This window comes from Hyla sarda, chromosome 2 (assembly GCF_029499605.1).
Source record: "Hyla sarda isolate aHylSar1 chromosome 2, aHylSar1.hap1, whole genome shotgun sequence".
NCBI lineage: Eukaryota > Metazoa > Chordata > Amphibia > Anura > Hylidae > Hyla > Hyla sarda.
In genome coordinates this window covers 483,480,837-483,612,830 of record NC_079190.1, presented here as the reverse complement: position 1 = coordinate 483,612,830, position 131,994 = coordinate 483,480,837, and the positions used below count along the sequence as shown (strand labels likewise).

General features: G+C 44.7%; 2 protein-coding genes across 7 annotated transcripts in view; both read left to right on the top strand.

Annotated features, from left to right (window-relative positions):
• The first annotated feature begins 32,570 nt into the window (after window positions 1-32,570).
• Window positions 32,571-85,247, top strand: LOC130357116 (interleukin-10 receptor subunit beta-like). 6 transcript variants are annotated; one of them, XM_056559510.1, is made up of 10 exons: window positions 32,639-32,665; window positions 38,884-39,005; window positions 39,338-39,377; window positions 41,649-41,752; window positions 53,284-53,410; window positions 59,874-60,046; window positions 61,093-61,268; window positions 69,346-69,520; window positions 75,187-75,323; window positions 81,321-85,246. In XM_056559510.1, exons 4-10 carry the CDS (start codon window positions 41,704-41,706, stop codon window positions 81,966-81,968), a joined length of 1,485 nt encoding a protein of 494 aa, XP_056415485.1. In that variant the 5' UTR covers window positions 32,639-32,665; window positions 38,884-39,005; window positions 39,338-39,377; window positions 41,649-41,703; the 3' UTR covers window positions 81,969-85,246. The 6 variants fall into 6 exon arrangements, with proteins under 6 accessions (XP_056415488.1, XP_056415482.1, XP_056415487.1 ...); XM_056559509.1 differs by having other exon boundaries at window positions 32,662-32,677; XM_056559511.1 differs by lacking the exon at window positions 38,884-39,005 and having other exon boundaries at window positions 32,604-32,665.
• A 13,164-nt stretch (window positions 85,248-98,411) lies between these two features.
• LOC130357505 (interleukin-10 receptor subunit beta-like) overlaps window positions 98,412-131,994 on the top strand; it is a 50,034-nt gene continuing 16,451 nt past the window's right edge. The window contains exons 1-3 of the mRNA XM_056560202.1: window positions 98,412-98,570; window positions 124,281-124,404; window positions 127,599-127,762. Coding sequence (XP_056416177.1) covers window positions 98,522-98,570; window positions 124,281-124,404; window positions 127,599-127,762 — 337 coding nt within the window. The 5' untranslated portion in view covers window positions 98,412-98,521. The remainder of the gene's footprint in view (window positions 98,571-124,280; window positions 124,405-127,598; window positions 127,763-131,994) is intronic.

Sequence of the window (131,994 nt, the reverse complement as noted above, 5' to 3'; positions counted from 1 at the left end):
ATCTCTCTCTCTCCCCTCTCTCTCTCTCTCTCTCCCTCTCTCTCTCTCTCTCTCTCTCTCCCTCTCCTCTCTCTCTCTCCCCCCTCTCTCTCCCTCTCTCCCTCTCTCTATTTCTCTCTCCCTCTCTCCCTCTCTCTCTTTCTCTCTCTTTCTCTCTCTTTCTCTCTCTTTCTCTCTCTTTCTCTCTCTTTCTCTCTCTCTCTCTTTCTCTCCCTCTCTCCCTCTCTCCCTCTCTCTATCTCTTTCTCTCCCTCTCTCTCCCTCTCTCTTTCTCTCTCTTTCTCTCTTTCTCTCTCTCTCTTCTCTCTCTCTTTCTCTCTCTCTTTCTCTCTCTCTTTCTCTCTCTCTTTCTCCCTCTTTCTCTCTCTCTCCACACATTGCTTGCTGGCAAGACTGTTTGAAGGGATATATATATGTGTGTGTGTGTGTATATATATATATATATATATATATATATATACATATGAGAAGATAGCGGAGTAGCAGCACGCCAAACAGAAAATAGGTTGGTGCAAGCTGCTGAGGTTCCTTGGTCAGATGTACGGATCCAGACATAAGCAAAAATGGCTGAAGCACTCAAAAATGCAGTGAAAAATTAGTGGTAGCTTTATTCCATGTGGTAATACAGATGCAATGTTTCGGCTCCCATGCAGCCTTTTTCAAGCATACAAAGTGACTAAAAGCGGCAGTATATATAGGACCACCCCCAACATGGGGGTAAATAACAGTAAAACATAAATCAATATAAATCTTTATACATATCATAGTGCAAATACATCAAGGTACATAATTCAGAGACAATGAGCATTGTCAGCATAATAAAGTGCACCAAAGTGCCGTGCAAAATAAAATCAAGTTAAAAAGCAGACATAATGCTTGATAAGACATTCCATAAAACATAATTAACAGTGGGGGCAAAGTTCATGGAGGAACACTCACCAGGTAGGTAATGTAAATATGGACAGTCCACACTAAAACAGTGCGCACTGCCTTGCTGCGGCGCCATAGTAAAGGATGGGGATAGGTGTCAGCTGGCGCATTCACAATGGCTGACATTTATCATTGTCTTTAGACAGTTTTTTGTGTCTAGAAAAGGTGCAAAAATGGAGCAAGCAGGGTTTATTTGCGCCTTTTTTGCACCTTTTGGTTTACACATTTCTGCTGATTTTGAGTTGCAATCCACTGATATTGGCAATACACATGATATGGGAGGGTTTTATTAACTGCGCCTTTTTGTGAAATTGTGCAAAAAAGGCGCAAAGCCACTGAAAAGTCTCTAAAACTACACCAGCCCAGACTTAGCTTATCTTTTTGGTGTATGTGAAGAGAGAAATTTCAGAAAATGTGACCTGCGCAAAATTTATCAAATGCTCTGCGACCATTTAATAAATTTGGTTCTTCTACACGTTACCAGCACACAAAAAAAGGTGTAAAAAAATGCTTCACTTACACCTACAATGATAAATGCTTCTCTTACACCTATAATGACAAATGCTTCACTTACACCTATAATGACAAATGCTTCACTTACACCTATAATGATAAATGCTTCTCTTACACCTATAATGACAAATGCTTCACTTACACCTATAATGATAAATGCTTCCCTTACACCTACAATGATAAATGCTTCCCTTACACCTACAATGATAAATGCTTCACTTACACCTATAATGATAAATGCTTCACTTACACCTACAATGATACATGTTCACTTACACCTACAAGGATAAATGCTTCACTTACACCTATAATGATAAATGCTTCACTTACACCTACAAGGATAAATGCTTCACTTACACCTATAATGATAAATGCTTCACTTACACCTATAATGACAAATGCCAGCCAATGTGTACATATAGGTATCGATGGCCATCTTACTGAGGGGAAAGTTCGCATTATCAGCGTCCGCTCAAATGGTTGCTTGGGCGCATGCGCAATGTAAACATTGAAGTATCAGAAGCCATGTTCTGATATATCAAGGTACGCTCAGGTGTTTGAGGACCTGGTGCAGCGGGCAATTGATATCATTTATCATGTATAAGGAGATATAATTTCATATCATGAAGACATTAAAGTGAATACTAGTGTAAATTGTGTCTAAACTCTATCATAGACTATTGGGCATATACAGTGGGGATCAAAAGTTTGGGCACCCCAGGTAAAAATTTGCATTAATGTGCATAAAAAAGCCAAGAAAAGATGGAAAAATCTCCAAAAGGCATCAAATTACAGATTAGACATTCTTATAATATGTCAACCAAAAGTTAGATTTTATTTCCATCATTTATACTTTAAAAATAACAGAAAACAAAAAAATGGCATCTGCAAAAGTTTGGGCACCCTGCAGAGTTAATATCTTGTACTACCCGATTTGGCAAGTATCACAGCTTGTAAACACTTTTTGTTGTCAGCCAAGAGTCTTTCAATTCTTGTTTGAGGTATCTTTGCCCATTCTTCCTTATAAAAGTCTTCCAGTTCTTTGAGTTTTCTGTGCTGTCTGTCACGCACAGCTCTTTTAAGGTCTATCCATAGATTTTCAATTATGTTGAGGTCAGGAGATTGTGAAGGCCATGGAAAAACCTTCAGTTTACGCCTCTTGATGTAATCCCCCGTGGATTTCGAGGTGTGTTTAGGATCATTAGCCTTCCTCTTTTTAACTTCAGCTTTTTCACAGATGGCATCAAGTTAGCATCCAAAATTTGCTGAAATTTTATTGAATCCATTTTTCCTTCTACTCGTGAGATGTTCCCTTTGCCACTGGCTGCAATACAACCCCAAAGCATGATTGATCCACCTCCATGTTTAACAGTTGGACAGAAGTTCTTTTCAATACATTCTGTTCCCCTTCTTGTTTCCAAAATGCATCAGGCTTGTCTATATGTTCATTTGCAAAGTTCAAACGCTGATTTTTGTCGTGAGGACGTAGAAGAGGTTTTCTTCTGATGACTCTTCCATGAAGACCATATTTGTACAAGTATCTCTTTAACCCCTTAAGGACCAGGCCATTTTACACCTTTTTTTTGCAAATCTGACCACTGTCACTTTAAACATTAACTCTGGAATGCTTTTAGTTATCATTCTGATTCCGAGAATGTTTTTTCGTGACATATTCTACTTTAACTTAGTGGTAAAATTTTATGGTAGCTTGCATCCTTTCTTGGTAAAAAATCCCCAAATGTGATGAAAAAAATGAAAATTTAGCATTTTTCTAACTTTGAAGCTCTCTGCTTGTAAGGAAAATGGATATTCAAAATAAAAAAAATTTTGGTTCACATATACAATATGTCTACTTTATGTTTGCATCATAAAATTTATGAGTTTTTACTTTTGGAAGACACCAGAGGGCTTCAAAGTTCAGCAGCAATTTTGAAATTTTTCACAAAATTTTCAAACTCGCTATTTTTCATGGACCAGTTCAGGTTTGAAGTGGATTTGAAGGGTCTTCATCTTAGAAATACCCCATAAATGACCCCATTATAAAAACTACACCCCCCAAAGTATTCAAAATGACATTCAGTAAGTGTTTTAACCCTTTAGGTGTTTCACAGGAATAGCAGCAAAGTTAAGGAGAAAATTCAAAATCTTCATTTTTTACACTCGCATGTTCATGTAGACCCAATTTTTGAATTTTTGCAAGGGGTAAAAGGAGAAAATTTTTACTTGTATTTGAAACCCAATTTCTCTCGAGTAAGCACATATGTCTATGTTAATTGTTCACAGGGCGCAGGAGACTTGGGGGGCATGTCACCTTTAGGAAGCCCCTATGGTGCCAGGACAGCAAAAAAAAAAAACACATGGCATACCATTTTGGAAACTAGACCCCTCGGGGAACGTAACAAGGGGTAATGTGAACCTTAATACCCTACAGGTGTTTCACGACTTTTGCATATGTAAAAAAAACATTTTTTTTTACCTAAAATGCTTGGTTTCCCAACATTTTTACATTTTTAAAAAGGGTAATAGCAGAAAATACCCCCCACAATTTGTAACACAATTTCTCCCGAGTACGGCGATACCCCATATGTGGCCCTAAACTGTTGCCTTGAAAGATGACAGGGCTCCAAAGTGAGAGCGCCATGCGCATTTTAGGCCTAAATTAGGGACTTGCATAGGGGTGGACATAGGGGTATTCTACACCAGTGATTCCAAAACAGGGTGCCTCCAGCTGTTGTAAAACTCCCAGCATGACTGGACAGTCAGTGGCTATCTGGCAATACTGGGAGTAGTTGTTTTGCAACAGCTGGAGGCTCCGTTTTGGAAACAGTGGCGTACCAGACGTTTTTCATTTTTATTGGGGAGGGGGGCTGTTTAGGGGTATGTGTATATGTAGTGTTTTTTACTTTTTATTTTATTTTGTGTTAGTGTAGTGTAGTGTTTTTAGGGTACAGTCGCACGGGCGGGGGTTCACAGTAGTTTCTCGCTGGCAGTTTGAGCTGCGGCAGAAAATTTGCCGCAGCTCAAACTTGCAGCCGGATACTTACTGTAAACCTCTGCCCATGTGAGTGTACCCTGTACGTTCACATTGGGGAGGGGGGAACATCCAGCTGTTGCAAAACTACAACTCCCAGCATGTACGGTCTATCAGTGCATGCTGGGAGTTGCAGTTTTGCAACAGCTGGAGGCACACTGGTTGTGAAACACCGAGTTTGGTAACAAACTCAGTGTTTTGCAACCAGTGTGCCTTCAGCTGTTGCAAAAGCTACAACCCCCAGCATGTACGGACAGCGGAAGGGCATGCTGGGTCTTGTAGTTATGCAACAGCTGGAGGCATACTACTTTGGGTGGGGATGCTGGGGATTGTAGTTATGCAACAGCTGGAGACACACTGGTTTGCTACTTAACTCAGTGTGCCTTCAGCTGTTGCAAAACTACAACTCTCAGCAGTCACCGACAGCCAACAGGCATGCTGGGAGTTGTAGTTATGCAACCAGCAGATGCACCACTACAACTCCCAGCATGCACTTTAGCTGTGCAAGCTGGGAGTTGTAGTTATACAACAGCTGAAGGTACACTTTTCCATAGAAAAAATGTGCCTCCAGCTGTTGCAAAACTATAAGTCCCAGCATGCCCATAAGGGAATGCTGGGAGTTGTGGTGGTCTGCCTCCTGCTGTTTCATAACTACAGCTCCCAGCATGCCCTTTTTGCATGCTGGGAGCTGTTGCTAAACAACAGCAGGAGGCTATCACTCACCTCCTGCTGCTGCTCCACGCCGCATCAGGTCAGTCCCTCGCCGCCGCTGCTCCTGGGGCCCCGATCCCAACATTCGGGGTCTCCAGCACCCGGGGTGCACGTCCCGCACCCGCTCACGTCCTCCGGAAGAGGGGCGGAGCGGGTTGCGGGAGTGACACCCGCAGCAGGCGCCCTGATTGGTCAGCCGGTAAACCGGCCGACGAATCAGGGCGATCGTGAGGTGGCAGCAGTGCCACCTCACCCCTGCTGGCTATGGCTGTCACCGGGTCACTGGAGACCCGATTGACCCGGAATCGCCGCAGATCGCTGGACTGAATTGTCCAGTGATCTGCGGCCATCACCGACATGGGGGGGCATAATGACCCCCCTGGGCGATATGCCGTGATGCCTGCTGAACGATTTCAGCAGGCATCGGGCACCGGCTCCCCTCCAGCTAGCAGCGGGGGGCCGGGAATGGACAGGACGTACTCCTACGTCCTCGGTCCTTAAGGACTCGGAAACGGGGGCGTAGGAGTACGTCCATTGTCCTTAAGGGGTTAAAGTGGAATAGTGTACCACAACTCCAGTGTCTGACAGATCTTTCTGGAGGGATTGTGCACTCAAACGTGGGTTTTGAATAGTTTTTCTCACAATCCTGTTCTGTCTGATATTTTTCTTGGTCTTCCAGATCTTGCTTTAACTTCCACTGTTCCTGATGACTGCCATTTCTTAATTACATTCCGAACAGAGGATATTGACATCTGAAAACATTTTGCTATCTTCTTATAGCCTTCTCCAGCTTTGTGAGCATCAACTATTTTCAGTTTCAGATTTCTAGACAACTGCTTAGAAGAACCCATGGTGCTGATTGTTAGGGCAAGGTCAGAGGAGTCTGGGCATTTAAAACATTTGAGATTGACATCACCTGGTTAGAGCTGGTGCAGGGATTTCTGGCTAGACAAGCGAAGCTCCATTTTGGCGCCCCCCCCCCCCAAAATCGATACCCCCGTACCCCCCCCCCCCCCCATGTAACACCACAGATAACACAGTAATAACTCTGAGTACATATAATGTAGTAGATGTGACCTGCAGTCCTATGTAACATCACAGATAACACAGTGGTAATTCTCTGAGTACAGATAATGTAGTAGATGTGACCTGCAGTCCTATGTAACACCACAGATAACACAGTGATAATTCTCTGAGTACAGATAATGTAGTAGATGTGACCTGCAGTCCTATGTAACACCACAGATAACACAGTGATAATTCTCTGAGTACAGATAATGTATAGATGTGACCTGCAGTCCTATGTAACACCACAGATAACACAGTGATAACTGTCAGAGTACAGATAATGTAGTAGATGTGTCCTGCAGACCTATGTAACACCACAGATAACACAGTGATAACTCTCTGAGTACAGATAATGGAGTAGATGTGACCTGCAGTCCTATGTAACACCACAGATAACACAGTGATAATTCTCTGAGTACAGATAATGTAGTAGATGTGACCTGCAGTCCTATGTAACACCACAGATAACACAGTGATAATTCTCTGAGTACAGATAATGTAGTAGATGTGACCTGCAGTCCTATGTAACACCACAGATAACACAGTGATAACTCTCTGAGTACAGATAATGTAGTATATGTGACCTGCAGTCCTATGTAACACCACAGATAACACAGTGATAACTCTCAAGTACAGATGATGTAGTAGATTTGACCTGCAGTCCTATGTAACACCACAGATAACACAGTGATAATTCTCTGAATACAGATAATGTAGTTGTGACCTGCAGTCCTATGTAACACCACAGATAACACAGTGATAACTCTCTAAGTACAGATAATGTAGTAGATGTGTCCTGCAGTCCTATGTAAGACCACAGATAACACAGTGATAACGCTCTAAGTACAGATAATGTAGTAGCTGTCACCTGCAGTCCTATGTAACACCACAGATAACACAGTGATAACTCTCTGAGTACAGATAATGTAGTATATGTGACCTGCAGTCCTATGTAACACCACAGATAACACAGTGATAATTCTCTGAATACAGATAATGTAGTTGTGACCTGCAGTCCTATGTAACACCACAGATAACACAGTGATAACTCTCTAAGTACAGATAATGTAGTAGATGTGTCCTGCAGTCCTATGTAAGACCACAGATAACACAGTGATAACGCTCTAAGTACAGATAATGTAGTAGCTGTCACCTGCAGTCCTATGTAACACCAGAGATACTCCCAAGTGGTAACCTGCTGATGGTGGTGCTACTGTTGGGGGGAGGGTGTTGCTGACGGATGATGAGGGTGCTACTGACCCCCCACCCCTCCGCATTAACAACCCCATCATCCCTTGGCAGCACCATCCTCCTGGCAGCAAGGCCCAAAAAGAGCCCTGATCATCTTTTAGCTCTACAAAAAGAAAAAACTCCCCCAAAGCCTAAAGCCCCCCTCCCCCAAAGCCTAGAGCCTCCCCCCCCCCCCCCCCCCAGCACCCTGTTTCTCCCTGGCATGGGCTTACCAGGATCAGGTGTTAGGTAGGTGAAAGGGGTGTAAAGTAGGTGGATGGGTGCCTTACCAGCCTCAGAAGGAACCAGGACGTCCGGTGGTCTGCAGGCCAGTCCTGCAGGCAGCAGACAGGCGGCGGCCATTACAGCAGTCCCTTCTGCTATGCGCGCTCCACTTCAAGTCTGACGTCACTGGGGCGTGCCGTCGGGTCATCTCCCAGCAAGCCTCTGCGGTACTGGGCCACAGGGAATGCCTGAAGAAATTACGTCTCTCCGGGTCCTCTATGCGGCGCCGGAGGATAATTTAAAAAAGAATCTATGTTAGACAGGTGCGCGGGCGGCAGGGAGTTTGTCGTGCACGAGCGCACATGGGTTATGGTGTAAGCCGGTGCGGTGCGCACCGCAGTCTGCTGGCAGACCTGGGGGGGTTTCTCCCATAATCTGTCCTACCCGTATGATTTTCTGGGGGGGATGTGTGTCCCCCAGTGCCTACGCCCATGACCGGGGGGTGAAGCTGAGGACCGCTGAGGATGGGGGGGGGGCTGCGTTGCTACGCCACTGCACAGACTTGAGGCTGTGAAGTCTGCAGGCCTGCTCATGATGCGCAGCGGGAGGCGCAACACAGTTTAAAAAAGAGAAAAAGTCCTTGATTTTTCCGCCCCCTGCTCCGTGCGCCCCTAAGCGACCGCATGGTCTGCTTAATGCAAGCGCCGGGCCTGCACCTGGTCTTCCCAGATGATGATTGAGAACAATCCATGACACTGGCAGGTCTCAGCTTTGCAAAGGGGGCAGTGCATGCTATAAATTCTGTAGGGTGCCTAAACTTTTGCAGACGCCATTTCTTTGTTTTCTGTTATTTTGAAAGTGTAAATGATGGAAATAAAATCTAACTTTTGTTGACATATTATAAGAATGTCTCATCTGTAATTTGATGCCTTTTGGAGATTTTTCCATCTTTCCTTGGCTTCTTTATGCACATTAATACACATTTTTACCTGGGGTGCCCGAACTTTTGATCCCCACTGTATATTGAAGTGTGAAGTGAGTATGAATGGAAGAGAAATGAAGTGTGAATAGTAGCCAGACAAATAAATAGTATTTAGTAAATTAAAAAAAATTAGAAAAAAAATTTAAAAAAGGAAAGAAAGATGAACAGATGAAATTTAAAGGTAAAAATAAAAAATAATTTATTAAAAATAAAAAAAATGTAATAAAAAATATCTAAAAATAAAAAAAGTAGACCATAAAAGGTAAAATAAAATAAACAAAAAATAAAAATTAAGATAAAATAAAAAAAATAGCAACCTCACTCCACATGCAAATGTTGTGGGTCTCTTTAATATAGTGTGCCCAGCATAGTACGAGTAAGAGAAGGGGGATTAGTATATATCTGATAAGTACTTAAAGCCATGCACAACTTAACTGCTCTGATGGGTGCGGAAATACCGTACTCAACTGTGCGTCCAGTGACCCGTGTGAGGCACCTGATGCAAAAACATTGTCACCAGTAGAAAGTCATGTCCGTGGGCTGCATAATAGAATTCAAGAACCATTGTCACCTAATGAATAAAACGTACAAGGGCCCAAATGGAGACCACAAACGTGTGGTATTGCCAATAAAGAATAAAAAATGCTGTCATAGCTACGAAGGCCCAAGAGACAAGTTATAAGATTTTGTCCCATTGGTATCGGGTCCCGGTGATGCTACACCGTTGGTATCCTTCTGTCCCGAGTTCCTACTGGCGTTGTGGTGGCGACGAGGGGACGATGACGCATATATGGTGTAGTTGCCCCAAACTCTTGCCCTTCTGGCGGTTGATCCTCCGGACCATCAGGGAGGTAACAGCGATCCAGGTACCTTCCAGCCCAGAGGCAGTATTGCTCTTCATGTTCCCGATGGCGCAAGCAAAATATAAAAATCTCTAACGCGACATCTTCAGGTTGCAAAGACAGTTATCCCTAGATGCTGGAAAAACCCTGATCCCCCCACAGGGGAGGTTACACATATTAGACATATGGAAGAACTCCTGGCTGTCCGCCCTGAGGATGTCACCAGACTCGCCGCCACTTGGCTCCCGTGGTCTACTTTTTGTTCCTCTCCTGGTTACCGGTTGGTGCGCTAACGCCTTTGTGTATGGGTCTGCTCCGTCTTCCCCGTCATTCTCGCCTGCAGTTGCCCTTTGGGCGGCCGTCGCCCTGGCTGGGTTTCCCTTGCCTAATGTTGGTTTGTCTGGTCTCCCTCTTTTAAGCTCCCATCCCTTCCCCCTTTCTTTCTATTTGTTTCCCTCTTGTTCTCTTCTTGTTTGTCTTGTCTTTTTGTTCTGTTTGACTAGGTACTTCATGTCTATTGCGTTTAGCTTAGTTACCTCCCTTTCTTTCATTTTTTACTGCCTAGACTCTTGCTCTTGCTTGCTTTGATCCTTTTTCTCCACTATTTAACGTTTTGATCTAGGCACTGGAGGTTTCTTTCTGGTACCCCTTTTCCTAAACTGATTGCTCTTAGGGTACATTGGTTATTGTTTTATAATGTTAACATTTTATTTACAAGTTTTACCATTCTATTTTGGCCCACGAGGCCACTGCCTTATTGTGTTGTTTTTTCATCTGGATATTTGTAAACTCTTGCTTTACTCAATAAAACTGTTCTTGAATTAGAAAAATAAAAAATGATAAAAAAAATGTTTTATATATATAAAATAATAATAATTTTAAAAAACTATGAAAAAATATATAAAAATATATAAATAAAAAGAAAAAAAGAAAAATGGTAGAAAATTAAAGACTGTAATCTAAACAATGTAGGAAAATAGAAAAGACCGGTGGTGAAAGTAGAAAAATAATTTTAGGCAAATTGCATTTGCAAATAAACGCAAAAAAAATGTCAGTGTCACAAACATTAAAGTGGCCAATGTGTTTAATAGAAATAATTTTCATGATACAAAAACATATCAAATTGGGAGGTACCCATCTCCAAAGGCACAAATAGTACACTCAATAATAAAACAAATATGATAAAAACAACAAACGCAAAAACAAGAGAACTGTGAGGTTCCTGTCCGTTAACTTAATTGCCACCTGTGATCTGATATTTCTATGAATAAATTACTAGTGTCGCTCAATCTTTTCCTACATAACAATATATTAATATGCTCAGCCTCCTCTGCAGATTGGTCTGCATTCCCAATGTTAGGGGCTTCCTTTAAAGAGGACCTCTCATGATCTTGTAAAATGTTATAATCCTCCCAGTTCACTGCCCCCATCATGATAAACCACCCCCTGCCTTTATTTTTATTATTTTTTAGTTTTCTACCTTTATATTGCTCTGTATTTTCTGCTCAGTCTCAGTCAGATTCACAGACTGGAAAGGGGGCGTAACCCAGTAGGCTGTGACATCATCTGAAGCCTCCATCTCCTGTTCTTCCAGGCTGGCGGGGGGTGGAGAGCAAACAGCAAAAGCCATTATTGTTATGATTCGGCTGGCTGGATGTGGATCCACTGTGTCAGCGAGGGATTGGCGTGGACCGTGTCGGTGGACCGGTTCTAGGGTTGCTACTGGTTTTCACCAGAGCCCGCCGCAAAGCGGGATGGTCTTGCTGCGGCGGTAGCAACCAGGTCGTATCCACCGGCAACGGCTCAACCTCGCTGACTGCTGAGAAGGCGTGAGACAGAAGGACTAGGCAGAGGCAAGGTCAGACGTAGCAGAAGGTCGGGGCAGGCGGCAAGGTTCGTAGTCAATGAGGATAGCAGGAGATCTGGAACACAGGCTTTGGACAACACTAAACGCTTTCACTGGCTCAAGGCAACAAGATCTGGCAAGGAAGTGCAGGGGAAGTGAGGTAATATGGACAGGGAGCAGGTGGAAGCTAATTAGGCTGATTGGGCCAGGCACCAATCATTGGTGCACTGGCCCTTTAAATCTTAGAGAGCTGGCGCGCGCGCGCCCTAAGGAGCGGAGCCGCGCGTGCCAGGACGTGACAGCCGGGGACCGGGACAGGTGAGTGACTTGGGATGCGATTCGCGAGCGGGCGCGTCCCGCTATGTGAATCGCATCCCCGCCGGCAATGTCAGTGCAGCGCTCCCGGTCAGCGGGTCTGACCGGGGCGCTGCAGAGAGAGGAACGCCGCGAGCGCTCCGGGGAGGAGCAGGGACCCGGAGAGCTCGGCGTAACAATTATTCTGTCCGGAGGGAGAAGATCTAGCAGAGTGTGCAGCAATGCAGGCTCTGCTCCCCAGGCGATGGGTGCCAGCCAGAGATCTGGTGGAAGGAAGGCAAGGAGGAAAAGCATAGAGATGTGGGCTGAGAGAAGGCCCAAAGAGTCCAGTTCAACCTACTGCTCCCGCATGACTGCACGGTTTACAGAGTATGAGCGGTGCGGTAAGGACCTCAGGCTGGCCAGAGAGGACCTGCGTGGGGCAAAGAATTTGGCAAAAACGGGGTAAAAAAAGAACAGGCCTGAGCTGAAGAGAAGAATCGCAGCGCTGAAAAGTGAGATTGTGAACCTGGATGAGAGGAGAGCAGAGATACTGGAAGGGAGCAGTCTCTTCAGAGAGACCAGTTTGCCACCATGAAATTCCCAGGTAAGGTGAAGGTGGAGGTGGATGATGGGGAGAGTAGTGGCAGTGAGGATAGTGAGGATGGCGGTGAAGGTGTAAAGGAGGAGAAGGGAATGGAAAGTGTACAGGAAGATGCTGTAGCTACTCCATGTGATACGCAGACCACCAAGACCACCCAGGACCGCTACATAGTGCCAGCCCAGGTTGCGCTACCATCAAATGAGAGTGAGGAGGATGACATGGAGAGTGAGGCTGGGGGATTATTGAGGGCAATTGCGATGCAGGAATCCCCAACCCGCCTCCAGCATTTTACCTTTAGTGACGACGAGTGCCAGGATATGGCAGGGAGGCTTAAAGTAAAGAAACAGAAGACCAAGGAGACAGTGCAGTACATGTTTCTTCCTTTCCAGCAGTCAGGGCCAGCTGCAAATCTGGTTCAGACTGCTAGGCCCCCCCAGACTTCCAGACCCCGTTTCTATAGTGGAACGGGGCCAGCATGGGGGTAATGCATGACGTAAAAGATGGCTGCGGACACAATAGATGTGAAGCCCACCCATCCTGTCAGTAGGGAAGGGCAGGATGGGCTCATGATGGGCCACTCTGGTGCTGCAGGACCATCCCAGGGTGGCGGTGGCGTGTCCGAGCGCCAGAGGCAAGTTATGCTGCCGTGTGCTCGAGGGGCGGTTCCCTGAGTGCTGTGGGCATTACCGACGCTGCAGGGCACTCCCCGGTGGTGGAGAGCGGTGGGTCCACATGCTCGGGGGGGGAGGGGCGGGGGGCTTAGTCCCCCGAGCACTTTTTTCTAAGAGAAACCAGTGATCAATGTAAAAGATCAGTGTGTGCAGTGTTATAGGTCCCTATGGGAGCTATAACACTGCAAAAAAAAGTGAAAAAAAAAGTGAATAAAGATCATTTAACCCCTTCCCTTTGAATCACCCCCCTTTTCCCATAAAAAAAAAAACCCAGTGTAAATAAAAATAAACATATGTGGTATCGCCACGTGCGGAAATGTCCGAATTATAAAAATATATCATTAATTAAACCGCAAGGTCAATGGCGTGCGCGCATAAAAATTCCAAAGTCCAAAATAGTGTATTTTTGGTCACTTTTTATATCATGAAAAAATGAATAAAAAGAGATCAACAAATCTGATCAATACAAGAATGGTACCGCTAAAAACTTCAGATCACGACGCAAAAAATGAGCCCTCATACCGCCCCATACACGGAAAAATAAAAAAGTTATACGGGTCAGAAGATGACAATTTTAAACGTATACATTTTCCTGCATGTAGTTATGATTTTTTTTCAGAAGTACGACAAAATCAAACCTATAAAAGGCTGGGTTCACACTACGGTTTGTAACTACGGTTCCCATATACGGCTGGGAGGAGCCTCCGGTCGGCTGCTTTTTCGGCCGTATGCGGTTTCCCGACCGCAGGCAAAAACGTGGTCGACCACGTTTTTGCCTGCGGTCGGGAAACCGCATACGGTCGAAAACGCAGCCGACCGGAGGCTGCGGTTCACTCCGGTCGGCTCATAGACATACATTCCCGAATACGGCTGAGTGCGGGCGCCGCGATTAAGCCCCGCCCACCCCTCCTCCCAGCCGTATACGGGAACTGTAGTTACAAACCATAGTGTGAACCCAGCCTTAGTAGGGTATCATTTTAATCGTATGGACCTACAGAATAAATAGTATGTGTCATTTTTACCGAAAAATGTACGGTGTAGAAACAGAAGCCCCCAAAAGTTACAAAATGGCATTTTTTTTCAATTTTGTCTCACAATGATTTTTTCTCTGTTTCGTCGTAGATTTTTGGGTAAAATGACTGATGTCATTACAAAGTAGAATTGGCGGTGCAAAAAATAAGCCTTCATATGGATTTTTAGGTGCAAAATTTAAAGATTTATGGTGTTTTAAAGGTAAGGAGAAAAAAATTTAAGTGCAAAAACGGCAAAACCCTCGGTCCTTAACCCCTTAAGGACCAAGCCAAATTTCACTCTAGGACCCGGCCATTTTTTGAACATCTGACCACTTTCACTTTAAGCATTAATAACTCTGGGATGCTTTTACCTTTCATTCTGATTCCGAGATTGTTTTTTCGTGACATATTCTACTTTATGTTAGTGGTAAAATTGGTGGTGAAAAAATTGTGGTGAAAATTTTTTTTTTCATTTTTCCATCCAACTTTGAAGAATTTTCATTAAACACATGTGGGGTGTTCAGGCGCACTATACCCCTTGTTACGTTCCGTGAGGGATGTAGTTTCCAAAATGGGGTCACATGTGGGTATTTCTTTTTTTGCGTTTATGGCAGAACCACTGTAAAGTCAGCCACCCCTGTGCTAATCAGCAATTTAGGCTTCAAGTGTACATAGTGCACTCTCACTCCTGAGCCTTGTTGTGCGCCCGCAGAGCATTTTACACCCACATCTGGGGTATTTCCGTACTCAGGAGAAATTATGTTACAAATTTTGGGGTCTTTTTTTTCCTTTTAACACTTTTGAAAATAAAAAGTAAAGGACAACACCAGCATGTTAGTGTAAATTTAAAAAAAATGTTTACACTAACAAGCTGGTGTAGCCCCAACTTTTCCTTTTCATAAGGGGTAAAAGGAGAAAAAGCCCCCCAAAATTTGTAGTGCAATTTCTTCCAAGTACGGAAATACGCCATATGTGGCCCTAAACTGTTTCCTTGAAATACGACAGGGCTCCGAAGTGAGAGAGTGCCATACGCATTTGAGGACTAAATTAGGGATTGCATACGGGTGGAGATAGGGGTATTCTACGCCAGTGATTCCCAAACAGGGTGCCTCCAGCTGTTGCTAAACGCCCAGCAATGCCTGGAAAGTCAGTGGCTGTCCGGAAATGCTGGAAGTTGTTGTTTTGCAACAGCTGGAGGCTTCGTTTTGGAAACACTGCCGTACAATACGTTTTTCATTTTTATTGGGGGGGGGGGTTATTGTAAGGGGGTGTATATGTAGTGTTTTACCCTTTATTATGTGTTAGTGTAGTGTACTGTTTTTAGGGTACGTTCACACTGGCATAGGTTTACAGTGAGCTTCCCGCTACAATTTTGCGCTGCGGCAAATTTTTTTTTGCCGCAGCTCATACTTGAAGCAGGAAACTTACTGTAAACCTACCCCTGTGAATGTACCCTGTATGTTCACATGGGGGGGGGGGGACAAACCTCCAGCTGTTTCAAAACTACATATCCCAGCATGTACTGAAAGACCGTGCATGCTGGGAGTTGTAGTTTTGCAACAGCTGGAGGCACACTGGTTGGAAAACCTTCACTTAGGTTCTGTTACCTAACTCAGTATTTTCCAACCAGTGTGCCTATAGCTGTTGCAAAACTGCAACTCCCAGCATGTACTGATGCTGGAAGATGTAGTTATGCAACAGCTGGAGCTACGCAACTACAACTCCCAGCATGCCGAGACAGCTGTTTTCTGTTTGGGCATGCTGGGATTCGCAGTTTTGCAACATCTGGAGGGCTACAGTTAGAGGCCACTGCACTGTGATCTCCAAACTGTGGACCTCCAGATGTTGCAAAACTACAAATCCCAGCATGCACAGACAGCAAACTGCTGTGTGGGTATGCTAGGAGTTGTAGTTTTGCAAGATCTAGAGGGCAGTATAGAGATCACTGTGCAATGGTCTCTAAACTGTAGACCTCCAGCTGTTGCAAAACTGCAAATCCCAGCATGCCCATACCGCTCTCTGGGCATGCTGGGAGTTGTAGTTTTGCAACATCTGGAGGGCTACAGTCTCAGACTGTAGCCCTCTAGATGTTGCTAGGCAATTTACCGGCTTCTGTCGAATCCAGGGAGCCGTCCTCTTCTGCCGCACGGCATGCCGCCTGCTCCGATCACCGCAACCGATCGCGTCCAGCAGCCTCCACCGACGGGTAAGTGGATCTTCGGCGCCCGGTCCCCTTTGGTTCCCCATTCTGCCCCGCCTATCGTGGGTGGGCAGAACAGGGAAAACGAAAGTTAACCCCGCCGCCCCCGATCTGCTATTGGTGGTCGCGTCTAGACCACCAATAGCAGGGATAGGATGGGTGGCACCCCTGCCACCTCCCTCCTATCCCTTCAGGGGGATCGTTGGTGTCATGGAGAACCGCGATACCCCTTATATTCCGGGTCACCGGGTCACCACAGACCCGAATGACCTGGAATCGGCGCAAATCGCAACTGTGAATTCACTTGCGATTTGCGCCGATTGCCGACATGGGGGAGTCTGATGACCCCCCTGGGCATTCGGGCTGGGTGCCTGCTGATTGATATCAGCAGTCACCCTGGTCCAGTCCCCGCCCGGCGCGCGGCGGGGATCAAAATTCCCACGGGCGTATGGATATGCCTTGGGTCCTTAAGACCCAGGTACAGAAGGCGTATCCATACGCCCTGGGTCCTGTACGGGTTAAGGAGTCTTTAGATCCCCTCTTGACTGAGGTATTCAATGAGTGTCTCTCCTCAGGCACTCTGCGGAAGTCAATGAGGAGGTCAGCCCTGATTCTTCTGTCAAAGGGTAAAGATCCGAGCTGGATTGAGAATTAGAGGCCCATAGCTCTTCTCAATACGGACAGGAGGCTTCTGGCCAAGATACTGTTTAATCGGCTGGTGAAGTTTGCAAATTTGCATTGCTGGGTTCCAGTCCGAAGCACCTTAAGTGCTATCCTTAGTGTCAGGGAGGCAGTGGAGCAGAGTAATGCAAGTCTCCGGAAGGGGTACTTGCTGTCCTTGGATCAGGCCAAAGCATCTGATCGGGTGAACCATGAGTACCTCTGGTCCGTCCTCCTGAGATATGGCTTACCGAGTACATTTATTAATTGGCTTAAGATCTTGCATGCAGGGGCAGAGAGTTTCCCACTGGTGAACGGGTGGTCTGGCCGCTCTTTTGGAGTGGCGTCCGGAGTCCGTCAGGATTGTCCTTTGAGCCCACTGTTATATGTGTTCGCGATCGATCCCTTCCTTAGGAGGGTGAGTCGCGGACCATTGGCGGGAGTCGGGATGAGTCTGGCAGAGCCGGAGGCCATCCAGAGGGTGGTGGCGTATGCTGACGATGTCACTATTTTCATCTTCTAGAGAGAGGAGGTCAATGTGGTGATGTCGGAGGTGGACTGCTACTCAGAGGCATCTGGGTCTAAGATCATCCAGGGGCCCAAGAGTCAGCAAAAATTCTAGGCATCACATTCGGCCAGGATGATTATCCCACCAAAAACTGGGATGGTAAGCTCCAGGATGCCACTCAGAAGGTGGACCAGTGGAAGGGTTGGTCTATGACCCTTAGGGAAAGGGTACACCTGATCAAATCGTACCTGCTCCCCTTGTTTATCTATCTGGGCAGCATATGTATCTTGCCAGAAGCCTACTACACTAGGATCTACAGCCGGTTTTTCCAACTGTTATGGGGGAACAGGTTGAACCTAGTCAAGAGGGAAGTTACACACCGCATGAGGAGACTAGGGGGTCTATCTATGGTGAACCCAGTGGTGTTCTTTACGAACACCTTCTTGAAAGCTAACATTGAAAACCTCAGGAAAGAGAGGGCTCCTCCGTGGGTACTCTCCTGCAGGGAATGGTTTCGGCCTTTCTTTCAGGAATGGGAGAGAGGAGGGCGAGTGAAGGACCTTTGTACGCCCCATGGATATCTTCTGGCTTACGCAACCTCGACTCTTAAGGCGATACGTCGGTGGGGACTGGGCATGTGGGAGATCAGGACCCAATCAAGGCAGTTCCTTAACAAACTGGTTTTGTTGACCCACTTCCAGAAGCCTAAGGGACTGCCCAGGGCGGGATCTGAGGGTGGGGTTGTACCTTTTGGAACATGAAAAGGATCCCCCAGAAGCTTTGGGACTTTATAGCTATATGTGAGGGACAATCTGATGTACAGGAACTCTGATGACCGGGGATGTCCCCGAGAAGATTGCGCTGGAAAGCATGGACCACTTCCTGCTTCATTGTCCCTTTAACCCCTTAGCGACGCAGGACGTACATGTACATCCTGGTGCGGTGGTACTTAACGCACCAGGACATGCATTTACGTCCTGTACATGACCATGAGAATGGGAGGGATGCTCGTGTCATGCGCCGCAGGTCCCGGCTGCTGATAGCAGCCAGGGACCCGCCGATAATGGCCAACATCTGCGATCGCGCCGATGTCTGCCATTAACCCCTCAGATGCCGTGATCAATACAGATTACGGCATCTGCGGCAGTGCGGCACTTAATGTGGATGATCGGATCGCCCGCAGGGCTGCTGTCGGGAGCCGATCATTCATAATGGCAGACGGAGGTCCCCTCACCTGCCTCTGTCCGTCTCCTGGCATCTCCTGCTCTGGTCTGAGATCGAGCAGACCAGAGCAGTAGATGACCGATAATACGAATCAGTGCTTTGCCCTATGCATAGCACTGAACAGTATTAGCAATCGAATGATTGCTATAGATAGTCCCCTATGGGGACTATGAAAGTGTAAAAATAGAAGTAAAAAAAGAAGTTAAAAAAAAGTGTACATTTTTTTTTTTAATAAACATATTTGGTATCACCACGTGTGTAAATATCTTATCTATTAAAATATAATGTTAATGATCCCATACGGTGAACAACGTGAACGTAAAAAAAAAAAATTTTAAAGAATTGCTGCTTTTTTATAACATTTTATTCCCAAAAAAATTGATAAAAGATGTATTAAAAGTTTTACATATGCAAATGTGGTATCAATAAAAAGTACAGATAACGGCGCAAAAAATTTGCTCTCATACCGCCGCTTATACGAAAAAATGAAAGATTTATAGGTCAGCAAAATATTGGGATTTTAAACGTACTAATCTGGTTAAAAAGTTTGCGATTTTTTTTAAAGCGGTACAATAATAGAAAAGTATGTAATCATGGGTATCATTTTAATTGTATTGACTCACAGAATAAAGAAAACATGTCTCTTTTACCATAAAGTGTACAGCATGAAAACAAAACCTTCCAAAATTTGCAAAATTAAAGTTTTCTTATCAATGTCCTCACACAATTAGTATTTCTTTGGTTGCGCCATACATTTTATGGTAAAATGAGTGATGTCATTACAAAGGAGAACTGGTTGCGCAAAAAACAAACTCTCATGCTAGTCTGTGGATGAAAATATAAAAGAGTTATTATTTTTAGAAGGTGAGGAGGAAAAAACGAAAACGTAAAAATAAAATTGTCCTTAAAGGGGTACTCTCAGAGTCTGATTACTAGCGATCACGGGGACGGGGCATAGTGATGTCACGGCTCCGCCCCCGTGTGACATCACGCTCCGCCCCCTCAATGCAAGCCTATGAAGGGGGCGTGACAGCCGTGAGCCGTGACGTCACTATGCTTTGTCCCCGTGATTGCTAATAATCAGACCCGGAGCGAGCACACTCCGGGGGCTGATTCTAGTGGGGTGCGGCGTGGAAGATCACGGGGGTCCCCAGCGGCGGGACCCCTGCGATCAGGCATCTTATCCCCTATCCTTTGGATAGGGATAGAGATGGGGTATTTAAGAACCTGAGTGGCCGAGACCGGGGCACTTTATTCTTAGTTAGTTTAGTGGTTAGGTACTACACGTTGAACGCACGTTGTTTAGTGTTGACACAACAGAAAATACTTCTCGAGTTGGCGGTCTGTAGGAATATCACTGGTGACCTCGGGAAGATCAAGTCTTTGGAGTATGGCAGTCCTGGTACCAGTAGGGCTTCTCTCCTATGGAGAGGGTTTTCTTTTGATGTGCCCTAGGTACTAGACCTTTTGGGTAGAGTATCTTCATTTTGGTTAGGGTAGGGTTATAGGGATAGAGATAGGGTGAGAGCAGGGTCAGTTTTAATTGAGGGATAGAATTAGGGAGAATTGTAGGGGGAGTTAGGGAAAGAGTTTAAAATTATTTTGTATCAAGACTGCCATCCTTCTTCCCGGTGGTGGGCTAATGCATGCACACGCTAGCTTTTTGTTTTGTTTAAAGCTGATATGGTATGAAGGGTTTACAGGCGACAAACTTGGTCCTAAAGTGGGTTGCGGTTCAGTGTGTATAAGTTAGTATGTATAAGTTTGTGTATAAGTTGTGTTAGGATTCGGCTAGCTGGATGTGAATCCTCTGTGTCAGCGAGGGATTGGCGTGGACTGTGTCGGTGGACCGGTTTAGGGTTGCTACTGGTTTTCACCAGAGCCCGCCGCAAAGCGGGATGGTCTTGCTGCGGCGGTAGCAACCAGGTCGTGTCCACCGGCAACGGCTCAACCTCGCTGACTGCTGAGAAGGCGTGGGACAGAAGGACTAGGCAGAGGCAAGGTCAGATGTAGCAGAAGGTCGGGGCAGGCGGCAAGGTTCGTAGTCAATGAGGATAGCAGGAGATCTGGAACACAGGCTTTGGACAACACTAAACGCTTTCACTGGCAGAAGGCAACAAGATCCGGCAAGGAAGTGCAGGGGAAGTGAGGTAATATGGACAGGGAGCAGGTGGAAGCTAATTAGACTGATTGGGCCAGGCACCAATCACTGGTGCACTGGCCCTTTAAATCTTAGAGAGCTGGGGCGCGCGCTCCCTAGAGAGCGGAGCCGCGCGCGGCAGTACATGACAGCCGGGGACCGGGACGGGTAAGTGACTTGGGATGCGATTCGTGAGCGGGCACGTCCCGCTATGCGAATCGCATCCCCGCCGGGTCTGACCGGGGCACTGCAGAGAGAGTGACGCCGCGATCGCTCCGGGGAGGAGCAGGGACCCGGAGCGCTCGGCGTAACAGTACCCCCCCCCTTAGTTATCCCCCTCTTTTTGTCTCCTTGTCCCTTCAAAAGAGACGAGAACATAGGGGACGCCTCTTGAGTCTCCTTCTGAAAAAAGAAGTCCTGGGTAGCTATACCAGCGGCAGGTAGTTCAGAAGAAGTGGGAATGGGGAGGGGGGGCAGAGGGTGAAGCTTGTCACGGGGCAGAGTGTCACCAGGACTGGGGCTATGAGGAGGCACGGCACAGTCCTGATAGGCCTTGGGGAGACCAGGCACAGGAGGAGACACTGAGGCCCGACAGACGAGACTGGGAGCAGACGTGAGGCATTTCTTGCGGCAAGCAGAACCCCAATTCTTGATCTCCCCGGTGGTCCAGACAAGGGTGGGAGAATGATGCTGGAGCCATGGCAGACCAAGGAGGACTTCAGAGGTGCAGTTGGGAAGGACGAAAAATTCAATTTTCTCGTGATGCAGTCCAATGCTCATAGGCAAGGGCTCTGTGCGGTAACGCACAGTGCAGTCCAACTTCACTCCGTTGACCGAAGAAATGTAGAGCGGCTTGACGAGATGGGTCACCGGGATGCAGAACTTATTCACCAAAGAGGCCAGAATAAAATTTCCAGAAGAACCAGAGTCCAAGAAGGCCGCGGCTGAGAAGGAGGGGTTGGCAGAAGGAGAAATCCGCACGGGCACAGTGAGACATGGAGAAGCAGACTTCGTACCAAGAGACGCCACACCCACGTGAGCTGGGTGCGTTCATGCGTTTCCCAGACGTGGAGGGCGAATAGGGCAATCCACCAAGAAATGTTCGGTACTAGCGCAGTACAGACATAAATTTTTATCCCTACGGCGAGTCCTCTCTTCATGGGTCAGGCGAGACTGATCCACTTGCATAGCCTCCTCGGTGGGAGGCACAGGGGTAGATTGCAAAGGATACTGTGAAAGAGGTGCCCAGAGATCAAGGTCTTTTTCCTGGCGGAGCTCCTGGTGTCTTTCAGAAAAACGCATGTCAATGCGGGTGGCCAAATGGATAAGTTCTTGCAGGTTGGCAGGAATCTCTCGTGCGGCCAGCACATCCTTGATGTTACTGGATAGGCCTTTTTTAAAGGTCGCGCAGAGAGCCTCGTTATTCCAAGATAATTCGGAAGCCAGAGTACGAAATTGGATAGTGTACTCGCCTACTGAAGAATTACCCTGGACCAGGTTCAGCAAGGCAGTCTCGGCAGAAGAAGCTCGGGCTAGTTCCTCGAAGACACTACGGACTTCAGCGAATAAGGACTGGACTGTGGCAGGATCATTGCGGTCCCAGAGCGGTGTGGCCCAAGACAAGGCCTTTCCAGACAGAAGACTCACTACGAACGCCACCTTAGACCGTTCTGTAGGAAATTGGTCCGACAACATCTCCATATGTAGGGAACATTGAGACAAGAAGCCACGGCAGAGTCTAGAGTCCCCATCAAATTTGTCCGGCAGGGACAAGCGGAGGCTAGGAGCGGCCACTCGCTGCGGAGGAGGTGCAGGAGCTGGCGGAGGAGATGGTTGCTGCTGTAGCAGTGGCAGAAGTTGCTGTAACATGGCGGTCAACTGCGACAGCTGCTGTCCTTGTTGGGCAATTTGCTGCGATTGCTGGGCGACCACCGTGGGTAGGTCAGCGAGACTTGGCAGCGGCACCTCAGCGGGATCCATGGCCGGATCTACTGTTAGGATTCGGCTAGCTGGATGTGGATCCTCTGTGTCAGCGAGGGATTGGCGTGGACCGTGTCGGTGGACCGGTTCTAGGGTTGCTACTGGTTTTCACCAGAGCCCGCCGCAAAGCGGGATGGTCTTGCTGCGGCGGTAGCAACCAGGTCGTATCCACCGGCAACGGCTCAACCTCGCTGACTGCTGAGAAGGCGTGGGACAGAAGGACTAGGCAGAGGCAAGGTCAGACGTAACAGAAGGTTGGGGCAGGCGGCAAGGTTCGTAGTCAACGAGGATAGCAGGAGATCTGGAACACAGGCTTTGGACAACACTAAACGCTTTCACTGGCCCAAGGCAACAAGATCCGGCAAGGAAGTGCAGGGGGAGTGAGGTAATATGGACAGGGAGCAGGTGGAAGCTAATTAGACTGATTGGGCCAGGCACCAATCACTGGTGCACTGGCCCTATAAATCTTAGAGAGCTGGCGCGCGCGCCCTAGAGAGCGGAGCCGCGCGCGGCAGAACATGACAGCCGGGGACCGGGACGGGTAAGCCCGCTCGCGAATCGCATCCCCGCCGGCAATGTCAGCGCAGCGCTCCCGGTCAGCAGGTCTGACCGGGGCGCTACAGAGAGAGAGACGCCGCGAGCGCTCCGGGGAGGAGCAGGGACCCGGAGCGCTCGGCGTAACAAGTTGGTTGGGAGGAGTGCTAGGTGAGGAGGGTGTATTTGTGGGTGGTGGTGTTTTTCTTATTTTTCTTTCTTTTTTTTTGCGGGGGGGGGGGGGGGGGACACCTGACATGGGACAGTTAAGGACAGGACTTTGTGAACTGTGAGGGTACAGTTTTAGTGTAGGAATTTTCCTAGGGTTTTCTGTAGATTTTGTAGGTTTTCTGTAGTGCATATATTTATGTTTATTTATATACTATATTTTATTTGTATATTATATTCATGTGATTTTGTATCTATATTGTTTTATATCTATATTGTTTCATATTATATAGCATTATAGTAGTTATGGCAGTCGGACCAGTTGTTGTGTTGATATGTGGTTTATTTCAGTTTATTTGGTCTTTATTTTATTTGCAGTGGTATGGTTGCTACATTTTTTTCGTTTTGGTTTTCTTGTTGCGTGTTTTTGATATGATTATTATTTTTATTATTTTATTCTAGAAAGAAGGAAAGGAGAAAAGGAAAGGAAAAAAAAATATTTTTTCTTAGTGGCGTGCTTGTTATGTTTTCAGTTTTTTTTTCTTGTTCTGTGTTTCCTGAGTATGGATGGTTTTGTGTTATATCCGGGAAGTGCTAGATTTTATGTTCATATTTTGATAAGCCAAGTTGTGCTATTTTTATGTTCATGTTTTCTTTTGTAAAGCTTGGCTGGCCGGTTAGGCAGGGTTCTGCTTTTGATTTATGTTATAGCTGGTTAAGCTTGTTTTGTGTTTTTGTATTGGATACGTTTTGTATTTTTCTAATAAAAAGAGTTTCAGTGTGAGAGGGGCTATGATTGGCTAAGGCTGCACACACCCACCTACCTCAGTACTCCAGATTACATCTTCTGATTTTGGACTTCTGCCAGGCCAGCTGGAGTCCAAAGTCTGTGCAAGAGATGAGGGGGAAATGTGCTCTGGACAAGTAGGGAGACACCTAGTGGCACCTTTTTTAAACACAAATAAAACATAAAAAACTTTTTTTTTAAACAAAGTACCGTATATTAGAAAGATTTTTTTATTTTTTTATTTACATTAGTTTTAATGACAGTACCCATTTAAATTCATTACCAAATCCAAGTTACTGATACCAACCTACAATGGAGTCTCTGGTGCGGGATAGGAGTAAACAAAATGTTATATAACATTCTGAAATGCATCTGACATGCTGTGAGTCACAAACACATCGTGCCTGGTAAATGTCTGGCCTTTTTCCAACAAAAAGGGGCAGCCCCCACCCCCATTGTGGTACATTTATGCACCATCGGTCTCATGAGCAGTTTCCAGGTTCCTATCTTGGTCGATTTAGTCCTGTGGAGTGGTGTAGGAGGTATCCACATGTCCGCCCACTCAACTTCAATTTGTGGTGGCCTGTAACATACCAAGGAACGAAACATGCAGCGCTACATATACGATTAACAAGAGTAGGAGACAATAATCTGTACAACTTCAAAGCAACGGGAACCATGTAGAGCAGGGCTTGTGAAAAAAGACAAAGCTTGCTGGAAAGGTCATCGTTTTTCCTATGTACGAAGACTGTGATTCACCCTGAACTTATATGTATTTAATACTAATATTTGCACAATGCGAGCGTCATAGAGGTGCACAGAGAAAGTAACTTCCATTTCACACGGTAAAAGTTGCCGGAATCGGACAGTTACAGTGGCTGTCATGTAGGTGTACAGCAGGACCGATACAGCATTGTATTGTAGAAATAAAACCGCCTGCTAAGAGGAGCAGCACTGCGGTTTAACAGTAATAAACAGCCAGGGAGTAATAAAAAAATGTCCTGAAGCGTCGCTTTAAAGCAGGCTGCAAGAGACGTGGTGCCATCGGAGGCCGTATGGAGACCACACAGACGTCAGTACCAGCCTCTGCATACATGGGGACATGGTTCTGCTTAGGCCAGTGGTCTCAAACTGTGGCCCTACAAATGTTGCAAAACTTCAACTTGAAGTTTTGCAACATCTGGAGGGCCACAGTTTGAGACCACCAGCTTAGGCTGACCACAAACCTAAGATAATGGTCAGCCAATATGGGCGATCTCAGCCTACCATCATCTGCAAATCATGCGTGGTAGACTAATGTCTGCTAAAAGTCTGATCTGCCATTTTTTTCGGTCAAAGAGTACCGGTCATCAAACCATATTTTTTAAACTAACTCAGATTATATTCCCTAACTACTCCTAATACCCCTCCTGCCCTTAAAAAATAATTCCGAGCTTTATAAAGCTGTGTATCATACTTTTTCCTTTGCTCACATTGTGTGAGCTCCCGGCAGGAGAAAGTGGGCGTTCCCCAGCAGGTGCGGTGTCACTGAAGCCTGCGAGAGCTGCGCCTTGCCATACTCCGTGCGCACTTCCTGAGTTTGGACTTCTGCAAGTCCGGGAGGAGACCAAACTAACTGTTTGACTTGCGTCAGGGAACAGAACAGAGTCACCTAGTGGCCGTTTTTTCAATCACATTAAAAACATATAAAGGTTGAGAATTTTAACAGCAAGTAAATAGCAAAGTGTTTTTTAATTAAAAGTTTTGTTTGGTTACAGGTACTCTTTAATTACAATATTAATTCTTTATTTTATATGCTTGAAAAAAGGCTTTTTTAGCCGAAACGTTGAATATCGTGTTTTTTGGTGCAATCAATTTTTAAGCCTGGACCTCGTGTCTGGTGCTGTATCTTGCATTTAGAGGACTCCTTGGAAAGTCTTTATTTTATATAGCACACACAGATTTCACAGCTCTGTACACTGAAATTGGTCTCTGTCCACATTGGTGCTCACAATCTAAACCTAACAGTATGTTTTGGAATTGTGGGAGGAAACCGGGGTACCGGGAGGAGACCCACGCAAACACAGGGAGATCATACAAAGTCTTTGCAGGTGTTGTCCTTGGTAGGCTTTGAACCTAGGACCCCAGCACTGCAAGCTAACCACTGAGCCATCGTGCTGCCATGTGTGTTTGGTATGATGGGTCAAATCCGGACGATCAGGCCAAACTTTGCGTAAGCTCACCAAAAGTGATCGATCAGTGTAGTCTGGTATGTATTTGTCCTGATCATTCATACTCGTTGGTACATACAGACAGTCGCCTGAGGTTTTGACTGGCCATGTTTTTCCAATAAAAGTCTCAGGTGTCTCAGGCTAGCCATACACAAATAGATCTCTTAGGCTAGGTTTACATATATCCGGCGTCCGGCTCCAGCAAAACTGGGTGAAAATTGCCACAACTGATGCACCAACTGATGCCCGATGTGTGTATCATCTGGCATCCATTGTTTGTGATCTCCGGTCGGGGCAAGATGCCTTCCCCTGTCTGTGTCGGGCCTTACATTATGGAGACCCCATCCATAGGCTGAACAAATTGGTGGACATAGAAACCATTCTCCTTCAAATACTTACAGACAACCTCAGTCTTTTATAATGATGAGAACCAGCCTTCAATTTTGAAGCTATATCAGGCATGGGGCGGCCTTCTTTCTTCGCTTTACAGAGTTCAATACTATTCAGGTGACAACTCTGCAAAACCATCCCGGTCCATCCTCTACAATTCATGACCAGGTCCCACTGGGCTTCCAAAACAAACCTGGGCCTCTCTCTTGTATGCATGATGCTAATAAACCAATAAATAATATTTAGGGCTTGTTGCTTCCGGGGTCCTTTTAACTGTGGGCACCACTGAAACAAGCCCTGATGCTGCCCAACATCAAGACACAACGGAGGAGATTTATCAAAATCTGTGCAGAGGAAAAGTTGCAGTTGCCCATAGCAACCAATCAGATTTCTTCTTTCACTTTTAACAAGGCCTCTGCAAAACATGCATTGGCCAGCTCCAGGACCTAGTGCAGTGGTGCCTGGAGTAGATGGTATGATCTGATTTTTACTTTTTAGTAATAGTTCATTGCCTGACCAGGGCCAAAAGTTAGAAATGTTTTAAAAATTTTCGGGATATTTCTTCTTTGGCACCCAAGAGATCAGCCTTAAAGGGGTACTCAGCCCCTAGACATCTTATACCCTACCTGATCTCCTTGCTGCACCTGGCGTTCGTTTAGACGTCATGGCCACACCCCCTCAATGCAAGTCTATGGGACTGGGGCATGATGGCCGTCACGCCCCCTCCCATGGACTTGCATTGATGAGGCGTTGCCATGACGTCACGAGCGAGGCGGGGACGTGACGTCAAGAGCCTTCGCCCCGCGTCGCCAGTCATCCGACACAGAGCGAAGTTCGCTCTGTGCACCGGTTGTCTGGGGTGCGCAGCCAAGATCCCCGTGGTCTGACAACTTTTCCCCTATCCTTTCGATAGGGGATAAGATGTCTAGGTGCGGAGTACCCCTTTAAGATAGCCGTAAACATTGGATTTATTCATGCCGAATTCAGTGAAATCAAGCAACCAAATAACCTGTGTGAGGGTCTTCTAAATCTTCTCCACCATCTCCAAATTTCTGGGTCCTCCTCACCTATGGGCACCACTGTACTGGGTCCTGGTGCACAGTGTGGTGGTCCCATAGCAGCCACATGGTCTTCTACTATGGTGCATACAGCCTTGCTGCCAACCATACTCCATGTTTACTGTTGTGAAGGGATACTGAGGACAATAAAGGCCTTAAAATAGTCTCATCATGATTCATCTTACATCTGGGCGTTGGTTGTTTTGCTGGAGGGTATAACTGATGAATCACAAATCCCTTGTCATCTAACACAAGTCCGTTGTTAATATCTCCCCCACAGGCAATATCATTTCTTCCCAGATGACGATTTTTACGAAATAAAAAAAAAAAAGTAAAAAAAATATATAATGTATGTGGTCAAGGCAGAATGTTCTAGAAGAGAATGTTACAGCTCTCCCCAGCACATCACACATACAATATAATATTACACAATATATATTACAGCATAATGATGGCTACATGGGAGGCTGTCTACATAAAGCCCACAGTAAAGTTCCCTTCACACCGGATGGGTCGACTGCGGATCGCCATTATTTTTTCTTTTTGAAAACACGCAGCAATCTCACATGTAAATCCGCACCAAATCCTGCGGCTGTGGATATAATTGAGGATATGGAGATTTAGAAAAGATAATTAATTCATTAGGAAATGCGCAGGTGCAATTTTTCCACAGGAAATCCACAATGGACCCTTTGAAAGTGTCTTGAAATCCACTTATTTGAAAGTTTGGCTCAAGGTCTCCTTTATTTAGGGGTCTGATCTGAGTTCTCCTTTATTTAGGGGTCTGATCTGAGTTCTCCTTTATTTAGGGGTCTGATCTGAGTTCTCCTATATTTAGGGGTCTGATCTGAGTTCTCCTATATTTAGGGGTCTGATCTGAGTTCTCCTTTATTTAGGGGTCTGATCTGAGTTCTCCTATATTTAGGGGTCTGATCTGAGTTCTCCTTTATTTAGGGATCTGATCTGAGGTCTCCTTTATTTGGGGGTCTGGTTTGAGGTCTCCTTTATTTGGGGGTCTGATCTGAGGTCTCCTTTATTTAGGGGTCTGATCTGAGCTCTCCTTTATTTAGGGGTCTGGTCTGAGGTCTCCTTTAATTAGTGGCCTGATCTGAGGTCTCCTTTATTTAGGGATCTGATCTAAGGTCTACTTTATTTAGGGGTCTGTCTGAGGTCTCCTTTATTTAGGGGTCTGGTCTGAGGTCTCCTTTATTTAGGGGTGTGGTCTGAGTTCTCCTTTAATTAGTGGCCTGATCTGAGGTCTCATTTAGGGGTCTGGTCTGAGGTCTCCTTTATTTATTTAGGGATGTGGTCTGAGGTCTCCTTTATTTAGGGGTTTGATCTGAGGTCTCCTTTATTTAGAGATCTGATCTGAGGTCTCCTTTATTTTGGGGTCTGGTCTCAGTTCTCCTTTATTTACTGGTCTGAGCTCTCCTTTATTTACGGGTCTGGTCTGAGTTCTCCTTTATTTACAGGTCTGGTCTGAGGTCTCCTTTATTTACGGGTCTGGTCTGAGGTCTCCTTTATTTACGGGTCTGATCTGAGGTCTCCTTTATTTACAGGTCTGGTCTGAGGTCTCCTTTATTTACGGGTCTGATCTGAGGTCTCTTTTACTTACTGGTCTGGTCTGAGGTCTCCTTTATTTACAGGTCTGGTCTGAGGTCTCTTTTATTTACGGGTCTGGTCTGAGGTCTCCTTTATTTACGGGTCTGGTCTGAGGTCTCCTTTATTTACGGGTCTGATCTGAGGTCTCTTATTTACGGGTCTGGTCTGAGGTCTCCTTTATTTACGGGTCTGATCTGAGGTCTCTTTTACTTACTGGTCTGGTCTGAGGTCTCCTTTATTTACAGGTATGGTCTGAGGTCTCTTTTATTTACGGGTCTGGTCTGAGGTCTCCTTTATTTACGGGTCTGGTCTGAGGTCTCCTTTATTTACGGGTCTGATTTGAGGTCTCTTATTTACGGGTCTGGTCTGAGGTCTCCTTTATTTACGGGTCTGGTCTGAGGTCTCCTTTATTTACGGGTCTGGTCTGAGGTCTCCTTTATTTACGGGTCTGATCTGAGGTCTCCTTTATTTACAGGTCTGGTTTGAGGTCTCCTTTATTTACGGGTCTGATCTGAGGTCTCCTTTATTTACGGGTCTGATCTGAGGTCTCCTTTATTTACAGGTCTGGTTTGAGGTCTCCTTTATTTACGGGTCTGGTCTGAGGTCTCCTTTATTTACGGGTCTGATCTGAGGTCTCCTTTATTTACAGGTCTGGTTTGAGGTCTCCTTTATTTACGGGTCTGATCTGAGGTCTCCTTTATTTACGGGTCTGATCTGAGGTCTCTTATTTACGGGTCTGGTCTGAGGTCTCCTTTATTTATGGGTCTGGTCTGAGGTCTCCTTTATTTACGGGTCTGGTCTGATCTGGCGTTTAAGTTCTTAGGCTATGTTCACTTATCAACATTTCTGTGTGGAATTCCGCATTGGAAGTCTGCACAGAGATTTTGCAGCAGCAGAGTCTCGTTGAAATTCCATACGTACTTTGGATAGGGGGTAAGATGTTTAGGGGCGGAGTACTCCTTTAAGAACACAGTAAATTTTTATTTGTGTTTTTGATTTTTCCTCCTCGCCTTCCACGAACCATAACTCTTATCCTCCATCCACAGAACCATATGTGGGATTGTTTTTTGCGCAACAATTTGTACTTTATAATGACATTATTTATTTTTACCATATGTTTACAAATTAAATGTTTAAAATTGCCCGATTCTGACCCTTTATAACTTTCCAATTTTCTTCATGAACAGGGCTAATTTTTTAATTTAATTGAATTTTTTTTGGCTTATATTTGGCTTTTTAATAGCTTTTTATAATTTTTTATTTAAAAAAAAAGAATATGATGTGGACAAAAAAAGCAGCAATTTGGGCCTTTTTTTTTTTTTTTTTTTTTACGTGGATGCTGTTCACCGTACAGGATCATTAACATTATATATTTATAACATTATATTTTAAACAAATATGTTTATTATTTATTTTTTATGCTTTTATGGGTAATATGGAAAAAGGGAGCGATTTAAATTTTCATTGGGGAGGGGCTTATTTAAAAAAAAAAAAAAAATTTTGCATTTTTTTGTTCACTTTATATATCAGCAAAAAAAAAAAAAAATATGAAAAATGATCAAAAAGTCCCACCAAAACGAAAACTACAGATATTGGCGCAAAAAAAGTGTTAGGATATGTTCACACATCGGAATGTCTGCACGGAGAATCTAGGACTGCACAGGAATGAACCGTCATATAGACGGCCATGCATTCCGTGAGGACTCCGCATAAAAGAATGAACGCAAATGCCACCGTGTGCACAGTGCAGCAGAATCCAGTTGAATTCAATGGGACTCTGCTACAGCGGAATCTCTGTGCTGGACTCCAATGCAGAATCCAGCGCGGAAATTCTGCTGTGTGAACATGGCCTTATAGGGGTCAGAAGGGGATCATTGTAAACATACTAGTTTCTGTACATAAAGCAGAAAACAAAACCTATATAAATTGGGTATCAATGTAATAGTATGGACTAGGGATCGACCGATTATCGGTATGGCTGATATTATCGGCCGATAATCACGATTTTGGGCATTATCAGTATCGGCAATTACCTTGCCGATAATGCCCTGCCCCCCCCCCCCCCGCACCGCGACCACCACCCCACCGACCCGCCACACCGCACCCCCGACCCACCACGTCGCACCCCCTACCGTGATGCTGGGCGGTATACTGGTATGGATTTTTGCCCATACCGCTATACCGGTCGGGCCCCTCCCCCACCCTCCGAGTCAATAAAAAAATTAAACTTACCCGTAATGGGGGTGGTCCGGGCCATCCATCCTTCCACTGCATAGACGCCGCTACGCCAGGTGCGTCGCTGCGCACGGGCGTCACTGCGCAGCGGCGTCTATGCAGCGTACTAGGCCGGAGCCTGCCCGGAGTGGAGAAGATGACCGCCGGCGAAGAAGGACAGCCCGGACCGGTTCACTCTTCACCCGGAACGCCCCCGGACACTACAGGAAGGAAGGATGGATGGCCCGGACCACCCTGACAGGTAGGGGGAGAGAAGCGGGTGGTGGCGGCGGCGTAATATGGCCCCGCAAAAGCCACTGCAGATCATTGATTTAAAGCGCCCGCTTTAAATCAATGATCTGCAGCGGTGTTGCAGGGGGTTGAATAGCCGATAACTTATACCGGAATATCGGTATAAGTTATCGGCTATCGGCCCTAACCTGCACCGATTATCGGTATCGGCCCTAAAAAAACGATATCGGTCGATCCCTAGTATGGACATTACAAATGGTATGAGGAAGTTACAAATAGTATGAGGAAATTACAAAGTGGAATTGGTGGTGCAAAAAAACAAACCCCATATGGGTCTGTAGGTGGAAAATGAAAAGTATTAGGGTGATTAGAAAATGAAGAGAAAAGCAAAAACTATAAAACGCTGCGTCCTGGGGTTAATAAAAAATTTTTGGGTTAAAAATAAATAAAATTGTATCAACATATATAAAAATTCTAAACAAATTCTACAACAAACATTATGTAATACAATCGTGGTCAATATGTCGCAATGGGAGAAGGAAACGAAAACCGCACGGCGCCGCAAGACAGGGAGAGCTGCGCGTCCCCGAGACGCCTCATGAACTCACGTGACTTCCATGCTTCTCTGCTGCTATTTGTCAGATGGGTTGTCAATCAAATGTCTTCAGCCAATCAAAGCGCGTCTTCTCCCGACTCGCAGCCAGGCAGGGGCGGTGCGGGAGAGCAGTCATTGCTTTTCTCGGCAGACGATTAAGATGTGTTAAAGGAGCCGGAGGAGGTAAGGAGAGAGGTGTGTGCGCTCCCGGCTCTGCTACATGCTGCAACCATATGTGTGTCAGAGGGAAAGGCCTGCTGGGACTTGTAGTTCCGGTCGCAGCGCATAACGGCATGTGGCTTTGTTTACGTGCAGTGGGTGGCACCGCAGTTTATGCCTTGTATAGCACATTGTGCACTGTACGGTGGTGTTATGTGAGCATAGTAGTTATATGGCAACATACTGTAACCACTGTTTACGATATAGGTATTCTATATGGTGGTCTCCAACCAGTGACTCTCCAGCTGTTTCAGAACTACAACGCCCAGCATGCCTGGACAACCGAAGGTTGTCCAGGCATGCTGGGTGTTGTAGTTTTGAAACAGATGGATGCCGCTGGTTTTTATTGGCACTGTTATTTCCCCATTATATAGTGGTATTATCTTGGTACAGTATGGCACTGTTATTTCCCCATTATATAGTGGTATTATCTTGGTACAGTATGGCACTGTTATTTCCCCATTATATAGTGTATTATCTTGGTACAGTATGGCACTGTTATTTCCCCATTATATAGTGGTATTATCTTGGTACAGTATGGCACTGTTATTTCCCCATTATATAGTGGTATTACCTTGGTACAGTATGGCACTGTTATTTCCCCATTATATAGTGGTATTATCTTGGTACAGTATGGCACTGTTATTTCCCCATTATATAGTGTATTATCTTGGTACAGTATGGCACTGTTATTTCCCCATTATATAGTGGTATTATCTTGGTACAGTATGGCACTGTTATTTCCCCATTATATAGTGGTATTATCTTGGTACAGTATGGCACTGTTATTTCCCCATTATATAGTGGTATTATCTTGGTACAGTATGGCACTGTTATTTCCCCATTATATAGTGGTATTATCTTGGTACAGTATGGCACTGTTATTTCCCCATTATATAGTGGTATTATCTTGGTACAGTATGGCACTGTTATTTCCCCATTATATAGTGGTATTATCTTGGTACAGTATGGCACTGTTATTTCCCCATTATATAGTGGTATTATCTTGGTACAGTATGGCACTGTTATTTCCCCATTATATAGTGGTATTATCTTGGTACAGTATGGCACTGTTATTTCCCCATTATATAGTGGTATTATCTTGGTACAGTATGGCACTGTTATTTCCCCATTATATAGTGGTATTATCTTGGTACAGTATGGCACTGTTATTTCCCCATTATATAGTGGTATTATCTTGGTACAGTATGGCACTGTTATTTCCCCATTATATAGTGGTATTACCTTGGTACAGTATGGCACTGTTATTTCCCCATTATATAGTGGTATTATCTTGGTACAGTATGGCACTGTTATTTCCCCATTATATAGTGGTATTATCTTGGTACAGTATGGCACTGTTATTTCCCCATTATATAGTGGTATTATCTTGGTACAGTATGGCACTGTTATTTCCCCATTATATAGTGGTATTATCTTGGTACAGTATGGCACTGTTATTTCCCCATTATATAGTGGTATTATCTTGGTACAGTATGGCACTGTTATTTCCCCATTATATAGTGGTATTATCTTGGTACAGTATGGCACTGTTATTTCCCCATTATATAGTGGTATTATCTTGGTACAGTATGGCACTGTTATTTCCCCATTATATAGTGGTATTATCTTGGTACAGTATGGCACTGTTATTTCCCCATTATATAGTGGTATTACCTTGGTACAGTATGGCACTGTTATTTCCCCATTGTATGGTGGTATTACCTTGGTACAGAATGGCACTGTTATTTCCCCATTATATAGTGGTATTATCTTGGTACAGTATGGCACTGTTATTTCCCCATTATATAGTGGTATTATCTTGGTACAGAATGGCACTGTTATTTCCCCATTATATAGTGGTATTAACTTGGTACAGTATGGCACTGTTATTTCCCCATTATGTTGTGGTATTATCTTGGCACAGTATGGCACTGTTATTTCCCCATTATGTAGTGGTATTAACTTGGTACAGTATGGCACTTTTATTTCCCCATTATATAGTGGTATTATCTTGGCACAGTATGGCACTGTTATTTCCCCATTGTATAGTGGTATTATTTTGGCACAGTATGGCACTGTTATTTCCCCATTGTATGATGGTATTATTTTGGCACAGTATGGCACTGTTATTTCCCCATTGTATGATGGTATTATTTTGGCACAGTATGGCACTGTTATTTCCCCATTATATAGTGGTATTATTTTGGCACAGTATGGCACTGTTATTTCCCCATTATATGGTGGTATTATTTTGGCACAGTATGGCACTGTTATTTCTCCATTGTATGGTGGTATTATTTTGGCACAGTATGGCACTGTTATTTCTCCATTGTATGGTGGTATTATTTTGGCACAGTATGGCACTGTTATTTCTCCATTGTATGATGGTATTATTTTGGCACAGTATGGCACTGTTATTTCCCCATTGTATGGTGGTATTATTTTGGCACAGTATGGCACTGTTATTTCTCCATTGTATGGTGGTATTATTTTGGCACAGTATGGCACTGTTATTTCCCCATTGTATGATGGTATTATTTTGGTACAGTATGGCACTGTTATTTCCCCATTGTATGATGGTATTATTTTGGCACAGTATGGCACTGTTATTTCTCCATTGTATGGTGGTATTATTTTGGCACAGTATGGCACTGTTATTTCCCCATTATATAGTGGTATTATTTTGGTACAGTATGGCACTGTTATTTCTCCATTGTATGATGGTATTATTTCGGCACAGTATGGCACTGTTATTTCCCCATTGTATGGTGGTATTATTTTGGTACAGTATGGCACTGTTATTTCCCCATTGTATGGTGGTATTATTTTGGCACAGTATGGCACTGTTATTTCTCCATTGTATGGTGGTATTATTTTGGCACAGTATGGCACTGTTATTGTTTGCATCTATCTTTCCTGTAGAGAAACAATAAAGAGATTGTATAATACACACGATTGTGAGATTGTGCCGGTTTGGCCTCTGAGTTGTGCTGCACAGACATGCAGGTGTCCCGGTATATTAGCCGGCACTACTACTCCCAGTATTATGTATGTAGCTGTCAAAATAAAGGAAGCGGTGGTGATGACTTATATCCAATAATATTACCATAAGTTTCATCATTACATGAACAGTCCGCATATGGTCATTAAAGGGTTAAATATTAGATCGCTCGCATTCTTCAGGCATGTGGTCAGCGTGCAGCAGGTACTGCAGTGATCACCCGCTGAGGATGTATATAGTAAGGTGTCCTTATATACCATATATATATACTGTCCATATACAGCACTGCTGAGGATGTATATAGTAAGGTGTCCTTATATACCATATATATATATACTGTCCATATACAGCACTGCTGAGGATGTATATAGTAAGGTGTCCTTATATACCATATATATATACTGTCTATATATCCTCAGCAGTACTGTATATGGACAGTATATATATGGTATATAAGGACACCTTACTATATACATCCTCAGCAGTACTGTATATGGACAGTATATATATGGTATATAAGGACACCTTACTATATACATCCTCAGCAGTGCTGTATATGGACAGTATATATATATGGTATATAAGGACACCTTACTATATACATCCTCAGCAGTGCTGTATATGGACAGTATATGGTATATAAGGACACCTTACTATATACATCCTCAGCAGTGCTGTATAGGGACAATATATATATATATATATATATATATATATATATATATATATATATATGGACACCTTACTATATATATCCTCAGCAGTGCTGTATATGGACAGTATATATGGTACATAAGGACACCTTACTATATACATCCTCAGCAGTGCTGTATATGGACAGTATATATATGGTATATAAGGACACCTTACTATATATATCCTCAGCAGTACTGTATATGTAGTAAGGTATATAGGAGACTGCAGCTGGAGGTTTGACTGCTAGGAATCCCCCCCCCCAATCTTCTGCACGGGGCCCCGGCTCTCTGTTCTGCTATCTTCGGCTCTCCCATAGAGGTATATGGAGGGGGCGTAACATCCGCCACTTCGTGCAGGGGTTACCACTCACGTAGGGAGCTGGGGCCCAATTCAGGAGATCACAGGTGTTCCCAGTGGTCAAACCCCACAATCTAAAACTTTCATTGTGATACTTCTCCTATACTCACTGAGTGAGACGGGACATAACTTCTACCAGTGATCGGTTAAGCAGCATTCTAACGTAATGGGCCCCAGCATCAAGAAATGTAGGGTAACGGAGATCAGGTTGGAGCGGGAGGTAAATATAACTTTTTTCTTTCTTCATTTGTTTTTTAAAGGGATACTCCGGTGCCAGAAAGTTATATATATATATATTTGTAAATTACTTTTTCTATTAAAAAATCTTAATCCTTCCAGTACTTATCAGCTGCTGTATTCTCCAGAGGAAGTTGTGTAGTTCTTTCCAGTCTGACCACAGTGCTCTCTGCTGACACCTCTGTCCATGTCAGGAACTGTCCAGACCAGGAGCAAAATCCCCATAGCAAACATCTCCTGCTTTGGACAGTTCCTGACATGGACAGAGGTGTCAGCAGAGAGCACTGTGGTCAGACAGAAAAGAACTACATAACTTCCTCTGTAGTATACAGCAGCTGATAAGTACTGGAAGGATTAAGATTATTAATAGAAGTAATTTACAAATCTATTTAACTTTCTGTTGATAAAAAAAAAAAAAAAAAAAAAAAAAAATAGTTTTCCACCGGAGTACCCCTTTAAGCAAGCAGCCTGGAAACTGTTTTTAAATTATAAATCATTGTGGTTTCCACATCTATAGTCTGAGGTTTTTGCCTGTGCACACATATCTTTATTATTGACCGTTTGTTGTCCGGGCATGCTGGAAGATGTAGTTTTGCAACATCTGGAGGTCCACAGTTTGAAGACCACCGTTCTATTACCACTTGGGGCAGATCTTCGAGTGACCATTCCGCATCCGGTGTTTAGGTGATAAAACACGGTTTTGTCTTTGTTTAAACTGTAAAATATATCCCATGACTGCTGTTTCAGGAAAGAATTAAAAAACAAACCACGTTTTTGTTATGCAACTTACAGTTTTTTTCCATAATAATTGCCAAAAAAAGAAGGGGAAAAAAAGCACTTTGTTACAATAGCTGGATCTTGTCATGCAGACTTCCTCATCTGTATAAATTTACCAATTTTATGTTATCCCAAGATTAAAAATGATCTGCTATCCACAGTATAGAGAATAACCAGCTGATGTGAGGGGGGGGGGGGGGGGGTCCATCCACGAGGACCCTTACCGATAACAAGGCCAAATGTCACATACTTGGCCACCACTCCATTCATTCTCTACAGGGCTTTCGAACATTGCCGAGCACTGATTTTGGCAATGTTTGTAAGCCCCATAGAGAATAAATGAAGCAGAGGCTGACTGTCCCTTTTCTCGGGGAAAACTGTGTGTGTGTGTGTGTGTGTTTGTGTGTGTTTGTGTGTGTGTTTGTGTGTGTGTGTGTGTGTTTGTGTGTGTGTGTGTGTTTGTGTGTGTGTGTGTGTTTGTGTGTGTGTTTGTGTGTTTGTGTGTGTGTGTGTGTTTGTGTGTGTGTTTGTGTGTGTTTGTGTTTGTGTGTGTTTGTGTGTGTGTCGGACGCCAGATTTATAATAAATAAAAAAATAAAAATAAACACTCCATAAATGTCATAGCAAGCGCTTGGAACTCTGCCACTAAACAAAAAACGCCAAAGAAGAGTGAGAATACACCAAGTGGGGTTGGCGTTTCATGTTTCCCTATTCAGCTATCATCTGGCGGCTGTGTTTTTACTGCCGAAAAGAAAGTTTGCAACGAATGTGGGATTTTTTTTCACCCACTTCTTCCTTCTGAATTCCGTACCTTCATCCATTGGAAAAACCACAACATCTAGTTATGGCGCATGCGAAAGTTTGTTTCCCATTGTGGTTAATATCACTGTCACAGCTGTTCTCTGGCATCGCAAGTAAGAAAGATGTTGGGGTGTAAAGGATAAAGGGGGAGATTTATCAAGGGATTTAGAGCTGTTTTTTTTTTTTTTTGCTTACAAATGTCGTACAGAAAGTCGCACGTGCGCCTAAGTAAATTTTTGTGCAACTTTTGGCTGTAAGCAAAAAGCAACAAAAGAGCTTACTAAAGTAAAATTCATTTTTCACTTTGCAGTGGTCAAGGATTTATCAAGTGCGAAAGTCGAACAAAAAGTCGCAACAGCCCGGACCTGGCTTACAAAACTTGCTTTGGAGAGCGGAATAAAAGCATAGTCTGCCGGCCTCATTCCGTTTTCGGTAAACAGTAGAATGATGTGCTTTACAAAACAGCTCAGTCTTGGTCTCATCATTTATTAATTTTTTTTTCTTCCGTCCACGCCCAGGGAGATTAGCTACAGTGCCATGGGTTGCAAACTTCTTGATAATGTTGCGCACTGTGGACAAAGGCAAATCTAGATCTCTGGAGATGGGCTTGTAACCTTGAGATTGTTGATATTTTTCCACAATTTTGGTTCTCAAGTCCTCAGACAGTTCTCTTCTCCTCTTTCTGTTTTCCATGCTTAGTGTGGCACACACAGACGCACAATGCAAAGACTAAATGAACTTCTCTCCTTTTTATCTGCTTTCAGGTGTGATTTTGATATTGCCCACACCTGTTACTTGCCCCAGGTGAGTGTAAAGAAGCATCACATGCTTGAAAAATCTTATTTTTGCAAAAGTTTTAAAAGGTGGCAATAATTATGTCGGGGGACGTTGGTGATTGGTATAGGATGAATGGGGAGAGGCTGGCTCCTATCCTCCTTAAATTGTTTCATTCGATGGCTGTTAGGGATTCTCTTCCTGACTCAATGAAGGAGGTGTTGATTGTGGTACTCCCCAAGCCAGGAAATGCCCTGTTGTTGCCTGATTCTTATAGACCTATCTCCCTTTTAAATGTTGACATTAAGATCTTGGCTAGAGTACTGGCTACTCGCCTAAGTGGTGTCATCTCCTCCATCATTCATCCTGACCAAACTGGGTTGATGCCGGGTAGAGCTACTGGTCAATAGGGGAGGGTTTTCCTACTGGAGTGGTAGTTAGTCTGGATGTCTATAAGGCTATATTTGTGGGAGGTCTTGGGTGCATTTGGGTTTGGGCCCCGTTTTTGTGCTTGGGTTTGTTATATGATAGTTCTAGGGCCCGCATCTGCATTATCTTGGAACGAGTCAGGGGTACCCACCGTCTCCCTTCCTTTTTGCTCCAGCGGTTGAGCCTCTGGCAGCAGCTATTTGCAGTGACCCCACTATCTGTGGTATCCCCAGGGATTCTATTGTAGAGAAGTTTTCCCTTTATGTGGAGGACACGTTAGTATACTTGGCGGATGCGGAGGGGTCTCTCCTGTCTCTAATCAACCTACTTGACCCGTTTGGTTGGATTTCGGGCTTACGGGTCAACTGGGCTAAGTCCTCTCTAATGTCGCTCTCACCTGGGGTCTCCCTTCCTTCCTCTCTTCCAGCGGGTGTACAGGTGGTCTCTCATTTTAGAAACCTAGGGGTGGAAGTCACTGTGTCCCTAAATGAAAAATTTTCCCTGAATTTGGAACCGCTCTTATGCCCCACTGTGGAGCGGTTGAAGGCCTGGTCCTCACTCCCTCTATCCTTAGCTGGCAGGATCAAAATAATCAAAATGATTATATTCCTAAATTCCTTTACCTCTTTCATTTAGCTCCCCTGATTCCTCCTAAGAAATATTTTAATACATTGTGTGGTGCTCTGTGATCCTTCTGTTGGCAGGGAAAGCCTCCCAGACTTGGTTGGGCCCTTCTCCAGGCTCCTAAACGGCATGGCGGCTTGGCTGCCCCTGATGTGTATAACTATTTTTTTGCCTCTCAACTGGTCTATGCAGCGTGGTGAATTGACCTGAATCTGTCGAATTCGGCTACAGCCTTGGCTGGTGCGCTTATGGGTTCCTCTGAAGCTCTTACTAACTCACTCTACAGGTGTCACTCTCGCTCTTTTCTTCTTCTCCCTCTTCAAACTTTAGCTAAAGTGTGGTCCCTGGTGTCAGGCAAATCTCCGCAGCCTCTGGTATCTCCTAGGGCACCCTTGTGGGGGAATGTGCATTTTTCTCACCTGCTTGGGTTATAGGAGGCCAGTTTCTGGGAAACTCATGGAGTCAATTTTGTGATCCACCTTGTGATCCACTAAGCCCTCCCCCCCGGCTAGATTGTCCCAGTAGGTCTTATTTGGCATGGGGCTGTCTAATATGGGAGGGGGCTGGGTTGGGGTTACCGGTAAGTGTTCTTGAGTGAGTGCTTGGTTGTCTGTCTGTGCTGAGTCTTCTCCGGTTGGGTCTCAGATGTGCCCTTCTTTACTGTTGACGAATGTTTATGCATACCTTTTGACTTCCTGTTATTATTGTGGAGTCGGTCTCTGGGACCTACGGAAGCTGTTGTTTATGTTCTTTTTACCTTGTTGGTAATGTCTGTTTCTTAAAGTGCAAAAAATAAATAAATGGGTCCGATCCTTCTTCTTTTTTTGAGCCAATCGGACCCTGAAATGGGTCAGATGCAAACTGCTACTACCGTGTCATGACAGACCCCATTCACTTTCGCTGACCCGGTAATTTTACAGGATTTTAGTGGAGAAAAAATAGAGCTTGCACTCTTTCTTTCTCTGCTAAACTCCTGTCCCTTTGGCTTGATGAATTGCTGAGGGAACTCCGAATAGCGGAGTCCGACAGCAATGGGAATGAGGCCTTACCTCTTTGCTTCTAGTGTAATACTCTGATTTTCTCTATATCCGCTATGTGAGAATATACCCTTAAAGTGGACCTGTATACCAAAGGACAATAGGTCCCGTATATTGAAGCCATAGGGCAGTTCTTGTTGTTAGGCTGTTGCCTTCACAATATCATTTAAGCTTTGTGTCTTATATTGTGATTTTATTTCTCTTTCTGCAGGTTTCAGAACATGGTCAGGAAAAGGATGTGATGCGGTGTGTGATCTGCACCCGATATGATGGGGCTGCAAGCTTTTTTCCTTGCTTGCTATTGTGTGTTACAAGGTAAGTGAGTGATGTTGCCTGGTCATGAGGATTGTATTAGTTTTCTCATCTGCAACCACAACATGTACACGCCGTTCTTTACCCTAAGCCACAACCACACTTAAAATTTTAATTTTTACCTGTTCGCCTCTAAGACATCACTTAAATATTTTTCCATCCACAGACCCATATGAGGGCCTGTTTCTTTGTGCAACCAATTGAACTTTGCAATGACACCCCTAAATTTATATTTTTATATTGTATTGTTTTTGGTTGTGCCTTACATAATATTGGTGGGCAGAAAGTAAAAAAAAAACAAAAAAAAAAAAAAAGGCAGCTTTGTAAATTTAGGTGAGTTTTTTGTTTTTTCGCAGTTCACTTTATAGTGACACTGTATTCTGTGGGTCATTACGATCCAAATGATGCCCATATTTAGATAGCTAACTTTTTTTTATTTTTTTTTAAATCAGATAATTTTTATTAAAGATTTTACAAACATTTTAAAGCAACATACAGACAATAAACCCCACCCCACAAAGAAACAATCCATCTCTACCCCTATACAGCGCATAACGCACATTAGTAAGCCAAAGTTCCATTAACCTTCAGACCCAATGGTCTCTCTCAGAGCTGCAACAAACGGCACCTACATGCGTTCCAGTAAAGCCACAAAGAGAGGGTACAAATAAAAACGCAAGAATTAGAAAGAAAAGAGCCACATTCACAGAACTCCAGCAGGCAAGCTAGCACAACATTCCGAAGACAGGTTTAGAATGTACAGTCATCTATGAATCAGTCAATGGGGGGGTCAAAGTGGTTCACCCAGGGTCCCCAGATACCATCAAATTTCCTAACAACTTTAGGAGATGGTCTGATCCAGAACTGTGCTATAAGTTTCCTGGCCTGATATAACACACGTAAAATTCCCACTTCTCTCAAGGAGGGTTCCTGATCGCAGCCTATAAGGCCAAGTAGACACACCTTAGGGGTTGCACTCAATGTTACCCCGTAAACGGTCGTAATAAGTCGTATCACATCATTCCAATATGCATGTAAGACAGGGCAAGCCCACATCATATGCAACAGGTGAGCCTCCAACTCAGCACACCTGGGGCAAGAAGAGTCAGACCGAACACCAATGTTATGTAGGAATAGTGGGGTTTTATACACTCTCTATGCAAAAAGAATAATTGTGATAGCCTATTAGACTCTGACAAAGATAGAGATGGGGTAAGAGAGAGCACTATAGTCCATTCCTCATCACTCAACCCACCAAGGTCCCTCTCCCATTTTGCGCGAACCGTCAAGGGGAAACGCTCATGTTAGAAATTTAACAACTCTCCATGTAACCAAGAAATGATACCGGCAGATTCCCGTTTTGTAACCACGGATTCTAGGACCCTGTTAGACTGTATCTCCATCAGCCGTAGCCGATTCTGAGTTTCATACACATGACGGAGTTGCAGGTATCTGTAAAATGAGGAGCGCAGTACAACAAACTCCTCCTGCAAATCCTCAAAAGATCTCACAACCCCCTGTACAGCTAGCTGCCCCAGTTAACTTTTTTTATTTAATTCTATAGGAGCTCCAAAGAGACCCGAGTCTAACACTCGGGCATTATCTGTACTACCATAGAAATGAATTGAGTTTGTGCCTTCTAGAGGTAGACGACACAAGCTCCTCACTGAGCGAGACGGGGTCCCGTTCCAGAGATCGCACGGGGGGTGGGGGGTCCCAACGGTCAGACCCCCAGCGATCGGCTACTTATCCTCTATCCAGTGGATACGGGATAAGCTAATTTTGGCTGCAGTACCCCTTAAAGAGTACCTGTTAATAGTGTTCCTTCTGTAATAAGCAGACACTTTCCCACTCACTTGCTTTTAAAATGATCAACATAAATATGTTTAAAATGTAATAGAAAAAACGGCCACTAGGTGGCTCTGTTCTGTTCCCGGCCACAAATAATACATTGAGTTTGGTCTCCTCCCGGTCTGGCAGGAGACCAAAATTATGAAGTGCTTCTCTGCACTGAGCTTGATTGACAGCTGCACAGAGCCTCACTGAAACATGCAAAGAGCCTGAGGTCTTCTATTCATCACAGCACTGCAACCATGTGAGGGCGGAAGTGGTCCCCCAACAGGCTTCAGTGATGTCATGCCTGCTGGGAAACGTTCGTTTAGAAATGTTTATTTGGTGACATGTACTTTTTAAGTCATACTTAAGTAAAAAGAATAATAAGTAAAATGAGTCGCCAGTGGAGTGTTTGGAATGCTGGGTACCGATGTCATGCCCATAAGACCATCACTGTCAATCATGGCGCAGCACTGCGCTATAAAACGTGTTATGCAAGGTCATACAACATTGTGTCTGGGTGATTTTGCAATGTATACACTCGTGATAAACACCAACACATGACTGGTACTGTGAATAAAGCCACCTCTGCAAAAGATGTGACCTTTATACAGGGACAAGTATGTCACACATTGTAATTCACACTTCCCCTTTTGTTCTTTTCTTAGTCTGCCCATCCAGGAACCTCCAGTTTTATCAACTCAATTGATATCTTTGTTAAGAATTGTAAAGTCCATTAGGTGCTCGCTCACCCCTTCCATCCAGCCATTTTAGGGTGTATTTACATCCTGCAGAATTTTTGCAGATTTTGCAGCACAATCCTTTGCAATTTGCAGTGCTGTGGATGTGGATTTAAAGGGGTACTCCACTGGCCAGCATTTAGTTCCGAACACTGCGTACGCGCTTGCAGGGGTACGTGACGTCACAGCCACGCCCCCTAGTGACGTCACACCACGCCCCTCCATTTATGTTTATAGGAGGGGGCGTGACCGGGGGTACCCAGTTGCAGAGGAAATTATTTTCTTTTTGGAACACAGAGCTCTCTGCTGACATCATGAGCACAGTGCTCTCTGCTGACACCTCTGTCCATTTTAAGAACTGTCCAGAGTAGGAGAAAATCCCCATAGAAAACATATGCTGCTCTGGACAGTTCCTAAAATGGACAGAGATGTCAGCAGAGAGCACTGTGGTCATGATGTCAGCACAGAGCACTGTGTTCCAAAAAGAAAATAATTTCCTCTGTAGTATTCAGCAGCTAATAAGTACTGAAAGGGTTAAGATTTTTTAATAGAAGTAATTTACAAATCTGTTTAACTTTCTGGCACCAGTTGAGTTAAAAAAAAATAGAAATAAAAAAGTTTCCACCGGAGTACCCCTTTTAATGCTAGGCCAACCCTCAGGATAGGCCATCAAAATTAGACAAGCGGGGGTCTAACTCCCAGAACCCCCACCAAACGTGCAAGACTATTCATAGTTGTAAACGGTGTACTATTTGTGGAAGCAGTGCACGGTACAGCACTGTTGTACGGTACAACTAGTGCTACAAATAGTGCGGTAGTTTCATATACAGTAGGTTTGCCTACCGATCCTGAGAACAGATGGATGTCACCAGTTCAAATTGTTCATAGTCACTCTCCATTATAGGCTGCATTCACACCACGTTTTGTACATACGGGTGCAGGATCCGGCTGGGGGAGGGGAAAACCGGGTGCTCCCGTACCCCAGCCGGATCAGCCCGTAAGTCAAACGGTGACTCCGGTCGGCTCAGTTTTGACCTGTATCCGGTTTTGTGACACTACGGTACCCGGTTTTCCCCTCCCCCAGCCGGATCCGGCACCCGTATGTACAAAACGTGGTGTGAATTCAGCCAAAGTCAATAAAAAGATAGTTTTGCTGAAAGATTCCATAGCCATTGCTGGTAGTAAAGATAAGCCTATTCTCCATAAGTCACACAATTCTGCTGTCACTGCAAAATGTAATAAATGCTGATGCAGACGATGAAGAGTTTCCTGAAAGGACAGTGGAATTATTTGTAAATGTTTCATAAAAAAAAAGATTACACAAAGTAAATAAAAAGACAATGAGGAATTCATATCTTATATTAAAGGGGTACTCCGGTGAAAAAAAATAATATTTTTTTTTAATCAACTGGTGCCAGAAAGTTAAACAGATTTGTAAATGACTTCTATTTAAAAATCTTAATCCTTCCGGTATTTATTAGCTGCTGTATGCTACACAAGAAGTTGTATTTCTTTCTGGAATTATTTTAAGTCTGACCACAGTGCTCTCTGCTGACACCTCTGTCTGTCTGAGGAACTGTCCAGAGTACAAGCAATTCCCCATAGGAAACCTCTCCTGCTCTGGACAGTTCCTGATATGGACAGAGGTGTCAGCAGAGAGCACTGTGGTCAGACTGGAAAGAAATTCAAAAATAAAAAAAACTTCCTGTAGAGCATACAGCAGCTGATAAGTACTGGAAGGATTAAGATTTTGTAATAGAAGTAATTTACAAAACTGAAGAAGGAAAAGTGGAACGCCTGGCACTCTTAAAACTCCAAGTTCATTGCAGCTTTAAAATCATCAGGAACAAGGTGAACAAATGGTCAGCAAGCACGATTGACGCATTTTGAGTCTTCAACTCTTTAACGAAACCTATAGCATGTGCAACATTGTAACGTATTTATAGTCAGGGGGCAGGAGGGGGAGTGGACAGTGATAGTCAACACCTGTTTGGGTATTAAAGGGGTACTCCGGTGGAAAACTTTTTATTTATTTATTTATTTATTTTTATCAACTGGTGCCAGAAAGTTAAACAGATTTGTAAATTACTTCTATTAAAAAATCTTAATCCTTCCAGTACTTATTAGCTGCTGAATACTACAGAGGAAATTATTTTCTTTTATGGAACACAGAGCTCTCTGCTGACATCATGACCACAGTGCTCTCTGCTGACATCTCTGTCCATTTTAAGAACTGTCCAGAGTAGGAGAAAATCCCCATAGCAAACATATGCTGCTCTGGGCAGTTCCTAAAATGTACAGAGATGTCAGCAGAGAGCTCTGTGTTCCAAAAAGAAAAGAATTTCCTATGTAGTATTCAGCAGCTAATGAGTACTGGAAGGATTAAGATTTTTAAATGGAAGTAATTTACAAATCTGTTTAACTTTCTGGCACCAGTTGATTAAAAAAAAAAAAAAATTCCAACGGAGTACCCCTTTAACCCCCTTTGGACTTTCACTGAGCGCTCTCGCACCTCTTACACATAGTTGCCAATATTGGCTGGTGAAAACATATCATCTGAACAAGCAAAAAATATGAAATAAACATAAAAACAATAATAGCTGAAACAAGTACAAAGACATAAAGCGGCAATTTCTTAATAATGAAAAAATAAATCCGCACGGTTGTTCAGCCCTTTTGGCTGGAAACAGTAAAACAAATCTATCCACAGGGTCTCTTAAAGGGGTACTCCGGCGCTAAGACATCTTATACCCTATCAAAAGGATAGGGGATAAGATGCTTGATCGAGAGGGTCCCGCTGCTGGGGACCCCCGTGATCTTCCACACCGCAGCCCGTTAGAATCATCCCCCGGAGCGTGCTCGCTCCAGGTCTGATTACTGGCGATCACAGGGACGGAGCATAGTGACGTCACGGCTCCGCCCCTGTGTGACTTCACGCTCCACCCCCTCAATGTAAGCCTATGAAGGGGGCGTGGCAGCTGTCACGCCCCCTCCATAGACTTGTATTGAGGGGGATCGCCAGTAATCAGAATCCGCCTCCGGAGCGTGCTCACTCCGGGTCTAACGGGGTGCGGCGTGGAAGATCACGGGGGTCCCCAGCGGCGGGACCCCCGCGATCAGGCATCTTATCCCCTATATTTGGATAGGGGATAAGAGGTCTTGGCGCCGGAGTACCCCTTTAAGTGCTTTCAACCAGTTGCCTTCTGTAATTTATTAATGAACTCTTTCAATGGCAAAATAACGCATGCAGGAAACATGACCAGCGTGAACATCACGAAAGTGACGAGATACATTGGACGCATTCGGTGAATTGGTTGCACCGCTGATATGTTCTTGAATGCGTTTTTTTTACACTTCTTTTAGTAGAACCAATATATGTCAAGCTACAATTGGAGCATGTTATCTTATATATTACAAAACAAGAATCGTAATTAAGAAATTCTCTGATCTCATTTTGTTGGAGCTTATACATTTTGTTAAAGGGTACCTTTCATCAAAATTGTTTTTGTTATATTATAGATTAATGTATTCAGAATAACTTTCCAATAGCATGTTAGTAAAAAATATGCTTCTTTCTATTTCATTTTCCACTTTGAAAAAATGACCACTAGGGGTCTCCCTACCAGTCCCTTTTTATAGATTTCACACTCATGCTGGAGTCCTAAATCTCAGACTGCAGCCGGGACACAGACAACTCCCCGGCAGGGAGCAATGCTGAGTTTGTCTGTGTCCCAACTGCAGTCTGCAGGTTTTTTTGATGAAAGGTACCGTTTAAAATGATATTTTCAGATACTCAGACAGGACCAGCTTTGGATATTTGTTTACAATTGCCTTAAAGGGGTACTCCGGTGGAAAACATTTTTTTTTTTTTTTTTTTTTAAATCAACTGGTGCCAGAAAGTTAAACAGATTTGTAAATTACTTCTATAAAAAAATCTTTACCCTTCCAGTAAATTTAGCAGCTGGGGATTTGCTTCTACTCTGGACAGTTCCCGAGACACGTGTCATCAGAGAGCACTTAGACAGAAAAGAACAACTCAACTTCAGTAGCTCATAAGTACTGGAAGGATTAATATTTTTTAATAGAAGTAATTTACAAATCTGTTTAACTTTCTGGAGCCAGTTGATATATATTTTCCTGGATAACCCCTTTAAGCTAAAACTAAACAATCTATGTGGAATAAAGATCTCTGGCTTTTTCCAGCAGTGCTGAGGGACCGCCATGGGGGCTAACATTTACCTGGTGGCCTTCAAGGATGAGTTTGTATATTTTCCCCCTAATAGCTGTCTACAATATATATCAGTGTTTCCCAACCAGGGTGCCTCCAGTTGTGGCAAAACTACAACTCCCAGCATGCCCGGACAGCTAAAGGCTGTTCGGTCATGCTGGGAGTTGTAGTTTGGCCACAGCAGGAGGCACCCTGGTTGGGAAACACTGATGTATAGATAATAATTTTGTATTCAGTATCTGGAGATGTTCTCGGCTATTGTGACATGACGTGATGTGTTTTTTAAGTTGTTTTTTATTTTATTTTGTAGTCTTGGGCTGTCTGCACTAAACGCCCTCTAACATTCCCTCTTTGTTCTATTATTAAAGGGGTTGTCCAGCATAAGAAAAATGTCACTTCTCTTTTGCAAATACAGACTTACTCTTCTCCAAAGGTCATTTGTAATACTGCAACTCTGGCCCATTCACTTTAATGGAGACGAGCTGCAATACCAGACACAACCTGTGGAAAAGAGTGGTGCTGTTTTTACAAGGAAGAAGCAGCATTTTTCTTATCCTGGACAGCCCCTTTAAGACTTTATTTACTGATCTAGCAGATTACTAACGTATATTAAAGGAGAAGTATCGTGTAAGAACACGTATCCCCTATCCAAAGGATGGAGGATACGTTTTAGATCCCGGAGGTCCAAGCGCTGGGGCTCCCCGGGTCTCTCCTTAACAGCTGTGCATCATGACCCCTGTCCGAAGTGGGGGCCACCACGCCCCCTCCATATAGCTCTATAGGAGAGCCATTCTGCAATCTTTGGCTCTCCCATAGAGCTATGTAGAGGGGGCATGGCGGCCCCTGCTTCGGGTGGGGGTCGTGACGCACGGCTGTGAAGGAGAGCCAGGGCTCCAAACAGGAAATTGCGAGGGGCCCCGGCGCTCGGACCCTCCGCAATCTAAAACGTATCCCCTATTCTTTGGATAGGGGATAAGTTTTCTTAAATAATACTTCTTCTTTAAAGGGGTACTCCACTAGCCAGCATGGAACTAAATGTTCCTAACACTGTTTTCATGCTTCAGGGGTCGCTTCAGGGGTCGGCCACGCCCCCCTCATGACGTTACGGTTGGCTGACCGCCGCAGCGCGAAAACAGCGTTCAGAACATTTAGTTCCACGCTGGCTAGTGGAGTACCCCTTTTAAAGGTAAGTTCAGAGCTGTACGACTAATCAAACATGTCCATTGCTGCGTCAAGATTGGTGAACGACTCTGTTAAAGTGTACCCGTCAGATCCCCAAAAAAAATTTTTTTTTTTAATATATCACTTAGTACCTAATCCTGACCATGTACATAAAATTTTTGTGTGTCTAGCACCTTAATTTATTTTTTATTACACTTTTAATTTAGCTCAGTAGTCTGAATTCCTCTCAAAGGAAGGGGGCGTGGCCTCACTGTGCAGGTCTCCGCCCCCTCCCTCAGTATGCTGTCTGCTCACATCTCCCCAGCCTGTCCTCACTAACAGTAGCGGGACACAAGCTGACAGTGGGAGGATTTTTCCTCCAGCTATGAGCCCTGCGCTCACAGCTGTCAATCAAGGAAGTGTGTCCATGACATAGGTGATGATGCATGGACACAGCAGGACTAGTATGGGCCCAAGCAGGCGGAGGGGGGGGGCGCAGTTGTTTGACTGGCTTTTTCTGTAAATACTGAAAATTTTCTAATGAAAGCAATTGCAAAACCTATTGGTTATACATGCTTTACAACATATCAAAAGTTTTTTTTTCTCTGACAGCGCCCATTTAAAGAGGTTTTCTGAGATCTGCAAAAAGTTAGCAAAAGGAAAAATATGACATGACAACTCATCACACATTTCCCACCTAATAAATCCCCCACCACTCTGGTGCAGGGCCGGCTCTGACAATAGGCAAATTAGCCAGCTGCCTAGAGCGCCCTCTTGATGGGGGGCGCGGATCTGTCTGCCACAAGAAAGTTAGACAACCAGTATCCAAACCAGTAACTCAGCCAGCAGCATGAGGAGGAGATTTGTTACACTGTGTCACCCCAGTAGTTAGGTGGGGTGTGTCAAAGGGCGGGGTAAGGGGCAGAGTCAAGGGGGCGGCAAAATTAGCTTTTGCCTAGGGTGACAAAAATCCTTGCACCAGCTTTGCTCTGTTGTTAAACACATGTCCAAGATCTGCCCTGGCTCTTCCGAGACCTCTGTCTTGTCCAGGATCTGGACCAGCTCTTTACTCTCTGCCCTGCATGGTTACTGGATCAGCCGACACCACTGGATGATGTTGTGGTCAGAAGACTTTAGGAACAAGTCTGTGCCTGGTTATATGGTATTTTCTGAGTGCTTTAGTGTTGTCTGAATATTGTTTTCATTACTGCTGCTAATCTTTGGACTGTTAGACCCCTGACTTTTATGGGACTACATTTTTTGCTTGGTCCCAGGATTGCTGCAGTTTTTAGTTTTACAGCTTGAATTCTAGACTTTGCTTCTGTTATAAACCTCTGGCTTGCTGTGACTTTTAGTTCTTCAATTTAAACAGTTGCTTTGTTACCAGACTGTGCTCACACACACGCTTTCGTATTACCTCTGCTTACGTGGCTTTGCCAACCCCTGCCGACGGACAACATCAGTCCGGAGATTCCGAGTGTGCCCGGCGCTAGGACCATGTGGACATTGCCCCATAAACAGCAACGTCTTCCATGCAGATTCTGCCTAAAGAATAACAGAAAATCCGTAGTCCGTGCTGTGCAGCAGTATCCCATTGGCAGCATTCCACTCGGAAAGTCTGCAGTGGGAAAACTGCCTAAGGCTGGGTTCACACCACGTTTTTGCAATACAGTTCCCGTATCAGGTTTTTGGTGGAAAAAAAACCTGACTAAACTGTATCAAAACGTGCGTATACGGTTGAAAAATGATGTCCGGTTGCATCCGTTTTTTAAGAAAAAAAAAAAAAAAAAGTATACGTTTTTATCTTTTCACTCCATTATGAATAAAATTTCACTTGTTTAATTGAAATTCCAGGAAAAAAAACTGTGCAAAGTCAAAAACCGTATGGAACCGTACGCACATACGGTTCTGTACGGTTCCCGTTGACTCCCATGTAAAAAAAAAAAATTAAAAAAAAACTTATACAGTTTAATACGGTTTTTCACCCGGACCAAATGGACAAAACTGTACGCAAAGACGCTAAACGGACACAACCTGATGCATCGTTTAACATACGGTTTTCAATGGAGAGTCAATGTGTACGGTTTTCAGTACGGTTCTGTTCAAATTGAAAACGTATACGAGAACTGTATTGCAAAAATGTGGTGTGAACCCAACCCAAGGCTGGGTTCACGCCACGTTTTTGCAATACAGTTACCGTATCAGGTTTTTGATGAAAAATGGATTCCTCAAAACCGGACTAACCTGTATCAAAACGTGTGTACAAATTTTAACCCGTATACGGTTTGAAAAATAATGTCTGGTTGCATCCGTTTTTTAAGAAAAAAAAACGTATACGTTTTTTATTGTCACTCCATTATGAATACATTTTCACTTGTTTGATTGAAATTCCAAGAAAAAAAACTTTCGGTGTGCAAGTCAAAAACTGTATGATGCAAACCGGATGGAAACGGTCAATGGGAACATACAGTTCTGTACGGTTCCCATTCACTCCCATGTTAAAAAAAACAAAATATATAAGTTTTTTCACCCGGACCAACCGTGGTAGGTTACAGTTTTGGGTACGGGAAAAGACCGGACCGAACCGTACAAGATGCAAAACGGATATAAATGGATGCATCTTTTGGCATACGGTTTTCAATGGAGAGTCAATGCATACGGTTTTCAATACGGTTCTGTACGGGTTTCAATACGGTTCTGTACGGTTTTCAAATTGAAAACGTATACGGGAACTGTATTGCAAAAACGTGGTGTGAACCCAGCTTTGACTATACAGAAGATCCCTGGAGAGCGGCACAGAGGAGGGTAAGAGACCTCCATCTGCCATCTTCACTCATCAGACCCCCGTGATCACGCTCCTGGCGGTCCGATGAGTGTCAACAAAGCCCTGCAACTGCTTTAGATACCATGATCAATATTGATCACAGCATCTAAAGGGTTAGTGGTGGCCACCCGCTGTCTATGAAGAGAGCACAGCTCTGGCGCTTCATAGACTGTCAACACTCCAGGGTGTAAAAGTACATCAAATCCCTGGCGGCCAGGGTGTACATTTACACCTGCGTCCTCTGGGGGACTGACTGGAGAAGGGGCCGAATTGTGCCAAATTGAGGAACTGGTTATACATTATTATTTGTACACACTTTCCATCTCTGTGCTATTGTATTAGATTTCTTTTTTTTTTTTTTAAGCCTTTAATTTTTTTTTTTTTTAACCTAAATTAAAATCTTATTTTTAATGTGACATTGTGGCATTTACTTCTTGTTGGATACAATATGTATGTGGGGCCTGTATGTAGCATCCATGGGGCATAATATGATCCTCTAGAACAATGGTCTCCAAACTGTGGCACTCCAGATGTTGCAAAGCTACAACTCCCAGCATGCCCGGACAGCCAACGGCTGTCTGGGCATGCTGGGAGTTGTAGTTTTGCAACATCTGGAGGGCTACAGTTTGGAGATCATTCGTTTAGAAGAAGAATTGTGTTTAAATATTTCCACTTTTTATTGTATTATATAGTATTTTTATTTATTTATTTACTTATTTAATTTAATTTAATTTTACTATCCATACAGTTTATGGTGCTCTACTACCTCCAGAGAACCTAAAAATCTCCTCTGAAAATTTCAAGCACATCCTGACCTGGGAAGATGCCAGCAAAGAGTCCCCCATCTACTACCGCGTGGAGTATTCAGAACTTTAGTAAGTATTAATAAGTAAAGCGAATCTGCATAGACTTATTGCCACATTACCTGTTTTGCAGATAATCAGTTCAGACCCTGGTAGCCAAGCAACTAAAATTGTCCTATTCTGACCCCTGTAACTCATTTTTTGCCCTAGTTTTTACCAGTACATCTTTTGCGCATATGTGACTTTCTGATCACTTTTTATGAAATTTGTTTTCTGGGATGTGATCTAACTAAAAGCCGAAATTTTGGACATTATATGGACATTTATCAAGGGGTTTAGTCAGGTTTTCTTTACTATAATTGTCTCAAAATTGTCGCAACTGCGACTAAGTGTGTTTTCGTGCGACAATTTGCGTGAAGAACAAGAAAAGCAAGAAAATTCAAACTTGCTTACGTAGTTAATTTTTCAAAATGGATTTGCTTTAGTCAGGTATTTGTTAACTGCGACAGTCGCAGCTGCGCAGTAAAAAGTCGCAACTGCCTTTAAAAATTTACTAAATTTACTCCAGCTCCAACATGGAGCAGGAAAAGCTACTGCCGCCCGGGCTCGACATAGCTCCGGGACACTGCAGTGATTTACACCCCCCCCCCCCCCCCTCTCACCTGCCAGCTCCACACAACTCCCATCTGTCTGCTAACTGTTGCAAGACTACAAGTCCCAGCATGCCCTTACAGTGAGGACACACTGGGAGTTGTAGTCTTGTAGCAGTGGGAGCTGAGCGGCGCGGGCGGGAGACGAGGGGATGTATATCAGTGTCCCCCATCATTATTAAGTGAGGGTAGCGGGGAGGCCATATGAGGAGCCCGGGCGGCTGCACTGTAATGTCAGCCCGGGCTCCTTACATATACCAGCGCCGCAGACTCCTAAATCCCCTGCTGTCATTTCACATTTCCCGCTGGGTCCTGTGATTGGCCAGGACCAGCAGCCAATCACAGGACCCGGCCGGAACAGTGACATGATTAGGGGATATAGGAGCCTGTCAGGGGGGGTCCGTCAGCATACATCCGCGCCCCCCCCCCCCCCCCCGGCATTCACCAGCACTGTGCCCGGCCTCCGCCCCCACCAGTACCCCTCTACTCCCCCCAGCCCCCCGGCCTTCACCTGCACTGTGCCCGGCCTCCGCTCCCACGTCTTCGGTTGCGCCGGCCTGACGTCCCTCCGTCAGTGACGTCACTCGCAGGGCGCCCGGAGAGAAGGAGCGCTGGGTGGGTGAGTGTGTGTGTGTGTGTGTCTGTCTCTCTGTCTGTCTGTCTCTATCTCTGTCTGTCTGTGTGTCTCTGTCTGTCTGTGTGTGTGTCTCTGTCTGTGTGTGTGTCTCTGTCTGTGTGTGTGTGTGTCTCTGTCTGTGTGTGTGTGTGTCTCTGTCTGTGTGTGTGTGTGTCTCTGTCTGTGTGTGTGTCTCTGTCTGTCTGTGACTCTGTGTGTGTTTGTGTGTGTGTGCCCGGGCACCCTTTGCAGGACTACAACTCCCAGTATGCCCTTACTGTAAGGACATGCTCGGAGTTGTAGTTGTGCAGTGCAGGCGAATGACAAGCTTGTCCCCTGCCCCCAGCTGCAGGACTACAACTCCCAGCATGTCCTTACTGTAACGGCATGCTGGGAGTTGTAGTCCTGCAGCTGGGGGCAGGGGACAAGCTTGTCACTTGCCCACACATCTCCTGCACCACACAACTACAACTCCCAGCATGTCCTTACTGTAAGGGCATGCTGGGAGTTGTAGTCGTGCGGAGAGGGAGATGTGCGAGCAGGTGATAATAAATGTACTAACCCATTTTTTTTTTTCCTTCTCATTTCAGATCTGTGTATCCTGTGGACTCCTTCGGATTCGGTGGACTACTTCGATGACCAGCGTTTTTCTTTATTTGATTTTAATAAAATGGTTAACGAGGGCTTGTGGGGAGTGTTTTTTTGTAATACATTTTTTTTTTTAAACCTGTTGTGTTTTTTCCTTACTTTACTTGACAGGCTTAGTAGTGGAAGCTGTCTTATAGACGGAGTCCATTACTAAGCTGGGCTTAGCGTTAGCCACAAAAACAGCTCGTGCTAACCCCCAATTATTACCCCGGTACCCAACACAACAGGGGTGCCGGGAAGAGCCGGTACCAACAGTACCAAAATGGCGCTCCTGGGCCTAGGTGGTAACAGGCTGGCGTTATTTAGGCTGGGGAGGGCCAGTAACAATGGTCCTCGCCCACCCTGGTAACGTCAGGCTGTTACTGTTTGGTTGGTATTTGGCTGAGAATAAAAATAGGGGGGACCCTATGTTTTTTTTTTTTAAATATTTAATTATTTATTTAAAAAAAAACGCATAGGGTCCTCCCTATTTTTATTCTCAGCCAAATACCAACCAAACAGTAACAGCCTGACATTACCAGGATGGGCGAGGACCATTGTTACTGGCCCTCCCCATCCTAAATAACGCCAGCCTGTTACCGCCTAGGCCCAGGAGCGCCATTTTTGATGCTCCGGGCCTGTTGGTACCGGCTCTTCCGGGCACCCCTGTGGTGTTGGGTACCGGGGTAATAATTGGGGGTTAGCGCTAGCTGTTTTTGTGGCTAACGCTAAGCCCGGCTTAGTAATAGACTCGGTCTGTAAGACAGCTTCCACTACTAAGCCTGTTCAGTAAGTTAAAAAAAAAAAACAAACACAACAGGTTTAAAAAAAAAATTATTACAAAAAAACACTCCCCCCACAAGCCCTCATTAACCATTTTATTAACATCAAGCAAAGAAAAACGCTGGTCGTCGAAGTAGTCCACCGAATCCGAAGGAGTCCACAGGATACACGGATCTGTAGTAGAAGTAACAAAAAAAAAAAAAAATGAGTAAATACATTAAGGGAGAAAAAACAGCGTTAAAAATATGTAATAACACACACACATTATATATATATATATATATATATATATATATATATAATATATATACATAGCAAAATCATCTGTAGTTGCAGTGTCTTGTAATACCTTTTTTATTGGACTAACAAGATTTCGGGATTCCTCCCTTTATCAAGTCATAAGCATTTCTGAGCTCACAAGGAGATAACACAGGTTCTATCTCACAAAATATGCAGGGGTTAAAACAACATATGTGGAGAATGGACATTAAGTTGGGCCATAAATTGTATAGCTATAGGACGATAGATACAGATAAGGATGAGGGGGGGGGGGGGGGGGCTGGAGAGCAGAGGGGAGAATAGTGGTTACGCTGGACAGAGGAGAAAGGACAATTTTACTACAGAGCCATAGACTGAAGATAAGACTTAGACAGGGGAGGGGGAGCAGGGGTGTGATGGTGTTAGAGCAGGGAGAGGGAAGACAGTTTAGCAAAGGTTATAGGAAATTTTGATAATGGGATAAGAAGCTTAAATCCACATTAAGTCCTCTGTTCTTGTCATAAAAAAAACTATCATTTTGGCTTCAAATGTCTTTCTTTCCTGGGTGTTCTTGAAGTTTCCTTTCAGGATCTTGATTTTGAGGTCCTGTAGGGAGTGACCTGTTTGGGTGAAATGGTGTCCAACTGGGGTGCAATAGTCCTTTTCTCTATGGTTGTTGATGGCCGATCTGTGGAGGTTCATCCTTTTATTGTGTGGCTGACTGGTCTCACCAATCCCAGGTCACACTTGGTGCATTGTATCATGTAGACTACATTCTCTGTGGTGCAGGAGTATTGTCCCTTGATGTTGGATGTCTTGTTGTTGTGGGAGGATTCAGAATTTGTGCAGATGTGTTGACAGAGTTTACAGCTCGGTTTGGCGCAGGATTTGGTCCCATTGTCTGTATCTGATGTGTCTGTGGGTAGTTTCCTATTGACCAGCTTTTGTTTTAAGTTGGGTGGTTGTCTGAAGGCCAAGATGGGTGGTTCAGGAAAGATTTGCTTTAACACCTCATCTTCTGCTAGTATTGGCTGAAGGTCCTTGATGATTTTGCGTATTTCTTCAAGGGTGGGATTGTATGTGGCTACCAGTGGTATGCGTATCACGCATATGTGTATCATTTTGTCTCCACAAAATCTTGTTAGTCCAATAAAAAAGGTATTACAAGATACTGCAACTACAGATGATTTTGCTTTTTGCATCACTGGACTAATTCGGCTACTCCTAACTATATATATATATATATATATATATATATATATATATATATATATATATATATACCGTATATACTCGAGTATAGGCCGAGTTTTTCAGCACGATTTTTCGTGCTGAAAACACCCCCCTCGGCTTATACTCGAGTGAACTCCCCCACCCGCAGTGGTCTTCAACCTGCGGACCTCCAGAGGTTTCAAAACTACAACTCCCAGCAAGCTCGGGCAGCCATCGGCTGTCCGGGCTTGCTGGGAGTTGTAGTTTTGAAACCTCCGGAGGTCCGCAGGTTGAAGACCACTGCGGCCTTCAACATCATCCAGCCCCCTCTCACCCCCTTTAGTTCTGAGTACTCACCTCCGCTCGGCGCTGGTCCGGTCCTGCAGGGCTGTCCGGTAAGGAGGTGGTCCGGTGAGGAGGTGGTCCGGGCTGCTATCTTCACCGGGGGCGCCTCTTCTCCGCGCTTCCGGCCCGGCCTCAGAATAGTCACGTTGCCTTGACAACGACGCAGATACGTCATTGTCAAGGCAACGGCTCTATTCCGGGCCGGAAGCGCAGAGAAGAGGCGCCCCCGGTGAAGATAGCAGCCCGGACCACCTCCTCACCGGACCACCTCCTTACCGGACAGCCCTGCAGGACCGGACCAGCGCCGAGCGGAGGTGAGTACTCAGAACTAAAGGGGGTGAGAGGGGGCTGGATGATGTTGAAGGCCGCAGTGGCCGATGGCTGCCCGGGCTTGCTGGGAGTTGTAGTTTTGAAACCTCTGGAGGTCCGCATGTTGAAGGCCGCAGTGGTCTTCAACCTGCGGACCTCCGGAGGTTTCAAAACTACAACTCCCAGCAAGCCCGGACAGCCGATGGCTGCCCGGGCTTGCTGGGAGTTGTAGTTTTGAAACCTCTGGAGGTCCGCAGGTTGAAGACCACTGAGGGCGAATGATGAGAAGAGGATGATGAAGGGGGGGGGGTGTGGGGATGATGAAGGGGGGTGGGGATGATGAAGGGGGGTGGGGATGATGAAGGGGGGGGTGTGGGATGATAACAAGGGGATGATGAAGGGGGGGGGTGTGGGATGATGACAAGGGGATGATGAAGGGGGGATGTGTGGGATGATGACAAGGGGATGATGAAGGGGGGATGTGTGGGATGATAAGGGGATGTGTGGGATGATGACAAGGGGATGATGAAGGGGGGATGTGTGGGATGATAAGGGGATGTGTGGGATGATGACAAGGGGATGATGAAGGGGGGATGTGTGGGATGATGACAAGGGGATGATGAGGATGTTAATGACGGGTCTGGATGATGACAGGGGGGGGATGAGGTATTTCCCACCCTAGGCTTATACTCGAGTCAATAACTTTTCCTGGGATTTTGGGTTGAAATTAGGGGTCTCGGCTTATACTCGGGTCGGCTTATACTCGAGTATATACGGTATATATATATATATATATATATATATATATATATATATATATATATATATATATATATATATATATATATATATATGTGCACACTTTTTTTCAAAGCTGCAAAGTGGTGTTCTGTAATCATTATTTGGTTTTTGGTTGTGTGTGCTAAAACAAAATGGTACTTCAAAGTGATTTCTTGGTTTTTGCTCATGTAAGCCAAATTGATCAACCCCCTGTGATAGTATGATAAATATGTCATACATAAGCAAAAAAATAGCAAGAAAAAAATGACTACAGAACTTGCTTACCAAAGCAACGATGATAAATGTCCCTGATACTGTACAGGGCCATTAACTTACTTTTTTTTTTTAATAGATCGGACATTTACGCACGTGACGATATCAGATATGCTGATTTATTTTCTTTACATTTTTTTTTGTAAAATGGGAAAAGAGGGGAATTAAAAAAAAAAATTATAATTTTTTTTTTTTTTTACTATTACTACATTTAAAGTCCCCACAGGAGACTATTTATTGCAATCTTTTAATTACAAATACTGATCAGTGCTATGCATAGTCATAGCACAGATCAGTATTATCTGTGATCTACTTCTCTGGTCTGCTAGAAAGCAGACCAAAAAAGAAGAGCGCAGCAGGCGGTCGAAGCAGGTGAGCAGCGACCATCTTAACTCATTGGGCCCCTGCGATTCCACCGCAGGTGATCAAGTGAGTCCCCCTGAACACTGCAGATACTTCAGATGCTATGGTCAGTATTGATCACGGCATCTGAAGGGTTAGTGGCGGGCTTCAGCGGGATCGCTGATGTCTGCCATTATCCTCGAGGTCCCAGCTGCTGCAGCCCCCCTGTTCCGATTACCATACCAAAAAAACTTGATGTTGTCTCAAGGCGCAAAATAGCTGCATCCTTAATGGTTTAGATTAATTTATGATAACTAATTTTTTTGTTTTTCTTTTAAAGCCATAATTCATATAAGACTGCAAAAGATTGCGCCAATGTCACCATCCGGCACTGTGACCTGACTAAGGACTTCACAGATATCTTTAAGCTTTACAAAGTAAGAGTCAGAAGTTTTACAGAACAGGACTCCTCATTTTCTGGCACCAGTGTGACCATGACACCATCAGAAGACAGTGAGTACATGCGGGAAAATTATCAACCCTATTTTGTTCCAGAGATGACATTTAGGGTATATCTACAGGCTGTTTCCCAATCAGTGTCCCTCCAGATGTTGCAAAACTACAACTCCCAGCATGCCCGGACAGCCTTTGGCTGTCCGGGCATGCTGGGAGTTGTAGTTTTGCGGCAGGTGTAGGAACACTGTTTAGGAAATGCAGGGCTATACCGTACCGCAATTGAGAGTTACAGCCGGATAAAGTGTCCTGTAGCAGGCACCTCACTCCCCAGCTGTCACTCAAATCTGACCTTTTCTCTATATTAGTCTTTGCAGTGAAAAGGTCAGATCTGCCAGGAGTGGAGCATTTCACCGCCGTAAAACTTGCACTTCACCGGCTTATAACTTGCGATCGCAGCGGGTCTCAGGGCTGAGACTTGCTGCGATCTTAACTTTTGACATGCCCGTTGTTAAAGGAAAACTGTCAGCTTCCCCCCCCCCCCACACTAACCAGCGGTACTGGCTGGTAGTGTGGGGAAGCTGATCAGTTTGATGCTTACCGTGCCCGGATCCGCCGCGCCGTTCGGCAGTAATCTTCTATTTTCGGTATATGCTAATGAGGTGCTAACTGGCACTGTGATGTCAGCGTTTCTGGCCGCAGCGCCGCCCAGCTCATCAATATTCCTCCTCTCCCTCTTCTCCCCGTTCTGTAATGAAGAGGGAGGAGAGGAATATTGATGAGCTGGCAGCGCTGTGGCAGGCGGCACTGATGTCAAAGTGCCAGTTAGCCCGGCCGGTGCCAGTTAGCACCTCATTATCATATACCGAAATAGAGGATTATGGCCGAACAGCGCAGCGGATCCGGGCACGGTAAGCATCAATCTGATCAGCCAGTACCACAGGTTAGTGCAGGGGGGGAAGCTGACAGTTTTCCTTTAAGATGGTATGGCTAACCAGTGTATATGTCTGTGTAAATCACTGTGTATATTATTGGTCAACCAACAAATGTCATCACTTTTTCTGATAAGTGACTAATAAAACTGTGTATGTTGTATTTTATTTCAGCCGTACTGGGTCCAGCTCGAGTAGATGTTGTTGCATGCGAACGCTGCATCAATGTGTCCGTCCAGCCTCCAGTCTCTCATTTATGGAGTGAAGACGAGCAGCAGTATGTAAGCATGGTTAGTAAAGATGGCTTTGGACGTATGGAATGCCGTATTGAGGTGACGGTCATGAATGAGGTATGTCAGCCTAGTAATTGTTCACTTGTAATTTAGTGATGACCTGTTCTCTGTATAGGTCATCAAATTCAGAGAGGTGGGGGTCAGGCATCTGGCAGTCCAGCTATAAACAGCTGTTTTCCTGGGCTGCGATGCCCACATATACTGACCAGAGCCAGCAGCAGACAGCGCCATACACTGTAGTGGTCCCATTTACGGCTGAGCTGTAGTGACCCGGCATGGCCACTACGCAAGGTATGGCACTGTCTGCTTTCAGCTCATTTTCTGTCTGTATGCCAGCACTGCTGCCCTCACAATTAGCTGATTGGTGGCTTTGTATGGTGTCTACAACCCACTGATCTCTGATTTATTGATACCTATCCTGAGCAAAAATACCTAGTGCCACAAATTCTGTTCTTTGTTGTTACCCCGCTTTGCAAATAAGAATGGTTTTTAAAGGAATTCTGTCATCAATGTGACCTGCACTAACCTATCGGTACAGACAGGTAGTGCAGGTGAAACTGATGACAACGATACTTACCTTGTCCTGTTCCGTGCAGTGGTTCTCCAGCAAACCTCTTCGGTATCTTCAGCTCCGGGCCCTACTGGGAGCATGGGCGGAGCTTAGTGACATCACCGCTGCTGTTCTCTGCTGGGTCCTGCTGCGAGCAAACAGCAGCGGTGACATCGCTAAGCTCCGCCCATGCTCCAACCGACTCCAGAAAGTTAAACAGATTTGTAAATTACTTCTATTTAAAAATCTTAATCTGTTCAATACTTATCAGCTGCTGTATGCTCCACAGGAAGTTGAGTAATTATTTTCAATCTGACCACAGTGCTCTCTGCTGACACCTCTGTCCATGTCAGGAACTGTCCAGAGTGAGCAGGAGACATTTGCTTTGGGGATTTGCTCCTACTCTAGACAGTTCCTGATATGGACAGAGGTGTCAGCAGAGAGCAATGTGGTCAGACAGAAAAGAAATTCAAAAAGTGAAAGAACTTCCTCTGGAGCATACAGCAGCTGATAAGTATTGGAAGGATTAAGATTCTTAAATAGACGTAATTTACAAATCCGTTTAACTTTCTGGCACCAATTAAAAAAAAAAAAATGTTTGCCACTGTAGTACCCCTTTAAAGAGGACCTGTGAGTACCCTTTTAAAGAGGACCTGTGGCCAACCAAAAAATGAAAAGATGTGCAATCAGGGCACCCTAAGCTTTTTAATAATTGTGAAGTCTTATTTTTGCAGGTTGTCTTTAAAGGGGTACTCCGGTGAAAAACTTTTTTTTTTTTTTGTTTTTTTGTTTTTTTTAAATCAACTGGTGCCAGAAAGTTAAACAGATTTGTAAATTACTTCTATTAAAAAATCTGAATCCTTCCTGTACTTATTAGCTGCTGAATACTACAGAGGAAATTCTTTTCTGTTTGAAACACAGAGCTGTCTGCTGACATCATAAGCACAGTGCTCTCTGCTGACATCTCTGTCCATTTTAGGAATTGTCCAGAGTAAAAGGAAATCCCCATAGAAAACATATGCTGTTCTGGACAGTTCCTAAAATGGACAGAGATGTCAGCAGAGAGCACTGTGCTCATTATGTCAGCAGAGAGCTCTGTGTTTCAAAAAGAAAAGAATTTCTGTTGTAGTATTCAGCAGTATTTCACCGGAGTACCCCTTTAAGGCCCACTTCACATATACGTAATATGGATGCATTTCTCTGTATTATTGTTCCGGGAACCCTAAATTAAGAACTGTCTGTTTAGGTCAGGGTTTCCCAACAAGGTTGTCTCCAGCTGTTGCAAAACTACAACTCCCAGCATGCCCGGACAGCCTTCGGCATGCTGGGAGTTGTAGTTTTGCGACAGCTGGAGGCACCCTGGTTGGGAAACACTGGTTCAGGTCATCAGACGCGGACAGGTTGGGACTTCTGTAATACAAACACACAAATGTAACTGTGTAATGCTAGTGAGAAAGCAGCCTGAGGGTAGGGTCACACAGAACGGATCCACAGCGTATTTTACGCTGTGTGCCTGCAGCTGTGACTGCCTGTCCGTAGCGGCAATCTGCTCCCCCTGGTCTCTGTTCTAGGCCGAGAGCAGCCGCGATGTGTGGGAGTACACTAGGCATGCGCACAACGACTTACAAAACATTGTGTGTCCGCCTCTACGGGCAGAATATGGAGGAAAAAAGCAGAGGTAGCGCCGGGTGCTGTGTAGGTCTTTAGCCGGTGTAGGTGGGTACCCAGGTTGGGGTAACGTATCCCTTGCCGGTGATGGTAGCTTGGTATGCAGGCCAGCAGCGTGTGGACAGAGCCCAGAGGAGAGCCCGTAGAGTAATGCAGAAGTACAGGAAAAAAGCTGAGATGGCGCTCCCAAGGAAGTAACCCGAAGTCGTCGGTATTGATGAAGAATAAATAATTTGTTTACAGCATGAGAAAATAATAAATAAAGCAACACGCGTTTCGGGAGTCACAGCTCCCTTTCTCAATTTCAGGTGGTTGCTCTATGGCAAGGTGACAGGTATACGTGTTTAAATACATAGAAAAATGGCGCCAGAACCAGGTGAGCTGGTGACGTCATGTGGGGTGGGTACCAGGGCCGGGCACTAAAGACCTACATACTAAAACATAATCAATGAAAGAGCATGAAAACCACATCAAACATGTAAAAAATGCATAGGTATAATCTTTTACAGGAGTATTTAGATGTTCAAACTGAACCGCGAGAAATGTCCGTGGTGGCGACCAATCAGGAAGCTGCCGGCATCTGTGGGACCAATCAGGAGGCAGTGGGAGGAGACTGTCATCGCTGTGCAGGGTTGCTACTGCGGGAAATGAATGGAGACGAGCCTCTCGAAGCTGGTAGGTCGCTTACTGTGGGATGGAGGGGGGTGGCCAATCGGAAGTGAGCCGTACATGGCTGTGTACAGTTACGTAGTCATAGGGGAACATAGGCCATAAGGGGATATAGTCCAATGGTGAATAAGGGGATAGTGGGCTGGATGCTGATTGGCTGTTCGTGATGTAGGGAGAGCTAATCGGAGGGGGGACGTATAAGTCCGGGTAGCAAGTCTCTGCCGCTAGTGGCGTTAAAGGAAAGTTCAAAAATGTCAGCCAATCGCTGCTGGACTGGTCCGGGTGGCGGCCACTCAGGATGAAGACGTGTATATCGTCTACGGGTGATTCTTGGAGATGTCGGCGGCAAATCGATTTTGAAGAATACGACCAATGGCTGCTGGCCATGTCTCGGTAGCGACCAATCGCGAAGAGGGAAGACATGTAGCGCTGTCAGGATGCCGGTGTCAGACTTTATCATCGTCCGGGCGGGCTGTCAATTGATCTGGAGGTCATCGAAGGCTGTCAGTTGATCTGGAGGTCATCGAAGTTCGGAACCTTTCATGAAGGAGCTGTAGACCTGTAGGGGAAGGAAGAGGTAGACAGGGAGGGGAAAGACAGGCGGTTTGGGCAGCGGTCCAGTGTCAGCTTGTCCCGCAGTGAGGAGGCATCTGGTGCGGCTGTCACGATGTCATCGGAACCTTGTGCTAGGTTTTAAGCACTCTTTCTGTGAGAATTTACTAGCCTTGAGTTTGCTCTGGTTGATGAGTGAGGTGGGATAGCCTTTAGATTTGAAGCGCTGGTCCAGGATCCTACTTTGATCCACAAAGTCTGAGGGTTTGGTGCAGTTTCTTCTGATTCTTTTGTACTGACCAAAGGGGATGTTTTGTTTCCACTTCTTGAAGTGGCAGCTGTCATAGTTGAGATAGCTGTTCCCATCCACTGGCTTGAAGTAGGTCCTGGTTTGGACCCGGTTGTCCTCGGTGTGGTAGACAATGACATCCAAGTATTCAATGGAGTCCTCTGAGTGGTTAGAGGTGAATTGGATGTTCCAGGAGTTATCATTGAGGGACGTGAGGAAGTTGTTCAGATTTTCCTTAGAGCTGTCCCAGATGATGAAGATGTCATCTATGTATCTCTTGTACAGTATGCAGTGTCTCTTCGAAGTGTCCCATGAAAAGGTTAGCGAGACTAGGTGCGAATCGGCTCCCCATCGCTGTGCCACAGCACTGGTGGTAGATGCTGCCATTGAACTGGAACGTATTGTTCTGCAGGATAAAAAGGATGCTGTCCAAGATGAATTGGCGCTGGAGTGGTGGCATAGTAGGATCACTCTGGAGAAAATGGGATACTGAGGCAATGCCCAGGTGGTGGTCAATGATGGTGTACAGTGAGGTAATGTCCTTAGTCAAGAAGCTGTAGTGATTTTCCCACTTGACATCGAGGATGGAGTTGATGAAGTCTGTGGTGTCCCTGGTGTAAGAGGGTAGCGCTTGGATGTACGGCTGAAGGATGATATCCACATACTGTGATAGATTCGATGTCAAGGAGTTGATGCCGGCGATGATTGGTCTGCCGGGTGGGTTCTTTTGATCTTTGTGAATTTTGGGCAGGTAGTAGAACAGCGGGGTGTCCGGCTCTGTGATGTTAATGTAGTCATGTATCAAAAGAGGCATGGACTCAAGGGACAGGGACATAATACTCCCCCTTTATAAAGCATTGGTACGGCCTCACCTGGAATATGCTGTTCAGTTTTGGTCGCCTGTTCATAAAAGGGACACTGCGGAGTTGGAAAGGGTGCAGAGACGCGCGACTAAACTAATATGGGGCATGGAACATCTTAGCTATGAGGAGCGATTAAAGGAGTTACAATTGTTTAGTCTTGAGAAGAGACGTTTAAGGGGGGATATGATAAACGTATATAAGTATATAAATGGCCCATACAAAAAATATGGAGAAAAACTGTTCCAGGTTAAAACCCCCCCCCAAAGGACGAGGGGGCACTCCCTCCGTCTGGAGAAGAAAAGGTTTAGTCTAAAGGGGCGACACGCCTTCTTTACCGTGAGGTAAAGAATTATAAAACTACGTCCCTTTCCCTTATCCCCTTACACCCTTCCCTTCAATTCCCTGGTTGGACTTGATGGACGTATGTCTTTTTTCAACCATACTAACTATGTACTAACTATGTAACTATGTACTCCTGCTTGGTGATGACACCCTCTGTCAGACCATGGCTGAGTAGTTGGCTGAGCTCTTTCTGTTGGTCAGTGATGGGGTTTCTTGCCAAATCTATCACAGTATGTGGATATCATCCTTCAGCCGTACGTCCAATCGCTACCCTCTTACACCAGGGACACCACAGACTTCATCAACTCCATCCTCGATGTCAAGTGGGAAAATCACTACAGCTTCTTGACTATGGACATTACCTCACTGTACACTATCATTGACCACCACCTGGGCATTGCCTCAGTATCCCATTTTCTCCAGAGTGATCCTACTATGCCACCACTCCAGCGCCAATTCATCTTGGACAGCATCCTTTTTATCCTACAGAACAATACGTTCCAGTTCAATGGCAGCATCTACCACCAGTGCTGTGGCACAGCGATGGGGAGCCGATTCGCACCTAGCCTCGCTAACCTTTTCATGGGACACTTCGAAGAGACACTGCATACTGTACAAGAGATACATAGATGACATCTTCATCATCTGGGACAGCTCTAAGGAAAATCTGAACAACTTCCTCACGTCCCTCAATGATAACTCCTGGAACATCCAATTCACCTCTAACCACTCAGAGGACTCCATTGAATACTTGGATGTCATTGTCTACCACACCGAGGACAACCGGGTCCAAACCAGGACCTACTTCAAGCCAGTGGATGGGAACAGCTATCTCAACTATGACAGCTGCCACTTCAAGAAGTAGACACAAAACATCCCCTTTGGTCAGTACAAAAGAATCAGAAGAAACTGCACCAAACCCTCAGACTTTGTGGATCAAAGTAGGATCCTGGACCAGCGCTTCAAATCTAAAGGCTATCCCACCTCACTCATCAACCAGAGCAAACTCAAGGCTAGTAAATTCTCACAGAAAGAGTGCTTAAACCCGAAGGTCACCGACAATGACCCACCTGAACATACACACTCCTTCAACTTCATCACTACCTACAATGATGACCACAAAAGCATCAAGAAGATCATCACAGATCATTGGAAGATTCTCCTGCTGGACCCCTTCCTTAAAGACATTCTACCACCCTGACCCAACATCACTTTCAGAAAGAACAGATCTCTCAAAAATATGCTGGCACCCAGTAAGCTCAAAGCACCAAAGAAACAGACTACCCTGCTGGACACCCCACCTGTCACCGGGTCCTACAAGTGCAACAAACCCCTCTGCAAATGCTGCAACAACATTGCAAACAAATGCACCAAGTTCACCTGCAGGATCACCAACATCACTTACCCCATCAAGAATTTCATCAACTGCAGCACCTCGTACGTGATCTACCTCCTCGAGTGCCCCTGCGGTCTTCAGTACGTCGGACGTACCATCCAACCACTGAATCCGCGCAACAACAAACACAGATCCAATGTCACCAAGGGGTACCAACTCCACAGTGTCTCCAGGCATGCAGGGGAAAAGCACAGCAATGACTTCAGGTGTCACACCATCACACCTATCGAACACATCTCCGCTGACACCGCCCACCGCTTCGCAGTACTGAGGAAACGTGAACATTTCTGGATCTTCACCCTCAAAACTCTGACACCCACGGGTCTGAATGAATACATCGAAAACGTCACCTAATCCATGCCCCCAGTCCACCCACTGATGCCCGCTCAAGACAGCACAAGGTTCCGATGACATCGTGACAGCCGCACCAGATGCCTCCTCACTGCGGGACAAGCTGACACTGGACCACCGCCCAAACTGCCTGTCTTTCCCCTCCCTGTCTACCTCTTCCTTCCCCTACAGGTCTACAGCTCCTTCATGAAAGGTTCCGAACTTCGATGACCTCCAGATCAACTGACAGCCTTCGATGACCTCCAGATCAATTGACAGCCCGCTCGGACGACTATAAAGTCTGACAGCGCTACATGTCTTCCCTCTTCGTGATTGGTCGCCACCGAGACCTGGCCAGCAGCCATTGGTCGTATTCTTCAAAATGGATTTGCCGCCGACATCTCCAAGAATCACCCGTAGAGGATATACACGTCTTCATCCTGATTGGCCGCCACCCGGACCAGTCCAGCAGCGATTGGCTGACATTTTTTAACTTTCCTTTACCGCCACTAGCGGCAGAGACTTGCTACCCGGACTTATACGTCCCCCCTCCAATTGGCTCTCCCTACATCACGAACAGCCAATCAGCATCCAGCCCACTATCCCCTTATTCAGCATTGGACTATATCCCCTTACGGCCTATGTTCCCCTATGACTACGTAACTGTACACAGCCATGTACGGCTCACTCCCGATTGGCCACCCCCCTCCATCCCACAGTAAGCAACCTACCAGCTTCGAGAGGCTCGTCTCCATTCATTTCCCGCAGCGGCAACCCTGCACAACGATGACAGTCTCCTCCCACTGCCTCCTGATTGGTCCTACGGACGCCAGCAGCTTCCTGATTGGTCGCCACTACTGACATTTCTCGCGGTTCAGTTTGAACATCTAAATACTCCTGTAAAAGACTATACCTATGCATTTTTTACATGTTTGATGTGGTTTTCATGCTCTTTCATTGATTATGTTTTAGTATGTAGGTCTTTAGTGCCCGGCCCTCACCCGGCCCTGGTACCCACCCCACATGACGTCACCAGCTCACCTGGTTCTGGCGCCATTTTTCTATGTATTTAAACACGTATACCTGTCACCTTGCCATAGAGCAACCACCTGCAATTGAGAAAGGGAGCTGTGACTCCCGAAACGCGTCTTGCTTTATTTATTATTTTCTCATGCTGTAAATAAATTATTTATTCTTCATCAATACCGACGACTTCGGGTTATTTCCTTGGGAGCGCCATCGCAGCTTTTTTCCTATAGTTCTGCACGCCTCTACGGGCAGGCAGGCACAGCTGGAGGCACAGCTGGAGGCACACTGTACGGTCCGTCATGGGCGGATCTGCAGCGTAAAATACGCTGTGGATCCGTTCCGTGTGATCCTACCCTAAAATACAAAACATATTTCAGTGTCCGCCGCCATGTATATGAGCGCTGATGGTTTATTTTCTGATTACCCCAATATTTTATTGTTGACAGGTCATACGCACCGAAAATACAGATCTCAGGGAGAAGAATTATCTGGTTATCCCCAACCTGCTGCCAAATACCAACTACTGTGTCTCTGTGACTATCGTATCGAAGTCTTTTCTAAACAACAAGCCTTCAATTCCATCCGAAGTGAAATGTGTCGTCACAGAATACCGTGAGAACGGTGAGCGTAAATCCCACGTAATATCATACGATCAGGATAAACAGTGAAGATATCACATAAATGGCCTAACATGGCCTCTACGAGTCAGAGCAGACAGCTGCCTACTGGGGCTCTTCATTGTAATGGCCCAGTCACCCAATGGCTCCATTCAGTCAGCATTTTGCTAGTATACCTTATTTTAACGTGACTCAATAATGTGGTCTGCTGCGTTATTGAGTCCTGTTAAAATAGGGAATACAAGCAGGGAGCTGACTGGACCAGGTGACTCTGTTCCGGCCATTGAAGCTAAAGTCATTTTCTTTTGGTCTGTGTGTTAGTCACATGACCCAGCTACAGCAATGAAATGTTACACGGTTGTTCATGGCCACCATGTCATATAACTTAAAGGGTTATTCCAGGGGGAAAAAAATTTAATTAACTGGCTCCAGAAAGTTAAACAGATTTGTAAATTACTTCGAGTTAAGTCGAGTTGTTGTTTTCTGTCTGGCTACAGTACTCTCTGCTGACCTCTCTGCTTGTCTTGGGAACTGCACAGAGTAGAAGAGGTTTGCTATGGGGATTTGCTTCTACTCTGGACAGTTACTGAAACAGGTGTCATCAGAGAACACTAAGACAGAAAAGAACAACTCAACTTCAGCAGCTAATAAGTACTGAAAGGATTAAGATTTTTTTTATAGAAATAATTTACAAATCTGTTTAACTTTCTGAAGCCAGTTGATATATTTAAAAAAACGTTTTGTTATGTTGCTTCTTGTGCTAAAATGTAAAAAAAAAAAAAATAGTTTTCCCCAGGATGAGAATTTGAATTTGCCTCCACCATGATCACTATAGAGATGGTATTGGGCAAGTGATGGGCAGTGCCTGGTTTCCTCCAGACATGATGCTGCCCCCACCATGATCACTGTAGGGATGGTATTGGGCAGGTGATGGGCAGTGCCTGGTTTCCTCCAGACATGATGCTGCCCCCACCATGATCACTGTAGGGATGGTATTGGGCAGGTGATGGGCAGTGCCTGGTTTCCTCCAGACATGATGCTTCCCCCACCATGATCACTGTAGGGATGGTATTGGGCAAGTGATGGGCAGTGCCTGGTTTCCTCCAGACATGATGCTGCTCCCACCATGATCACTGTAGGGATGGTATTGGGCAGGTGATGGGCAGTGCCTGGTTTCCTCCAGACATGATGCTGCTCCCACCATGATCACTGTAGGGATGGTATTGGGTAGGTGATGGGCAGTGCCTGGTTTCCTCCAGACATGATGCTGCCCCCACCATGATCACTGTAGAGATGGTATTGGACAGGTGATGGGCAGTGCCTGGTTTCCTCCAGACATGATGCTGCCCCCACCATGATCACTGTAGGGATGGTATTGGGCAGGTGATGCGCAGTGCCTGGTTTCCTCCAGACATGATGCTGCCCCCACCATGATCACTGTAGGGGTGGTATTGGGCAGGTGATGGGCAGTGCCTGGTTTCCTCCAGACATGATGCTGCTCCCACCATGATCACTGTAGGGATGGTATTGGGCAGGTGATGGGCAGTGCCTGGTTTCCTCCAGACATGATGCTGCCCCCACCATGATCACTGTAGGGATGGTATTGGGCAGGTGATGGGCAGTGCCTGGTTTCCTCCAGACATGATGCTGCCCCCACCATTATCACTGTAGGGATGGTATTGGGCAGGTGATGGGCAGTACCTGGTTTCCTCCAGACATGATGCTGCCCCCACCATGATCACTGTAGGGATGGTATTGGGCAGGTGATGGGCAGTGCCTGGTTTCCTCCAGACATGATGCTGCCCCCACCATGATCACTGTAGGGATGGTATTGGGCAGGTGATGGGCAGTGCCTGGTTTCCTCCAAACATGATGCTGCCCCCACCATGATCACTGTAGGGATGGTATTGGGCAGGTGATGGGCAGTGCATGGTTTCCTCCAGACATGATGCTGCCCCCACCATGCTTCACTGTAGGGATGATATTGGGTAGGTGATGCGCAGTGCCTGGTTTTCTCCAAACATGATGCTGCCCCCACCATGATCACTGTAGAGATGGTATTGGGCAGGTGATGGGCAGTGCCTGGTTTCCTCCAAACATGATGCTGCCCCCACCATGATCACTGTAGGGATGGTATTGGGCAGGTGATGGGCAGTGCCTGGTTTCCTCCAAACATGATGCTGCCCCCACCATGCTTCACTGTAGGGATGATATTGGGTAGGTGATGCGCAGTGCCTGGTTTCCTCCAAACATGATGCTGCCCCCACCATGATCACTGTAGAGATGGTATTGGGCAGGTGATGGGTAGTGCCTGGTTTCCTCCAGACATGATGCTGCCCCCACCATACTTCACTGTAGGGATGGTATTGGGCAGGTGATGGGCAGTGCCTGGTTCCCTTCAGACATGACTCTGAGAATAGAGTCCAAAATGTCCCACAGAATCTTGTTTCTCACACTCATGGTCATGCTCCAGGCGTCTTTCATGTGTCTTTTATTGAGATCTTCTTTCTGGCCACTCTGCCATGTGGAGGCTGCAGTGATGGATGACTTTCTGTAAGTTCCTCCCATGTGCACACAGGATCTTTGGATATCATCCAGAGTGACCACTGGGTCTTAATCGCCTCTCTAAGGATCTTCTCCCCTGATAACTTAGTTCGGTTGGGCAGCAGCTATAAGAGTCCTGGTTTTTCTAAAGTTCTCCCATGTAAGAATTATGGAGCCCACTGTGCTCTTGAGAACTTTCAGTGCAGCAGAAGTTTTTTGTACTTTTCTTCAGATCTGTGGCTCCACACAATCCTGTCTCTGAGCTCTACAGGCAGTTCTTTCTTCTTCATGGCTTGTTTTTTGCTCTGACATGCATTGTCAGCTGTGAGGGTTGTGTCTTTCCTAATCCTGTCCAACAACTGAATGTACCACAGGTGACTCCAGTCAAGGTAAAAAAAAAACATATCAGAGATGATGAAGAGAAAAAATGGGAGGAGCCAGAGCATAAGATCAGTGTCATAACAAAGGGTCTGAACACTTATGTCCATTTATTTATTTATTTTTTTTCTTAATTAATTTTTTTTATTTATAAATTTGCAAACATTCCAAAAATTCTCTCTTCTCTTTATCAGGATAGGATATTGAGTGCAAAACGATGGGGGAAAACTTGCTTTTTTTTTTCTATTTTCCTTGTAGCACAAGGCTGCTCAATCAAGCAAATATGAAAAAAGTGGAAGGGTCTGAAAACTTTCCAAATGCTCAGTACAGTGATGTAATATTAACCCCTTAACGACCACGGGCGTAAATGTACGTCCTGGTTTGGCGGGACTTCCCGCACCAGGACGTACATTTACGTCCTATGTATGACCGCGAGCATCGGAAGGGTGCTCGCGTCATACACGGCAGGTTCCGACTGCTAGCAGCAGCCGGGGACCCGCCCGTAATGGCCGACATCCGCGATCGCGCGGATGTCCGCCATTAACCCCTCCGATGCCGTGATCAATACAGATCATGGCATCTGCGGCATTGCGGCATTTTGATTGGATGATCGGATCGCCCGCAGCGCTGCCGCGGCGATCCGATCATCCAGCATGACAGCCGGAGGTCCCCTTAGCTAGCTCCGGCCGTCTCCCGGGGTCTTCTGGTCTGCGATCGAGCAGACCAGAGCAGAAGATCACCGATAATACTGAGCAGTGCTGTGTCCTATTCATAGCACTGAACAGTATTAACAATCAAACGATTGATATAGATAGTCCCCTATGGGGACATAAAAAGTGTAAAAAAAAAAAAATTTGAAAAAAAAAAAAAATTTGAAAAATGTAAAAGTAAAAAGTAAAAAAAAAAGTGAAAAATCCCCTCCCCAATAAAAATGAAAATTGTCAGTTTTTCCCATTTTGCCCCCAAAAAGCGTAAACATTTTTTTTAATAAACATATTTGGTATCTCCGTGTGCGTAAATGTCTGAACTATCAAAATATAATGTTAATGATCCCGTACGGTGAATGGTGTAAACGTAAAAATTTAAAAAGTCCAAAAATGCAGCTTTTTTGTCACATTGTATAAAAAAAAATTTATAAAAAATGATCTAAAAGTTTTATATATGCAAATGTGGTATCTAAAAAAAAGTGCAGATGACGGCGCAAAAAATGAGCCCTCATACCGCCCTATATACGGAAAAATGAAAAAGTTATAGGTGGTCAAAATAGGGCGATTTTAGATTACTGATTTTGTACAAAAAGTTTTAGATTTTTTTTTTTAAGCGGTACAAAAATATAAAAGTATCTAGCCATGGGTATCATTTTAATCGTATTGACCCACAGAATAAAGAACACATGTCATTTTTACCGTAAATTGTACAGTGTGAAAATGAAGCCCTCCAAAATGTGCAAAATTTGGGTTTTCATAAAAATTTCCTCCCTAAAAATTTTTTTTGGGGGTTTCATTACAAAGTACAATTGGTCACACAAAAAAACAAGCCCTTATATGGGTCTGTACATGGAAATTTAAAAGAGTTATGGATTTTAGAAGGCGAGGAGGAAAAAACAAAAACACAAAAATAAAATTGGCTTGGTCCTTGAGGTGAAAATGGGCTAAAGGGGTATTTATATATATATATATATATATATATATATATATATATATATATATATATATATATATATATATATATAATATAATATAATATAATATAATATAATATCTCAACTGGCTCCAGAAAGTTAAACAGATTTGTCAATTACTTCTATTAAAAAATCTTAATCCTTCCGAAAATTATCAGCTGCTGAAGTTGAGTTGTTCTTTTCTGTCTGGCAACAGTGCTCTCTGCTGACATCTCTGTTTGTCTCGGGAACCGCACAGAGTAGAAGAGGTTTGCTATGGGGATTTGCTTCTACTCTGGACTGTTCCCGAGACAGGTGTCGTCAGAGACCACTTAGACAGAAATAACAACTAAACTTCAGCAGCTCATAAATACTGAAAGGATTAAGATTTTTTTTTTTTATAGAAGTAATTTACAAATCTGTTTAACTTTCTGGAGCCAGTTGATATATAAAATATAAAAAAAAATTTTTTTCCTGGATAACCCCTTTAAAACCTGCAGCCTAATATTGTGTAGGCTGACCCGTGATGGCCTGGACTTCACAAGACCTGGTATGTGTCACCAAGACGTTAGCAGCTGATTCTGTGAAATGTCCATGGATTGGACTTATTTCTCCAGCACATCCCACAGATCATTGTTTTTCAACCAGGGTGCCTCCAGCTGTTGCAAAACTACAACTCCCAGCATGCCCGGACAGCCTTCGGCTGTCCGGCATGCTGGGATTTGTAGTTTTGCAACAGCTGGAGGCACCCTGGTTGAAAAACACTGCCACAGATGATCAATTGGATTGAAATCTGGGGAATTCAGAGGCCGAGTCACCACCTTTATTCCTTTCTTATGTTCCTCATTCATGAACAATTGTTGCAGTGTGACCAGGGCCCTATCCTGCTGAAAGAGGCCTCTACCATTAGGGATCACTTCTGCCATGGGACATGATTTGGAGGGGGGGGTGGGGGGGGGGCTAATGGACTTTAGTAGCTAAGGCCCAGCCAAGACCCCCCGAGGCTGTCATCACAAGGATAGATGGAGGCCTCATCTAATGATTTATTATTTCTGCTGTATTAAATAAAGTTTCCTTTGGTATTACAGGGAGGAGCACTATGGTCTATATCATTATGTCGGTGGTCTGCGGAGTCCTGCTCTTGATCAGTATAGTCCTTGTCTTAACAGGACTGGACATTGCTGGATATATCTGCCGGGCGAGGACCTTAATCCCAAAAGTTTTGGTACGCTTTGTGGTTTGTTTGTTTTTGTTGTTTTTTTTTTATCCATATTGTAATTTGTAGGATTTTATGTCTAATTGTTATATATGTAATATAATATATATTCATGTAAATTTTACTGCACGCATGCACCTAGAAGATCACTTACATAATGATCTCTAGTAGGGATCGACCGATTATCGGTATGGCCGATATTATCGGCCGATAATCACGATTTTGGGCATTATCGGTATCGGCAATTACCTTGCCGATAAGCCAATAATGCCCCGCCCCCACCGCTAACGCCAACCCCCCCCCCCCCGACCCTCCGCACCTCGACCGACCCCCCCCACCGCGTCGCACCCCCCACCGTAGTGCTGGGCGGTATACCGGTATGGATTTTTGCCCATACCACTATACCGGTCGGGCCCCTCCCCCACCCTCCGAGTCAATAAAAAAAATAAAATAAACTTACCCGTAATGGGGGTGGTCCGGCCCATCCATCCATCCTTCCTTCCTGTAGTGTCAGGCGCCATTCCGGGTTGAGGGTGCACCGTTACAGGCTGCCCTTCTCCGGGGGTCCTCTTCTCCACTCCGGGCAGGCTCCGGCCTAGTAAGCTGCATAGACGCGGCTACACCGTGACGTCAGGTGCGTCGCTGCACCCTCCACCCGGAATGCCGCCGGACACTACAGGAAGGATGGATGGCCCGGACCACCCTGACAGGTAGGGGAGAGAAGCGGGTGGTGGCGGCGGCGGCCTATGGCACCGCAAAAGCCACTGCAGTGCATTGATTTAAAGCGCCCGCTTTAAATCAATGACCTGCAGCGGTGTCGAGGGGGGATAAATAGCCGATAACTTATACCGGAATATCGGTATAAGTTATCGGCTATCGGCCCTAACCCTCACCGATTATCGGTATCGGCCCTAAATAACCCATATCGGTCGATCCCTAATCTCTAGTTACCGAAGCAGATCAGTACATTTCTGACCATTCCAGCATAAATGTGCATGCCTAGTTTAGTTGTCATTGAAGTAAAAAGAGAAAATACTTCATCCAGACACCAGCTTATCTGTAAGGAAGACAAGAATTCAGTTTGGGAATCCTTCTGTCCCCCGACACCTTTGTGTAGGTAGAGTAAGGGTCTATTCACACAGCAGAATTTCCGCTTGGGGAATCCCGCCTCAACTTAAAGCCCATAGACTTCTGAGGGATTCCGCACTCCCATTCACACTTCTGAATTTCTGCTTGCGGAAGTCTGACACAGAGACATAAAAAAGCAAGACTACATTTTGCGAAAATGAACTTGAGTAAGCCAAAATCCTTCTGGGAAAATGTCTTGTGGTCAGATGAGACCAAGATAGAGCTTTTTGGTAAAGCACATCATTCTACTGAAAACGGAATGAGGCCTACAAAGAAAAGAACACAGTACCTACAGTGAAATATGGTGGAGGTTCAATGATGTTTTGGGGTTGTTTTTCTGCCTCTGGCACTGGGTGCCTTGAATGTGTGTAAGGTATCATGAAATCTGAGGATTACCAACGGATTTTGGGTCGCACTGTACAGCCCAGTGTCAGAAAGCTGGTTTTGTATCCGAGATCTTGGGTCTTCCAGCAGGACAATGACCCCAAACATATGTCAAAAAGCCCCCAGAAATGGAAGGCAACAAAGCGCTGGAGAGTTCTGAAGTGACCAGCAATGAGTCCAGATCTAAATCCCATTGATCACCTGTGGAGAGATCTTAAAATTGCTTTTGGGAAAAGGCGCCTTCCAATAACAGAGACCTGGAGCAGTTTGCAGTTTCCGGCTGAGAGGTGTGAGAAGCTTATTGATGGTTATAGGAAGCGACTGATTTCAATTATTTATTCCAGAGGGTGTGCAACCAAATATTAAGTTATGGGTACCAATAATTTTGTCCAGCCCATTTTTGGAGTTTGGTGACATTTTGTCCAATTTGCTCTTTTTCCTCCCTTTTTTTTGTTTAGTTACAATACACACAAAGGGAATAACCATGTGTATAGCAAAACATGTGTTACTGCAATCCTTTTCTGTGAGAAATACTTCATTTTCTTGAAAAATTTCAGGGGTGCCAACATTTACGGCCATGACTGTATATATGATATGAGGCTTGTTTTATGCTGGACCAATTGTACTTATTTTATCAGAAAATCTAGGGCAAAACAAAAAAAAAAATTATTTGCAGGAAAACAAAATGCAATTTTGCTAATTTATGGGGGGGGGGGGGGGGGTTAGGAGGGTGTTTTTATGCAATGCACTTTAATATGTAAATGGCACAAAGTATCCGTGTGCACACACGACGTGTATATATACATTGTGTGTTGAAAAGCAATTATCCCAAGATTAAATATTATCACCTGTCCACAGGATAACCAAGTACAGTGCTCAGTTATCTTCAGAAATCCCATAGGAGGAGATTTATCAAAACCTGTGCAAAGGAAAAGTTGTCCAGTTGCCCATAGCAACCAATCAGATCGCTGCTTTCATTTTGCAGAGGCCTTGTTAAAAATGAAAGAAGCGAGCTGATTGGTTGCTATGGGCAACTGTGCAACTTTTCCTCTGCACAGGTTTTGATAAATCTCCCCCATAGAGTGTAAATGGATTAGTGGGTAAGCATGTGCTCTCCATGCACAAAATTGGTTCCCTTAAAATGTAACTTAAAGGGGCATTCCAGCTTTATGCATCTTATCCCCTATCCAATCTCGGTGCAGCCCTTGGCAGTCTGTGCAGTCACACCCCTTTCCAATGAAATTGATGGGAGGGGTGATCTCACTAGGGGGCGTGGCCGTGACATCACGTCCCTGTCTCGGAGGCAGCGCCTGTCGCAGAATGTTGGGGGCTGCACCGAGATTGCGGTGGTCCCCAGTGGGACCCCAGCGATCATACATCTTATCCCCTATGCTTTGGATAGGGGATAAGATGTAGAATACCCCTTTAAAGAGTAGCTGATGTTTTAAAAGATTTTATAATTTAAGGTGACTGCAGTGCTTTCGCTGCTGTTGAGCACCTGAGAGACTTTTTCCATGTAGCACAGCGAGTTCTCATTCTCCCTATTTCAGGGTGTGGAACCAGAGCTGGGTTTTTTGACAGCAGTACTCGCTTAGTTACTTCCTCCCTTAGTTCTCTAGCTGTTCATAGCGCAGAACCAATGGTAAAGGGATAATCCACTACTTTAACCCTTATCCCCTATGTTTGGTTGGGTGACTGACAAGATTTGTATGGGTCCAGCGATTTGAGTTAGCAAATTTCTTGCCCAGGCCTCCACACTGACACTTGTGGTTTTGAGAGCATCGTAATAATTTTTGCACAGTACTCATGTACTCCAGTGACCAGATGGGGTAGGAATGTGTGTGACCCCTTCACCCCTTTCTTGCACTATCCAGAGGCTTCCTCTCATGTGTGCAATATAATAAATTTGCACTAATGAAAAATTCCCTCCTAAGTCCCTACTGCTGTGCCATGACATAGTGCTGGTAAAAGTGCGCTTAACAGGCTGCTAGACACCCTCTATTATGCAAAACTCCAATGAGCTCCTTAAAATAATATGGATGGAAATGCATATGGTATTGGTTAGGAGATAAAACTACTTTCAGTATCTGGGTAATGCAGGGACATAAGTTTGGGTGCGCTTTTCAGTCTTGGCTCTTTCTACCATAGGGTTTAAATGAAGCAGCACATATGTTCAACCACCATTTCACTGAAATTCTTCCTTTGGGAGGGAAGTGGGAGGCTTCCAGGGTCACTCATTATCTAACCTAAATTATTTGGTTGGAATACCTTTTTAACCCCTTTACGACGCAGGACATAAATGTACGTCCTGGTGCGGTGGTACTTAGCGCAACAGGACGTACATTTACATCCTATACATTACCACGAGCGTCGGACCGATGCTCGGGTCATGTGCGGCAGGTCCCGGCTGCTGATAGCAGCCAGGGACCCGCCGGTAATGGCCGACATCTGCGATCGCACGGATGTCCACCATTAACCCCTCAGATGCCGTGATCAATACAGATCACGGCATCTGCAGCGCTGCTGTCACTAAAATGGATGATGATGATCGGGTTGCCCACAGCATTACCGTGGAGATCCGATCATCCAGAACGGCACACGGAGGTCCCCTCACCTACGTCCTGGTGCGGTGGTACTTAGCGCAACAGGACGTACATTTACATCCTATACATTACCACGAGCGTCGGACCGATGCTCGGGTCATGTGCGGCAGGTCCCGGCTGCTGATAGCAGCCAGGGACCCGCCGGTAATGGCCGACATCTGCGATCGCACGGATGTCCACCATTAACCCCTCAGATGCCGTGATCAATACAGATCACGGCATCTGCAGCGCTGCTGTCACTAAAATGGATGATGATGATCGGGTTGCCCACAGCATTACCGTGGAGATCCGATCATCCAGAACGGCACACGGAGGTCCCCTCAGCTGCCTCCACCGCCATCCACGGGTCTTCTGCTCTGGTCTGAGATCGAGCAGACCAGAGCAGAAGATGACCGATAACACTGATCAGTGCTATGCCCTATGCATAACACTGAACAGTATTAGCAATCAACTGATTGCTATAAATAGTCCCCTGTGGGGACTATGAAAGTGTAAAAATAAAAGTTAAAAAAAGTTATAAGAAAATGTGAAAAATCCCCTCCCCCTATACAAATGTAAATTTTCCAATTTTCCCCATTTCAACCCCAAAAAATAAAAAAATTATTTTATAAACATATTTGGTATTGCTACGTGCGTAAGTATCCAAACTATTAAAATATAATGTTAATGATACCGTGAATGTAAAAAAGAAAAAAGTCCAAAAAAGTTTTATATATGCAAATATGGTATCAATAAAAACTACAGATCATGGCGCAAAAAATGAGCCCTCATACCGCCGCTAATACGGAAAAATGAAAAAGTTATAGGTCTTCAAAATAGAGGGATTTTAAACATACTAATTTGGTTAAAAAGTTTGCGATTTTTAAAAAATTTTTAAGCGCAATAGTAATAAAAAAAAAAAAAAGTAAGTAATCATGGGTATCATTTTAATCGTTTTGACCCAAGGAATGAAAAACACAAGTCATTTTTACCATAAAATGTACGGCGTGAAAACGAAACCTTCCAAAATTTGCTAAATTGCGGTTTTCTTTTTAATTTCCCCACACAAATAGTATTTTTATTTTTTGTTGCTCCATACATTTTATGGTAAAGTGAGTGATGGCATTACAACGGACAACTGGTTGCACAAAAAACAAGCCCTCATACTAGTCTGTGGGTGAAAATATAAAAGAGTTATGATTTTTAGAAAGCGAGGAGGAAAAAACGAAAACAGAAATATAAAATTGTCCTTAAGGCCAAAATGGGCTGAGTCCTTAAAGGAAAACTGTCAGCTTTCTCCCCCCGCACTAACCAGCGGTACTGGCTGGTAGCGTGGGGACGCTGATCAGTTTGATGTCCGCCGCGCCGTTCGGCCATAATCTTCTATGTTCGGTATATGCTAATGAGGGGCTAACTGTCACTCTGACGTCCGTGCCGCCTGCCGTAGCGCCGCCCAGCTCTATCAATATTCCTCTGCCTCTCCCTCTTCTCCCCACTCTGTAATGAAGAGAGAGGGGAGAAATATTGCTGAGCTGGGTGGCACTGCGGCAGGCGGCACGGACGTCAGAGTGCCAGTTAGCCCGGCCGGTGCCAGTTAGCACCTCATTAGCATATATATTGAAAATATAAGATTATAGCCAAACGGCGCGGCGATCCGGGCACGGTAAGCATCAAACTGATCAGCGTCCCCCGCACTACCAGTGCGGGGGGAGAAAGCTGAAAGTTTTCCTTTAACCGGTTTAATGGACCAATTTTCTCGAGGGCATTGGAGATGTCAGGCAGGAATTTTTTTTTCTATTTAATTTTTTTTTTTCTTGATTTTTGTATTTGGAAAAACTGAAAATGAGATCCTTGGACAATATCTTTGTATGTAATAAAACATATTTATAATCCTGTTTTTTTTCTCTTTCAGAAATCCATACCAACTTCTGACAGCCTCTTCATTGACTCTAGTGAATTTACCTCTCCAACATTTTCTTTTCCTGTGGAAATAATAAGTAAAAATTTTGAGGTGAAAGATAACACAGAATGTGAGGTTAAGAACTGTGAAGGAGGCTATGCAAACAGGAAAAAACTTGTGGACAGTGACACAAGCGGCACAACCACCACAAGTGGAGAACTTCCTTCAGCCGTCTCATCCTCCGTAGGGTCAAGCGGACAGACCGACGGTTCTGCTGAGGAGGACATCTCTGCGGGAAGTCTAGGAAATATTTTGCCCACTGTTGTATCCTTTACCCCTGTGCCAGTCAGCGCCACAGAGGACTCTTCAAACCTCCCGTTCAATGCGGGTGGGGTCTTCAACGTAAATCTGAACACTGTTTCCATAGCAGATCCTGTGGATGTCTGGAAAGGCTTCAGACTGGTGGAGGTTCCCCAGGAGGAGGCAAAAGACTTGATGGAGTCAGAGGAAGCTGAAATTTCATCAGAACCTCACAATAGCATCTGTATAGAGGTTGATGACCTGGAGGAAGAATACTGTAGTGAGGAGGACGAGGAGGAGGACAGTTCAGAGAATAATGACTCTGATAGCCACCTGGTATCAGGCTACATGAGAAGATGATGAACTTCATTCCGTACTGCACTTCCTTTCACTTACTTTTACAAAACAACATTATATATACAGTGATCCCTCAACTTACAATGGCCTCAACATACAATAGTTTCAACATACAATGGTCTTTTCTGGACCATTGTAAGTTGAAAGCAGACTCAACATACAATGTACAGACAGTCCAGATCTGTGAAACTTGTCAATAGTCGGAAGAACTGACCAATCAGAATGGGCAATTTACTGGTAAAACACCTGTATTACTGAAGTGCATGCACTGACTGGCTGTCTGATAGCGCCCCCTACAGTACAGGGAGGTATTACATGTTCTGTACTACTCTTTACCTGTATCAGGGTTAGCTGCTCCTTTGGACACCAGCTAAGGGCGACTCCATGTTACTTTTTTAGGACTCTGTGTACTGTACAGGATCCTGAAGAAGATCCTGTCCTCTACATAGACCAGTGTTTCCCAAGCACGGTGCCCCCAGCTGTTGCAAAACTACAACTCCCAGAATGCCGGGAGTTGTAGTTTTGCAACAGCTGGAAGCTCCCTGCTTGGAAAACACTGACATAGACAGTGATTACAGCTCCCAGCAGATCTTTATTACTTTTATATATAAGGATTTGCTTTATCTATATTAGTTATCTACTTATTTTTCTTTAATTCTCACTTTTTCCTATTTTTGGATGACACTTTGGATCTTTAGAACCAATTACCAGAATTCCATAGAGTTCTTGTCTCAACATACAATGGTTTCAACATACAATGGTCATCCCAGAACCAATTAATATTGTAACTTGAGGGACCACTGTGTATGTGTGTGTGTGTGTGTGTGTGTGTGTGTGTGTGTGTGTGTGTGTGTGTGTATAATATATATATTACCATAACATTAGAACCCTGTGTCCAATTTTGGTTAGGACCACCAAAACAGGTCTGACCTGCCAAGTCTTGGGCTCCACAAGATTTCTGAAGGTGTTCTTTGGTATCGGGCATTAAGACCTTAGTAATTTATGAGGTGACCAGGCGTCGGTTTGCTGCTTTTCCTTCCTCGGAGCACATTTGTTAGGTACCGACCACTACATACCAGAAACTTCAGAAGTCCAGTCGTAGCGTTTTTGGAGATTCTCTGATCCAGTTGTCTAGAAGTCACTATTTGGGCCTTGTCGGAGTCTCTCAAACTCTTGTGCTTACCCGTTTATTTTTTTTTTCTGCTTCCAATGAGAAGTGACTGATCACATGCTACCTAATATATCCCACCCCCTGAGGCACCATTCTTTTCAGATAATCAATGTCATTCATGTCACTTTTTACTGGTTTTAACCCCTAGATGATGCAGGGTGGACCTTGTGGTCTGGGACTTAACACACCAGGGCGTAACTGTACGCCCTGGAGCACTAAAAGACATGAAGCAAAAGCTGCACTTGTTTTATAGAGGTGAGTGAAGGCTACCATCAGCAGTGGGACACTCACCGCTAATGACGGCCAAAGGCAATCCCACTGCTTTTCGTCATTAACCCTTTAGATTTGGTGATCAAGGGCGATCACGGTGTCTAAAGCATTAAATCCCACATGCCTATAGCTCAGGGAGTTCATGGAACTCCCACAAGGTAATCGTGGGGGTCCAAGGAGCTATACTGGCAGCAGATCGGCCCCATACCTGTCGCTGGATCGCCGATCCAATGATGCATCCTGTAGTGCCAATCAGACTGTATAAGCATAGCATTGTATAGTGAATGCAATTTAATGATTATATGTAAATGTCCCCTATGGGAACTTAAAAAGTGTAAAATAAATTAAAAAAACATCTAAAATTATATAAATTATGTAACAGCTCCTCCCTTCATAAAAAAAAAATCACTCTTCTTTTCCCATTTTACATAATTAACATATTTGTTATCACCACGTGCGTAATTTTCCAAACTATTAAAATATAATTTTTAAGATCCCTGATGGTAAATGTAACAAAATACCAGAGGCCATACAAATACGGATTTTTGGTCACATCATGTATCAGAAGAAAATTAATAAAAAAGTAATCAAAAAGTCCCATCCAAACAAAAATGGTGCTGACTGGTAAAAACTACAGATCACAGTGCAAAAAGTGACCCTCACACATCACCCTATACGGAAAAAGACAGTTTTAGGCATACTTATTTTGTTAAATCTTTTTTTCTAAGTAGAACAATAATAGGAAAACTATATAAACTGGGTATCGTTTTATTTGCACTGACCCACAGAATACAGTAACCCCTCGACCTACGATGGCCCCGACATATGATAAAATCGACATACGATGGCCTCTCAGAGGCCATCGCATGTCGATGTCAGCATCGACATACGATGCTTTTATATGTCGGGGCCATCGCATTAACTGCTATCCGACAGCGCAAAATGCTTAAGCTGCTGCCGGATAGCAGTGTAATGTGCCCCAGCAGGTTCACTTACCTATCCCCGCTGCTCCGGGTCCACTTCGCGATCCTCCGGTGTCTTGCGCATCTTCTCCAGGGTCCGGACCTTGCTTTCCGGCGTTGTTATTACGTCACTACGCACGCCGCGCTGGCGCAGCAGCGTAATGACGTCACCAGAAAGCGAGGCCCGGACCCTGCAGAAGATGCGCAAGACACCGGAGGATCGCGAAGAAGACACCGGAGCAGCGGGACAGCATCGGGAGCCCCTGGAACAGCAGCGGGAGCGGTGAGGACCTGGTCCGGAGCGGCGGGGACAGGTGAGTACAGCTTCCTATACTTTACATTGCACGGATCCCTCAACATACGATAGATTCGACAAACGATGGGTCGTTTGGAACGAATTACCATCGTATGTTGAGGGACCACTGTAGAGAGAACATGCCAGATTTACTGTAAAGTGCACTGTGTAAAAAAAAAAAAAAAACACTTAAAAGTTGCAAAACAAAAAGGCAAAAATGTCCCGAATGCCAAAATGGGCTGTGTCCTTAAGGGGTTAATGTTATGGCTGATTGTTGTTTACACATTATACACAACAAACCAGTATAGAACCACTTTTTTTATGTCTAGGATCATGTTTGTAATATATTGTATGTTTTACCTTTGTTTCCTTTTATCATGCAATTTTATTTACAAAACTTCAAAAATGGAAGAAATAAGGTTAAAAAGTAAGGATCAAGCCATCGTGACTGTTATCTTGTATCTTATGAGTTTTGTATGAACTCAGAACCTTAAGCATTAAAGAGATTTTCATTTTATAAAAAAAAAAAAAAACACATAAAAGACATAAAATTGTAAGCTAATGAAGTTGCAAAGTTTTCATTTTTCTTGTTCTTGCCATTCAGATTGTGCTCTAATATGTACATGCTTTTCTAACCCACCCCCACCCCCGTGGGGTATGTTGACCAAAGGAGGCATCAGGTAGAGGGATGAACGTAACCTGTCGATAGGGGTGTTATAATGAAGAAAAGTTTTTGTATTCCTCCCGGAGTAAATAGAGGCTGTAGAGGTAAGTGGGGTCATAACATAAAGAAAAGTTCCTGTATCTTACCCCCTTGGAGTCTGTGCAGAGGGAGAGATGGAAGTAACAGCTTGTAAGAGGGGTGCTAACATGAAGAAAGGTTTTCTTTTAAAGCCAAAAAGTAACATTGACCCGCAGCTAAACAGTTTTGCAGCCAAAATGTGAAAGTTTTAAATCCCAAAGAGACAAAAGGTCTGGGAGTAAAAAGAAAAAACATATAAGCTCTAACACACTGATAGGGAAATCTGTCAGCTCTATATCATGCTCAGAGCTGCAAGCATTGTTTGTCTTCCAGCCCTGAGCCTTGTACTTCATCCATGCAGAGCAGGAAGGAGTGGGGGAGGGAGAACGTGTGCATGCTACAGCTCAGCACCGCCTTTATGACACTTGTAAGGAAAACGTATGACTTGTAAGGAAAACATCATTTTATAATTTTACAAACAGCCATCAGCTAAGACAGTCCTCAAGTACCCCCAAACAGGTCATGTTTTCAGGATTTCCTTAGTTATAGTCACAAGTGATATAATTGTGGTGATGCCTGATGCACTGACCATGATATCACCTATGAAAGACTTAAGATCAGTCGGACCCTTATCCTTTAGATACTGGATAGATTTTTATAAACCAGAGTACTCCTTTTACGGCTTGAAAGATACGTTTCCATCTTTTAATGGTATGGGAAATTACTTTGATATGCCATAACATAATGGTCAGTGGGTGTCCAACCTGTGTGATCAATCCTGTAACAAGGGGACTGCGGTTATTTAAGCTTTGTTCTTGCACAGTGATACTCTCAGTCTTCGCAATATCATTCCATTGCCTTGAAAGGAGCAGTATTGCAATTCCCTGCACAGCAGGTAGAGAAGGAGATAAAAAAGAAAACGGAGGGCAGCGCCTCGTGTAATCCTGTGGATGCAGTAAATAGGGGGTGATCTTCTAGATCAGGGACTCTCACCTGGTAGGTTGAGATATATGAGCATATAACCCCTATATTAAGGGTATCCTAGGGATTGCAGGCCGTAGGAGCTTGACCGGGAGCTGTGGCAGCGGTTTTCAGTTTAAAACGTGATAAAAGACAAAAATAAAAAAAACTCCAAGAGAAGGCACTATCCCATAAAGTCAGAAATTACTAATGTATTAACATAACCGTACTTTATTGGGTTAAAAGACAGGCAGAAAATACATCCATAGCAAGACGCGTTTCGGGTATAATACCCTTTTTTTCAATTGCAGATGTGACATCTGCAATTGAAAAGGGGTAATATACCCGAAACGCGTCTTGCTATGGATGTATTTTCTGCCTGTCTTTTAACCCAATAAAGTACGGTTATGTTAATACATTAGTCATTTCTGACTTTATGGGATAGTGCCTTCTCTTGGAGTTTTTTTCTTTCTGCACAGCAGGTGACCAGGAGCATCATTATGCATGGGAAAAGTGTGAATGGCCCAAAATGGCCCCATTATTCAGAGTTTTGGTGGGGGATGTCACAGAGCATCGGCATATCCCAGTGATAAAGTTGGACAGTTTTCCCAATATACATTTTGTATCAATTCCTCATGGTTTTTGGGATCTCTGTCAATGAGTAGAAACCTTCATTGCTTTTCTATAAGACCAGGACAGCGTAAACAATGAAGGGTTCTATTGAATGACAGCAAGCAGAGATCTTAACATGTTTAAAGAATCAGTACATAGGGTATGCTGAAACATTGTACAGCTTTGTTTGCTAAACTGGAAAGATTCCTTTAAAAGCACGAGATTCTCAACCACACGACGTGACGTCTGGTCATAGCCTAATATCTAAAGGTGGCAGCCGGCCAGTGCATTCCAAAAACCTCTAAACAATGCGACTTCCCGTATATAGGACAGCCCAGGTAGCGGTCCGCAGTAAATTTCCAAGCCTACGGCCCTGAGGAATGTCTGTAATCTCAGATTAATAAACTTCTTTGTTGACTTGGGAAGAAAGAAATGTGACTGCTCTATGGGCACCCAGTGGCATAACTTGTAGCTTCTAGGCCCCAATGGCAAAATCTGCAACAGGGCCCCATGTGCCAATTCTAATACTGGTCTCTAATAGGGCAGATGTGCTTTGTGGCCCCCTTAGGCACCAGAGCCCTGATGCAACTGCTACCTCTGCAACCCCTTGAGCGACGCTTAGTTCCCAACCTTAGTGTTATACAGCTAACATATGCAAAATATTAAAAAAAATTGTAGTTGTATGTCTCCTATTGTGCCCAAACATATTGAACCCCTGCATAGTAGTAAGGACCCCTATTGTGCACCCACACAGTTATCCCCCATTAATATTGCCCCCTTTGTACCAACGAATATAAAAGTACAACAGATAATCCTCACCTCTCCCTGTTCCCACACCAAGTAGGTGCTCCCTCTTTCCTGCTGTACATCATTATGTTACCTGCGCTGGGACATCCTCAGCTTCTTCCAACCGCAGATCTACAAGTGATGGGGCAGGGAGCCAATGGAATCGAATTTAGCCCCCCACCCTTTTTGCTTTAGCTGCACCACATTTGCTTAAAATGTGACGCACACTATTAGCACCACATATTCAGATAGTTAGTGCCCTGTCAGCTAATTCTTTTAAAAGGGACATGGTTAGGCTTTTTGTGCTATTAACACCCTATTTGCAAAGGTTTAGCACAACTTTCTGTTGCACAATGATGTTGCAGTAAATACCAAGTATACCTATTTAATGATGTGCTATTTGCCCCCAAGACCAAACACAATTCTAAAAATGAGGGGCAGTTAAAGGGGTTATCCAGGAAAAAACTTTTTCTTTATATATATATATATATATATATATATCAACTGGCTCCAGAAAGTTAAACAGATTTGTAAATTACTTCTATTAAAAAATCTTAATACTTTCAGTACTTATGAGCTTCAAAAGTTGAGTTATTTTCTGTCTAAGTGCTTTCTGATGACACGTGTCTCGGGAACCGCCCAGTTTAGAAGCAAATCCCCATAGCAAACCTCTTCTACTCTTCAAACCTCTTCTACTCTGCAGTTCCCGAGACAAGCAGAGATGTCAGCAGAGAGCACTGTTGCCAGACAGAAAACAACAACTCAACTTAAACAGCTGATAATTATTGAAAGGATTAAGATTTTTTTTAATAGAAGTATTTTACAAATCTGTTTAACTTTCTGGAGCCAGTTGATTTATATATATAAAAAAAATAGTTTTTTCCTGGAATACCCCATTAAGACTCTTTGAGGCACCAAATTCCCTATTTACACAAGTCTTTGAATATTCCCACAATGGCTTTCTACTCCTCCATAGTTTTGCGTAAAATCATATACAATCGTTAAAAAAAAAATATATATATATATGGATGCGATTAAAAATCGCATCCATAAATCGTATAATAGAACATTTTAATTAGGGATCGACCGATTATCGGTTTGGCCGATATTATCGGACGATATTCACGATTTTGGACGTTATCGGCAATTACCTTGCCGATAATCCGATAATGTCCCCCATGGCCCCCCCCTCTCACCGCAGGTCCGACTCCATCCCCCTCCCCCCCACTGCACCGCACCACCGAGGGTGGAATCGGGCTTTCCACATCAGATGTTTCCATGGCTGAAATTACGCTGCTGCAACAGAATTTCCGAGCAGAATTATTTTGCCGGATTCCGCTCGGAAATTCTGCCGTGCGAACATAGCCTAATGTGGACCTACAGGAGGGGTTATGTAAGGACTGAATATAATATAGTGCAGTGGTCTCCAACCTGCAGACCTCCAGATGTTGCAAAACTACAACTCCCAGCAAGCTCGGTCAGCCGTTGGCTATCTGGGCATGCTGAGAGTTGTAGTTTTGCAATATCTGGAGGTCTGCAGGTTGGAGACCACTGGTATAGTGTATCCTAAGTGACTGTCTGACTTACCACTTAAAACAACCATGTTTGCAGTCTCTACACTGGTGTTTCCCAACCTGCCTCTCTCCAGGTGCTGCAAAACTACAACCCTCAACATACCTACAGGTGAAGGCTGTCAGGGCACGGTAGGAGTTGTAGTTTTGCAACAGCTGGAGAGCTACACATCCCCACACGCTACAGTAGTGTTTCCAAACCAGGGTGCCTCCAGCTGTTGCAAAACTACAACTCCCAGCATGCCCGGACAACCTTTGGCTCTCCGGGCATGCTGGAAGTTGTAGTTTTGCATCACTTATAAAATATGACCCATCAGGCCTCACTTCTCCCACCAGCGTCTCTGGACCCTTCAGACGTCACTTTCTGAAGAAGTGGAGCAGCATCCAGCTACAGTCTGCCTCTGGTAGTGCGACTGAATTCCTCTAGGGGGCACTCCATTCTTTTACTTGTTCTCAAATGTTTCTCTACGTGATCTCATAAAAGGAGTATGTAAAGCATAGCTGCTCCTTGTTTCTTGAATCGTCTTACATTAAAACCCTATGGTTGCAAAACCCTCAATAACTGGCTATGGGCCCCGATGCTGGCTGCTGGGGGCCACCATCAAGCCACTATCTCATATACATTCAGTACTCAGTAGGGGAGGTCACTGGGTTTACAGGGGATTTCCCATTACAGGCTATGCATAATAAGATGTGGTCCGGATTACTTAAGATGGGAATACCCCTTTAACCCACATTCGCCGCCTCACGCACTATTTTACTATACAGTGTGAACATGGCCTTAAAGGGGTACTCCGGCCCTAAGACATCTTATAGGGGATAATAATATGTCTGACCGCAGGTGTCCCATCGCTGGGGACCCCTGCAATCTTGCAACTACCAGGTGCCGACCACTGGGCTGGAGTATCGTGACATCATGACTCCGCCCTGTGTGACAACACGGCCCCCCCCCCCCGCTATGCAAGTCTATGGGAGGGGGCGTGACGGACGTCACGCCCCCTCCCATAGACTTGTATAGCGTGGGTGGGGCGTGACGTCACATGGGGCGGAGTCATGATGTCACGATACTCCGGCCCCATGATCGGCACATGGCAGTTTGTGAGCTGGTAGCGCGGCGTGCAGCTCAAAGAGGTGGGTGCCGAATGCAAGATTGCGGGGGTCCCCAGCCGTGAGACCCCGCGGTCAGACATTTTATCCCCTATCCTTTGGATAGGGGATAAGATGTCTTAGGGCCGGAGTACGCCTATAAAGAGGAACTATGGTTATTATAAATAATAATTTTGATATAATATTGTAGCATTTGGTTACTACAATCCTAAACGTTAAAATTGCAACACCAAGAGAAAGCTGTTGCCTTATGGAAATCCCAGGATAATTAGACATGATAATGATATGCAAATGATGAAAGATGGAAACAAGATATTCAAAACCTCCCTAGTTATTCAGTATTGAGTATGAGCGCCACGTGCGGAAATACACATGCTTACACGCCTTGGCATGCTATCAATGAGGTTAATAGTGATTGTCTGAGGAATGTTCTGCCACGCTGAATGCACGTGGGACAATTTAGAGAAATGTCCGTACCACTAGCCCAATATGTTTTCATACCACTACCAAATCAATGTGACACTGAGTGAACCAATAGAAATGAAGACTAGAGGGGTCCGGATACTGTACATTATGCCACCCGCCCCATGAGTAGGGCCAGTGTGATGTCCCCTCATGAAGGCCTTTTCATGGCCTTGTCCATATGGGGAGAGATTTATCAAAACTTGTCCAGAGGAAAAGTTGCTGAGTTGCCCATAGCAACCAATCAGATCGCTGCTTTCATTTTTGAAAAGGCCTCTGAAAAATGAAAGAAGCGATCTGATTGGTTGCTATGGGTCACTCAGCAACTTTTCCTCTAGACAGGTTTTGATAAATCACCCTCATGGACTCCAGCTATCATTGCATCGAGACAAGAGCGTGATTCATTGCTGAAGAGGATAGCCTCCATTGCCATTCTGTTCTGCACCATAATACCCTTTAAGGGTACGTTCACATGGACGGATCCGCAGCGTATTTTATGCTGCGGATTCACCGACGATGGACCACTACATTGTGCCTCCATCTGTGCCTGCTCATAGCGGCAATCCACCGCTAAGAGCAGACACTCTGCAATGTGCATGTCACCGCGCATGCTCAGTATACTCCCACACATCGCGGCTGCAGGGGGAGTAGCCGCGATGTGTGCGAGTATACTGCATATGTGTGCGTCAACTCACACATTGCAGTGTGTCTGCTTGTAGCAGTGGATTGCCGCTATGAGAAGGCACGGATGGAGGCACATAGTAGGGGTCCATCATCGGCGGATCAGGAGCGTAAAATACACTGCGGATCCGTCCATGTGAACGTACCCTAAGCGATGGCATGAGGTCAGTGAAACACCAGTAGCTGGACGTCTGGCTTGTAGCCCAATGTTGTGCAAGCACCTTCTGATGGTTTGTGTTGACATTGTTTGCCGGGCTGGTGTGTGGCCCTGGGCAAAATAACAAATGGGGCCCCCAAATTGCATGACCAAAGATTCTACTGGTTTTCTCTGTTTTGTGATACATGTGGTGAGGGTGTGATGACGGGCAGATGTTATTACCCCTTGTATCCGTGACGCCAGGCTGTGGTTAACCTCTGCACCACCTGAGGTATGGCTGCTTGATCCTGCGCATGGCGTGGGGCAAATAATGACTTTGATGCCAAGTTACGGAACAACGGCAGCTTTACTGAGGCAGACAGATGGAATAGTCTTTACAGCTCAGTTAGGCCCAAGGAGGTGACCAGTGACTTTAGAGACTTGCGGGCTTGCTGGGACTTGTAGTGGACTTGGACAGAATGCTGCAGACCCAAGCTGAATTTAGACTGACTTGACTAAAACTGACTAGACTCCCCCCCCCCCCTTGTGTAGCTTACCAGGCTTTGACGTTCCCCTGTGGGGCACTTGGTGATGGAAGCGTGGCTGCGTGACTAGGCCTTGAGTCTCCTCAGAACACCACACACTACAGGTCTTGACTGTTCCTCAGCATGTACTCAAGAGAACTAGCTCGCTCCTCTCTGGGTTTATAAGGGAGCAATTTGGAGGACTCCCATAGGTCACCACACAAGTCACCTTGTCACTGACACCTTCCCTGGTCACATGACTTGGTAACAACATTTAAAGGCATATGAACATTATAAAGACAATCTCCTACATAGCATAATACTTATTAACCATTAACCATCCAACACATAATGAGGGTAGACTCAGTGGTCACTGAAATAGAGTCCGTCACACAGGACCGGAAAGGGGACAGGAATGCAACTCCTGTACTGGGCCACCACATACAGAATACACAGAGCTGGGTTACTGATCATGCACCATGTGAATACGGCCTAAGATCCCAGTGAAGGGAAAAGCATCTAAGGCCATAACACAAATGTATCATAGGGTTTAAATTTGAACAAAGAAAATATTTACTATAGATCTTAAGAGAACTTTCACGCGTTCTTAAGTAGCAGCAGGTTTCCACTGCGAATTACGCTACCATTCAATTGTCTTGGTCATGGGTAGTCCGCAATAGTGGCAGATTTGCAGACAGCCAGCAGACCCATTGAAATGTATGGAAGCGTAACTCGCTGTGGTTTTTCCCACTGTTGGCTACGAGCGTGTGAACATACCCTGAGGAAGAAGTTCAGGTAAAAAAATGATCCACTAATCTGGGCTGCTGGAATAAATCAAATAACTAACCTTCCACCGCTCACCTGGTGCCGCCAACATCGCAGTCCCGTCCTCTGGCCCCGGTCTTCTTCTGACTTTTGGTGCCTGATTAAAATATTATATAATAATAATCCTGGCATGCTCATAGTTGTGGTTTTGCAACAGCTGAAGGCACACTGGTTGGAAAATACCGATCTGGAAAATGAGAAGAAACATCAAACATTGTTTTAAAAATGATGTTTAACGTAAAAGCTTAATGTATGCAATAGGTCATTTTCCATTGACACATTTCCTAGTATGAAGTCATACATTCAAATCAGTAGGGAACTTCTCTATTCCTCGTTACTACTTATCTTTAACACAATTTTAGGCTCATTTTGTAATATGAGTGATGTTCATATGTTCTGCGGTGGGATCAGCTCCTTCCTCTTTCTTGGAGATCTGTCTCAGGTCAGGAAGACGTGACTTTTATGTGGGTCAAATGAGTCGTAATTCATCACTGGTGAACTTCCCAATATTATTGGTCATAGCTGAAGCTTCATATATTCATATATTTACCCCTCAAAGTTGTCCTTTGCCCCTAGACATCTTATCCCCTATCCATAGGATAGGAGAATAGATGTCTGATCGTGGGGGGTTCAACCGCTGAGACCCCCACAATCTCCGGAGCGGCACCCCAGTCATCCGGTGCACGGATCGAACTCCCCTTTGTTCCGGATGATGGTTGACCACAGCCATTACACCCCCTCCATTCATGTCTATGGGAGGAGGCATGAGGGCTGTGTACACCTGCCCCACTGCAGTCACGCCCCCTCCCATAGACATGAATGGAGGGGATGTGACGATGTTCCAAATGCTGGCCAGTGGAGTACCCCTTTAATGGTACCTATTGGATCTGCTCACTACATTTCTCCAGAAGTTCATTGCGTAAGGATGCTCTACCTACGATTTTTGGTTTACAGGAAAATATCACCTCCAACCAACCATTAAATGGCGACTCTCATTAAAACTAATTTTTGCTATTGCATTCCTTATGGTAAAAAAAAAACATTTCTAATATAATTTGTTTAAAAAAATAAACAAAAAAAGAAGTTTTCACATTTCCCCCATCTTATACACAGACTTTGGACCGAAGCTCAACCACAGGAAGTGCAGCCTGGAGTGCTGAGGGGGGGGGGGGTGTCCAACCAACAGCATATGGCAGTTAAGTGTGAGAGGAGCTATGATTGGATGAGGCTGGACACCATCCCCCCCCCCCTCAGCACACTAGGCTGCACTTCCTGTGTTTGGGCTTCGGTCCAAAATCTGTGTATAAGATGGGGGAAAATGTGCTCTTGAGCTTTTTTAAGCACGAAACATAGAAAACGTAATTTTGCTTAAACAAATTATATAAAAAATATTTTATGTACTGTAAGGAGTGCAATAGCAAAAATTTGTTTTAATGAGAGTGACCCTTTAAATCAGAAAAACATCCTTACCTCCAACATTGAAAGACTTTTTGCCTGACATTGCAACTAGTGCTGCGACTGCAACAACAAACTGTAGTATTTATATTTTTTTATGTTATTTTGGCTATAAGTTTAAATTGCCATGTTGAGCACATTTGTAGACATGCAGAGTAGGTGATATACATTTGCTTGTTAAAAATAGGCATTGGTGTGTTTTTTGGGGGGGATTTTTATTTAAAAAAAAAATGTTTTCATGATATATTTGATGACACTGCATCCCTTCATCTGCAAAGTAATCTACCAACATTTCTTTTCAAAAAGTGCCTGGAATTGTGAAGCCAAAAAAGATGCAAATTGTTATCGAAAGTCCGCAGTTGCAAAAATAAAAAATAAAATTCACCAGAACAATAATAAAAGCAAGAAGAAAACCAATAATAAATTCCCTCCAATTTTGCGGCAGTTATTATCTTTTGCAGCGCGGCTCATTGTCTATGTCTTGATCCATTTCCATGAGCAAATATGATCCTGCACTAACATAATAAAGTTATTTACAAATATGCAAACGTCATCTTCTATCAGAAGTTATATTTGAATACATGTGTTCGCCCCCTGTACAGGTGTGTCTAAATGATATGAGTTTTAAAACTGTCTGTACAAAGTACCAAGGCACGAAATGCCCCCTCCATGTTTCTCTATGGAAGAGCCGGAGATACACAAACATGGAAAGTGTGTGTCAGCTCGAACTTTGTGCCGTGGGTGGATACACTTTATTTATGCAGAGAGTCATGGCACCAGGCAGGAGATCGCGGGGGGGGACGGGTGCCAGCAGTCGAAACCCCAGGATCTGACAATTATCCCCTGTCCTGTGAATAGGGAATACATTTTTTTTTAGACTGGACAACTCCTTTAAGGATAAGTTATCAATTTAAAATCTTGAAAATCCAGCTGTGCAACCCATCACATGTCATGTGACCAGCAGCATACAGTAAGCCACACAGGCTGCAAAATGTTTTGCAAAACACCAGGAATATTGTATTTAACCTATTATTTACATATACAAGTCAGTGGGGGGGGGGGGGGGGGAGGGGATTATGGTTGTGAAATTAGATAAAATTGATAACGTTTTTTTTCATTATATCGTGTTCATACCTAGACCTGTTGCTTTGTAAATGTTAAGGGATATTATACTGGTCCTTATGTTCTGGGTATGCCGATGGCATGTGTAACGCATAGAGCTATAGACCACAAAATATAGTAATGCCCCTCTTGTGTTACAGTATAGTAGACATGTCTGTTTGGTCCACTTACCCATCTACCCCATCCATGACACTCTTTTCTGCACCCCTTTGTACACTGCATGGTTTATCTCTGTAGGTTTCTTCTCTGTGTTCCTGAAGCCCTGACCATAATAAAAGGGGCAAATGTTTTCTCAGAAAATACATAGAGTTTTCTTTATTTAACTTATGCTGAACGCCTTTTATCAGTAATTTTGTAGGGAAGTCATCCAACAAGGGCAGAGACAAGTTATCATGGTGCCCTGAAAATGTAAGCATAAGAGCTGTACACAGGCTCTGCAATAAATGATTACAGCTACATTTCCATATGGCCCAGACCGCCATGATAACGTCTCCCATTCACAACTCCACAGAATCTGTTGGACAAACATCTTAGTCTCTGCACTATTACAGCATCATCCTTGTCTTTTTCCCAACCATAGTGCCCCAAATGTTAGTAATGCCCCTATTTGAAGATCGTGCCCCCCGTAGGAAGATAGGTGTCATCCATGTCACCCAGTTTGTACATTGTGGCCCCCATTGTACATAAATGTTCTCACCTGTGTGGTTAAGAGGTGTCTTCCAGTTTAGATAGATGCTCTCCAGTATAAATTGACCCAACACCCCCCCCTAACAGGGTAAGCTGTCACCTAAGGATGCAAAGCAAGTTACCAGACCTAGCAATCGGCAACAATTGTACCCTTCCAGGCATGGAATGTGATGTCACCCTAGGTGGGTGCTTACCTTGTCTACCCCTTGTCCTGGCCCTGCATCCAGCATTTATCGAATGTATGATCCTTCGTCTAATAACCCCATACAAGCAAAGCTATTTTTCCTACACTTTTTGAATCAGCCAATTAACCCTAAACACAATGCTCTATTTGTTATTCATACCAATGGATTCAGCTCCTATTGCTTCAACACAACATGAGCTTCACCATAAACACAAAAATCCTCGATCCAGTAGGAAGAGACAGTACTAAGTCCTGTGAAAGTCAGATTTTATGCAAATTTTATGACTGGAAATAATCGAGAGCAGTCTCATACATAGGATGAGATACATAGGATGAGATACATAAGATGCCCAAGATAAAAATTTACTTCCCCATTAAAATTTATCATCCAGGACAGATGGGTCTGGTGTCTGTTTTCCCCTCCACACCCTTTTGATGGGTCGATTGCCCATTTCCTCATTTGCTAACATAGCATCATAGCCTGTTTACAGGGTATGACCCTCAGCTTCAAGATGTTTACCTTTGCCAGGGTATTTAGTGTGGTGTGCGAAGGGGGGGGGGGTGCAATGTAGGGCAGATGTTGTTAACCCCTTCTTTTAGTGTTTTAGTGATGCCAGGGTGAAGTTTAGCCTTAACCAACTGAAGTTAATACCGCTGGATCCTGGGCTAGGCACAGGGGCAATGAAGACACTGACGCCAAGTTATGGACAACGGTAGCTTTACTGAGGGTAGACAGAGGATACAGTCTTTGCAGCACAGCCAGGGCCCAAGGAGGTGGCCAGTGACACGGGGACCTCGCAGGCTTGCGGGGACTTGCAGTATGTAGAGACCCTTTAGTGCAGGCCACAGAGACTATATATAAGACTTGACTAGACTGACTTGACAATTGACATGAAGATGACTTTGATCTTACTGGAGCTGACTTTGTGGCTGCAGACTTTAGGCTTGAGGCCTCCAATGCTCCGGACACTCTGAGACGACTGCACTGGACCTCAGCAAGAATGCCGGAATAGACGTATTGTAGCTCCACCCCTGGTTTTTATAGGGGTGTCTAGCAAAGAGCCCATAGGTCACTTGAGGGGTCACCTGGTCACCAGTGCCTCCTGGGTAGCAAGCACATGGTCACAGTAATTAAAGAAACATTACACTTTTAACATATAACATATGTACATAGGGGATAACACTGCAGGGGGCCCTGGGGACATAAAGGGACTCTGCCTGACAGGGCAGGAGAAGGGTACGGGGAAACACCCTCCCGTACTGGGCAACCACATTAGAAACAGGGCTATGGTAGCTAAATAAACCTGTGCCCTGACTGAAGGGAAGTCTAGCTATATCTCTGGTAATAATACAGTTCCTCAATAGAGAAGAGGCTAAGAGGTTTCAGATCACTCTAAGTACCCATTACATTCTAAGGACCAATAACCTTTTTAGGACCCATAGCATTCTGAGTACCCATAACACTCTAAGGACCCAAAGCTTTCTGAGTACCCATAACCTTCTAAGTGCCCATAGCATTTTAAGTGCCATGGTACTCTAAAGACCCATGGTTTTCTAAGGACCAATAACATTTTAAGGACCCATGGCATTGTAAAGACCCATGCCACCCTAAGAAACCATAGCACACTAAGGACCAATAGCATTCTAAGGATCCATTACATTCTAAAGACCCATAGCACTCTGAGGACCCATAGCAAAATGTTGTTCTAAAAGCTAAAAAGGGACCAGTCGAGTGTTGAAACTTTTTCCAGAGTTTCCATTCATCATAATGGGATTTCTTTACGCTCTCGCACAGACTTGCACAGTCTGTGGGCTGATAACACAGGAGACTGTCGTGAGCTGACAGCAGTCTCCTCCCTCTTGTGACTTGCCTGTAGTGTTTTCCTGTAACTGTGTCTATTCCCCAGAGCTGAAAATAATATGAGGAAGTGACTGAGAGTCGTTGTAAACGGTGGCAGCACATAATGTGACGGTATTACCACCCGCAGCACTACAGAGCCCAGCATGGATTACTACTATGGGCTGGTTCTTTTCATCTGCTGCTGGATCCCAGGTAAAGTATATTATACAGTATGTGTTTATACAGGGGGACATTACTGGGGTTCACTCATATGGCTACGAGGACACAGATTACGGTATATCCCCAATTACATTACGTGAGCCTATGCACCAGAACTGTGATTCAATTTGTACCAGAAATTGGCGTACACTGTAATCTTTGGTGTTTATTATGTGTTTTTGACGCTTCCTATGCCTTTCTAAAAAGTGTCCAGAAGGGGCGGGACTAAGAGACGTAAAAATTTTCCTATTTTATTATACAGCATACGCCACTGTGACACATTTGGCGTGGTTTCTTCTTCTCTGTGTTAAGTTCTATCCTGTCCATGTGTCTAGCCTCAGGACTTTATTGTTTAACCCCTTCAGGACGGAGCCCATTTTGGCCTTAAGGACCGGAGCGTTTTTTGCACATCTGACCACTGTCACTTTAAACATTAATAACTCTGGAATGCTTTTAGTTATCATTCTGATTCCGAGATTGTTTTTTTGTGACATATTCTACTTTAACATAGTGGTAAATTTTTGTCGATACTTGCATCCTTTTTTGGTGAAAAATCCGTAAATTTGATGAAAAATTTGAAAATTTAGCATTTTTCTAACTTTGAAGCTTTCTGCTTGTAAGGAAAATGGATATTACGAATACATTTTTTTTTGGTTCACATATACAATATGTCTACTTTATATTTGCATCATAAAATTGATGAGTTTTTACTTTTGGAAGACACCAGAGGGCTTCAACGGTCAGCAGCAATTTTCCGATTTTTCACAAAATTTTCAAACTCAGTATTTTTCAGGGACCAGTTCAGGTTTGAAGTGGATTTGAAGGGTCTTCATATTAGAAATACCCCATAAATGACCCCATTATAAAAACTACACCCCCCAAAGTATTCAAAATGACATTCAGTCAGCGTGTTAACCCTTTAGGTGTTTCACACGAATAGCAGCAAAGTGAAGGAGAAAATTCACAATCTTCATTTTTTACACTCACATGTTCTTGTAGACCCAATTTTTGAATTTTTACAAGGGGTAAAAGGACAAAATTTTTACTTGTATTTGTAGCCCAATTTCTCTCGAGTAAGCACATATGTCATATGTCTATGTAAAGTGTTCGGCGGGCGCAGTAGAGGGCTCAGAAGGGAAGGAGCGACAAGGGGATTTTGGAGAGTACGTTTTTCTGAAATGGTTTTTGGGGGGCATGTTACCTTTAGGAAGCCCTTATGGTGCCAGAACAGCAAAAAAAAAAACACATGGCATACCATTTTGGAAACTAGACCCCTCGGGGAATGTAACATGGGATAAAGTGAACCTTAATACCCCACAGGTGTTTCACGACTTTTGCAAATGTAAAAAATAAATAAAAATTTTTACCTAAAATGCTTGTTTTCCCCAAAAATTTTTATTTTTAAAAAGGGTAATAGCAGAAAATACCCCTAAAAATTTGAAGCCCAATTTCTCCCGATTCAGAAAACACCCCATATGGGGGAGAAAAGTGCTCTGCTGGCGCACTACAGGTCTCAGAAGAGAAGGAGTCACATTTGGCTTTTTGAACGCAAATTTTGCTCTGGGGGCATGCCGCATTTAGGAAGCCCCTATGGTGCCAGGATAGCAAAAAAAAAACACATGGCATACCATTTTGGAAACTAGACCCCTCGGGGAACGTAACAAGGGGTTAAGTGAACCTTTATACCCCACAGGTGTTTCACGACTTTTGCATATGTAAAAAAATTTTATTTTTTTTACCTAAAATGCTTGTTTTCCCCAAAATTTTACATTTTTAAAAAGGGTAAAAGCAGAAAATACCCCCCAAAATTTGTAACACAATTTCTCCCGAGTACGGCGATACCCCATATGTGACCCTAAACTGTTGCCTTGAAATACGACAGGGCTCCAAAGTGAGAGCGCCATGCGCATTTGAGGCCTAAATTAGGGATTGCATAGGGGTGGACATAGGGGTATTCTACGCCAGTGATTCCCAAACAGGGTGCCTCCAGCTGTTGCAAAACTCCCAGCATGCCTGGACAGTCAACGGCTGTCCGACAATACTGGGAGTTGTTTTGCAACAGCTGGAGGCTCCGTTCTGGAAACAGTGGCGTACCAGACGTTTTTGATTTTTATTGGGGAGGGGAGGGGGGTTGTATAGGGGTATGTGTATATGTAGTGTTTTTTACTTTTTATTTTATTTTTTGTGTTAGTGTAGTGTAGTGTTTTTAGGGTACAGTCGCACGGGCGGGGGTTCACAGTAGTTTCTCGCTGGCAATTTGAGCTGCAGCAGAAAGTTTGCGGCAGCTCAAATTTGCAGCCAGATACTTACTGTAATCCTCCGCCCATGTGAGTGTACCCTGTACGTTCACATTGGGGGGGACATCCAGCTGTTGCATAACTACAACTCCCAGCATGCCCGTTGGCTGTCGGTGACTGCTGAGAGTTGCAGTTTTGCAACAACTGTAGGCACACTGGTTATGTATCACTGAGTTTGTGACCTAACTCAGTGTTTCACAACCAGTGTGCCTCCAGCTGTTGCAAAACTACAACTCCCAGCATGTACGGTGCATGGTGTACGGTGACTGCTGAGAGTTGTAGTTTGCAACAGCTGGAGGCACACCGGTCGTGAAACACTGAGTTAGGTAAAAAAAAACTCTGAGTTTCACAACCAGTGTGCCTTCAGCTGTTGCAAAACTACAACTCTCAGCAGTCACCGACAGCCAACGGGCATGCTGGGAGTTGTAGTTATGCAACCAGCAGATGCACCACTACAACTCCCAGCATGCACTTTAGCTGTTTGTGCAAGCTGGGAGTTGTAGTTATACAACAGCTGAAGGTACACTTTTCCATAGAAAGAATGTGCCTCCAGCTGTTGCAAAACCATAAGTCCCAGCATGCCCATAAGGGAATGCTGGGAGTTGTGGTGGTCTGCCTCCTGCTGTTGCATAACTACAGCTCCCAGCATGCCCTTTTTGCATGCTGGGAGCTGTTGCTAAGCAACAGCAGGAGGCTGTCACTCACCTCCAACGATCCAGACGCTGCAGGTCAGTCCCGCCGCCGCAGCTGCTACTGGGGCCCCGATCCGAACAGGGGCGCCGGGGATCGGGGTCCCCAGCACCGGGGGTCGTCTTCCCGCACCCGCTCACGTCCTCCGGAAGAGGGGCGGAGCGGGTGCGGGAGTGACACCCGCAGCAGGCGCCCTGATTGGTCGGCCGGTAATCCGGCCGACGAATCAGGGCGATCGTGAGGTGGCACCAGTGCCACCTCACCCCTGCAGGCTCTGGCTGTTCGGGGCCGTCAGAGACGGCCCCGAACAGCCAGTAATTCCGGGTCACCGGGTCACCGGAGACCCGATTGACCCGGAATCGCCGCAGATCGCTGGACTGAATTGTCCAGCGATCTGCGGCGATCGCCGACATGGGGGGGCATAATGACCCCCCTGGGCGATATGCCGGGATGCCTGCTGAACGATTTCAGCAGGCATCCGGCTCCGGTCCCCAACCGGCTAGCGGTGGGGGCCGGAATTCCCACGGGCGTATGGATACGCCCTCGGTCCTTAAGGACTCGGGATTCAGGGCGTATCCATACGCCCTATGTCCTGAAGAGGTTAATCATCCCCCACTGTTTAGTATGAGGCACAGCTCCTAAAGTCGGTTTATTTGGGTGGAAAACTTTTTTTGTTTTTTAAATCAACTGGTGCCAGAAAGTTAAACAGATTTGTAATTCACTTCTATTAAAAAAAAATCTTAATCCTTCCAGTACTTTTTAGGGGCTGTATACTAAAGAGAAATCCAAATAAAGAAATGCATTTCCTCTGATGTCATGACCACAGTGCTCTCTGCTGACCTCTGCTGTCCATTTTAGGAACTGTCCAGAGCAGCATATGTTTGCTATGGGGATTTTCTCTTGCTCTGGACAGTTCCTAAAATGGACAGCAGAGGTCGGCATAGAGCACTGTGGTCATGACATCAGAGGAAATGCATTTTTTTTTGGGGGGGGGGGGGGGGGGTTCTCTTTAGTATACAGCCCCTAAAAAGTACTGGAAGGATTAAGATTTTTTAATAGAAGTGATTTACAAATCTGTTTAACTTTCTGGCACCAGTTGATTTAAAAAAAATAAGTTTTCCACGGAAGTAACCCTTTAAGTTCACACTACGAAGCTTCCAACTGGAATTCCACTTAGGAGTTTTGGTTTGAAATCCCTGGGCAGCAGATTCCACTGCACAGTGCACACTACGGAATTTCAGCAGCGGACGTTTCGACACCAAAAGAATGAACTTATTGGGTACTTTTTCATTCCTCAGTCGGAATCCGCTCCGCAGACATTGTCGTCTATGGAGACAACAATGTCCGCACGGTCCGTGGCCGCACGATCAGTGGAAGCTCCGGACGTAATTTTACCATCCGGAGCTTTCAAAGTGTAAACCTAGCCATATAGTTATAGGGTGCGTTCCCACTTGGCGTTTACGCAGCGTATTTCACGCTGCGCAAAATTTACGGCAGCAGCAGGGAAATACGCTGCGTATTCCTTGCTCACTATACACACAAGGCTTTCCGGCGGCAGCCCTATGCGTGTAGTGAGTTTTGGAGGCGGGGCTGTGTGCCGTTGTGACTGTGACGCGCGGCTCCGCCTCCAAAACTCACTGCACACATAGGGCTTCTGCCGGAAAGTATAGTGAGCGAGGAATACGCAGCGTATTTCCCGCTGCTGCCGTAAATTTTGCGCAGCGTAAAATACGCAGCGTATACGCCAAGTGGGAACGCACCCTTAGGGTCTATTCACACCTACTGCATCCGCTGCACCCACGCCGTGAGTCTGATGTTGTAAAATACGCTGTGGATGTAAGTGCCATTAAAATAAATGGTAGCTCCTTTCCGCAGTGTATTTCTCGCATTTTCTGGCATATTTTTGCTGCAGATTTTCGCTGTGGGCTGGGCTTTTATTTTAATAAAGTTCATTAACATAGCCAGTGGAATTGAAAATACGTGGGTTCAAATTTGCCGTTGTAGGAGACTTGAATGTGCGGATTTGATGCCCGAAAACTCGCAGAAGGTCCGATGTGAGTTTTCAAGTCAAATCCACAATGTGTGAATAGACCCTAAGGCAGTGTTCTCCAACCTGCGGACCTCCAGATGTTGCAAAACTACAACTCCTGTCACGATTCCGGCTGGCAGGAGGTGGATCCTCTGTGCCAGAGAGGGATTGGCATGGACCGTGCTAGTGGACCGGTTCTAAGTCACTACTGGTTTTCACCAGAGCCCGCCGCAAAGCGGGATGGTCTTGCTGCGGCGGTAGTGACCAGGTCGTATCCACTAGCAACGGCTCAACCTCTCTGACTGCTGAAGATAGGCACTGTACAAGGGAGTAGACAGAAGCGAGGTCGGACGTAGCAGAAGGTCGGGGCAGGCAGCAAGGATCGTAGTCAGGGGCAACGGCAGGAGGTCTGGAACACAGGCTAGGAGCAAACAAGGGAACGCTTTCACTAGGCACAAGGGCAACAAGATCCGGCAAGGAAGTGCAGGGGAAGTGAGGTATACATAGGGAGTGCACAGGTGAACACACTAATTAGAACCACTTGCGCCAATCAGCGGCGCAGTGGCCCTTTAAATCGCAGAGACCCGGCGCGCGCGCCCTAGGGAGCGGGGCCGCGCGTGCCGGGACAGGACCGACGGAGAGCGAGTCAGGTACGGAAGCCGGGGTGCGCATCGCAAGCGGGCGCCACCCGCATCGCGAATCGCATCCCGGCTGGAGGCGGTACCGCAGCGCACCCGGTCAGAGGACCTGACCGGGGCGCTGTAGTAGCGAGGATGAGGCGAGCGCTCGGCGTAACAGTACCCCCCCCCCTTGGGTCTCCCCCTCTTCTTGGGGCCAAAGAACCTGAGGACCAAAAACTCAATTTTTTCGTGATGAGGTCCGATGCACATTAGGAGGGGTTCCGTGCGGTAAGGCACGGCACAGTCCAATCTTTCATTGTTAACACAATTGATGTAGAGGGGTCTGGCGAGACTGGTCACAGGGACGTTGAACCTGTTGATAAGAGAGGCCAAAAAAAAATTTCCTGCAGATCCGGAATCCAAGAAGGCCATAGTAGAGAAGGAGAAGGTAGAGGCAGATATCCGCACAGGCACAGTAAGGCGTGGAGAAGCAGAGTTGACATCAAGAACTGTGTCACCTTTGTGCGGAGTCAGCGTACGTCTTCCCAGGCGGGGAGGACGGATAGGACAATCCTTCAGGAAGTGTTCGGTACCGGCATAGCACAGGCAAAGATTCTCCATGCGGCGTTGTGTCCTCTCTTGAGGTGTCAAGCGAGACCGGTCAACCTGCATAGCCTCCACGGCGGGAGGCACAGGAACGGATTGCAGAGGACCAGAGGAGAGAGGAGCCGGGGGGAAAAAACGCCTCGTGCGAACAAAGTCCATATCCAGGCGGAGCTCCAGACGCCATCCGGAAGAAAGCATGTCAATGCGAGTGGCAAGATGAATGAGTTCATGTAGGTTAGCAGGAGTTTCTCGTGCGGCCAGAACATCTTTAATGTTGCTGGATAGGCCTTTTTTAAAGGTCGCGCAGAGGACCTCACTATTCCAGGACAACTCGGAAGCAAGAGCACGGAACTGAATGGCGTACTCGCCAACGGAAGAATTACCCTGGACCAGGTTCAGCAGGGCAGTCTCGGCAGAAGAAGCTCGGGCAGGCTCCTCGAAGACACCACGGACCTCAGCGAAGAAGGACTGGACTGTGGCAGGATCATTGCGGTCCCAGAGCGGTGTGGCCCAAGACAAGGCCTTTCCAGAAAGGAGACCACGGCAGAGTCTAGAGTCCCCATCAAATTTGTCCGGCAGGGACAAGCAGGGGTTAGGAGCGGCCGGACGCTGCGGAGGAGTTGCAGGAGCCGGCGGAGGAGATGGTTGTTGCAGTTGCCGCTGCTGTGTCAGTGACAGCAGCTGCTGTAACTGTGACTTCAGTTGCTGTGTCACGGAGGACAAGTATGCCAGCTGGTGATTTTGTTGGGTGATCATCGTGGAAATGTCGGCAAGACTTGACAGCGGCACCTCAGCGGAATCCATGGCCGGATCTACTGTCACGATTCCAGCTGGCAGGAGGTGGATCCTCTGTGCCAGAGAGGGATTGGCGTGGACCGTGCTAGTGGACCGGTTCTAAGTCACTACTGGTTTTCACCAGAGCCCGCCGCAAAGCAGGATGGTCTTGCTGCGGCGGTAGTGACCAGGTCGTATCCACTAGCAACGGCTCAACCTCTCTGACTGCTGAAGATAGGCGCGGTACAAGGGAGTAGACAGAAGCGAGGTCGGACGTAGCAGAAGGTCGGGGCAGGCAGCAAGGATCGTAGTCAGGGGCAACGGCAGGAGGTCTGGAACACAGGCTAGGAACACACAAGGAAACGCTTTCACTAGGCACAAGGGCAACAAGATCCGGCAAGGAAGTGCAGGGGAAGTGAGGTATACATAGGGAGTGCACAGGTGAACACACTAATTAGAACCACTTGCGCCAATCAGCGGCGCAGTGGCCCTTTAAATCGCAGAGACCCGGCGCGCGCGCGCCCTAGGGAGCGGGGCCGCGCGTGCCGGGACAGGACCGACGGAGAGCGAGTCAGGTACGGAAGCCGGGGTGCGCATCGCGAGCGGGCGCCACCCGCTTCGCGAATCGCATCCCGGCTGGAGGCGGTACCGCAGCGCACCCGGTCAGAGGACCTGACCGGGGCGCTGTAGTAGCGAGGATGAGGCGAGCGCTCCGGGGAGGAACGGGGACCCGGAGCGCTCGGCGTAACAACTCCCAGCATGCCCGGACAGCCGTTGGCTGTCCGGGCATGCTGGGAGTTGTAGTTTTGCAACGTCTGGAGGTCCGCAGGTTGGAGAACACTGCCCTAAGGGTACGTTTACACGTACAGGATCCTGCGCAAATTTGCTGTGCAGGATTTGTAACTGCCGATTTGAAGCTGCGCTCAGTCATTTAGTTTACATTGAAATCTGCAGCAGAAAATCCTGTGCATCAAATCCTACACATAAAATCTGCGTACGTGCGAACGTACCCTAAAACTGTTTTATAAAGGGTGGGAATGGGGTCAAAACAAAAAAAAAAATTATAATAAACTGCCGCTCTGGTGTCTCCGCTGGAATTGTTGCAATAACATGATGCATGTGACACTGCAGCCATTTACTGGAGTTCACACTGCGGAAAAAAAAAAAAAAAAAAAAATCGTATTTTATTAATTACGCTTGCATTTTCAGACATAATTTGTTTTGCCGATTGCGGAAAAAACAACTAAAAATGTCTCAGAATTAGTACATAAAATAATTTTTATGCAGTGTTAAAGGGGTATTCCAGGAAAAAACTTTTTTTTATATATCAACTGGCTCCAGAAAGTTAAACAGATTTGTAAATTACTTAACTATTACTTTAAAAAAATCTTAATCCTTTCAGTACTTATGAGCTTCTGAAGTTAAGGTTGTTCTTTTCTGTCTAAGTGCTCTCTGATGACACGTGTCTCGGGAACTGTCCAGTTTAGAAGAGGTTTGCTATGGGAATTTGCTTCTAAACTGGGCGGTTCCCGAGACACGTGTCATCAGAGAGCACTTAGACAGAAAAGAACAACCTTAACTTCAGAAGCTCATAAGTACTGAAAGGATTAAGATTTTTTTTAATAGAAGTAATTTACAAATCTGTTTAACTTTCTGGAACCAGTTGATATATAAAAAAAAGTTTTTTCCTGGATAACCCCTTTAACTTTGCTTCACATGCACAATGTTTGCAACGTCATTGCAGTAGTGGCGGATTTAGGGGTGAGTCACTTTTATTTATTTATTTAATTTTTTATTTTTTTAAACTAATGAAAAACCCCTTTAAAGGGGTATTCCAGGAAAAAAACTTTTTTTTATACATCAACTGGACACGTGTCATCAGAGATTACTTAGACAGAAAAGAACAACCTAAACTTCAGAAGCTCATAAGTACTGAAAGGATTAAGATTTTTTAATAGAAGTAATTTACAAATCTGTTTAACTTTCTGGAGCCAGTTGATATATATAAAAAAAAGTTTTTTTTTCCCTGGATAACCCCTTTAAGGTTTATCTCCAGACCAATGGCTCCAATGTAAAATCTTGAATAGCAGTATTTCCCAAGCAGGGTACTTCCAGCTGTTGCAAAACAACATATCCCGGCATGCCTACACAGCTGTTGGCTGTCCGGGCATTCTAAGAGTTGTAGTTTTGCAACAGCTGGAGGTAAAAGAGTCATCCTATCTATCAGGCCAAATACTACTCCTTAATTTACTACTCCCCAACTACAACCCCTCAATTACCACCCCCTCCCCCAACCACTTGTTTTGGATTATTTGTCATGTTAGAGTGGAGAAAAGCTGAAATGTATCCTCCCTAAGCTAATATGGATAAGAAATGACTAGAATGTTTAAAGGGGTATTCCAGGAAAAACCTTTTTTTTTTATAAATATCAACTGGCTCCAGAAAGTTAAACAGATTTGTAAATTACTTCTATTAAAAAATCTTAATCCTTTCAGTACTTATGAGCTTCTGAAGTTAAGGTTGTTCTTTTCTGTCTAAGTGCTCTCTGAGCACACGTGTCTCGGAAAACGCCCAGTTTAGAAGAGATTTGCTATGGGGATTTGCTTCTAAACTGGGCGGTTCCCGAGACACGTGTCATCAGAGAGCACTTAGACAGAAAAGAAAAACCTTAACTTCAGAAGCTCATAAGTACTGAAAGGATTAAGATTTCCTAATAGAAGTCATTTACAAATCTGTTTAACTTTCTGGAACCAGTTGATATATAAAAAAAAAGTTTTTTCCTGGATAACCCCTTTAACAAAGAAATAGAGGTGTAACATAAAGTTAATGTAAAGTCTGTACTTTTTGTATTGTTTGTCTCCTCATATGGGGAGGAGAGACCTCTTAGGCTCCCTCGGCCCAGGTTTGGACTCTCTGTACACCCTATTGTTACGATTTTGCCTTATTATTTATTAGCTGAGTACCCTGCAGGTTTGCATGCCACCCAGCTTTCCCAGTCTCCAGAAGGCACAGCAGTGCTATACCCCTCCCCCCTCCTTCCCCCTCTTCTCTCAGCCCACAATAAATCTTCACTTCCCCGCCCCCCCCCCCCTCCCCTCTCCCTGCCACCGCACTTAAAGGACATCTGCAGTGGTACAAACACTTAACCCCTATCCTCAAGATAGGGGATAAGTGTTTGATCGCGGGGGGTCCGAACGCTGGGGCCCCCGGCGATCTCCTATACGGGGCCGCGGCTCTCCCGTGCAGGGGGCGTGCCAGCCGCAGCATGACGTTGCGGTCGGCACGCCTCTTCCATACATCTCTATGGGAGAGGCGGGGAGGCAGTATTCGTGCCTCCCCGTCTCCCCCATAGAACTATATGGGGATGGGGAGGAGACGGGGCGTCACCGTCGACCTCTAGGTCGACGCTACGTCACCATGGGCGCTAATGCCGGCGGCCCGTTAGGGAGATCGAGGGGGGTCCCAGCGGTCGGACCCCCCGCATTCAAAGACTTATCCCCTATCCTGTGGATAGGGGATAAGTGTAATTCCGCTGCAGTTGTCCTTTAGCATTCTCTGCACCTGCCTGGGGGACAGTTAAATCATACTTTACCATGACATTGATCTGGTGGCAGGACATTTAAAGTGTACCTGTCATCAACAAAAACTTTTTATATAATGAAGATAATACCATTATATGTGTAATATACATTGGTTAAAAAAAGTGTATATTTTAGTCCCCGCAGCTATTGCCTGTGTGTCTCTATGAGGAGTCCAAATACAGGAAGTGAGGAGGACATGCATGGCTCTGTACACTGAGGCTTTATGACATGCCCGCAGCTCACACATGAGGATGATTGACAAGCCAGGAGCCTGTACAGAGCCCTCCTTTTCCTGCCCTCAGTTCCTGTATTTGGACTCCTAACAGGCAATAGCTGCAGGGACAAATATACGCATTTAGGGTGCGTTCCCACAGGGCGTATACGCAGCGTATTTGACGCTGCGCAAAATTTATGGCAGCAGCGGGAAATACGCTGCGTATCCCTTGGTCACTATACACACAGGGCTTTCCGGCGGCAGCCCTATGTGTGTAGTGAGTTTTGGAGGCGGAGCTGCGCGTCACAGACACACTGGCACATGGCTCCGCCTCCGAAACTCACTACACACATAGGGCTGCCGCCGGAAAGCCCTGTGTGTATAGTGACCAAGGGATACGCAGCGTATTTCCCGCTGCTGCCATAAATTTTGCGCAGCGTCAAATACGCTGCATATACGCCCTGTGGGAATGCACCCTTATACACGATAGATAAAATTGACACATGAGCGTTGGTTTAACCCATAGAATAAAGGGTACTGTAGCTTTTATCCTCAAGTTATATTGTGGTCCATTAATTGTAATGATTGGAACTTCTATCTACACAGCCCAAAGCTATTGAAGATCCCATTTACTACAGCGTAACATTTTTTTTCAATAACGTTTATTATAATACATAAAACCAATAAGATTTAAAAAAAAAAAAAAATAACAAAAACAAATAAAAAAAAAAAAAAAACATGAAAAAGCAGCACAGAATTATACTCCAGTAGTGAAGGAATATGTCAACAACTACACAACCCATCCTGTGTAAACAAAATGGATCTAGTTTCCAGGAATTTTGGCAATAGTGGCTTTCAGAAGTCTATACAAAACAAGTGCGTATCCACTTTAAAGGGGTACTCCGGTGCTTAAACATCTTATCCCCTATCCAAAGGATAGGGGATAAAATGCCTGATCGCGGGAGTCCCACAGCTGGGGACCCCCGGGATCATGTACGCGGCACCCCTTTTGTAATCAGACCCGGAGCGTGTTCGCTCCGGGTCTGATTATGGTCGACCGCAGGGTGGGCGGCGTGTGATGTCACGCCTCCGCCCCCCGTGTGACATCACGTCATGCTCCACCCCTCAATGCAAGCCTACGGGAGGGGGCGTGATAGCTATCACGCCCCCTCCCGTAGGCTTGCATTGAGGGGCGGAGCGTGACGTCACACGGGGGCGGAGGCGTGACGTCACACGCCGCCGGCCCTGCGGTCGCCGGTAATCAGTCCCATAGCGAACACACTCCGGGTCTGATTACAAACGTGGTGCCGCGTGCAAGATCCCGGGGGTCCCCAGCGGTGGGACTCCCGCAATCAGGCATCTTGCCCCCTGGTGACAAGTGACTGGCTCAGAGGTCTCCAAAAAGGAGGGCCCATTATTATGTCAGAACAGAGGCCCACAGGGAATCTAGTACATAAGTGGGACAGCCTGACCCTGCACTGAATACAAATCATATATAAAACCACAAAAAAAAAACTTAAAAGTCTTTTTGCAATTTCATGAGCCTATTTTGCGGCATGCTGTACTTCGGCGCCAAAAAAAAAAACAGAAATCCAACATCTCCTCAGGAAAGCCCAAATACCTGACAAAATTGATCTGTATTGGGATTTTTAAAATGCAGTTTTTTTGGTGTACAAAATGGTGCACAATTGGTGCAAAATAATCACTTTGAAACTGCTGAAAAATGCTAATTTCATAACAGCGTGCACCAAAAAAATCAAGCTTCAGGGATCAGAACGAGACTTTTTATTTAACCTTGCTCCTCTAGTTATATGTTTTATGATCTGTTTTTTTTTTTTTGTCTGCTATTGGGGTAAGATAAAAATTGGTGGGGCAAAAAAAAAATGTGTGGACCTTGGGGGAGTTTTATCAAAACCTTCTTCTGCATTCTGGGGCCCAACACATCAGACTGCACTTAGCTTCTCGCCGGATGCAAAGATGTCCCTCCTCGGCCAGTGATAAGCTGAGCGGCAGTAGTGTCATGTAAAGGGTCCGGGCCCACCCTTCTTCCTGGTGCCTGGACCGGTTACATTGTTATGGATAATAAAAGTAAAATGAAGATCATTCTTCTAAAATGAAGATAAAAATCCTGTATTACATCCTGTGTGACCATCCTCTTTTAGCACAGAGATAATATGATGCAATGCTTATGTAAATAGCTAACCAATTAGAATGCTTATACAATGTGTTACGCCCTACGGAAGGATATACCTTTGTGTGTACACTATACAATAAATCAGAGAAATGCTTTGAGCCAATGAGAGAGTCAGCGTGTTTTCTCCGTGCACGTATTTATCTAATTTGGAGCAGGACATCAACCTAGAGCAGTCACTTGGAACGTATCCAAAACAACATGACACTACTGCCGCTCAGCCTATGACCTGCCAAGGCGGGGGGGCATCTTTGCAGCCGGCGATAAGCTCAGCACAGTCTGACGTGTTGGGCCCCGGAATGCAGAAGAAGGCCGGAGCCCCGAAGACTGGAGAGCACTACAGTGCAATGCTCTGCAGTCTACACATACCCGCAATGTATAGCAGCGTGTGTAGTGTACATTCCTATGTTAATGGAAGCGGGCGGGATTGAACAAACATTTTAGCATTGAGGGGCGGAGCGTGACGTCACACGGGGGCGGAGGCGTGACGTCACACCCCGCCGACTCTGCGGTCGCCACGCTCCGGGCACTGATGACAAACGGGGTGCCGCGTGCAAGATCCCGGGGGTCCCCAGCTGCGGGATTCCCGCGATCAGGCATCTTATCCCCTATCCTTTGGATAGGGGATAAGATGTTTAAGCACCGGAGTACCCCTTTAATCACGTTATAATCTTTATCATTGTACACACAGGATGTATCATGGATAGGATCTGTCTGGTTATTAATGAATCACCCCATAAGAAATTGCCCCTGGTTATTATGTCAGAACAGAGGCCCACAGGGAATCTAGTACACAGGTAGGACAGCCTGACCCTGCACTGAATACAAATCATATATAAAACCACAAAAAAAAAAAAAAAAAATTGTCTTTTTGCAATTTCCGCCCCTCAAACAATGTTGAACAAACATTTTAGTGGAGCAAACACCCTACGGGAGTTGAAATTTTGCAACATCTGGATGGCCTAGATTTGAGACCACTGGCCTAGACAATACCATTCAGTACATCATTTTATTAAAGCGCCATAAAGAAATTGAATACTATACATTGTCATATAATAGTGCCATTGAGAACAATAATACTAATACTTTACACGGTCATATAATAGTGCCATTGAGAACAATAATACTAATACTTTACACGGTCATATAATAGTGCCATTGATAACCATAATAATATAACTACACACAGTCAGTAAACAATGCCATAGAGGGCCTAAGGAACAATAATAATATTAGTACTATACATGGTCATTCAATAATGTCATAGAGGGCCTAAATAATAATAATAATAATACTATGTGCTGACATATTATAGTGCCACAGAATGCCCAAATAAGAATAATACTAGATATTTTTATATAATAGTGCCATAAAGGGCCTAAATAATACTACTACACATTGTCATATAATAGTGCCAGAGTGTACCTGAATAGTAGTATAATAATTCATCATATAAACAGGGTACAGATCATAGACAATTCTCAAATAACAAGGATCTACAGTACCCGAATAATTGAGTTCTGTCATGTCTACATTAGACCACAAGAAGCACTAGAAAGAACATTTGTGACTGACCACAAGGGAGGATGTTTACAGCCGGAAGTGCATGGGGGCCTGAGGTGAAAGACGTTCTTATTGTGTCTGAAACAAAAGAATGTATGAGGGCGAAAGGAAGGGAGAGTCCACCAGTTACAATTATATATAATCATATCGGGGGAGATTTATGAAAACCCGTCCAGAGGAAAAGTTGCTGAGTTGCCCATAGCAACCAATCAGATCGCTGCTTTCACTTTTGAAAAGGCCTCTGAGAAATGAAAGAAGCGATCTGATTGGTTGCTATGGACAACTCAGCAACTTCTACTCTGGACGGGTTTTCATAACTCTCCCCCGATATGATTATATATAATTGTAACTGATGGACTCTCCCTTCCTTTCGCCCTCATAAATTCTTTTGTGATTGTACCGCCTCGGTTTTCTTTTAGTAAAAAAATAAAAAAAAGCTCTAATAATGATAACATAAGGATTTATGAGGGAGAAAGAGACAAAAAGGGATTCTAGAGGAGAGAGGATCCTGATCACAAGAGCTTACAATCTATGAGGAGGAGACAAGAGGAGTGAGGATCCTGATCACAAGAGCTTACAATCTATGAGGAGGAGACAAGAGGAGTGAGGATCCTGATCACAAGAGCTTACAATCTATGAGGAGGAGACAAGAGGAGTGAGGATCCTGATCACAAGACCTTACAATCTATGAGGAGGAGACAAGAGGAGTGAGGATCCTGATCACAAGAGCTTACAATCTATGAGGAGGAGACAAGAGGAGTGAGGATCCTGATCACAAGAGCTTACAATCTATGAGGAGGAGGAGACAAGAGGAGAGAGGATCCTGATCACAAGAGTTTACAATCTATGAGGAGGAGTGAGGACCCTGATCATAAGAGCTTACAATCTATGAGGAGGAGACAAGAGGAGTGAGGACCCTGATCACAAGAGCTTACAATCTATGAGGAGGAGACAGGAGGAGTGAGGATCCTGATCACAAGAGCTTACAATCTATGAGGAGGAGGAGACAAGAGGAGTGAGGATCCTGATCACAAGAGCTTACAATCTATGAGGAGGAGGAGACAAGAGGAGAGAGGATCCTGATCACAAGAGCTTACAATCTATGAGGAGACAAGAGGAGTGAGGAGCCTGATCACAAGAGCTTACAATCTATGAGGAGGAGACAAGAGGAGTGAGGATCCTGATCACAAGAGCTTACAATCTATGAGGAGGAGACAAGAGGAGTGAGGATCCTGATCACAAGAGCTTACAATCTATGAGGAGGAGGAGACAAGAGGAGAGAGGATCCTGATCACAAGAGCTTACAATCTATGAGGAGGAGGAGACAAGAGGAGTGAGGATCCTGATCACAAGAGCTTACAATCTATGAGGAGGAGACAAGAGGAGTGAGGATCCTGATCACAAGAGCTTACAATCTATGAGGAGGAGGAGACAAGAGGAGAGAGGATCCTGATCACAAGAGTTTACAATCTATGAGGAGGAGTGAGGACCCTGATCATAAGAGCTTACAATCTATGAGGAGGAGACAAGAGGAGTGAGGACCCTGATCACAAGAGCTTACAATCTATGAGGAGGAGACAGGAGGAGTGAGGATCCTGATCACAAGAGCTTACAATCTATGAGGAGGAGGAGACAAGAGGAGTGAGGATCCTGATCACAAGAGCTTACAATCTATGAGGAGGAGGAGACAAGAGGAGAGAGGATCCTGATCACAAGAGCTTACAATCTATGAGGAGACAAGAGGAGTGAGGAGCCTGATCACAAGAGCTTACAATCTATGAGGAGGAGACAAGAGGAGTGAGGATCCTGATCACAAGAGCTTACAATCTATGAGGAGGAGACAAGAGGAGTGAGGATCCTGATCACAAGAGCTTACAATCTATGAGGAGGAGGAGACAAGAGGAGAGAGGATCCTGATCACAAGAGCTTACAATCTATGAGGAGGAGGGGACAAGAGGAGTGAGGATCCTGATCACAAGAGCTTACAATCTATGAGGAGGAGACAAGAGGAGAGAGGATCCTGATCACAAGAGCTTACAATCTATGAGGAGGAGACAAGAGGAGTGAGGACTCTGATCACAAGAGCTTACAATCTATGAGGAGGAGACAAGAGGAGTGAGGAGCCTGATCACAAGAGCTTACAATCTATGAGGAGGAGGAGACAAGAGGAGTGAGGATCCTGATCACAACAGCTTACAATCTATGAGGAGACAAGAGGAGTGAGGATCCCGATCACAAGAGCTTACAATCTATGAGGAGACAAGAGGAGTGAGGATCCTGATCACAAGAGCTTACAATCTATGAGGAGGAGACAAGAGGAGTGAGGATCCTGATCACAAGACCTTATAATCTATGAGGAGGAGACGAGGAGTGAGGAGCCTGATCACAAGAGTTTATAATCTATGAGGAGGAGACAAGAGGAGTGAGGAGCCTGATCACAGGAGCTTACAATCTATGAGGAGGAGACAAGAGGAGTGAGGACCCTGATCACAAGACCTTACAATCTATGAGGAGGAGACAAGTGGAGTGAGGATCCTAATCACAAGAGCTTACAATCTATGAGGAGGAGACAAGAGGAGTGAGGATCCCGATCACAAGAGCTTACAATCTATGAGGAGGAGGAGACAAGAGGAGTGAGGATCCTGATCACAAGACCTTACAATCTATGAGAAGGAGACAAGAGGAGTGAGGAGCCTGATCACAAGACCTTACAATCTATGAGAAGGGGACAAGAGGAGTGAGGATCCTGATCACAAGAGCTTACAATCTTTGAGGAGGAGACAAGAGGAGTGAGGACCCTGATCACAAGAGCTTACAATCTATGAGGAGGAGACAAGAGGAGAGAGGATCCTGATCACAAGAGCTTACATTCTATGAGGAGGAGACAAGAGGAGTGAGGACCCTGATCACAAGAGCTTACAATCTATGAGGAGGAGACAAGAGGAGTGAGGAGCCTGATCACAAGAGCTTACAATCTATGAGGAGGAGGAGACAAGAGGAGTGAGGATCCTGATCACAACAGCTTACAATCTATGAGGAGACAAGAGGAGTGAGGATCCCGATCACAAGAGCTTACAATCTATGAGGAGACAAGAGGAGTGAGGATCCTGATCACAAGAGCTTACAATCTATGAGGAGGAGGAGACAAGAGGAGTGAGGATCCTGATCACAAGACCTTACAATCTATGAGAAGGAGACAAGAGGAGTGAGGAGCCTGATCACAAGACCTTACAATCTATGAGGAGGGGACAAGAGGAGTGAGGATCCTGATCACAAGAGCTTACAATCTTTGAGGAGGAGACAAGAGGAGTGAGGACCCTGATCACAAGAGCTTACAATCTATGAGGAGGAGACAAGAGGAGAGAGGATCCTGATCACAAGAGCTTACATTCTATGAGGAGGAGACAAGAGGAGTGAGGACCCTGATCACAAGAGCTTACAATCTATGAGGAGGAGACAAGAGGAGTGAGGAGCCTGATCACAAGAGCTTACAATCTATGAGGAGGAGGAGACAAGAGGAGTGAGGATCCTGATCACAACAGCTTACAATCTATGAGGAGACAAGAGGAGTGAGGATCCCGATCACAAGAGCTTACAATCTATGAGGAGACAAGAGGAGTGAGGATCCTGATCACAAGAGCTTACAATCTATGAGGAGGAGGAGACAAGAGGAGTGAGGATCCTGATCACAAGACCTTACAATCTATGAGAAGGAGACAAGAGGAGTGAGGAGCCTGATCACAAGACCTTACAATCTATGAGGAGGAGACAAGAGGAGTGAGGATCCTGATCACAAGAGCTTACAATCTTTGAGGAGGAGACAAGAGGAGTGAGGATCCTGATCACAAGAGCTTACAATCTATGAGGAGGAGACAAGAGGAGTGAGGATCCTGATCACAAGACCTTACAATCTATGAGGAGGAGACAAGAGGAGTGAGGAGCCTGATCACAAGAGCTTACAATCTATGAGGAGGAGACAAGAGGAGTGAGGAGCCTGATCACAAGAGCTTACAATCTATGAGGAAATAGGGGGTACAAGAGGAGCGAGTGTAACAACAATTTAACCCCAACGGGGTTAACAAGACCTCTGTATGTAATGTGTCTAAACTAAAACATAACTTTTATTAATTTAATTAACCAAATAATATAGTGAATGGTGAGAATCACACTATTTAAAAACACAGCCCCCTTGTGTGTATCCAAAGATTCAGGTTAGAGAAGAACCACTGGTGACCTCAATATAGTGTGAGAGCACTTTCATAGGTGTTTATGTACACCATTAATACACCATTATATCAGATATAGCGTGACAACTGATGTCTTCCATTTATAATGTGCTCTCATATGAACTATAGAGGTATTCCAATAGCCTGCTGTGCACCGCAGGCCACAAGACCAGTGTTTTAATACCTATTATTATTACATTTTATAGAGGACACTTGGGGGTTGCAAATTAAAATATAATACTGTCACACCCCGACATGTTTTGCCACCAAGTGGCTTTATCAAGGAGGAAAACTCTCAGTTGTCCTCCTTGATAAAGCCACTTGGTGGCGAAACATGTCGGGGTGTGACAGTATTATATTTTAATTTGCAACCCCCAAGTGTCCTCTATAAAATGTAATAATACAGTGCATAGTGAAAGTATTCGGCCCCCTTGAACTTTTTCACCTTTTGCCACATTTCAGGCTTCAAACATAAAGATAAAAAACTGTAATTTTTTGTGAAGAATCAACAACAAGTGGGACACAATCATGAAGTGGAACGAAATTTATTGGATATTTCAAACTTTTTTAACAAATGAAAAACTGAAAAATTGGGCGTGCAAAATTATTATTAAGTTAATACTTTGTAGCGCCACCTTTTGCTGCGATTACAGCTGTAAGTCGCTTGGGGTATGTCTCTATCAGTTTTGCACATCGAGAGACTGAAATTTTTGCCCATTCCTCCTTGCTCCTCCAGCTGGAGCTCAGTGAGGTTGGATGGAGAGCGTTTGTGAACAGCTGGAGCTCAGTGAGGTTGGATGGAGAGCGTTTGTGAACAGCTGGAGCTCAGTGAGGTTGGATGGAGAGCGTTTGTGAACAGCTGGAGCTCAGTGAGGTTGGATGGAGAGTGTTTGTGAACAGCTGGAGCTCAGTGAGGTTGGATGGAGAGCGTTTGTGAACAGCTGGAGCTCAGTGAGGTTGGATGGAGAGTGTTTGTGAACAGCTGGAGCTCAGTGAGGTTGGATGGAGAGCGTTTGTGAACAGCTGGAGCTCAGTGAGGTTGGATGGAGAGTGTTTGTGAACAGCTGGAGCTCAGTGAGGTTGGATGGAGAGCGTTTGTGAACAGCTGGAGCTCAGTGAGGTTGGATGGAGAGCGTTTGTGAACAGCTCGAGCTCAGTGAGGTTGGATGGAGAGTGTTTGTGAACAGCAGTTTTCAGTTCTTTCCACAGATTCTTAATTGGATTCAGGTCTGGACTTTGACTTGGCCATTCTAACACCTGGATATGTTTATTTGTGGTCCATTCCATTTTAGATTTTGCTTTATGTTTTTGATCATTGTCTTGTTGGAAGACAAATCTCCGTCCCAGTCTCAGGTCTTTTTTCCAGACTCCATCAGGTTTTCTTCCAGAATGGTCCTGTATTTGGCTCCATCCATCTTCCCATCAATTTTAACCATCTTCCCTGTCCCTGCTGAAGAAAAACCCAAACCATGATGCTGCCACCACCATGTTTGACAGTGGGGACCGTGTGTTCAGGTTGATGAGCTGTGTTGCTTTTACGCCAAACATAACATTTTGCATGGTTGCCAAAAATTTCAATTTTGGTTTCATCTGACCAGAGCATCTTCTTCCACATGTTTTTTGTGTCTCCCAGGTGGCTTGTGGCAAACTTTAAACAATACTTTTTATGGATATCGTTAAGAAATGGCTTTCTTCTTGCCACTCTTCCATAAAGGCCCGATTTGTGCAGTATACGACTGATTGTTGTCCTATGGACAGAGTCTCCCACCTCAGCTGTAGATCTCTGCAGTTCATCCAGAGTGACCATGGGCCTCTTGGCTGCATCTCTGATCAGTCTTCTCCTTGTATGAGCTGAAAGTTTAGAGGGACGGCCAGGTCTTTGTAGATTTGCAGTGGTCTGATACTCCTTCCATTTCAATATTATTGCTTGCACAGTGCTCCTTGGGATGTTTAAAGCTTGGGAAATCTTTTTGTATCCAAATCCGGCTTTAAACTTCTCCACAACAGTATCTCGGACCTGCCTGGTGTGTTTTTGTTCATGATGCTCTCTGCGCTTTAAACTGACCTCTGAGGCCATCACAGTGCAGGTGCATTTATACGGAGACTTGATTACACACAGGTGGATTCTATTTATCATTATTAGTCATTTAGGTCAACATTGGATCATTCAGAGATCCTCACTGAACTTCTGGAGAGAGTTTGCTGCACTGAAAGTAAAGGGGCTGAATAATTTTGCACGCCCAATTTATCAGTTTTTTTATTTGTTAACAAAGTTTGAAATATCCAATAAATTTTGTTCCACTTCATGATTGTGTCCCACTTGTTGTTGATTCTTCACAAAAAATTACAGTTTTATATCTTTATGTTTGAAGCCTGAAATGTGGCAAAAGGTTGAAAAGTTCAAGAGGGCCGAATACTTTCACTATGCACTGTAGGTATTAAAACACTGGTCTTGTGGCCTGCGGTGCACAGCAGGCTATTGGAATACCTCTATAGTTCATATGAGAGCACATTATAAATGGAATACATCAGTTGTCACGCTATATCTGATATAATGGTGTATTAATGGTGTACATAAACACTTATGAAAGTGCTCTCACACTATATTGAGGTCATCAGTGGTTCTTCTCTAACCTGAATCTTTGGATACACACAAGGGGGCTGTGTTTTTAAATAGTGTGATTCTCACCATTCACTATATTATTTAGTTGATTAAATTAATAAAAGTTATGTTTTAGTTTAGACACATTATATACAGAGGTCTTGTTAACCCCGTTGGGGGTAAATTGTTGTTACGGTCTGATACCTCTTTATGTGTTTTGAGGCCAGTTTATAGTAGAATTTTCAAGAGGAGTGAGGACCCTGAGCTTACAATCTAAGAGGAAAAGGCATTGAAGCAAGCGGAGTATTGATCCTCTATCTTGAAGGTAGAAAGTTAGAAGCCTGGACACTGGACAGAAATAAATCAAGATGATCATATTAGATAGAATTATTGCAAAGTTCAGTTAGTGGTAAGGTTGGGTTCACACTACGGTTTGTATTTACGGTTCCCGTATACGGCTGGGAGGGGGGGGGGGGCTTAATTGCGGCGCCCGCACTCAGTCGTATTCGGGAACCGTATTTAATGCATGTCTATGAGCCGACCGGAGTGAGCCTCCGGTCATCTGCGTTTTCGGCCGTATGCGGTTTCCCGACAGTAGGCAAAAAACGCGGTCGACCACGTTTTTGCCTGCGGTCGGGAAACCGCATACGGCCGAAAACGCACCCGACCAGAGGCTGCGGTTCATTCCGGTCGGCTCATAGACATGCATTAAATACGGTTTCCGTATACGGCTGAGTGCGGGCGCCGCGATTAAGCCCCATCCCCCCTACTCCCAGCCGTATACGGGAACCGTAAATACAAACCGTAGTGTGAACCCAGCCTGAAACTTCCTCCAGGCTTCACCATAACATCCTCCCTCACCTTTGTTCCTGTGAATAGTAAAGTTTTATGGTCATTGCCATTCATAGAGAGATTCCTACATATCATACGTTGTCAGTCTCCGCAGAGTTCAAACTGCAGCTCATAAAGTGCAAACAAATGACATTGATAAGGAGATGCAACAATGTCTCATATTATGCTATGTTAAGAGCTGATATATGTGTGACAAGCTTCCATATTGGTTTAAAGGGGTTATTCATCTCTAGAATGGCACAGGGCGGTAATACCTTGCACAGCTGCTACAAATAGGGCAGGGGCTGCAGATATGAACCATAGGGAGTACTTTGGGGCTTCTACCACTTTGAGAATCTAGGTGGCATCCACCATCTACCCTTCCTCTGGGCAAAATGGGTCTCGTGTCACTTGTGTGCTTAACTCGACGCAGTCTTCCACTTGGTTGCAGACTTTGCAGAGTAGACGGAGTCTGCAATAGCAATGATTTTAATAAATCATAGTGTTAATTTATGTCACCATGAAATTATTTTAGTGCTTGTCTTGGCTTGCAAAAAGTCCTTGGAGGCTGAAAGTCTTCTAATTTTTATGGTGATATTAATAAACTTGACGCTTTGCTGAAATACCTGGCATGTTCAGTTCTGTCTATTCCACCTGCCCTCCTCAGTTCTTCTGATCCTTGCAGTCAATATTTTATGTCTAGAACTGTCTTCAACCCTATCCAGGAGAGGTGGCCATGCAAGTCACTTGCTCGGCTGCCTCTGTCCCTCTTGTATATGTCAGTAGAAAGGGTGCAAAGAGACAACTTCTCTTTTATGTAACTCTAATGTGGGGGCCTCCCATCACATTTTTCGATATGAGTTTTCACGTATTTTACCCTTGACCAGGAATTGATTTCTAGATTCTCTGTTGGTGAATGAGATTGTATTGTCCTTTTTGGAATCACAAAAAGTAGGAACACTGGAGGCCGTAAAGCTTGTCAGGTCACGGTCAGGCAACAGAGGAGCGGGGAGGCGGAAGATGGAACGGGGGAGTCAGGCATTGGGCCACAGCCGTATCGCACCTTGTGGTGCTTCGTCAGGCCCCTGCGACCAAGGTCGCAGGGGACTGACGAAGCACCACAAGGTGCGATACGGCTGTGGCCCGACGCCTGATTTCCCCCCCTTGTTCCATCTTCTGCCTCACCTTGATCGCAGGGGCCTGACGAATACGGCTATACGTGCAATACGGCTGTGGCCCAACTCCTGATTTCCCCCCCCCCCCACCCCCCTTGTCCCATCTTCTGCTTCACCTTGGTCGCAGGGGCCTGACGAAGCACCACAAGGTGTGATACGGCTGTGGCCCAACGCCTGACTCCCCGCGTTCCATCTTCCACCTCCCCGCTTCTCTGTTGCCTGACCGGGAACTGACAAGCTTTACGGTCTCCAGTGTACTGGGTGAGTTGCTCCGCTGCATTCTTTTTGTGATTCCATTGTGCTCTGTATCGTATGGCATGTAGCACCACTCGTAGGAGAATTTTGACTGCAAACACTGGTTTTACTACTGAAGGTATCATCTACTAGGTTTAAAGGGGCAGTGCCGGATTTTTTTCTTTCTTCTGTGATTGTATTGTCCTTTTTGTTCTTTGTTTTCTGGGTGCCAAAATTCAGTAAAAATTCTAACTACAACTACCCTTCTGACCTTCCATGAGTTCATGCCAGTTCATGTTTTAATATAGGTAGACCACTCTGTCAGTGTCATCTTTCTCTCTTTTTTTTAATCAGGAATCAGTGCCGCCCCCCATGTGCCGTGTCTGGTATTACAGTAGTCTTTTGAACAAGGCTAAGCCTCAGTGCCAGACACGGCCTTTAGACTATAGCTGATGGGGGATATGTATTTCTAATGTTATACTACCCTTGTAATAACTGGGTGCTGGGCGGACAAATGAAGTGATTGCCGGACAACTTGCACCAACCGTACAGGAAGGAAACAACAGAACATATTCATACAGCTAGAATCCATGCTCCTTTGGATGCATAACATTTTAAATTTTGCATTAAAACTATCCTCCATTGACTTCAATAGGAAATTCCACACCACACCGAAAAATCAACATGGTTTTCAAAAACCAAATCCCAAATTTTCAGTGCAACATGATGTCACTTTCTAAGCATTCAACATGGATTTCTCCTTGTAAAATCAACACAAACTTTCAAATTGGAATTAATATCTGCATGTAAATCTCCATCACAATCTGCAAAGATTGTAAAGAAGAATTTTCCGCCTCAAAATGCTGTGTGAACATCTTCTCAGCCCCTGTTCACATATATGTTGTGGCTTGTATTTTTAATGGAAACCATAGTACAGGGGTCCATACAACACCACCATTGTATGACAGACAACAATGACATATAACAGGGTCTGTCTGTTTCTGACAAATGTTTCTAACAACTTGACAGAGAGAATAGGGCTGCATCCAGTATTATTTTTCCCATAAAACACTACGGAATCTGCAACTGGTACTCCGATGGATGTGAACAGGTCCTTACAGTATCAAACATTTGAAATTGCCTACAGATGAATGGAACTGGACGAATGGAGGATCCTAGGGGGTGGAGTCCACTGGGCATTTGCTCCTTGAACAGTTCCTATAATCTAGGCCTAAATGGTAACAATGTAATAACTGTTACGCCGAGCGCTCCGGGTCCCTGCTCCTCCCCGGAGCGCTCGCGGCGTTCCTCTCTCTGCAGCGCCCCGGTCAGACCAGCTGACCGGGAGCGCTGCACTGACATTGCCGGCGGGGATGCGATTCGCATAGCGGGACGCGCCCGCTCGCGAATCGCATCCCAAGTCACTCACCTGTCCCGGTCCCCGCCTGTCACGTCCTGGCGCGCGCGGCTCCGCTCCTTAGGGCGCGCGCGCGCCAGCTCTCTAAGATTTAAAGGGCCAGTGCACCAATGATTGGTGCCTGGCCCAATCAGCCTAATTAGCTTCCACCTGCTCCCTGTCCATATTACCTCACTTCCCCTGCACTTCCTTGCCGATCTTGTTGCCTTGTGCCAGTGAAAGCGTTTAGTGTTGTCCAAAGCCTGTGTTCCAGATCTCCTGCTATCCTCATTGACTACGAACCTTGCCGCCTGCCCCGACCTTCTGCTACGTCTGACCTTGCCTCTGCCTAGTCCTTCTGTCCCACGCCTTCTCAGCAGTCAGCGAGGTTGAGCCGTTGCCAGTGGATACTACCTGGTTGCTACCGGTTTTCACCAGAGCCCGCCGCAAAGCGGGATGGTCTTGCTGCGGGCTCTGGTGAAAACCAGTAGCAACCCTAGAACCGGTCCACCGACACGGTCCACGCCAATCCCTTGCTGACACAGAGGATCCACATCCAGCTATCCGAATCCTAACAATAACAAGCCATATATAAGTTGAAGTGATAAAAAGAAAAGTGCAGTGTCCAATATCCATTATCCTCTAATACTTCTTCTGATTTTTGTGCACATACAGGGTTCGGGAAACTTCCAGCTCCTATCAATGTCACCATGGATTCCTTCAACTTTAAGAATACTTTGCGTTGGACACAACCAGCTGATCTAGAGGGTGACGTGATATACATTGTGGAATATAAAATGTAGGTAACATTGCAGCTTTAAGTGTCTACGTCTAATATATTGAAAATATTTATAAAACACACATATTATAACATACATAGTACATGGAATGTGGCTGGCAGTATATACATATGAGGAAATACAAGATATGGAGGAGGTCAGTATAGTGAATGTACAGGGAGCTCTACATCATAGAAGAATAGTGGGGGCTCTACATCATAGAAGAATAGTGGGGGCTGTACATCATAGAAGAATAGTGGGGGCTCTACATCATAGAAGAATAGTGGGGGCTCTACATCATAGAAGAATAGTGGGGGCTCTACATCATAGAAGAATAATGGGAGCTCTACATCATAGAAGAATAGTGGGGGCTCTACATCATAGAAGAATAGTGGGGGCTCTACATCATAGAAGAATAGTGGGAGCTTTACATCATAGAAGAATATAGGGGGCTCTACATCATAGAAGAATAGTGGGGGCTCTACATCATAGAAGAATAGTGGGGGCTCTACATCATAGAAGAATAGTGGGGGCTCTACATCATAGAAGAATATAGGGGGCTCTACATCATAGAAGAATAGTAGGGGCTCTACATCATAGAAGAATAGTGGGGGCTCTACATCATAGAAGAATAGTGGGGGCTCTACATCATAGAAGAATAGTGGGGGCTCTACATCATAGAAGAATAGTGGGAGCTTTACATCATAGAAGAATAGTGGGGGCTCTACATCATAGAAGAATAGTGGGGGCTCTACATCATAGAAGAATAGTGGGGGCTCTACATCATAGAAGAATATAGGGGGCTCTACATCATAGAAGAATAGTGGGAGCTTTACATCATAGAAGAATAGTGGGGGCTCTACATCATAGAAGAATAGTGGGGGCTCTACATCGTAGAAGAATAGTGGGAGCTCTACATCATAGAAGAATATAGGGGGCTCTACATCATAGAAGAATAGTGGAGGCTCTACATCATAGAAGAATAGTGGGAGCTTTACATCATAGAAGAATAGTGGGGGCTCTACATCATAGAAGAATAGTGGGGGCTCTACATCATAGAAGAATATAGGGGGCTCTACATCATAGAAGAATAGTGGGAGCTTTACATCATAGAAGAATAGTGGGGGCTCTACATCATAGAAGAATAGTGGGGGCTCTACATCATAGAAGAATAGTGGGGGCTCTACATCATAGAAGAATAGTGGGGGCTCTACATCATAGAAAAATAGTGGGGGCTCTACATCATAGAAGAATAGTGGGGGCTCTACATCATAGAAGAATAGTGGGGGCTCTACGTCATAGAAGAATAGTGGGGGCTCTACGTCATAGAAGAATAGTGGGAGCTCTACATAATAGAAGAATAGTGGGAGCTCTACATCATAGAAGAATAGTGGGGGCTCTACATCATAGAAGAATAGTGGGGGCTCTACATCATAGAGGAATAGTGGGGGCTCTATATCATAGAATAGTGGGGGCTCTACATCATAGAAGAATAGTGGGGGCTCTACATCATAGAAGAATAGTGGGGGCTCTACATCATAGAAGAATAGTGGGGGCTCTACATCATAGAACAATAGTGGGGGCTCTACATCATAATAGAACAGTGGAGGCTCTACATCATAGAAGAATAGTGGGGGCTCTACATCATAGAAGAATAGTGGGAGCTCTACATCATAGAAGAATAGTGGGGGCTCTACATCATAAAAGAATAGTGGGGGCTCTACATCATAGAAGAATAGTGGGGGCTCTACATCATAGAAGAATAGTGGGGGCTCTACATCATAGAAGAATAGTGGGAGCTTTACATCATAGAAGAATAGTGGGGGCTCTACATCATAGAAGAATAGTGGGGGCTCTACATCATAGAAGATAGTGGGGGCTCTACATCATAGAAGAATAGTGGGGGCTCTACATCATAGAAGAATAGTGGGGGCTCTACATCATAGAAGAATAGTGGGGGCTCTACATCATAGAAGAATAGTGGGGGCTCTACGTCATAAAAGAATAGTGGGGGCTCTACGTCATAGAAGAATAGTGGGAGCTCTACATAATAGAAGAATAGTGGGAGCTCTACATCATAGAAGAATAGTGGGGGCTCTACATCATAGAAGAATAGTGGGGGCTCTACATCATAGAGGAATAGTGGGGGCTCTATATCATAGAATAGTGGGGGCTCTACATAATAGAAGAATAGTGGGGGTTCTACATCATAGAAGAATAGTGGGGGCTCTACATCATAGAAGAATAGTGGGGGCTCTACATCATAGAACAATAGTGGGGGCTCTACATCATAATAGAATAGTGGGGGCTCTACATCATAGAACAATAGTGGGGGCTCTACATCATAGAAGAATAGTGGGGGCTCTACATAATAGAAGAATAGTGGGGGTTCTACATCATAGAAGAATAGTGGGGGCTCTACATCATAGAAGAATAGTGGGGGCTCTACATCATAGAAGAATAGTGGGGGCTCTACATCATAGAAGAATAATGGGGGCTCTACCTTAAAGAGATTTTACCAAAGCTGTACCAATAAAGTGGAAGCTTCAATATTGAACGCATATATCTTAAAAACTGGGCCCCAGGCAAAAAACAATGCTGTACTCCTGCCCATCATATTGATATGCCATTACGCAGCTGTGGCTGTCCCCATGCCTTATGACAATATTTAGCTGTGTACCAACTCATGTATTCAGTGGGGGGTTTATTATATCTATTGCAACTATTTTTACTTGTGGCTATGGCTTCAAAATGTCCATGCTACACGTAAGTGGATGCTGGATTTGTTGATGTGTCTTTGTTCTGTTTTGTTCTTGTGACACTGCAGCTGAGTATACACTTTGATTTTCAATATGCCAAGAATATACCAGCTGTAGCCTGAAAACCATTTTTTATTTTATTTTTTATTTTTTGTAAGAGAAGAAAAAAAAATGCTGAGGCAGGATGTTAGCTGGAAGTCAATTGGACAATATTCCAGACCCATATGGCATTTATTAAGGGGGGGGGGGGGCTGGGGTTGTTGTATTTTCACCCTTTTGTGGCTATTTTTGGCTTAGTGGCTGTTTTCTAAATTGCAGCGTGCTCTCGGTATGGTGTTTGGAATATTACGATGGCTTATTCTACTGTATTCAATATAATGGTTCTATCTTAATTTTTTTTATTTTTGCCCCAGTTTATGGCACATAATGTGAATGTGTACTTGTGTTTATTTTAGAGATATCCCATCTAACAGGGTTGCCTATAAGAGAATATGTATCACTCACGAGCAACAGTGTCATTCTTCTGTCATCACGTACCGCTCTTATGTGCGAGTGAAAGCGCGGAAATATTCCGATGAATCTGACTGGGTGACAATACACTTTGACCCCTATGAAGAAAGTAAGTAACTTCCTAATTATCACAAATGTACAACTGAAATAGCATGGTACCGTGTTAGCTGCAATAAATAAATAAATATAATATATATATACAATAAATATATATATATATATATTATATGGGATAACTAACTGTATCAGTGGGGGTCTGAACTCTGAGCTCCACAAGTATCATTCTTTAAATATATATATATATATATATATATATATAGAGCAACAGGAGAATATAGCAGCACACTGCTAGCACAAAGATATAGATGAAACATGAGTATATAGATAAAGCATGAGTATATAGATAGAACATGAAAAGCTATACAGCTGTAGTGCAATAAATGAGAATATGAAACTATGAAATTATGAGGTACTTAGCTTGCAAATTTGGCGCCAAATAGCGTGGACCGTCCCACCACGGTAAGGTGACCTCATTCTGGGACAGACCCTACACTATGAATATGTCTCTGTGTGAACAGTACAACATGCATTGCAAGGTCTGAAACATCCAAGGCACCTTATATAGCCCTAATAGAGGTGGGTCGGGTGCAGGAGCCAACATGGAGGTAGCCACTCCCCCATATGTGTAATACAACCAAAGAATAAGTTGGCCAGCACTATTAATTCCAAACTATTGTAAAAACCTGGCTTGCAGGAGCAGGCTGCTGGGCTAAATATACAGCAACAGGAGAATACAGCAGCACACTGCTGTGTTCTACAATTTGGCGCCAAATTTGCAAGCTAAGTACCTCATAATTTCATAGTTTCATATCTTCATTTATTGCATTACAGCTGTATAGCTTTTCATGTTCTATCTATATACTCATGTTTTATCTATTTACTCATGTTTTATCTATATCTTTGTGCTAGCAGTGTGCTGCTGTATTCTCCTGTTGCTGTATATTTAGCCCAGCAGCCTGCACCTGCAAGCCAGGTTTTTACAATAGTTTGGAATTAATAGTGCTGGCCAACTTATTCTTTGGATATATATATAAATATATATATATATATATATATATATATATATATATATTTAAATAATGATACTTGTGGAGCTCAGAGTTCAGACCCCCCACTAATACAGTTAGTTATCCCATATCTCAGTGTTTACCAAACCAAGGTGCCTCCAGATGTTGCAAAACTACAACTCACAGCTAGCCTGGACAGCCTTTGGCTATCTTGTTGAGGGGGATAACATTGCATGTTAGGATAACCTTTTAAGAATACAGATAGAAGAGCAATGGAGGTGATAACTGGTAAAGGGGTGTGAGTGGCCTCCATGTGATGGGTTATAATTCCAGGTTGAGCCCTTGCGTCTATTGTATACCTATAAGACTACAAGTCATTCAGTTGTCTGTTTCCTCGTACCCGGTCTAGTTCAACACTGTATAGATGTATGGTGCTGTAAAAAAAAGTATTTGCCCCTTTCCTGATTTCTTATTTTGTTTTGCACATTTGTCACACTTAAAGGGGTACTCCTATGGAAACCTTTTTTTTTTCTTATTTTTTTTTTTTTTTTTTTAAATCAACAGAAAGTTAAACAGATTTGTAAATTACTTCTATTAAAAAATATAAATCCTTACAGTACTTTGACTGGGCTGTATACTACAGAGGAAATGTTTTTCTTTTTGGATCTCAGTGCTCTCTGCTGACCTCTGCTGTCCATTTTAGGAACTGGAAAAATCCCCATAGCAAACATATGCTGCTCTGGACAGTCCCTAAAATGGACAGCAGAGGTCAGCAGAGTGCACTTTGGTATTGACAGAAGAGAAATCCAAAAAGAAAAACATTTCCTCTGTGGTATACAGTCCCTAAAAAGTACTGGAAGGATTAAGATTTTTTCAATAGAAGTAATTTACAAATCTGTTTAACATTTTGGCACCAGTTCATTTAAAAAAAAAAAAAAAAAAAAAAGTTTTCCACGGGTGTACCCCATAAAATTTTTCTGATCATCCAACACAAATTGCAGTGATCATTGAATTTACTATGGAACAAAAAAAAGCTGTCCGCACCATCATAGCATTATGTGAAAAAAGTGATTGCGCCCCCCACCGCTTAAATAGAACCTGTCTGACAAACCTTCGAGACTCCAGCGAACAATAGTCATAATCCACAAATGGAGAAAATTTGGAACAATGGCAAACCTTCCCAGAAGTGGCTGGCCTACCAAAATTACCCCAAGAGCGTAATGAAGATTTATCCCGCAAAAATGGCTTTCAGGGCAGAGTTCTAAGGCGAAAACCAAAAAGAATATAAAGGCTTGTCTCACTTTTATAAAAAAAAACCCTCTTGTTCACACAGTGTAAACTGTGTGGAAAACACAGGCGCATTTTAATAATCTGGCGGACACAAGGACTGCTTGGAAATGTGCCGCCTCATAGATGGCAATGTGGTGACCTACGGTGATGGCGGGACCACGGGGTGTAGCGGTGTAGGTGGATCGGGCAAGATGGTATTAACCCCAGGGGCAAGGTGTTATTAACCCGTAATGTTTGTGACGCCAGAGAGGTTTTTGGGTATTGGGAACCACCCAATCGATATCTCCACTATCCCAATGGCTAGGCAGTGAAAATGAGAGTCCATAGCCAGGTTAAGGTTTAACAGAGGCTTTACTGAGGTCAGACAGGTGTTATTATCTTGATAGCTAGGCCAGAATCCCAGAGAGGTGGCCTGGAACACGGAAGGACCTTGCAGCTTGCTGGGACCAATTATACTTATAATAGACTTTAGATAGTTGACTTGAGGTTTGACTAGACTGTAGATGGTGACAGCAGACATAGACTTACTGGAATGACTGCAGATTTGAGGCCTTTCAGGTGCTGGATATTACAACTGAGATCTTTGATCTTGACTGTTCCTCAGCAGGGAGCACAAGAGAGTAGGATTGTGATGGCCGCCCCTTTATATAGAGGGAGTCTGAGCCAAAGCCCATTGGTCAAGCTGCGGGTCATGTGTTAAGCTGGTGCCCTCTGGGTAACATGTGATAGCATAAACATAACATGTGAAATTTCACAGGTCCTTTAGACATTTACTGGAGTCCTCCAAAGGTCCTTTATACTGACTATACATTGACAGACTGACTATAATCCTATTATTTAAATAACACTATAATAACAGCAGGGGAGACACTGCAGGAGAGGCTCAGTTTACCAAGGGACTTAACCTGACAGGGCATAAGTGTAGTGCAGGACCATGTCCTGTACTGGGACATCACAGCAAGGCACTTCCGAGCGTAAGCTGCAGAAAGAATAGACAAGTCTATTCATTCTGCAGATGCCGGAATCGGAAATTCCACCTTGTGCACAGTGCAGCAGAATCCCATTGAAATCAATAGGACTCTGCTGCAGCAGAATTCCGCACGGACATTCCGTCATGTTAGATTTAGGGGGCAATTACTTTTTAACATAGGGCCATGAAGGTTGAAAACGGCATTTTGTGTGAAACGTTTTAATGTAAAAAATGTGTAAAAAAATAAATAAGAAGGGGCAAATACTTTTTTTTTAAACAGGTTATAAATTCAGGTTGAGCCCTTGTGTCTATCGCAGTGTTACTCAAGAATGTGCCTCCAGCTGTTGCAAAACTACAACTCCCAGCATGCCTGGACAAAATAAATAATTAAAATAAATAAAATGAATAACTAAAATAAAATAAAAAAATGTATTAATTATTTAATAAAGTATTTTAAATAAGCAATGGAGGTAACTGGAGGGTCATAGCCCAATAGAGGGTCATAAATTTAAAGGGGTACTCCGCCCCTAGAATCTAATCTCCTATCCAAAGGATAGGGGATAAGATGTCTGATCGCGGGGGTCCAGCCACTGGAGACCCCCACGATCTCCCTGCTGAACCTGGCATTATTTTAGAGCATTGGGTGCAGCGCCAGAGGCTCGTGAAGTCACAGACGTGACAGCGGCTTGTGACTTCGCGGCCACGCCACCTCAATGCAAGTCTATGGGAGGGTGCGTGATGGCCGCCACGCCCCTCTCCCATAGACTTGCATTGAGGGGGCATGGCCGTGATGTCATGAGTCTCCGCATCGCCAGTCATCCGGCACAGAGTGGCGGGACCCCTGCGATCAGACATCTTATCACCTGTCCTTTGGATAGGGAATAAGATGTCTAGGGGCGGAGTACCCCTTTAAGTTTAGTACTTGTCTTTATCGCACAGTTTCCCAAGAATATGTCTCCAGCTGTTGCAAAACTACAACTCCCAGCATGCCCGGACAGCCAAAGGCTGTCCGGA

What these genes read in the sequence shown, in the direction of transcription:
- LOC130357116 (XM_056559507.1), top strand. Translation starts at nt 41,704, where the DNA reads ATGATGGGGCTGCAAGCTTTTTTCCTTGCTTGCTATTGTGTGTTACAA. An exon ending in AGGTGACGGTCATGAATGAG is followed by an intron (nt 61,269 to 69,345) that starts GTATGTCAGCCT and finishes TATTGTTGACAG; the next exon opens with GTCATACGCACCGAAAATAC. An exon ending in CACAGAATACCGTGAGAACG is followed by an intron (nt 69,521 to 75,186) that starts GTGAGCGTAAAT and finishes TTGGTATTACAG; the next exon opens with GGAGGAGCACTATGGTCTAT.